This window comes from Euprymna scolopes, chromosome 6 (assembly GCF_053919585.1).
Source record: "Euprymna scolopes isolate OS-2025 chromosome 6, ASM5391958v1, whole genome shotgun sequence".
Taxonomy (NCBI): domain Eukaryota; kingdom Metazoa; phylum Mollusca; class Cephalopoda; order Sepiida; family Sepiolidae; genus Euprymna; species Euprymna scolopes.
Genome location: NC_136487.1, coordinates 83,185,282 through 83,308,657, shown reverse-complemented (window position 1 = coordinate 83,308,657; position 123,376 = coordinate 83,185,282). Strand labels below are relative to the sequence as shown.

Below are 123,376 nucleotides of genomic sequence, written 5' to 3'. Positions count from 1 at the left end.
GGGGTGCCTATACTACGCTGGGGCAGGTCGTAAAAAAAAAAAATACCGTTATTTTCCTTCTTTGTCACAAGACTTGTTGCTTGAAGAAGCGCAATGATACTGACTCTGCCCTTTCTTTTCTTTTACCTTTTAAACTCTTTCTTTTCCTTTTTTTTTTTTTTTTTTTTCTTCCAATTTTTATCATTTTCTCGCTCGCGTCTCTTTTTGCTCACTCGGTATAATCCGGCGGTTTCCGTCATTCGCTGGGCGTTGCCGAGCGAGAATCACGGGAAAACGGGCATTAAACTGCAAAAGTATCGTGAATTGTTATAAAATTCGTCTGCTATTATTGAAGAAAATACTAAACTATCAGCCATGAAAAAGTAAACAGCTCTGCACGCAGTTACGGTGTTATGCTTAAAATAGCGACCCATATATTTTCCGATAGAGACAGTTGTCTTTTTTTCTACTCTTCACTTGGAATGGCCACTGCTGTCGTGTTAGGTGGTGGGGTCAGCGGTCTGGCAACAGCTTATTACCTCCAGCGACAAGTTTCCAGATTTTCCAAGGTTTCTTTTTAATCATCTGTTTTCTTTTTTTATGCAAAATAAGGACAAGACTGAAATAATAACGCTATCATTTAGAAACCTATTCTTAACATAGGGAGGAGAGGGTGTTTTATAACTATTTTGTACTTAAGAATTTAATCATTAAAAAGTTAAAAGACCGTAAAAAATGAATTTAACTTGAAAATCCTACATCAAAAAAACAGTACGGTTCGTATTCTGCATAAGTACCTTTTTTCTTTTTTTTTTTTTTTTTTTTTTTCACATTCTCAATAATTGGCATAATTGATGTTTAGGCTTTCTTCAAGATCAGCACAGACAGCACCCCCTGTCTGTGTTGAAAAAGGGTTTCTGTAATCCTGTCGTCTGGACGGGGGAAAAAAGTATTGAATTTTTATAATTAAAATTTACTTATGAAACTAGGTGTTACATAATAGATGTTACAACACAAAAACTAAGGGATTTTTTAAAGATTTATTTTATATATTATCGCGTATTCATTGCTCGACATCGTAATAGCGCTTTGTTGAAAAAGTACGATATCTAGCAATGAATACGCGATAAAATGAGCATTTCAGTAAATAAATAGAAATGCTGATTTCGAACTTCTAGACGTGATTGCAAACTTAAATTTCTTTTTCATCGAAGCCGATCATCGGCTAAAAACTCCGACGAACCGATTTGTTTATCAACGTATTTTAATAACAAAAACATATTATATATTTTCTGTTTTACAACCGCCTACTTCTAATTTACGATTTATTTAATGTAGGACAATTATTTTTTACTTTGGGAACGTAAATTTATACCCGCCAACACTTGGACCTTGATTAATCAAGGTTCAAATCCAACCGCGATTGCAGTGCGCACACTGTTCTCTTCAAAAGTCCGTTCGACGGACTTTTTTTTTAGCATGCGTATGATTTCTTTTTCTTACATATTTTTTCTTTAATTTATTTATTTATTTTTTTCTGTTTGGTTTTAAAGTTTAAAAAAAAAGTAAATTTTTACAACGTGACCGACACCCAGCCGTCCATTTAACCCCTAAAAAACATAATCAGTAAAATTTTACTTTAAGGCCCGTCGTCTCACGTTCGTATAATTTTTTTTTTTTTTTTTTTTTTTTTTTTTTGTAGATTTCGGTGTGCTAAAAACGAATCTGCTAACCGTTTCCATCGTAAAGAAATAGTTTTCATGTTATGAAGAAATTATTTTTTGAAAAAGTGCGTGATCCATGTAAATCTAACTTTAAATGAGCACCCACTTTCTGGCCACTTAGTGAGAGGGGCATTTTTGTTCGTTTGTTTATTGGCTAAAACGTTTTTGTGTTTTGTTTTGTTTTTTGGAGGGGGGGGCGGACGTACACGAGTGCTACCCCTCTAGCGAAATACGCATCGGCTCCGATACTGCACGCAGTTCAATTTGGGGAGCCTGGAGGGCGGAGCAGCAGCAGCAGCAGCACCTAGTTTTTCTTATTTTTTATGTTTTTTTTTTATATTTTGGCTTGTTCAGATTGTTTTTTGTTTTGTTTTTGATCGATATTTTTTTTTTATTTTGGCTTGAACTTTGCGAATTATTTTGTTATTATGATTTTTTAAATACATATCGGGATCAGTTGTAGAAATGAAATGAAATGGTAAGGAAATAATTTTTGCGTGTGTGGCCTAGTTTATTTATTTATTTGGTACTCATCCGTGTTGAAATAATATCGTTATTATTTAAAAAGCCATTCTTAACATGGGGGAGGGCGTTTTGTACCTATTCTGTACTTTAACCTAACAATTGAATAAAAAAACATATAAAACTTTAATTAAACTTGGAAATACGATTTTAAAAAATAGCGCGGATCATCACTCTTAGCACCATTTATTTATTTTGGCTTGAACTTTGCGCATTATTTTATGATTTTATGTTGTTTTTTTTGTTATTGTTTTTTTTTGTTATTGTTTTTTTTTTTTGTTTTTTTTTTTTTTGCCGGAGTTTATCGTTATAGGTAATTATTAACAGGAAAATTGAAAGTCAAAATTTAAAAATAGCGCGGGTACTTTAGCCTAACAATTTAATAAAAACAGGTATCGTAAAACTTTAATTAAACTTGAAAAATACTATTTTAAAATAGCGCGTTATCATTCAATAAGTGCAGTAAGTGCACTAGCACCAAATAACATTTCACTGTTTCGATCGACGACATTTCATGAGAGGTAGATACACGCTAAAGTTTTTTGTTTATTTTTGTTTATCGCCACAAGTGCTAATTTTGACTTTCACCAATTTTCCTGGTAATAAAAAAAAATACCCCCCCCCCAAAAAAAAGATAAAATCATAAAAAATTGTGCAAAGTTCAAGCCAAAATAAATAATTAATAATAACCTATAACTATAATCTCCGGCAAAAAAAAAAAAAAAAAAAAAAAAAAAAAAATCATAATTACAAAATAATCCGCAAAGTTCAAGCCAAAATAAATAATAATAATAAAAAAAACTAGGCCACACACGCAAAAATTCTTTCATTGTAAAAATAATAATTGCTCCCTAAGTTTAATTGCGTACAACATTGGAGCCAATGCGTATTTCGCTAGAAGGGTCACTCGTGTACGTCAGTTTTTTTTTTCTGCTTTCATCTTTCAGTAAAAACACGAGGAAATTAAAAATAAAGAAAAATCTATATACACACGTATAATTCCTTATGTTATCAGTGGTGAACATTTCTGTACGCGTAAGCGCTCATATTTTTGCTGCAAACAAGTGGTTTTGTTTCCCGGATATTAAGCAGTGTAATTCCTTATGTTATCAGTGGTAACCATTTCTATACATGCAACAGCGTGAATATTTTTGCCGCAAACAAGTAATTAATTCCTTATGTGATCAGTGGTGGCCAATGTAATTTTTTTTTTTTTTTTTTTTATAAAGGCCGTGTAAATTTATTAGAAAAAAAAAATTTAGATGCTTTTTTTTTTTTTTTAGTTAAACAACGCTGGGTCACGTCGTAAAAATTTACCAAAAAGAGTACTTATGCACTTATTGTACCGTGTTGAAATAATAAGGTTATTATTTAGAAACCCATTCTTAACATGGGAGGGGAGGGTGTTTTGTAACTATTCTGTACGTTCACGTAACAATTTAATAAAAATCGTAAAACTTGAATTCAACTTGAAATTAAAAAATAGTGCGGTACAGTAAGTGCAAAAGCATGCACGCATGCACACACACACACACACACACACACACACACACACACAAAACAAAAAAAAATCTGTATTTGTAAAATGACCGAAACGACGTAAATATATATTAATTTATTTTTCCAATTAAGGAATAATATATATACGACGTAAATATAGTTATATTATTATATAATCTGTTGCTGGGGGCTGAAAGGTGCCAATCGACCGTACAAATAAGGAAGTAGACACAAGGATCGGTTAGGTTTTTACTACAGGAAAATGATAAATTGTATGGCAATGGAGAACGTGAATCAGGATTGTTTAGAACGAGAACGGGCGTCTTGCGAAGTTGAAATTTGTGTGTCCCTGAGATAGGATAACGTGCCTCAGACTGGTCCGGATCGGAACTGGGCGTCAGTGGGAACTGGAGCTGGTGGCTGGACTTCTCGAGTCCCTGGATGCTGCAGGAATCGTGTGCTGCAGGAGGGCAGGTAGTAGCAGAGTGGTTTGTAATTCGTCCTCTTGAATCACGTTAATAGTTTGGTAGTTATCCCTGAAAAGGATTGTTTGAGCTACTGCTGCTAAGGTTATTTAGTAGTGTTGGGACGATTCCTAATTTTTATACGATTCCGATTCCGATTCCAGAAAATATTGATTAACGATTCCGATACCAAGTACGATTCCGATTCCTAGGGAATTTATTGTTTTGAAATATACCAGGTAGTTTTATACTTATGGTCGGTAGTTCCCAAATATGTTCCCTAACTTTGGAAGAGATATTTTATGTCTACACCGTCGTGTTTTGGTTTAAATAAAATTATTATATAGTTAACTAAACGGAAAAATTAGCAAAATTTATTTTAGAGAAAATTTATTTTACTTAATTGGAATACAGAAAAAAAAACCTCAAAGAAAATAGAATTTATCCTTCAGAGAAAAAACAAATAAAATAGAATTTATATAACAGAACAAAAACAAGAAAATTAGAGAATAAATACACACGATTCATTATTTTGGTCCTCATAATTAACAGATTTAATGAATTAAATAAAAAAAAAATATAGCGGAAGAGAAAGAAAATATATACTAATTAAATATAAAAAAGATAAATATTTGATTTAATAATTTATAAATGAACGTGCGTAATGAAAAAAAAAACAACAATATACCACGTGACATGGCGCCGTAGATACAAAATAACCTTTCCAAAGTTAACGACCATATATGAGAAATACCATTAATCGAATGTTTTTGTGTTTTATACCAAAAGGTAGGTATAGCGAAAAGTTACAATTAAAGGAATTTCAAAAACGATTTTTTGTTTAGCTATTGATAGTTGTATTTGTGACGGCAGTTCTTCAGACCTCCATAATTCACAAGGAGTAGTTAACACCTATTATTTTTTCTTACTTTTTCATTGCTTTTTACACGTTGTTTCTAACGTGAAGAATAAGTTTAGCCAAACTAATTTTGAAATAGGGTATATCAAAGGAACACATATAAAAAACAAATGAAATACTAGATAAAATTGAGCAAACATAATTACCAAAATTACAGAAAAAGATAAAAAAAAAAAAAAAAAAAAAATGGTGAAGTTTGTTGAGTGAAATGAATTATTGAAAGAAAATTAATTGAACTAATAGAAATGTTAAATAAAAAAATGTCACATTTCAATATTTTTTTAATAATTAAATTCTCAGGGTTGTCGAAATTAAAAATTAAGTGATTTTTTTATTAGACTTCTTTCGAAGCTTGTTATCTTGAAAAATACATTTAAAACCCTGTTTTTTTTAAATAAATTGAAAAATAAATGCAATTAAAAAAATTTAATTGATAATTGAAACTTTAAAAACATATTAAACATTGAAAAATTACTTATCTCACAAATTAACGTCCAATGAAGTAGATCCAGTCTTCATACAGGAATTTGGTTATAATAAATATATCTTTCCCAAACTTAAAAATTAAATCTTTTTTTTTGAGAGAGAGTGCTTTAAAATCGCAGGGGAGTGCTGCCTAAAATTTTACAGACGTAAATTTTAGGAGTTTAGTGCCTTTCACAGACGGTTATCATAATTTATTATCATCATTTAATTTCCTTTTTTTTTCCTTCCCCCCCCCACACCTTTCCCATGGTTCAGTAGTTAACCAGTGCTCCTGTTGCTGTCAGTCAGCTATCTTTTTTTTTAATTTCTAGTAAAAAGAATTTTTCATGAATGGAATCAGCATTTTTAAAAATTATTTTTTTAGTTGTATATATTGTATTTACTCTTTGAAGTTAAGGAGGGTTAAAAAAAATGGTGACACCTAGATGGTGACGTAGGCAAAAAAAAAAAAAAAAAAAAAAAAAGACTGCGATTTCGACCCTCGCTAATAAAACTGCTCTGAGTGACTAGTTGGTAATTTTTTGTTCCTTTTCTTTTTTATTTTGCTCCTCCAATTTATTTGGATGCTTCATAGTTAAATGTTTTAACATGTTGGTTGTGGTCATGTTAGATGGTTTTATTCCTCGCGATATTTTAATTTGACAGACTTTGCAAATGGCTTTCAACTCATCATCTTCAAAAAGACTTTTTTTTGGACTTTGAGCCATATTAGAAAATTCAGTTTATCTGTAAACAAATAATTTACTATTAAATTTTGTTTTAAAGCTAGTCACTTCTTTGGATAATTAATTGAAAATAATCCGCTAAAAAAGACAAAAAGAAAAAAATATAAAGGGACGGGGCAGTAAATTGTACCAACCGGTAGTTAACAAAAAGAACTTATAGAATTTAATTTTTGAAACCAATGTATAAAAGTTTACATAATGAAATGCAAATATGCATTTTCGGGTTTGTATTACTGTACACATAGATTCGAAAAAGTTGTCAAAAAACAAATATATAACAAACAAATATTATCAAAGGCAAGATAAGTTACGTTTCTACCAAACTGGGTAATTTATTTTGTTTTTATTCAATGTAACATGTTTATTCAGCTCGAAAAACATGCAGTGTTTACCGATGTATTGGAAAATTCAAAATGGCGCCCGACACTCTCTTTAACATGGTAAGTTCGGGAAAAGGTGTTATAAATAATAAACTAGACAAAATACTATTAAAAAAACACCGAATATATGTCAAAATATGTCACGGTAACATATATTGAGCGAGTTTCTAGCAGTATTTTGTATAGTTTATTATTTATAACATCTTTTCCTGAACTTACCGTGTTAAAGAGAGTGTCGGGCGCCATTTTGAATTTTCCAATACATCGGTAAACACTGTATGCTTTTCGAGCTGAATAAACATGTTACATTGAATAAAAACCCGAAAAATATATCCAGTTAGGTAGAAAAATAACCTATCTTGTCTTTGATAACATTTATTTGTTATATATTTGTTTTTTGACAACTTTTTCGAATCTATGTGTACAGTAATACAAACCCGCATTTTCTTTTGAATTTTTTTTTTTAGTTGACTGTGTTCAATTCACACATGGTTGATGCGGTTCAATATTGCTAAACTATAAGTCTTAAGTAAAATTCTATTCATAAATACTTTTTAAAATGAAATTATTTAATTAATTGTAAATATTATTTAGACATAAAAATTAATTGATTACAAAACCTTTTTAAAATATATATATTAATTTCTTTTTCGTTCGGCAAAAAACTGCGCAAAACACTTTTAATTTTCTATTTAAAATTCTAGAAAAAAGATTATATTATTCTGCTTTTAATATAATCAAATTCAGGGTTTTATCTTTCTGGAGAAAAAAAATAATGGATTTTATTTCAATGAAATTAAAAAAAAAAAAAAAACTTGACTGAATTGAATTAATTACCCTTAAATTAACGAAGGGGTTATTTAATAACTTTAGGTTTGGAAGAGATAGGTATGGGGTCGATTTTTTTGAAACTTCAAAAGAAACCGACTACTGTCAAAACTTTGCGAAATAATACAACGTGATCAATTTCATTTTAGAGATATTTCTTTCAAAAGCCTTCTTTTAAAAAAAGAAAAAAAAAGTATATTGTTCTATTAAACCTTTTACTGTTTAAATAATTTGACTTTCCTCGTTTTATTTTAAGAAAATATAAGTTGAAAAAGCATTTTTATTCACTATTAGAAGATTTGTCAGTAAAAAAAAAACAATCGCTAAAAAGATAAGCGTTTTTTTTAATTTTTACTCGCAATGTAGAGCCCTGCATACTTCTTTTCAAGTTAACTCTTTTGTAGTTTTGATTACAATAGATCTGAATGAATGAACCTTGTAAGGGAGGGGCACTAAGCATTGCCCTGTTAATAATGAATTTCTTTGGTTTCTTTTTATTTCTCTCTTGCGGTTAGAAATATCAGGAAATTTTTTTCTTTTTTTCAACATCAGACTAAAAGAATCGTAATGAAGGAATCGGAAAATTAAGGTATTTTTTAACGATGCGATTCCGATTCCGATACCTCCCAAAATACACGATTCTTACGATTAACGATTCCGATTCCGATTAATCGTCCCACCACTAGTATTTAGTTCTCTCCCACTGCAAGAACTTGGACACCAGGGTCGGAAAATGGGATTGAAAAGTCAACACCCCAGAGGAGGGGCACTTTGCTCTGCAAAAAGTGCCTGGGCAAATCTGTCGGCATTCTCCGTTCAAACTTTTGAACTTAACGTTCTCAGGGAACATGAGTTGGAACAGATACATCGAGAGTATTGCCAAGGCTGCTGCAAAGAAGGTGGGCTCTCTCTACTGTGCTAGAAAATTATTTATGCCTGAAAGTATCCTGTACCTCCACAAGGCCAGCATTCGCCAACGTATGGAGTATCGTTGTCACATTTGGGCTGGTGCATCTGCGTCTCTCAAGTCACCAACTGTCCTGAACTGTCATCTAGGCTTCAGCCTCCGTTCCATTGACGAAATGTTGCATCATTCTGCCTGTTTTACAAGTATTTTAATGGTGGATGCTCTGAACTACAAGCTCTTGTATCCCCTTGACGTAAATACACTCCAATAAACCCGACAAGTAGCAAAGTCTCACTCCTATGCAGTAGAGATCGCTAGATATAAGAAAGCATTCTACTCCAATAGTCTCTTCCCTATAGCTGCTAGACTTTGGAATTCTCTTCTGAGTTCCTGTTTCCCCAACTGTACTGACATGCAAAAGTTCAAGTGTAATGTGAACAAATATCTTGCTGCTCAACTCCCTACATAGTATCCCTTCAACTTATGTCCCTGGTCCCCTACTGTGCCTTGTTTGGGGTAAAAAATGTCATGAAAAAAAAAAAAACCTGGGAGGGTGGACTTCCTAGAACTGCACAGAACTAAACTCCCACCGCAAAATCAATACAGACCAGATCATTACAAAAATGGTCTAATCTCTGTTGATTTGGGGGGCCCAGGATAAAAAAATCCTTCGCTGAGAAAGTCACTGGCTTCATGGATAAGCGTTCTGGTTACAGAAATTGGCTCGATTAACAAACTAATAACTATAATTAATTTCAAGCCTGATTTCTTACAGTCAAAAATATTTTGGATGTTTCTTGACTGCGTATATGTTAATCTCAGTTCCAAATTAAAATAGGTTTCTTTTTATTTAGTTACGAAAAATTAAGTTTTTATGTGTTTTTCTTTGTTGTTAAAAATAGTCGTTGCTATTTTTAGCATGCATGGCCATGACATGTTCAGAAGTGTCAGTCTTGTGTCTGTTTTCTGACCGGCATATACATAATTGTTTCGTTCTGATGTAAAGAAAGGAGCTGTAACTTGACACACCGTGACAAATTTATATTTATGTCAGTCATGAGCTGTAAAATGGGTACCCAGAAAATTCCATTACTTTGACAGAGAATACTAAGTCAGCCCCGGAAATGGTCAAAGCTGTTTACTATTTAAAATGACATGTGAAAGTTTAGATTAGGATTTTAAAAAAAAATTAACTCCTCAAAAAAAAAAAAAAAAATACAAAAACCACAAATAAACTTGAAAAAAACTTCTAAATAAAAATAAAGGTGGCTTTCAGATTGTAAACTTTTTGGGCCGTTTCAGGGACTGACTCGGGGGTTCTCTGTTAAAGTACTGAAATCATTTGGTTACACATTCATTATTGCAAGTACCAAAAACTGGAAAAATGTAACCCCCAGAACTAATATAACCTTACAATTTTTTTTTATCATCAGCCCCCTCCCCCCAGTCGTTCTTCTGCAGAGCAGGAATGTCTTCAATTGTGATTTATGGAACAGACCGAAAATCCCTGAAACATTAAAAAAAAAAAGATCTGAAAGCTGCAAAAAAAATGAAAATAGGCAGATAACACTAAAGGATTTTAAATTTTCAGTCCACCCTGTCACAAATAGTTTAAAAACTTCCTAAAAATAAATTTATTATATAAAAGGAAAAATGTGTGGGTGTTTGTATGTCTCGCAAAAACTTTCGACAGACGCATCATAACCTGACCATACTGATATAATTTTCAAGCTCGGTCCTTCGGACGACAAATCTAAAAAAGTTAGTCAAAAATATTAATTTCTTCACCCTCAACTGGGTAGTTTTCTACAAGGTCGAGTTTTGCGTTGCGAGTTTAGCAAGTCCTCATCTTCTTTTTGATTGAGTATGCTTAATTTCAACGTTCCGAACTTCCGATCGGGCGATGGAGACATTGGCTAAGATGCCACGTTTGTTTTTAACCTTTTTCACCTTCACGTTACGGGTTCGAGCCTGCCTGCCTACTACCACTTTTGTTTTTTTTTTGTTTTTTAACACCTCTGCCTACTATTGTTTTGATCCCCCCCTCCCCACTAGTACCACTTTTTTTTCTTTTTTTTTCCAGGGTTTCTTACTACACCACTTACACACATCCGGGCACCGGCACAACTGTTGTTTTGACTCCCCATCCCCACGGTCTTTACTATACCACCTAAACACCCAGGCAACACCAGGCACCCCCGCGGATATAAAATAAAAGAAAGTTTACTCATTTGCTGATTTGGAGAAAATTATTAAACCCATTTTTACTAGGAGGAGGGGAGTTATTTAATTTAGTGTCCATACTAATTGACTGTTCAGCGTTCTGGTTTGTTCTGTAAATTACAATCAGAAACAATGTCAGTATCGGTTAAGTAAGAAAAAAAAAGAAAAAAAAGTGCCCTTCATTGACCCCAGCACTAATCCTAAGTTTGATGTTGTAATACAATAAAATTTTTCTTTTTATTTATTTTTCAACAAGAACATGCTCTTCAATAACCCCAACACTGACTCAAAGTCGGTGTTGACAAAATAAAAATAACAATAAATAAATACAGAAAACATATTTTTCTCCAGAAAAAATTGAATTAAAAAAAAATATCCATTTTTATCACTTTAGGGTTAGTATTGTAGTTTATAAAGGGCGTTTTATTTATTTATTAGCGGGGGGGGGGGCTTTCCATGTAAAATATGCTTAAATATCATATTTTGATTTCTCTAGATTTCGTATATATTACTATAGTCGTGATTTCAAAAGTAAAAAAAAAGTATTTGGTTGCCATCAGCTAAAATCGAAATCAAAACTGTAGCATTAAAAGCTGGTGATGTTACCACTGTGACAACGTGACATGCATATGAACTGATTAAAAATACAGATGAATGTACAAAATGTATACCGATTTTTTTTTTTTTTTTTTCAATTTTGACCCCTTAAAAACTATTTTAACTGACTAAAGACCCATAAAAGAACAGCCCATAAAAAATCCAATCATTTGAGCCTCTGTGACTTCTAGTTTCAGAGGGGATAGTTTGAAAATATGGAGACAGACAAGCAGACATGGTGAGTTTTATAAATTAGATTTATTATTCATTTTTTTTTTTTTTTTTTTTTTTTTTTTTGCTGAAAGAAAAACGTTAAAAACACCACATTAATTTTTAGAAATGAATGTAAAATGTTAATTTTATTGATTAATGTAGAAAACTAACTTAGGTTTTTTTAATCTGATTAAATATTAAAAAAATTTTTTTACTTCTATTAGGCATATTCGTGTATCCACCATGAAAATAATAATAGAGCAAAGAATTAATTTCAAGCCTGAAATAAGAACGTAGGCAGTGATTAAAGATTTTTACCACTGTTTTTAAAGTTCACTATTTGTTGTATTTTTACTTTAATTATAGTAAACCATCTTAACTTATACATAAAGTAAAGCCGTAAGTCTGTGTTGTTGTTAAGTCAGACGCTGTACAAGATTCATGTACAGTCTTTAATATTCATATGGTTGGTGTCACTAGCTGGGGTGGAGGGAGATAACATAGGCTTTTTTTTTTTTTTAGATTTTTACTGATAGTTGTTTAAATTACAACACTGACACTAGCTTAAACAATCAATTAGCTCTTTTTCTGCTTTCATTCTATAATAATAATATATTCATGTTAACACATCGGTTCCCTCAGTTAGATCATCGAAGTTAAGAACCTGATCAGTACTTAATCAATGACTCTTTCAGAATACCAGATGCCATGTGTGTTCTTCATTTATCTTGACATTGTTTGCTGGACTTGTCTTTGCCATTGAAATCAAGCAGTGCTGCTTCACAATTGCATGTGTAACTAGTCCTACAGGGGAGAGGGAGGTATGCATTGTCCCTCAAGACTGACCGGGGTGGGGTGGGGAGGTCATGAACATGCCTTTATAATTTTCAAGTACAAAAAAGGGTACTAGTGCACTTATTGATCCGAGCTGAAATAATGTTATTATTTAAAAAGCCATTCTTAATATGGGGAGGGTGTTTTGTACCTATTCTATACTTTAACCTTACAATTGAATAAAAAAACATCATAAAACTTTAATTAAACTTGGAAATACGATTTAAAAAATAGCGCGGATCAGTAAGTGCACAAGCACCCAAAAAAGGTACAAATGTTTGCAGGAGCAGCAACTCAGCTATAAGTTTATCTCGAAAAGGTCAGAGGTTACATCGATGAAAATAAGAGCCACAATAAGAATAGAAGTCCGAATTATCCAAATGATACAGTTTATCTGATTTGTCCATCATGATTTTCAGCTAGTGGAATATTACCACTGTCGGCCAAGAGAAGTATCAGGCATGAGTCTGCAATGTGAAAATGTATAAAAGTGAAACCTGGCCACTGAGGGTTAAGGACATGCGTTGCATGGACAGAAATGATATCATGAATGTGTGATTCAAAGTGTTAAAGACGGATTTAGTTCTGATGGTTTCAGAGGAAGATTAAATTTGAGCAGTATGGGGAAATAAATGTGTGTAGAACGGGAGACTTTGATTGTATGGTCACATCGAAAAAACAAATACAGGAGAATGTTTGGGTTAGTAGATGTAGAACAGTAGTAGGTTTAGTTCAACGAGAAAGGCCAAAGAAAAAAATGGGATTAAGTGATAAGATTTGACTTAAGAGGGACATGTAAAGACCTGCCAGAAATAGCTTAGTTTGTAAGGTAACTTCTGAAAACAATTCAATGCACACCAGCATGTAAAATGGATATTAAACCGAATATGTTGTTCATGATGATGATGAGATTACTTGTCTGAACTACTTTTTAATGTCTTCTTGACTAAAATAGCCTTAATCATCATAATCATGAAAACTATTTAAGTAGATCAAACTATAATTTATTCAATTGATTGTCACACTCTTGTATTGTCTGACAACATTAAAGGATTTTTTTTTCTGAAAAAAAAATTAGGTTTGGGAAAAATGCATGGTCCTTAGTTACTTTTAAGTGTTATTTTTATTTTACTTATATAGATATCTATATAAGGCTATATGTCTGTCTGTCTCCATATTTTCAAACTCTATCTCCTCCGAAACTAAATGATTGGATTTTTTACGGACCGTTCTTTTATGGATCTTTAGCCGGTTAAAATAGTTTTTAAGGAGACAAAAATGTGTCAAAATTGAAAAAATTGTTTTATATTTTGTACATTCATTTTAGTTTATTTTTTAATTTTTAATCTGTTCATATGCATGTCACATTGATACAGTGGTAACGTCACTAATTTCGAATGCTACAATTTCGGTTTCGATTCAAGCTGATAGCACCCACATACTTTTTTTTTTTTTTTACTTTGAAATCACGACTCTATAATAATATATACAAAATCTGGACAAATTAAAATATTATATTTAAGCGTATTTTACACCCAGGCAAAGCCCTCCACCCCCACCCTGCTAGTATATATATATATATATATATATATATGTAATTATTTTTACTAGCAGGATCTGTGGACATTCTACAGGTGTATCCTTCTGTAGTATAGTTTCAGAATATATCTGGTTATGGGAGAGGGAGATCGCCAAAACTCTTGAAAGAGTTTGCGACATATTTCTATCGATGGATGTCAGTTGCATATGCAGAGCCCATCATATTACTGTAGCGTCTTTGGACAGAATGGATACAACATTTTGACCCTAGTCCCAAAAACCTATAAAAATATATTTTAGTTTGATGTTTAGAAGAGCAACATCAAATGAAATTTAAAAAATATTTTTTTTGTTGTTGTTGTTGTTGTTAATCTTTTGTGATGGGGCAGTCCTATCTTTTAAAATAAGAGTGGAGGGGGGTGATAATATACGAACATGAAATTAACGTTTTATTATATAGAGGATCCATTCATGTTGGACTGCAATATACATTAAAAAAAAAAAAACGTTCATAAAATTAAGATAAACTATTATTTGATCTTAATATCAGGTTGGTGCAAAAGTTTTTGCTGATTTAAAATTTCATATTGAAAATGAAAGTCTGTGTTTTTGAAAATCTTTATTCATGTCAAGAACGACGTTCGCCCTCTATAAGTTGATTCCATCTGTCAACACTTGTAAAATTCTTTAGGTTTTAATTTGAAATATGAATCTAACTCATGTTCAGCTTCCTCTCGTGACGACAGCTTAAGGACATCTAAATGGTTTTGTAATCCTTGAAACAAGTGATAATTTGAAAGGCACTAGATCAGAAGAATATGCAGGATGGGGCAAGATTTCCCAATCAAATTCTCCCAGGAAGTCTTTTGATCAGATGTCGTGTGAGGACGAGCATTATCATGATAGAAGATGAATCCCTTTCTTTTCACTAAAGAAGGTTGTTTTCGGGTCAAGATGGTTGAGAATATTGCAGAAAAATATGAATGATGCTTTAATGATCTGAAAGAAAAAAAATTATAAATTAATGATGATGATGATTAAGTAATAACAATATGCATAAAATAAATTATAATGGTTGAAAATGTCTCTTCTACAAACCTGAAAAAACTTTTGCAGCAACCTAATGTAAGGAGAATGATCTGCATTACCTGAGCTCAATGCATTTTTTAACTTGGGAGTCACTAATTATCAAAGCCTAAAGACCACTCGAGTATAAGAGTTAATGAATGTGAAGGGGTAGTGTAGTAATCGTTGGTATTTATTGGGTAGAATTTGGATCATTTAAAGGGACAGCTCAACAAGAACTTTGTTTACATTGGACTTGAAGGCTACCATATTGTAATCGTCCAGGAAGCAGGTCAGTGGAACAGTGTTCCACAGGCGGTCAGTTTTAGGAAAGAAACTTTGTTCATGGATATAAATTAAATAAATCGACTTTAAATACTATTTCTAAACAGAACAGCTTTATTCCAACAAATAATAACATGACTACATTTATTTCATTAAATTTAAATTGATTAAAGCAAAAAGTAGACCTTTCTTTATTTTGTCCTTTAGTCCTCACATTCTATGAGCAACGTTTCTGATAAAGGGGGAAGAATTGCTGTTTTCTGTGTTAAAATCAATCTATCTAAAACTTAGCATTGGTTAATTTTTTTTTTACCTGAAAGTAGTATTTGTTTTTTATTAAAATAGTTTTTTTTTTATTTATTAAAATAGTTTTTTTTTTTCATTAAAATGGTTTTTTTTTTTTTAATTTAGTTCCTTACATTGTTTATTTATGTTTCCTTAAAAAATTTTTTTTTTTTTTTTGTTTCTAAAATTCTAATGTTTCCTTTTAATTTTTAGATAATCTTATTGGAGGCCAGTGACAGATATGGCGGTTGGGTGAACACAACCCGTTATCCTGATGGTGCTATCTATGAACATGGACCGCATTCGTTGCGTTCAACTGGCAAACCAGGACACCATACACTCACACTTGTAAGTTTCAATCATCATTATCATCGGTATAACATCAGTTTTACATGCTGGCATGTGTTGAGCAGTTTTTACAAACTGACTAATACTAACCTATCTCTGACCAGGTCTTTATCCCTCTTTCTCTCAATTGCATTCTTATTACCTCCTCCCATGTTTTCCTTAGCCTTCCCCTGCCAACTGACCTTGCAATCTCAACTGTTCTACATCTACTAACGCAAGCTGGCCCTGTCGGTGGGGCATTAGAATACGCCGACTGCCCCCCTGCAGAGGGTAAAAGTCCCTCAATGGGGGTCCTGGATATGACCTTAAACTATATCCAGTGGTGAGGCCCCAGCTTGTGGGCTTTGGGGAGTTAGGAGCTACCCTTTAATTACCATTGCTCCCAGGTCCACTCTGATCCGGAGTGGTAGTACCTGTTAGGGTCCTAACTATGGGTTGAATAGAAACAGACGTGAAAACAACAAATATATTCTATTAAAAAAATTTTTCTTCAAAATCTTTGGATTCGGCATTAAATAACCCGAAAAGGATTGATATGTCGTAAAACAAAAACAACCAACTAACGTGAGCACTCTCATTCATTCTTTCAATGTGACCAAACCAACAAAGTCACTTGTACTGTCTAGATTTAATCCTCCTCTGCGGTCATCACTCGCATTACACATCCATTATTTCATTTCTCTAGGAATTTCTTTCCTGTATACTTTAATCACACAAAATACTATAAAATATTCTTTTATTTTGAGATTGAAGTGTTTGAAAAAAAAAAACTACTTTAATTTGTCTATTTAGCCATAATTTGCAATTAACTCTCCAATCTCTATCACTCTTCATCTTTCATTGTCGACCAAAAACTTCTAGTAGAAGGCTTCTTTCCAGCATCTAGGGACCTGAACAGTGAAAGGGTGGGATTTTGATGCTTGTCAGGTTAGTGTGGAGTATGTATGCCGAGGGAGCACTATGAGTATTTGTAAAACAGGCACTGGGATGTAACTGTGATGATGGGACAGAGGTTGAAGCTTGGCCGATAGTACGGGAGCTATTAGATTTTAGATTCTTTTTTGGTCTCGGTCTAAGAGCGAGAGACTAGTGGTCGACACCATAGCCCAGATGTGCCAACAATACTCCAGGCATGGACAAATTGTGGCTTTGAAAAGATATAGGATACTTTCTCAGTATTTATGAATTAACTGGTGAACAAATATATGCCTCTTCTAATTATATATTTCTGCAAGCCTGGGAAGATGATATCATGTTTAATGAATGTATACTGTATTGATCTCCCCACATATAGAGGAGGAGGTAATCACTGAGAGGATGATATCATGACAAATAAACACTACTTTCCTCTCCAATCGAAAAGGAGGAGTTAATGCCTGATGATATGACAACAGAACAGATACTGCACTGCTATCTTTCCCTAAAAAAAACCCAAAAAACAGGAGGCTGTAACTGTAATCCTATGAAAATATCATGAGGAACAAACATATACTATACTTCCTCCATCCATAAAAAAATAAGAAATAATGCCTGGGAGAAACGTATCATAAGGAGTGAAAATATGCTACACAACTTCCCCTCTCAGAGGACGAGGTAAAGCCTGGATAGATTTATCCACACCCATAGAAAAATAAGTTGATAATGCCTGGGAGGATGGGATCATGACAACATTACAGATACTATGCTACCCGTCCAAATTAGAAGAGGTAATACCTGGGATGATAATCCCATAGAAAAAGAAGGTAATGCCTGTGAGTATGGTATCATGGCAACAAAAAAGATACTATGCATACTTCTAACCATCAACAAGAGATTGTCTCCTGATAAACAAAACAAATAGTACATTAGCCCCTCCCCAAAGGAGGATGTAATACTTGGGAGGATTACTCCTAACTTCTTCAAAAAAGGAGGCGGTAATTACTAGGAGGATGGTCTTATAACAATTGAACCAAAAAACCCAAAAAACAGGAGGCTGTAACTGTAATCCTATGAAAATATCATGAGGAACAAACATATACTATACTTCCTCCATCCATAAAAAAATAAGAAATAATGCCTGGGAGAAACGTATCATAAGGAGTGAAAATATGCTACGCCTCTCATTGAAAAATGATCAAATCATTTTTTGGTACTCATGCACTTATTGATCCGTGCTGAAATAATAACGTTATTATTTAAAAAGCCATTCTTAATATGGGGAGGGGAGGGTGTTTTGTAACTATTCTGTACTTTAACCTTACAATTGAATAAAAAAACATATCATAAACTTTTAATTAAACTTGGAAATACGATTTAAAACTTAGTGCGGATCAATAAGTGCATTAGCACCCATTTTTTTTTTATCCATCTTCTTCTATTATATAAATCTCACCTGTTTGCTTGAATGTATGTATGTATATATGTGTGTATAACTTGCTAAAACTTTCGATAGACATAACGGATCCTAACAAGATTAATATCATTTTGAAGCTCGACATCTTGGACGACAAATATCGAAAAATTGGCCAAAAACATTAATTCCTTCACCCTTAACTTGACTGTTTTGTACAATGGAGGGGGTCGATTTTTTTCGCCGACATTTTAGCAAGTCATTGTCACCGTTGGATTGACTTCACTTAATTTAATCGCTCTTGACTTCCAGTCAGACCATGGAGACATCGACTAAAATATCACGGTTTTTAACCTTTTTTTCTCCTTCGTGTTACGGGTTCGAGCCTGCCTGCCTACTATGACTTCTTTTTTTTTTTTTTTTACCGGGTTCCTGACTACACCATCTACACACACCCAAGTCTCTTTGCTACTGTTGTTTTGACCCCCCCCCGGGTCCTTACTACACCAGCTAAACACCTAGGCAACGCCAAGCACCACCGCTAGTCCATTTAAAAATGCCTAGTCATCTTTTACAGTTCCTTGGTCTTTTGTCTAAGATCAAAATATACAAGGGAAGTGTCTCAGTTTCTGTGCATCCCTCTTTTTATAGGGCCTTGAAAGTAACGTTTCTCCAGGACATTGGCAGCATTGCACATAGGAACCAGGATACCAAAGAATTGTCTACATTCAGCATCATGCATAGTGTCAGCGTCCTTTCAGTGGCAGACTTCAGAACTGGTTGTGACACTCCATAAGACAACTCCATAACTCTGTGCTTGGCTTGTTTGAATGTGAGGATCTTGAGCTCTTCAAATCGAGCAGTTTACATTCAGAGAGATTGCTCATCCATGGGAGGGGATGTAGCTACAATCAAAGAGACGCTCTTAGGGATTGTCAGGTGTTAACCAGAGACTTTGACATCTTTTCAGCATATGGGAATCCCAGGGGGGAAAAGATCTCCTTGCTTGTGAAACGCACTCTGACTGCGATGATCAGTGTTGTCCATAGAGATGTGAAGTACAGGCTGGTCATGGCTGATATTGCCATAAAAGATTTTGTGTTGTCACAGTTTATGCATCCAACACTGTTCAAGAGGGTTTCCTTTTTTGGGGGGGATTCGTTGTGTGTCCAAAACACATTGTTTTAATGAGATTTGAATGCCATCCTTGATATAAAAATAGACAATGTCTGGAAAGGAGCTAAAAGGCCAGGAAGGTGTGAAACCAGTCTAGCTGACCTGATTACTAGCTGCAATATTTTCAGTTGATCACCTGAATATTTATGTTGGGAGAGGCAACACAAACTTTATATCATATCATATACTTTCCACTAGCTAGATCACTCGGACCATAGACTAGTTATGACCTGGTTGAACTTAGGAAATAAGCCTAAATAAACTGTGTACTGAAAGTTAAATACTTCTTTGCTGGAAATAAGAAACTTCTGAGAAAATTACAATTGTTTATTCAGTGGGCTTCTATGGGGATGGTTAAATACGGCATAATCACGTTGACACACCGGTTTCCGCTGGATCACCGAAGTTAATCAATGTTTAATCTGGTGAGTACTAAATGGGTGACTATTTGGGACTTTCAGGTGCTGTATGTGCTCTCCGTTTATCTTGGCATTTTTTCCAGTCGTCCTGGTCTTCTCCTTGCCACTGAACTCAAACAGTGCCGATTCAGGAGAGATGATTGCAGAACCCTTGCTTCACAATTACATGCACTAATGCCCCTAAGGGGTATCCTTTGTCTTTCAAGACTGAACGGAAGCATGGGGGGGATGGGGTTAAAGAGAGTAAATGGTAGGTCAACTTAAAAGCTAAGGTCAGAAGCTTCTTTATAAAATATTATCTGCACCTCATACTAGAAAAAGCCAAGGTAAAGAAGCACTTAGAATAGAATATTAACCTGGGTGGGGCTGGGTGGGTACTGTAAACTAGCTAAGCAGAAGCTACAATGTGAGAATAGTGAACATTATGTGAGCTATGTAGTTAGGACTAGGCTAAGGAAAATATCAATTGAAATCGTGAAGTTTGACGCAGATGAGCATAAGGAAATTTTTTGGCATGGCTTGACTAGGTACTTTTTTTTTTTTTTTTTTTTTTTACATAGGCATCACCACTTATGAAGGCCAAGAGGCCACTCGAGGGTAAGGGTTAAAGAGTGTACAGTAGAAATTGGACAATATAGTAATTGTTAGTAATGGAAATTCGGTAAATTTGTTAACTTATATGGAACGGCTCATCAAAAACTTGTTTACATTAGACTTGAAGACAACTATATTGTAGTCGGCTGGAAAGCAGGAAAACTGAAGACCATTCCATAGGCGTGCAGTTCTAAGAAAGAAGCTTTGTTCATGGAATCTACGTTTAGGTTTAGGCACAGATAAAGAGTGGGGGAAATCGTTGATAGTGTTTTCAGCTAGACGAGTGTTTCTCGTGTAAGTTTGGCAAAGGGCGACCATAGATTGGAGCTCATACGAACACTTGCCATGAAAATATTGATAAAGCAGAGACAGGCCCACATCACGTCTCTTCTGTGAGAAAGAAGTTGCAGGGAAGAGAAAAGGACATCCCCTATGAGGCTACAAAGTCTATTTTGAACTCTCTCAAGGCAGGATAAATCCTTTCTAGCAGCTCCTGCCTAGATGTGGCAACAGTACTCCATCCTTGGACGTACCTGGCTCTTATATAGATAGAGAATTGCATCAGCAGTGAGATATCTACTGGATCGACAGAAGGATCCCACCATTTTTCCAGCGGCCTTGGCAACGAATTTAATGTATGTGTTCCATTTAAGATCAGGAGTAAAGGTCAAGCCCAGAAGCTTGTCAAAACATTAGGCTTCCCCAAGATGAGAGCCATTCATTTCAATTGATACCAGATGGGGATCAGTGTTGATGATGTAAAGATAAAAGATTGGTTTTTAGATGCATTAAAAGTAACCAGCCACCTCTATCCCCATTGTACTAGTTGCTCAAGATCAGAGGAGAGAGAATCAGAGAGAACTTGGTCGTTTATGATCTTAGATGTGCTACTAGTGTCATCAGCATAAATGTCTATGAATGATGTAAGGATGTGATTTGGAAGGTACATTTGAAAAGTCAAGCACCTGGATGAATGTACATTGAGATCGACTTGGAGGATTTGCAAGGAGTCCTTCAGCCAACTGCTCAGCCTCTTGGCCAGGAGTTTGGCAACTATTTCGCTGACTCTCTCCCACCTCATGTATGGTGGCTATATGCAAATACCGAGCCGTGTGCAAAATAACATCACGGTAAGGAAAAAGAAAGACTAAAAAGGAGTACGTTAAAGAAGACGATCACATAGAGACGTGGGTGACATCACAGCTGTAATAAGAAGTCACGCCTTGTGGGAGAATGAGGAAATAAATGTTGTTACAAAACAGAAAGGAGTCAAGTTATTACTTGTCCTACGTTCCTTGCAACATACTCTGCTACAACATGTTGGGTTTACGTGTGTAAATGTGAGCAACGTTACAAATGTGCTTAGAACAACTTGTTGCGAAGACAGGGTTACAGAGTTCAAGGTCTTGGCTGTGTTGAAAAAGGTCAGCTGCAACAAATTGCTACAACTTGATGGTTTGCCCTACAAATTGTATTTGAGTCTATTTGTATTGATTCTGATGGATGTTTTCAACCATTGGTTTGACAACGGTTCTATCCCTGGTCAAATCACCAAGGAAATGATCACATTGCTTAAGAAGTGGGACAGGCATGATGAGGAGGAACTAGAGGGATTACAGACTCATAACTGCTAAACATAAAGTTAAAGATTTGGCCAAAATCTTATAGAACCGAGAGATTGATTCAGAACAACTTCTTGCATCTGATTCATACAACTCTAGAGTGGATAAAAGATGACACAGAGATTGCACTGATCAATTTGGATCAGTCCAAAGCTTTTGACAGGGTTGACCACCACTTTTGGGTATCTATTTTAAACCTTGATGATTTTAAATTGGACTTTCGCAAATGAATATCCATTCCGTATCACTCAGCAACAGTAGTGCAGGTAAACAAAAAGAATTCAGAATTTTTTACTGTGTTTTGATCAGTGGGTCACTGTTGCCTCTGCTCTACATCCTTGCATTGAAGCATTCGTAATCTAAGGAACAAGACAAGTTCAGTTCCATGTGGAATTTTTTCCAATGAGAAATCTTGACTTTAAGCAATTGGCCAATAATAGTTTTATTTCATCAAAATAACGTTTGTAAGGATTTTATAACAAAAAATTCCTACAAATTGGATTTTCATTAATAGCATCAGTATTGAGATGAAAACAATTCTTAATGTTTCAGATGTTTTTAAAAGATTTAGAGAATATGATGAAATGCCTTTCAAAAATATGCTGTAGCTTTCGTTACAGACAGATCCCAAATCTCTGTCAGAGGATGCAACCATTTTCTTATTTCTCTTTCTTTTAGCTACATGAGCTTGGTTTAGAATCTGAAATTCTTCCAGTGAACCGAACTCACCCTGGTGCCAAAGACCGATATATCTTTTACAAAAATCAACTTCATCGTCTGCCAACGAGTAAGTGTTATTTCTCACTGTTTATTGCTTGTTTTGTAATGTTATTTAGGGAATATTTATAAACTAGCATGGGTGCCCATGGGGGTGTTTGGAGGTGTGTGTTGAGCAAAAAAAAAGAAAAAAAGTGGTAGTAGGAAGACAGGCTCGAACCCATACCGCGAAGGAGGAAGAGAACATGAAAAAAAACGTGACGTCTTCACTGTTACGACCACCGCCAAACCGGAAGTGACGTAGGTTTAAATTAAGGCTAGACAATCAAAAAGAGGGGATGACTTTTGAAAATATCGGCAAAAAAGCGACCCCCTCCCTGTAGAAAAGTGCCCAGTTGAGGGTGGAGAAATTAATGTTTTTAGCCAATTTTTCGGTATTTTTCATTTGAAAGGTCAAGCTTCAAAACGATACTGATCTTGTGAAAATCCGTCGCCTCTGTCAAAAGTTTTAGGCAAACATGTACATACATACATTTATATATTTGTAGCTCAAATTTTTGACCCAAACCGATTAAAAAGCTTGCCCTATCTTTGAATACCCTTTATGTAAAATTTTAAATGTTTGGACCAGAAATTGTCTGAGTAATTTGGTAGAAACCGCAGAGGTCAATTTTTTTTAACTTTGACGTCTATTATGACCCCTTAACATTTATTGTTTTGGGCTCAAATCAAGTTATTAAGTTAGAGCCATGTCCAAGGAACCTATATCTAAAATTTCAAGTGTTTAGACCCAAAATTGTCGGAGTTTGGTAGAGTTCTCAAAGGTCAAATCATTGAACTTTGACCCCTTAACAGCCAAATTTCTGGACGAAAACTGATTACAAAGATTTCCCCAAATCTCAGTACCCTTTTTATCAAATTTCGAGTCTGTAGACTGAAAATTGACAGGGTTATTGTGTAGGGAAATGTAGACAGACAGACACTTTCACTTTTATAGATATATAGATTGATGTCTAATACCTATTGTTAAAAATTCAGACGCATCTGATTTTCATGAAGGGTTTCTGCCTTCTTTTAATCCTTTTGCATAAAACTGAATTGAACTAAACATAACCCATATTTGGATCTTTTATGCCTAGCATCTGTGTTTCATAATTAATAATGATTAGTCTAGGATTGAATCCTATATATATAAATTGATATGTCACACGAAAGGAATGTATTTGCTTGAAGTCCGTTCCACTAAGTAATCCAATTTACAAAATTCCCACTACTTATGTTTACTACACTATAATCACATTGACTAATGTATACCCATTAACCCTTATCCTTGAGTGGCCTCCAGGCCTTGATAAGTGGTGATTCCTGTGTAAAATAAATAAATAAATAAAAATAGCTGAGTGGCCTTAGCTACAGTATTCAAGTAATAATCTAACAAGTTGCCTTACTGAATTGGTATTCGGAGCTAGTATATTCTTAAATGTGAGGCTTATGGCATATTTTTCAGCGTCTCTCTGAAGTTGTTCTACCAGTCTGTATTTATAGCTTAATCATATCAATCATATTCTTGTGAGGAGGGACCCGAATATACTTGTATTCATTACATCACAAATATATAAGCATTTAAACATACTAAAATCTATACAAATAGAGATATGACATATCTGAGAAATGTGACATATTAGGTCAGTGCAAAAGATTTTGCCGATTTTAAAATTTCATCTTGAAAATGTAAAAACTGTTTTTGAAAATCTTTATTCATAACAATTATGACTTTTGCTGTCTTTAACTTGATTCCATCTGTCAACGAGTTTATAAATGCTTCTCGTAAAATTCTTTAGATTTTGATGTGAAATATGAATCTAACTCTTGTCTAATCTCATCATCATGATAACCTGAGGCCATCTGGATGGTTTTATAATCCTCAAAATAAGTGATAATCTGAGGAAGCTAGATCAGGAGAATATGCAGGATGAGGCAAGATTCCCCAACCAAATTCTCCCAGGAGATCTTTGGTCAGTAGTGCTGTGTGAAAACGAGCATTATCATGATGGAACAGGACTCCTTTTCTGTTGATTAGAAATGGTAATTTTCGGGTCAACATGGCTGATAATATTGCAGAAAAATATGAATGATGCTTTAATCATTTGAAACAAAAAGTTATAAATTAATCATGGTGATATGTTTAAATAATAAAAATATACATAAAATAAATTAAAATGGTTTAAAATGTTCCTTCTATAAACCGTCAAAAACTTTTCATTTGACCTGATAGTTTCAGCTACAAACAAAATCTCTATTCTAACCAGACGATATATTATGAAATGACTACTATTACTTGAATAGACTGTTATTTGAAAACATGGTCTTCGGTTATTTTCAGGTTTGAGTGGTATTTTTAAAAAGTCATCTCTTCTCTCTCAAGCACTCGTCTGGAGTTTTATACGAGACATTGTAAGCAAACGTTCACCGACCGATGAAGACGAATCTATCCATAGCTTTATAAGCAGGCATTTTGGAACTGAAGTGAGTATTATAATGTTGACATTTGATAATTTTTATTTATTTCTTTTAATAACTTTGAGTTTATGTAAAATCGATGTAATGAACCATTGGCAGCTTAGAAAAGATAAGATAGTAACTTGGAAAGACTGGTTGACTAGAAGAAAGTCTGTTGTCACATGAAAAATAACCAATACTATCATCTGGGTTAACACCCAAGCTTTTAAAGTATCAACATAAAATTTGTCAGAAACCGTCATCTTTGTGAATTATTAATTATCTCCCTTGAATCATTTCTGAGTTTGATTTAACCAGAGTAGAGCCAGCCGGTAGTGGGGGGTTATTGGGTCCCTCAATCACAAAGCCACTCGACTTTAGGTCATTGTTAGGGTGGTTTGTTTTCTGTCTCCTGTGCAGTTCTAGTTCTCCTTGCCATGGAAGGGAAATATACATTGAGCAGAGCTCTTCACTTGCAAGCCGAAAGTAGTTGTGTTGTCAACAGACGAGACATGACGGACGTCAAACATGTTGAACAATTAGATCGTCAGATTGTAAGACACATTGTAAAAAAGGAAAATCTCAGTAAATTAATTAATACAAAAGATGAAAAATTAAGTGAGAATGCACTAAACCTAATAGGTGGCACCTCGTCTCACTGAGAGGAGTCCAGTGCATGTATAGAGAATCTGTTGAGAGATAGTTTCCGAAATGTTTTTTTTTGTCATCAGTTTGATCTACTTGTTCATAAAACTAGATTTTAAGAGACTAAAGCTGTTTGCTAATGGGCAAGAAGATCTGGGTTCAATCCTTGATAGTCATACCAAAGACTTTAAAAAATTGATACTTGTTTAACACTCAGCATTATAAAAGGAGGATCAAGGGCATATATATCTTGGTTTAACAGATAATGAAAAGATAGTCTTCAGGTCGCCCTCAACTATGGTCGACCGCTTTATTCAACTTTAATTTTTTCGGTAAAAACACTATGCAAACAAATTTTTTTAAAATGTGCTATCGGATTTGAAGATGAAAAACAAAATTGCTTAATTATTTTTTTAAATTTCTTTTATTTTCTTTAGTCTTTTAACACAATATTAACATATAGTACCATGCTACCATTGTTCAGTGTTGTGTAGAATGATCCAGGAAGCTGCTGCACAACTTGCATCTAGACACATTTCCTTCAAGATTAAGAGAAAGTCTTTACAAATTGTGTTCGCTCTGGCATTTTTCACAACAGTGAAACATGGTCTCCAAATACTAGTCTACTTTGGCTTGATCATGTGATGATTAGGTGGATGTGTAGTTGAAAACTGGAAGAAAGGATCCTATCATTCGTACTTTATCAGAAACTTGGCATTGGTGATGCCTTACATGCTCAGCATCTTAGGTAGTTCAACTATGTAAAGCATTCCACCTCTTGCATCAACTCCATAACGTATTTTGATATATTGAGAACTGAGAAGTATGGTGGACCAAGGAAGAGCTGGCTTGAGTGCATAAGAAGTGATGACTGCATGCAACCCGATTGATGTCAACTATTTGGATTGGACTGCATGGAGAGTAGGTACGAGGTGTTGCTTTCAGCTCAACTTTTGGACACTTATAATGATGATTATAAAAATAATAATAGCAATAATAAAGTATTACTATTACTACTAATCTTACTAATACTATTATTAATGTTACTAATATTGATACAAGTCATAAATAGAAGAACAAGGAGAAGCGATATCTGGTGGCTCTGCTACTATGAGCTGGTGAGTATAGTGGTAGGAAGTTGCAGTAAAGGGAAATGGTATAAGTGGGAAATTATTCTTATTTGACTGCTAAAATACTGAAACCAGATGAAGAAGGTAAGAGATTCAATAATTTTGGTTTCTTTTCAATATCTCCCAATATTGCCAATCTTATCTATTCTGTACACCATAATAAAATTGGCTATGACCCAGCTCAAAGGTCCAAAATAGTTTCTTGACATATATTTTAAAAAAGTCTCTTTTTTTTTTTTAAAGGTTACCAATATCTTAATGAGCTCCATGTGTAGAGGCATTTTTGCTGGTGATATACGCAAGTTAAGTGCACATGCTTGCTTTCCTGATTTCTATCGGTTGGAACGAGACCACAGATCCTTGGTACTTGGAAGTTTATTTGCAGGTCAGTTTAACCATAACCTTTTTATCTCTTTCAATTTATTTTCCAGAGTTTCTTTCCAATTTCCATAAAAGTAACATTTTAAAAAGGTAACACTATTATAAAAAAAATGTCAACACCATTATATAAAAAAAAAAAAAAGAAAGAAAGAGTAATGCCATATATATATTTTTGAAAGTTGTCTTTGGGAAACAAATGTTGATTAACTTACATTTAGTTTAATAATAAATATACATCTAAAAGTGTTTAAATAAGTTTGCAAAATAATTAGAAAAGAATATAAAGCTTTTTAAATGTTTTCATTTCTATAACACAGGAAAATCTGCAATCGATCCTTGTCCATTAGTTAAAAAAGCAAATGAAGAGAAATGGGCTCTTTATTCTCTGAAGGAAGGTCTACAACAATTGACCGAAACGTTGGCACATGTGGTGCATCAAAATCCGAAATGTGAGTTGCGACTTCAGTCACCATGCATAGGGCTGAAGTTAGATTCAGGAACGGCCATCGTAAGTAACAGAAAAGATTTGTTGATTTTTAAAGCGGAGATATTTTAAAAAAACAAACTCAGATGCATATTAAGAAATATCCAATAAATTTGCAATGTTATTGGAGATTTGCACCCAGTATAATTATCTTTAAATAAAAAATTAAATTCTAATTTCTTTTATGCAATTACAAGTAAACAGGCGGAATGATCACTCATTTCCGAACCAAATAGCATTTTTTAACATTCTCCTTAAAAATGCTATCTAGTTCGAAAATAGGTGATCATTACCACCTCGTAGCCTGGAAGTGAGTGATCATTTTATGTTCACTTTATATACAAAAGTGATCTCTCGCTCTAAAGTTTAAAAATATAGTTGTTTTGTTTTTTTTTGTTTTCTTTATCGTTAACTTCTTCACACTGTTTATGTGTAATCGCCTAAAAAAACTAGAATCTCATTTTAATTTTTTTTTTTTTTTTTTTTTTTTTTTGTGAATTAGCAAAGAGAGAAAAGTTAGTTTTACCCAATCTACGTATTGATACAGCATAATCATGTTGATACACCGTTTCCAGTCATCCTGAACTTCTCCTTGCCACTGAAATCAAACAGTGCCGATTCAGATGAGGTGTGGTTGGGGATTGTGAAACTCTTGTCTCACAATTACATGCGCAGCTGCCCCTACAGGGGTTATCCTTTGTCTTTTGAAACTAAATGGAGGCATCGATGTGAAACATATTGATCAATGAACATGTTATTTCAAACTTTAGTGTGACGAACCAATTAGCCAAACATTTTATACAGATAAACTTAAACTTTTTAGTTTCATCCCTTCAAATGAGGAAAGGGCAGGCACCAATCAATGGCTTATTCATAGATTTACATCTATCAACAATGAACGCAGGTCAATTTTTTTTTTTTTTTTTTTCATTTAATCATAAGAATGAAGAGTAAAGCTAAGTGTTTTACTATAGTAAAGGGTGACTGAAAGATTCCATTTTTATGAGTTGCTATACTGAGGTGTACAGTATTGAATATTAAGCCGGAGTAACAGATAAAATTGAAGATGTGCACACATGCAAATTCCAGATGGACTTTGATCTACATTCTTGTCCTATAAAAATGACCTGAATTGTAATTATCACCAAAAACAAAGAAAGTTTTACATTCCAGGTCAGAAAGTTAGAATTGCATAACACAAAATAAAGAACAATCAAACATTTTAAATATTTACATTTCAGGAATGTCGGCTGATATCTTTATAAGACTCACATAAGATAAACAAAAGGAAAAGTAAAGAAAGGAGAGCCGACAATCGTCCAATGTGAGTGACAAATTCTGCCGTTGCCTAACACACACACACACACACACACACACAATCACACACATTTATTGTTAAATGCAGTTATTCTGTTCCGTCTCTCTCTCTCTCAACAGCGAATTGTAAATAAACTTGTATGCTGATGAAATTTGTCTGTGTTGATTTTGAGAACAGCAGCAAAAAATTGTCCGGTGTATATAATTTCATAAGCATTGAAAAGTGCAAACTAGAAAATTATTTATATACATTTAATAACGCAACAACGGGAGGGCACCACTCCATTATTAGGATTGCTCCAAATTGATACTTTATAATGCTGAGTGTTTAGCAAGGGGGCATCAAATACCATTTTTTTCTTAAGTCTTTGATATGACTTTACCAAGAATTGAACCCTGGTTTTCCAACCCATTAGTGAACATTCTTACGATTATGACATTAAAAATTTTTTTTTTTTTTACTGATTTAGATAGTTGACAGAAATTTTTAATTTTACCCCATTTTTTTTCTAGGCAAACAACAAAAAAGATGCTGATGAAAACATTTTTGGTGTTTGTTTAAGCTATAGTTAACAAATCGATATTTTAAATATATCGTTTTGAGCAAAAACAATATTACATACTTAATTATCATGTCGAAAATAGTAATATATTAAAAAAGTTATGTTTCCTGTGTATAGCCTCATACTGCCTACGATTTTACCTGATTTTTTTCATAAAAATTACTTTTAACTAGAAATAAATTTCTACTCAATGATTTTTCGTAATTTTTGGATATATTACTATTTTTGGTGTGACAATTAAGTAGATAATATTGATTTTACTTAAAACAACATATTTTAAAAAATCGATCTCTTGACTGTTTCTAAGCACCATTTTCTTTTCCTAAAAGTATAAATCCCAGTTTTATAAAATATAAATAATAAACTATTAACATACTAATTTGCTTCTGTTTGCTTAAGGCCATCTTTTATTTATTTATTTATTTTTTTTTTTTCAAATTTTTTTTTATAGGTTAAAACAGAAACTGACTCCATCAAGGCTGACCATGTATTTTCCACACTATTTGCTCAGTGTATGTATGTTTCAAAGTATTCAATTTCTACATAAATTCCCTTAAAGCACATATAGTTAAACATTAGTTGTCTCCCTTTTTGTCTGACTTCCACACATTTTCTTTCTGCATGTTGGAATATTTGGATCTGGATGTGTTAAGATAATGTTAAAAACAAAATTTATCAAATTAAGCTTAGATTAAGTAAAAAAGCAAAAAACTTCCACTAGAAATCTAAATGTGGTAATTTAAACTGATGTGTTCAGGATGTTGCTTGTCTGAAAAACTTCAACAAATATATAATCCATATGACATCAGAACAGTATTCAGGAGTGATTCAACTCTCTGGAAACAGCTTGTGAGAGTTAAGCTCCCTATAGAAAAAAATCATGACTAAGAACTGTATATATGAAATCCCATGTAAATATGGAAAACTATACAAAGGTGAAACGTGTCGTCCACTAAAAGTATGGTTGGAAGAACATTGAATAGCCATAGTATATTAAGAGATTGAAAAACAGGTATAGCTGACCATATCTGGAAGGAAAAAAGGAAAACATCTACTATTATGGGACAAGGTAAAAATTTTTGACAGAAGGTTATAGTGTAAGACGACTCAAAGAAGCAGCACGTATGCTGGGGAATAACCAATTACTAAGTAGATGTAGTATAGAATTTAATGCGATATAGGAACAATCAATTATAAATAATAGATGATATATACAAGTAATAAGTATAAAACATTAATATATATAGTTAGATATACGTTAATATATAGTAATAATTAGCAATAAATAGTGATATTTACAAATAGAAATAAAAAAAATAGGTTTAAGGCTCCTAAAATTCGTATTGTCTTCAAGGACCCATGGTACAGTGGCTAAAGTACTTGGAAAAATCAATTGTAAAAAAGTGATATTCTCCTGAAGGTTCAATCCTCAGTGTGGGCGACTGAAAAATACAATTGGGAATTACTTAGGACCATGGCTGACAGAACAAGAGCATGCTACCCCCGTAAAGGGTTCCGCTTGAAATTTCATCCAAATTCTCAAGTTCAACAGAAACATTCCAGAGTTCAACAAGATACGCCTGAAAAAAGTCGGAGGTTACTTCGACTGAAATGCTGTGAAAATCATACTCAAGATGCGATCATGTATGGAATACTGTTATATTTGGGCTGAGAACAGTAGTTCGATGAATACAAATAACCAATCCTCATCTCAAAAATTCAGAAACGTTCAGTATTTTCATATTTGGATACCCTTTTTGTTAGTTTTAATTTCTTTTCTATGTTTGCAGATTTGAGTCCTTTGATATCGGACAACCACAAAGAATTAAAAGAAACTCTTGGAGAGATTTCGGGAGCTAACGTTATTGTTGTGAATTTGGAATTTGATGGTCAAGTCCTTTTCAAGCAGGTGAGTTAATTGTATGAAAAAAAAAAACATTAGATTACAAACGAAAACTTCTTCAGTACGATTACCATTTACTCCCGTTCGTCTCCTGCACATCAATTTATTATTTTGGAACTACGGGTTTTCATATTGTTTCTTAGCATAATGACTGAGAGGAGGCATCAATAACATAATTTTTGTTTGTTACTTTATCTAAACACTCATAAATGGCTCTGCCCTTGAGAAGAAATCGACTCTAAATTTTTATGGCCTTTCTTTCTCAACAAATCTTTCTTGGGGTTTATGTATTAGATCTATTGCTCTTTCTGTTTCTTGTAAAATCACTTCTCTATTGCTCTAAACACTTTCTTAGACTTAAAGCTGTCATCTATCTCTAGATATCTACTATCAAACCATGTATAGAATATTGTTGTCATATTTGGGCTGATGAATCTCTGTCCCATTTGAATATTCTTGATAATTATATCTTCATGTGTGTTGTCTTTCTCTGAGGACTAATTTTCCTAGTTGGAATGAAAAGCTGGCTGTGTAGTGCTTAAAGTTCTGTTACATGAAGCGTACAAGATCATTTACTAGTTGTGAGATTACTGGACTTTTCTTTTTCAGTGGTATCTAATATAGTTTTTTTTTTTTCTTTAACTCGTATAAAAGTTCTGGCATTGTGACATTCCTACTTTGTAACATGATAACATTATCATGATAGCAATACTAATAAGCCGATCATTGTTGTTTTAAATTTCAGGGTTTTGGACATCTCCTTCCTGATATTGAACACCCACATTTTCTGGGAGTCATCTATGATTCAAGTCTTTTTCCTTCTCAAGACTGCCAGAATACTCCTACAACACGGCTAACTGTAAGTTTTTTTTTTTTGTGTGTGTTATAGTTCTTTTAAATTTGTGCAGATCATTCCCATGTGTGTATTTGTGTTATTTTATTTTGGTATTAAATATCTGTTTTAAATTATTTGTTGTAAATATGAATACTGCTCCTATATCTGGGGAGGTGTTACTCAGAACAAACTGCATTGCCTAGGCAGACCTTAAAATTTATTACCAAAATTTAGTGAAGAACGATCTTTTGTTTATTACCTCCCTTCCCATAAGAGATTTTGCTAGTCCCTACTACCCCATCATTATTTTTATGGAAGGTGCTCGATTGCGCTTTAATCTCTGGTGCTTCACTTGTTCTTGGAGGTTACTTGCATCAGAAACCTGGAACCGGTTTTCTACAAGCAAAAAGAAGTTATGTTGAAATTATTCAAATATATACTAGCATCTTTTGGAGAGTAAAATTTTTACTTCACTTGTCATGAACATTTGTTTTGTTTATTTTGATTCTTATATCTTTAAAAAAGATGTCGGATGTAAATAACCATTAATAACTTTTATTATGTTTTTTTTTTATTTTAATTCCAATACTGACTTTCTCTCCCCCTTTGTCATATTGACCGATTACACCTTAATAATACATCGCATCAACAAATTCATAACCCACCAATTATACATTTATCATATCTTTAAACTAACAGAAAATGCTAGAAACCTAAACAAGTACATTCACAACAATAACTCGTTGTTTTTCTACCATTACAAAAAAAAACTTTCCGTTTTTTTTTTTCTTTCCGTTTTTTTTCTTTCCGTTTTTTTTCTTTCCGTTTTTTTTCTTTCCGTTTTTTTTCTTTCCGTTTTTTTTTCTTTCCGTTTTTTTTTTCTTTCCTTTTTTTTCTTTTTTTTCTTTCCTTTTTTTTCTTTTTTTTTTTCTCTGTATGCTTAACATCAGGAGAATTTCTACAAGCAGATCTTTTAGGAAAGATTTTCTGTTTAATGAACACATTGCCACAGAACTGCTTCCCTGCAGATGTCTTTTTTTCCAATCCAATGTTATGTACTGTCTGCACAAGTATCCGAACTTGGTCTATTCCATCAATGATTCTCAGTCCTTTCGTAAAGTTCATCTCTCATCTGAAAATCATTCCATCTTAAAGTTTTTTCATTTCTTTATCTGCTTGGAATCGTCTTATAAATATTGGTACTAATATTTATTTGGATTTTGTTTACAGTTTTATACAATCTGTAATTCAACATTTCAATATTTCATTTTATATATATATATATATATATATATATATAAAAAAGAAAAAAATTTAACACCTATCGCAGACTTAGCACCTACATAATCCGATTTCTAAAAAGTTTATAGTTACAAAAAAAGAATTCAACTATATAAGGATGAAAAAAAAAAGCCTTAACTAAAATTGTTAAATTGACTTAGGACTTGCATAAGCCGACTTCTCAAAAGTCTACAATTAATTCAACTATATAAGGATAAAAAAAAAAGAAAAGAAAACCTTAACTAAAAAATTTTAAATAGAAAACTGGGATCCTCAGCTGCCTTCCATGTAGCTGTTTCGGAGATTTAAAAACAGGACAGCTGTAAAATACATGGCTCCCCAGTGGGAAATACCACTTCCGCAATAACAAAATGTAGAACAATACAGTTACTATTTATACTAATATATAAAAAAATAAATAAATAAATAAAATATTAATAATATATATAAGTAAATTTAATAAGATTACAAGATATATTCTGTGACATGTAAACTAGCATATAAATGCTATGAGAATAAAAATTTAAATATATAAAATCCGATCCCGCATTTTGCTAAATCCTAACCTCTGATGAGAAGGAAATATTTCTTCAAAACACTGCGGATTAAGGACTATCCATTTATTTTGTGCTTCCTTTTTAAAATTAAATGTTTTTAACTCTTTTTCAAAGTGTTTTTTAACATGCTTTATTAACTACTTGTTGTTTATATATATATATATATATATATATATATATATATATATATACACACACACAAATAGCTACATATTGTTCTTTAATAAAAAGTGAAGGATTATGAGGCTAGAAAGAGGCTTAGATAAAAGTTCAAAATCTTGGCATTTTATTTTCTTATTTGTGCAATTTTTGTGTTAGGTGAAAGCTGAGAAAAATCTCAAGATGTTTTTGTATTTCAGGTAATGATGGGAGGCAGCTGGTTTGACAAGCTCTGTGAAATCTGCCCTGACATGTCGGAAGAGAGCTTTAGAAATTTGGCTGTAAAATCGGTTGCTGAACAGCTTGGAATTTCTGCGAGTCTACGAAGATCTAAAGTTCTCCTACAGAAAGTAAGTTTTATTTCATTTGTAAAAAAGAACAAAAATGAGAAAAAAAATGTTTTTCTTATATTTCTGTTATCCCCCCCCCTCCACTCACACTGCTTGATTTTCTTTTCATACGTTTCAACAAACATCTACAAAGTTGGTATTTTTATAATTGATATTTCTCTTGATGTATATTTAAAATTTAAAGAAAAAAAGATTTATTTGGAGGTCAAATGGTCATTTATATAATTTACTGTTATCAAGACATTGGCCTTCGGGACAAGATCACAGTGTAGTATCTGATCTTCAGATGCTGCACTTCAATTTCTTGTTCTCTGTCAGTGGAGGAGGAATCCTTCACGACTGAGACAATTTTTATTTTTGTTCCTTTTCTCCACGTTAAAAAACGACCCTGGTGTCTAACTCTGTCCTGTGGGGAGGCATTGTAAATAGGGACATACATGCATCTTTTAATGTTGTCATGTCGTCTGTTTTCTAACCATTTACTCAAGGGAAGTAACTGATTTATTTTCATAAAGTTATTTTCCTTACTCTGACTCTGGTTGTGTGTGCATATGTGTGTGTGTGTGTACAGTGAGAGGAATGGACAGGGCAATGAAGAAAGAACTATGGAGGAAATGTGAAGAGGGAAAGATTGAGCTATGTTATACTTTTATCTGGGCGAAATGCTTGGTAATCCTACTAGTCTATTATATAAAAGGCAGCTGTGTGTGTGTGTGTGTGTGTGTGTGTGTGTGTGTGTGTGTGTGTGTGTGTGTGTGTGTGTATATTCAGCTAAAAGTCCCAAAGTACAAAACAAAAACACACAAATTGACATATTCTTGATCAACATTACCCCTAAATGAGTAATGTTTAAATTTTAGAGTCAAAAATTAATTTTTTTTTTTTTTTTTTTTTTTTTTTTTAAACTGGTGCAAAACATATTAGGAAGAGTTGGTTTTCCAGACAGTTCATTTACTAAGTAAAGGGAAATAACTCTGATTTTTAATCGAAGAGTAACTTACCCTGCTAGTTATGCTATAAGACGTTTCCATTTTCTCTTCTCTTTCTTTTGTTTAGGCATTAATGCCAAAATGTACAAAATATTTTCTTTTTCCTGCCATCTCCATTTTTAGTCTATTTTTTCTTAATCATATCAAACATGTTAAAAGAAATTTGAAATCCTCCTCCCCATCTTTTATCCCCCCATCCCACCTCTATCTTTCTCGTTTTTTTTTTTTCTGCTTTTTTTCCTTTATCTCTGATATTTTGAAAAAGTCTTTTGTAAAAAATCACACCTTCACACATTTCTAAGGACAATGAAATATTAAAAATCTCACCATTGGGTTAATTTCTTCTCCATTTATCCTTCCACACATACATAGATATTACATATGATGGTTTTACTATCTCAAAATACAACTGAAAGCAAAGTCCTATACCAAGAGAAAACGGCTTTTCTCAAGAAAAATTTTATGAGAAATCGAATTGTATTAATTTTTTAGTGGGTGGGTAATAATATAATTGGATATGTGTTTGTGTCGGATATAACATCCATAAAACAAAGACTTTTCATTTGATTTATAACTTGAAAATTAGTAAAATTTAAAAAATGAAGAAAAAAGATGGCAATATAGGGCTCAGGACTGGGAGTAGAAATACACAGGTGTTCTTATTTAGTCCTGGACAACACTGTGGTGCAGAAATGAAAATATGAAGTAAACTCCCAAACCATTGCATAAATATTGGAAAATGTTTGGAAATGAATTCTGTGTATAACAACAGTTAACATACACTATGAACAAGATCAGCTGCCAAATTTGGCAGCTGGCCTGTTTTTGTATTCCTTGTTCCATTTTTATGTTATGGTATTCTTCTGGATTTTTTTTTTTTTTTTTTTTTTAAAGAGAGGTACCTCAAAATTATCAAAGACCTTTACCATCCTAGTTACTTCAAACACTAAGTCCATATTTACTGATTTCTATTTGAATGATTTTGAAAAATGAATAGATATACAAAGATTTATCGTCTAAAAACGACCACCTTTCATTTGTTTGCTTTTGTTTGTATATTGCGTCAATTCAACATTATAGTATTCTAGCTTGCTAACAGCTTCTTGTATATATATATATTATTCCTTATTGGAATTTTTTTATTTTTTAGATGAGCATTGTATGTTAATTTTATTTTAAAATAAAATAAAATAAAATAAAATTAGCTTCTGGTATATTTACATATTTATATATATAAATAGGGAAAATTCTGTGTAGCTTAATTGCCATATATATTTTCATAATTTACTACCTAGCTCTATTCACGTATTGAGCAATGTTGAAAAAAAATGATGCATAAATTTTTTTAATGGGATATAATATTTTATGTAGATATATATAATTTATATATATATATAAAGGAACAGACCAAATTATGTGTTCATCAATGTTTTGTCTTTATTGCAATCTCAACAATAAATGGAATAAATTTATTTTTATATTCAAAATTGAAATCAAATTACTGTGTTATTATTTAAATTTATTTTCTCTATTTTAATTTATTTTCTTTTTTTGTTTCTATAGTCAGTATTACATATTTATTAATTTATTATGTTTTTTGTTTTATGATTTTTATTTTTATGCTCATTAGTAGGATATGAAATCTGCAAAATACATCCACAGATGTGTCTATATATGCACACACACATACATACATATATCATACATATATTAATGGCCTGACAAGGCTACAGGGAAGACAACAGAAGCAGCAAAACTAAGTTGGCCTGCTAGGACACTATATATACAAATGTAGGCAAATTTGAGCATATTTTATTGGTTTGAAAATATAGGTTCTTTTTTACCAATTGTCATAAAATTATAACCATAGAATAGTATTATAATCTTCAAATAGTCTGCAAAATTTAACGTAATTTCGTCCCATTGAACCAAAGATATGAGCATTTCAATATTCAATTTGGCTATTGGTGTGTGTATATATATATATATATATATACACCACTTTTTTTGGTAATTTTATAAGTTCGAAATATCTCGGCGAATATTAAACGAATGAAGGTTTGTTGGCTATAAAGTGGGTGTTTGTTGGTTTTTTTGTTGTTTTTTTTTTTTTTTTTTTTTAACTATAATTAATATAAAAAAAAGTTATCCCCCACTTTTTAAAACTATAGTTTATTCATATCATTGAAATTACTCATTTCCTGGGATTTTAACTGTTGTTTTCGTTTTCAGCACCCTCGAAAACCTGTAGGGTGGTTAAAAGTGGTAATTTTAAAGGATTTTTTGTGGGTGGAAAGATACTGCACCTTTACCAATATTTCAATCATAGTCATTTGCTTTCCTATTTTTGTATATGAATTACAAAATATCTGATATTTCCCCTAAACCTCTGGCCTTGATGGAAGAGAAACTAAAACTTGCTGATATTATTTCAAATGATCTGAAATAACAACAAAGGGAGACTTGATTCCAAATATTTCTCATATGTTATATCTCCCCTCTTTGGTTTTCATACATGAAATAAATTTCACGGTGTATAAAGGTTATTTGATGCTGGAGATATTCATAACCATACCCTATTTCCAAAAGAGGAGAGATATAACATGTGAGAAATATTTGGACTCGAATCTTCCCTTGCTGTTATTTCAGATCATTTGAAACCATAGAAGCAAATTTTAGTCTCCCCTTTATCAAGCAAGGCCAGAGGTTTTGGGGAGATATATATATTTAAAAATACTATTAGTAGTATATATATATCATTTTCACTAATTAATTAATGCTAAATTACAGTGACTGAGTCTTTATTCATTTTCTTCTTCCCAAAATTAAAAACCTTCAATGCACTATATAAGTTCATGCAATAACTGTCGTTTATACAGCAGCATTGTTTCCAACAGTCTTCATCAGATGATAATTCTGGCTACAGGGATGGTTTCAGAATCCAATTCATCATAACCATTAGTCCAGGGCACCCTAGAAAAGACATTGGATTGTCGTCACTCTGCGGGATTGCCTTATCCATATTGACTGATAATATATCTATACTAAACCCAGGGTTGTTGGTTCGAGTCTGAGGGTAAGCAAGCTGGTCATTTAAGTTTATACTGGAAATGCACTATTAAAGCTCTGCAGATCTTATTTTTTACAGTGTACACTTGATGGCATTATCCACTTAAGGGAGTTAGAAGATATCTTGCAAATCCTTTATGGCATTACAAAGAAAGTGTTTATCTCCCTCCCACAGCAGAGTATGACACAAGGGTCAGAAAGTAAAATTTGAAAAGTAAATTAATCTGTTCTCAAAGGAGTGAGAATGTAAAGCCTGTGAGTATGAACCTCCTAAAACTGCACAGGACAAGCAACATACTGCAATCAACAGGGCACAACAAACCATTTTTTTTTTTTTTTTTTTTTTTTAACATGGAGGTCACCACTTATCAAGGCCCGGAAGCCACTCGGGGATAAGGGTTATTGCATGTACAGTAATCAATGGGATAGTATCGTAGTAATCGTTAGTATTGGAGATTTGATAAAGTGTCTTACTTAAGGGGGCGGTTTGTCAGGAATTTGTTTATGTTGGACTTGAAGACATCCAAGTTGTAGTCAGGTGGGAAACAAGCAATCAGAAGAGAAGTACACAGTTGTGTACTTCTAAGAAAGAAGCTCTGCTCATGGAATCTACGCTTGGATTTAGGCACAGATAAAGAGTGGGAAAAATTAATGACAGTGGTTTCAGCCAGACGGGTGTTTTTCATGAAAGATTGACGGGGGGGGGGGGGAATAGAGATTGGTATATACTCTGTTGGCTTTTGAGGAGAAAAAACTGATATCATTCGTTAAAACATGTTGCAAATATTAAGAAAAGGTCCTTTGATGCCATAAATGCTAAAGCAATAAAAAAAAAAATGATGTCATCCATTAAAACATGGATTATAGATAATCTGTGACCTTTCGAGTCGGTATAGACATTGGGTGAACAATCTGGGTACAGGGGTGTCTACACAGGGGTGAACCATCTGGGTACGGGGTGTCTATTAGAATCTAAACCTTTTATTCAAATAACATATATGTATATATATATATATTTTTTTCTTTTCTTTTTTTTTTTTTTTCAGAACTGCATTCCTCAGTATCAGCTTGGCCATAGAGATAGACTTAGTCGGATGCGAGACTACATTGCCTCACATCAACTTCCTTTAAGTTTGCTTGGGTCTTCATACAATGGACCCAGTGTCAATGATTGTATACTTAATTCTCGATTAGCTGTAGAGTCTATACTGCATTCCTAATGTTCGAGAATATTTTTTATAGAATAAAATATTTTGAATACAAAAATTCTCATCAATTTATTTCTGAAATAAATTGTCATTTTCCTTCTGATCAACTATAAAAAAAAAAAAATGATGTATTTTGTAAGAATTTAATTTTGTAAGCTAAATAACATGGCTTGCTCAAACATGCATGATAAGAAATATATATCCGTGTTGGGACGATTATTTGAAATTAGGAATTGAAAAAAATTGTTACTTTTTGGGATTTCAGAATTGATATTGGAATCAGAAAAAAATTTTGCCCATTTTCTGATGGCAAAACTGATACCTTTTATTATCTATTTTTATTTGATTTTCATTTAAGAAAAATCTTCCTCTGCTGACAGTAATAATAAAATAAATATTGATTTTAAACTACCAGTAAAGCTAAAATTTATAGATCACAAGTGTGCATTTATGTTTGAGATAATATGCGCATATTTAAGATGTTTTTTATGGTAATCGGGACAAAATAACTATTTTATAGTTGAATGTCTAAGAATTTATAAAGAATCAGAATTAATAATTGTATCAGAATTAGGAAAAATATTGGAATCGTCCCATCACTTATATATGAGGATAAATTACACATAAAATGAAATGCCATGAAGAAAGGATGTATGAAAAAAAGACAAAAGGAAAGCAAATCAAATACAGGTGTAACGATGTTGCATGCCCAGGTAACACGAATTCACCCTGTTTACAGGCTAAGAGTTAGGTGGGGTGTTTGATATGAGATTTAAGAAATTCGTTCCTTTCACCAAAACCCTAGAATATGATTTTTTTCACCAATAAAGTTGACAGAAAAGAAATTGTTCAGCAAAGTGAGGTTGGCATTGGCAACGAGAAGTATGGAGAAGGAAGATTTTGTCATTCAGCCAAGTGTCAAACCACAATGTAAGTGGTGGAAATTTAACCTGAAAGATAGAAGGGCATAGCTGATAATAAAGTTTCTTTGAAGCAAATGAGTTCGAGAAGGAGAAAGTGAGGGAAAAAGAGAGAGAGAAAAATGAGTTGGAGAGAAAGAAAGAAAAAAGAGAAATATGGTTTAAGATAGAGAAAGAAAAGAGTAATCTCCAAACAACAGAGGAGGAAATGCTAATCTTAAAGATGATGGCCAGAATTAAGGTTCAATAAAAAAGACATTTTTTCTGAATGTTTGGAAATGAGAGAAGATTTTCTTATTGCCATCGAAGAGTACAGATCGCTTCAAGCTCTTGTCCAGGAGCCAGAAACCTCCTCAGAAGAGCTAAGTTGAAAAGCTCTTGCTTCAGGCTAAGTAGATGTCTGAAAGAACCTAAGTTGAAAACATCCTGCATCATGAAACCATTAAGAACCCGAAGAATTAACTTTCCTTTGCACAAAGTGTACCCTGAAATATCTTATATTTTGTTTATAAAAAAAAATGATCTCCGAGTTATTATTAAATTGCTTTGATTTAAAAACCCAGTTAATTATAGTGCTGACACCATAACCAACCTAGACTGCACCGAGAAGAGCAATGTACCAGCGACACTAGAGAATCTATGAAGAGGAATACAACACGATGTCAAACCAACAAACAGCCAACTGGAGTGCAAAAGGTATTGCCACACGGACTTAGGGTCATGCGCATTTTGTGTGCCCTGGGCACCAGAGCAATAGTTTCCAGTGAGAGTCTGGTCACCCTTGAAGGGTCCACCACTAGACAAAGATAAAAATGTAGTCACCGGGACTTTTTGTAAGAGCATATTTTCTTGCCCATGTGTACGACGAGAACCCGCCCAGGGTGGAATTACATAGGAATGAATCATCAAAAATGAGCACTTTACCAGTTTTCCGAAGACTTTAAACGAAACCAGTTATGCTCTCATCTTTGATTTATTCTTGTGTTTATTTATTTATTTTTTGTACTTTTGTCTTTTTCACATGCACATATATTGTACACTTTAGCATAAAATATTAAAACCTGGGTATACCTTTTCCCACTTATACCAGTCTAGTTTTGCACCAACTAGGTTATCAGATTACAAATTTGATTTCTTTATATGCTTTCATTTCAGAACTAATTGAAATATCTAATTGTGGTAATGTGCAATAAATAGTTGTTTCTGTATACTATTGGTGGGTTTGAGAGCTGGAAACTATGGACAACTGAAAATATTGGAAAAGAGTGACTTGCATCATGATGATTGGCACTGAATTAAAAAGTTTGGAAATTTTAGTTGCTCTTTGAAGCCTGTGAAATGGGAATTGGAGAATTGCGATGATGTGGTTAGTAGGATGGATCGTAAAGAGCTCCATCCAAAATCCTGTATAGATTCTTGGGGTCAACATAAAAATTATCTCAAGAAAGTTGGAGGTTATACTCGCTGAAATGTTGTGAAAAACAATAATAGTAGCTTGAATAAAACAAATAATACAGAGTATCAATCCTCATCTCAAAAATACAGAAGCATGCATGAAACTTTTTACATTTGTCAAACATAAAATAAAATAAACAAAGATAACAAAAATAAAATAGCATAAATAAAATAACATAAAAATAAAAAACATATAAAATAACTAAAGTAATATAAACAAAAATAAATAACAAAAATAAAATAAAGATAGCATAAACAAAAAATAAAATAGCATAAATAAAGGAAGATAAACAAACAAAAATAAAATAACAAAAAAATTATATATTATTATATTATTTTATTTGTTATTTTATAAAATAATATAAATAAAATATAAACAAAAATAAAATAATAGGCTTATGTTTAGTAGTACGTTATAATTGAAAATTGATCCCCGACGATAAGTCATAAAAAATATTTTGAATTTTTTTTTTTTTTTAATCTGAAAGTTAAATTTGTAATCGATGAGATTTAACGTAAAAAGAAAAAGGAAAAAAAGTGTAAATTGTTGATTTTGAAGTGGGGGTCAATTTCCTAAATGTCCGCCAAATAATATAAAGAAAAATAAAATAACCCAAAGAATGTTGTTTATCAAAACATTTACCTCGTTTAAAAAATTAATGTATTTACTTTTTAATAATAGCAGCATTTTTTTATTTGTTTATATTTGTGAATTTGTAATAAAATTTTGTTAATGTTTTTAATAATCATTTTTAACCCCTTCTTCACACTTGTTTGTGTAAAAAATTAATTTTCAGACAAATTTAATGATAAAAAATAAATAAATATCAGTGTTTGCCAAAAAGTGATGCTTCTTGCAATGTCTGAGATAAGAGATACAGCTAAAAGTTACCGAGTTTCATTTAAAGACCTATTAAAAAAAAAAAACTATGCATGTGCCAAAAAGCAATGTGTGAGCGTTTCTTGCAATTGGACATACAAGTTACTTATTATGCGCCTTTCTGGCTGAAAAAGATCCAGAAATATTGCGAATTGATATATAAATAATGTGCTTGTGGCAGTTTATACAATTGTGTTTTGGACGAGTTTACTTGCGGTATATGGTGGATCAATTCTTTGATCCCAGTAGATTATTTTGAATGGTGTCTTATTACATAGACAGCTCGAGTTTTGCTGTGTTGATGACATGTAGCAGGCATACTTTTTTTTCTTTTTTTTTTGCTAACAGTTATTGTTCGTCTGTGATGTGTGTTGATTTTAGTTATCGTTTAAATAGCAGTAGTTGTTAAACTTATTAACAATGACAACACAATTATTTGGTGTTTAACAATTATTTAAAGTACATAATGTTATGATGTTACATAAGGCCCTATTGGTCTTCCGCATCCTGTCCCCCGTAGAGAGAGTTGACAGCTGTCCCAAATATAACCACTATCTTTTGTAGTTCATAAAACGAGGACGATTTTATCAGCTTATATTCTACATGTTTCTGAACCTGTAACTCTAATGAAATGTTTCATTTTTCCACTTCATCTAACCATGTTTTTAACACTCTTCTAACACACTCTGCATCCAACATACTCTTTTCACATTTGTCAGATAACAGTGAAAGAAAGTATTTCCTTCATTTTCTATTCTAAGCTATTATTAACTTTTCTTTTCTTTGTTCATTAAAATTAAATTTGCAGAAGTGATTATTTTTCTTTTATTATTATTATTATTATTAGCTATTATTAGGTATTATTAAGATTACACTCCCGTTTGTTTACTCATAGAAATAAATTTGCATATGTAATGAAGCAAACCAGGCACATGTATATTCAGTTTTATTATGAAATAAATTACTATTTTCACAAAATTAAAAACAAATCAAAGAATCTTAGATTTGTTCTTCATTTCGTGGGTTGCTGATGATTTGTTTGGATTTTTAAAAGCATTTTAAAAGACAGATCCACTGCATGAAACTATGGTACGTCTCTGAAATATGTACCATAGTTTCTATATAAATAATCTGTATTTTAGCTCTCACATTTGCGATCAAGCACTTTGATTTCTTTTCAACACATTCTTATGCCCTATATAGTAGAGCAGATTACTGAAACAATCTTTCACTTGGTGATACAAGCACCAAAATTGAAATTTGTCAGGTTTACTTTTGCATCCATCTTGAAAACTGGCAGCTATCTTGAATTTTATGACGGCTAACGTTCTTTTCTTAAAATGTATGTTCTGAACGTTATTTGTGCCAAGTTTGGTGCTTGTATCACTAAGTAAAAGATTCTTATGGAATATTGAGATAATCTGCCCCACTAATATATGATGTGTTTGGTGGAAGGACAACATAAGCGCCACTTGATACTTTTCACAAAAAAAAAAAGATTAAATGTTTGGAGCATAATGATACTTTTTTGAGCTTTTAAATGGGGTTTAATAATCGTGTAATGAAATAAATTTATTAACTATTTAAATACAAAGGCAATCTTAGAATGTCATTCTAACATAAAGTACAAATTTAACCAAATATAATTATAAACCATATAGAGGCTGTTGTAATTTCCTATTTTGCATAATGATTTGAATATTAACGCAACCTTTTCCGGGCTACCTATTTTTACAAAACATTTTTTTCTAGCAAGAACATGCGTCTCCAAGCCTGTGCTTTCTTTGGAACAACTACTGACATATTCTCCACTATTTCGCTTCTGTTTTGCTGTTTCTCTTTCCCACTGGTCAACCTTTTTTTTTTTTTTTCTTTCTTCCAGTCATATATAAAGGGGTTTATAAAATTAAATTTTTTAGATGTTCGACTAACAACAATGATGTTAATGCTCATTAATTTACAAGTCTGGATAAACTAAAACAAATAGAACATAATTAGATTGAGAATTTTAAAGAAAATCTATGGTTTTATGCATCCACATCTCAACAGACGTATACAAATACTAAAACACTTATTTTCACATAAATACTTAGAATTCAGCAATGATTTTTTTGTGATTAGATTCTCTTTGATATTTTATGCATTTTGAGACAAAAGTCTCAGAATTTCAACTTTTGGCACTTCTTTTACCGAATGCGGCATATATATATATGTGTGTGTGTGTGTTAGTGATGGAATGATTCCAATATTTTTCTTGGATGTGCAGCCATACACAATAAAATAATCCTATCAAAAGATTACCAGACAAAGCATCGATCTACAGTGCTGAAGTATCAACCATTGGTATGGCTCTCGATCTTATAGAATCTTCTAAAGATAAACAATTCATTATCTGCTCAGATGCCAAATCAGCTCCTAATATCAAATATTATGGGGTGCATAACGAGATCTGGTTCAGGGGAGGCCATATAGCATAGGAATATAGAGGTGGTAGATATTCAATATATGATTCACTCAAAACATTACAATACCTGATATATTTCACATTAAATGCAAAGGAAAAAAAAAACTACAAATTTCCAAAAGCAATAAACAAAATTTATACACATTAAATACTTCTCTTATAAACAAACATTTGCTTCTACCTACCCATACTAATAATACAATAATTTACAACACTTTTTAGTAGTTGCATGACAGATCTATTTTGTTTGTATGAACAGACATTTTGTGTTATACTAAGTCGTGGTTAGGCTTGGCACATACGCAATGATGTCTAGACTTATATAACTGTATAGGCTAGGAGGCAGCTCCACATAGACTCAACTTTGTGTATGTGGCTAGAGAAGCAAAGATGATTCAATTCGATTTTGTGATAAGACGTCCTACCCTATTCTCATCTTTCACCAGAAGTGGTCAGATGAGATGAAACTCCAAAGTACCACATTCTGTTTTTAGCAAAAACGAACCTTCTGAACAACTTTTTTTATATTCCAGTGTTTTCTTCAAATAAAGCTGATTCCTTTCCTTATTCAATTTCAGTTACATACGTCCAGACACGTCTAACTCTACCAAATGCAGGGATGTGCAGGGGTGGTGGTGCTAGGGGTGCTCAAATACCTGTCCCTTTTATTCCTGTTTTAAAAATGCCCTTTTCAGAGGAATGTATTTATAGGCCTGTGTCCTACCATTACCTATATTTTTGCCATTTTTTTTTTTTTTTTTTTTTTTTTTTTTCACTTGAGCACCTGCTCTGAAAAAGTTCTCTGCAGGTAACTGACCATATGGCATTCTTTATCTTGATATTCTTCCATCAGCTAATGACCTAAATCTCTAAATAAGCTAGGAATTCCAAAATCACTGACTACATCACAATCATAAAGCAAGGATTAAAAACAACAGAACATTTTCCTAGAACACCCTAGTCTAAAGCACAAATATATACTGCATGAAGCAATAACTGCATTAACAAATATATATTGGTGAAACTAAACATGAACTTAAGAATAGGCTTGATGAACATAAGAGATATAAAACAAATAACAATTCCTTAAATTACTCTTGTATATTACAACATGATCATTCCTTTAACTTTAAACAAGCTGAACTCATTAAATTCATTTGAAATAAATTTTGCCAAAGACTTCTTGAAGCAGCACTCATTATAAATGCTGATACAATTAAGCAACTTAGTGGCTTCTCCAATTTATTTTCTATAATTAGAAAACTAATACTAAACAAATAAAACTTCAAATTTAGATCCAGGATAGTTAGTTTTACACCACAAACCCAACAAACATTGATAGCATCAATATTAAAAAATAAATAAACAACAACAAAAAGAACTTGAATTCCATGTCATATACATGCAGCATATTTAAAATTTTAACGTCTATGCTTTTTCAAAAAAGAGGATAAAACATTCTTTCCATATCTTAGATGCACCACGTAAATTTTAAATTTTAACTTGTATGATTTTCTCCAAATCAGTGATTTTGAGAAAGTCTATAACAGTAAAGACAAAACATCAATGAACATATCAAGAATTTTCTGTTTTCTTTTTTCATTACAATGGATTATTAATTCCATAGTTATTATATATAATTTTTGGTTTTATTTGGTAGCAAAAAATCCAACAATGCTCAATTATTTAATGATAAGAGCATAATATACATTTATAATATTACTAAAGTTCAGCTCAATATGGTACCTTTTAAATTAAAACCCCAAGGAATTTTTGGCTTAAGTTTGTTCTCTCATCTTGAAACCTAAGGTACCATGTTCATCTGATCTTCTGTAAAATTATAAATAAATATTTTAATATTACATAACCCACATCAAATGCAAGGAACAAATTTCTTGCAAATTTGCTAAAAGATCAATTTTTTTTATTTGTATAAAATTGTTTCAGGCTACCATCAAGATATCTGTAATAGGTGGTGGTAGGCTGAAGAATATGCAAATGAAAAACTGTTTTGAATTTGTGTGAATTTTATTCTCTTAAATTAAAATAGTTTTTTTATATTTATTGGAAAAACTTTGTGTTATCCAAATTTATATTTGAAATATATATATATATATATATATATATATATACAAGATTAGCTCATGTTCACTGGCAACTTCAGCCATATTTGATCTATAATTTAATTTATGATTAAAACTCAAGAAAACTCAGTAATTTTTCACTTGGGTTCGTTCTCCCAGTTGAAAATCTAAAGTACAATGTTATCTGAACTTCCGTATTATATATATATATATATATATATTGAGTAAGATGATTGATAATTTATGATTAAAATTAAAAATCAGTTTCACAAGGAAGAACAAACAAAATCAATAAATTGTACGATCGTTTCAGAAACAGTTTTTATTGAGATAGACAATAAGTCTTGGACAATAATTTTACCATTTGGTTTTATGAAACAAAGACTCATCATCAGCAAAAATAGTGGGTGAGGGTTTAAAATAGCTCTAGGATATCTATGCCTATCGAGCTTATTATATATCTACATTACAACGAGCACTGTTTTCTTTTATTTTAATTCTATTAATGAATTTACTAATACATTAAAATAAACTCTGCTCATTAAACAGTTGTTCTAATCCCTTAATATATATATGTATATTTATAGGACAGTTCCAACATTTTTTATGATTTCAATACAATTACCAATTCTGATTCTTTATAAATTTCTAAATATTTAACAATAGAATTGTTATTTATTCCCGATAACCATAAAAGCACATGCAAATGTACAGATATTTTCTCAAACATAAAAATACACTTATGTGTGCCGGGGTGGGTGGGGAGTATAGATTTGTTTTAGTGTTACTCTAAAATCAGTAAATATTAATTATTTTATCATTACTATCAGCAGAGGTGTGATTTTTGCTTAAAGCAAAATCAAATATAAAAGACAATTAAAAGAATCGTTTTTGGCATCAGAAAATAGGCATAAATTTTTCCGATTCCGATACTGCCAAAAAGTTTTGATTTTTTTTTTTTTTTTTTTTTTTTTTTTTTTTTTTTTTAGACTCAGATTAATCGACCCAACACTCCCGACTGACTGTAATCACTCCCCGTACTGATGATTCCCAAAAGGATGAAACACTAGTGTGTGTAGGTATTAAAATATTTATAGTAATAATTATGTTAGCCCCTTTAAGAAATCGGTTATTATTGTTGAGCACTCTAAGTTAAAATTAAAGTCGGTCACTTAAGCTTACATGTGCAGATCATGATGTCATAATCATAAGATCACTCTCACTCGGTTTTGACATTTACACTTTAAATAAATGTTAATTTCAACTGTATTTCTTGCATTTAATGTTGGCCGTGTGGTTTGTTCCTTGCTAATGGAGTCAGAGATGGCTTCGTGGGTAGGTTCAAATCTCCTGACTGATTGTAATTATAACTTTTTGCACTGATAATTCCCGAAAGGATGAAACACTAGTACCTGTAGGTATTAAAATATTTATAGTAATAATATATATATATATATATATATATAATTAACTCAGAAAGATGTATGAATAAAAAGTCAATACAAAACATATATAAATGTTTATATCTTTTCTGTATTTATTTCCTATGTGTTGACGTGTAGGAATACAAAAGTCTTTTGAAAAGAATGTTCCCTTCAAAAACACATAATTTTCGACCAATCCTTCGATCTTCCTCAGTGTAAATATATATATATATATATATATATATATATAACTCAGAAAGATGTATGATAAAAATATATTGGTTCTTGAGTTGTTTTTTAAGGAAGCGACTAGTAATTTAGAGTATCAGAAGTTGACTTGGTCCAAAATTTTGCATACTGTTTGATGGCAAACAATTGTTTGGCTCCGTGAGCATGTTGGCAATATTCTCTGTTGTGGCCATGTTGGATATCACAGGTACAAGTTCGGTATTTTCTACCTGGTTGCAGGACTGAAAGTGGTCACTGTCTAGTGTGAATCCAGTTGAAACGTTATTAATGGTGGCAGTCAGCTCATTTGCATGCATGCGCATATGCTTGGTTATCTCAGCATTCCGGACAAACCCTTTGTTGCAAATGGGACATTTGCATGGTTTTTTGTGGATCCTTTTGTGTTTCACAAGGTTGGCTGAAGAGGTGAATCTTTTTGCAGAAAAGTCACACCTGAACGGGTGTGGTTTAGAATGGATCTGCATGTGTAAGGCCAGCACCTCATACTGCGAGAAGAACTGACAGCAGACGTCGCATTTGTATGATTGATCGGCTGCGTGAATCTTGCTGTGCTGCGTCAAATGAGACGCCACGAAGAAGCCACGCTGACAGAAGCCGTACTTGTATAGACGGTCGCCCATGTAACTGCGCAAATGACCTACCAGGTAGCTCTGCTGCATAAATCGGCGATCACAATGGTCACACTTGTATGTTTTCTCTAGTGTGTGAGTGCGGACATGATACAAAAGTGTTGTTGGCTTTCTAAATTCTTTCACGCAATAGTCACACTTAAAAAGCTTCTCAAGGTTGGGTTGGATCCCAGGATTGGGGTCAACTGGCATGAGGGTGGAAGAAGAAGGTGCTGTTGCCAGCTGAAGATGAGGAGAAAGAGGAGATGACAGTATGTCTAGTGGCATCAATCCTGCCATAGGATCATCATTTATGGGCTGATCCAACCAAGTTAGCTCCTGTTTCTTTCAGAGAAGCTGAAACAAAGAGAGCCATCATTGAAAAATTAGTAGATAGACAAGAAAAGTCATTTTTTTTTTTGTTTTCATATTTTTATTTATTAATTTTCACTTCAACAGCAAAACAAAAACAGGCAAAGATCTAAACATTCTTTAAACAATTATCTTAAACAAATGGGTCTACTGTCTAATATATATATATATATATATATATATATAAGGGAAAGAAAATTAAAACTGTAAGTTGAACTTTACAATCCAAATTTATTGTTTGACTGAATACTCCCCCCAAAAATTTTAAAAGTCCTTATTATGCGGAGTTTCAAAGAATGCTATTCTTGTTATTCTTATCAGAGGACATGAAGAAATCAGCAAATTATATTTGTAGCAATGCTAGAATTTGGTAGTTATGGCATTAAGTGAAATCGCAATTTATTGTAGTTATAAATTGCCAAAAAAAGAAGTGAAAAAATGTTAGATATGTAAAAAAAAATATAAAGAAACCGCGCATAATATTTCAGCTTACATGAAAATTCTCTCAAGTTGATCCAAAATGTGAAAATAGTTCTTAAGAGAGAATGGAGTCCAAAATTAAGTCCAGCGTGATGATGCATATAATCCGATTGGAAAACTTTCAAAACAGCTGAAATAATGAAAAATTTTTTTCTGGGCAGTGCAGTAGCCCAAAGATATATATATATATTAGTATGTGGGATAAATAACCGTTTTTATTCTATTTTTGGACATTTTTTAATCTACAGTAACAGTTTTCTTCATTAAAATTAAAAAAGAAAGTGGTATTAATCATCATACATCATGTACAATTATGCATTAAAAAAGATAAGGAGGATGTTATTTATGCTGCATCCTAATATCTTTACAATTATATAAAAGTCACTTTGTGTGTGAGTTCCTTCCTCATAGGTTCCTAAACGACTGATCCTATCTTTTGCAAATTTCACACAAAGGTAATTTATATGTCTGGCAGTGTTCTTAGATATGCTTTGTGCAGAAATTCATCTGATAAGTATCGGAAATCAAAAAAATCTGATTTTAAAAATAGTCTTTCTTTTATAGATAAAGAATTTTTACAGGTGTAACTTTGGCCAAAGTGGCGTAAAATTATTCCCCTGTAAAAGTTATTCTTTTGTATCTATAAAAGTAGAAAGATTATTATCAAGATCGTCAAGCCCAAATATCAACTGACATGAATAAACACAGACAGAATTTGATGAACGACATTATCATTATTATTTTTAATGTTTTTTGCGAATTAGTCCACCAGGCAAATTATTCCTCGTAATATATAATATTCAATGGAAGATTGATTCTATAACAATACATACGCAATCTACATAAATTAAAATATCATGTTTAAGCATATTGTAAGACCAGGTAATGCCGAGCATCCAGCTAGTACATATATATACGCACACACACACTGCATATCAAATTATTAACGAGTTTACATTTTTGAAAATATTTCAGGAACGAGTGAATAAAGATCCATGAAACTGAGAAAGTGCTTATGATATTATTCAGCTACTCCAGTCCAAAAATAAAAGTATTTAAAGTAGTATTAGGGAAACTATGGCAAAAGATAGGAATATCTGTTGATTTCAGTGTGTCAAATTATTAACGAGGTTGAGAAAAAAACACAATATACCCATAACTTGTTTATTGAAATAATATTCAAACATTACATAAACTAGGAAAAATCCTTAGAACACAATAACTACATAACAATTTTTACGTTGACATAATTAGTAGGGCATATGCGATCCTTTTTTATGAATGACTTGTAAAAGACGTTGGTCGACAGAATTAGTCAAATTTGTGATTCCGTCAACAGTTAATCCTCGCAATACCTCTTGGAAAGTATCCTTGCTCTTAAATTAGTGTTTGCTTGCATAGAGGCGTCGCTTCATGATACTCCAAAGGTTCTCAATTGGGTTCCAATCTGATGAATTTGCAGGCCACTCCATCTTCCATCACCCAGAAAACCCCAGTTGTTGCAAATACTCTTTGCTTTTGTTTGCTGCATGCGAGGGAGCATTATCCTGCATAAAAATAATGGTTCTTCTGAACGTCAATCTCTGCTTCTTCAGCTATGGTTCAAAGTGCTCCTTCAGAAAAGCTATGTAAGCATTTGACGTCATTTTTATGCCTTCTGGGACTCTCCATGGGCCAACTAATGTACCTCCGATAATCTCAGCCCATACCATTATCCCACTACCACCTTGTTGGTGCCTTAAACGCTGATGACGATGTCGTTCATCTAGGACCCATCACTTGCTCCAGCCATCCGGGCCATCAAGATTGACATGCACTTCATCCGTGAACAAAACTTTAGAAAAATCCGTTTTCATGTTGTCTTCTGCCCATTTCTATCTGTTTTGTATGTGATGTTGATTTAATGGAGGCTTTGTCACGGCTTAACAGACTTTGCCACTTATTTCAAAAGCGATATCGAGTACTTTTTGAGACATTCTTTAATCCGGCTTGGTCAAAGACTTCTCGTCTTGTCTGCTCAGGGTACTTAACAACTTCACGTTTAATTTGGAGTAGAGAACGGTGTGAAACAACTCTAGATTTACCTTTATCAGCTCTCTTACGTACCTTTGTAGGGTGCTTGACAAAGTTCTTTATAGTTTGATGGTGCCATCCAATCATTTTCGATATTTCGAGGATAGTTTTAACTTTTGTTAGCTATTCTGTAATAGGACTCTTTTTAGAACTACTCAACCCACCTTTACGACCCATTTTATTGATGAAACAAACTGCCTTGTTAATAACTTGACACATCTCAAATACCGTGGAGTCAGCAATTACGATAGCAAGTTCTTTACATTGCAATGAACAGTACGAAAGTTTCACAGTACGTGCAGCTCAGCATTGCCAACGTTTCCGAAGCTTTTGATACAAAACTACAGGTAAGTTTCTGAAACTAGTAAAAAAAAATGTTATCTCATTAATAATTTGACACGCAGTGTGTGTGTGTATATATATATTGACGGAATTTTATTCCTCAACAACTATGAACTTTGAATATTTGTTTTCAAATATTTCAGAAAACAAGCAATTTCGTTGTTTACCCACATAAACATTTGGATAAAAAAAAACAAAATTACAGGAACAAATTGTCAGAACAATTCAAGAATATTGGATTTTAAAATATTGACCGGTTTTGATGGTATACAAGGATATTGAGAATGTTTAGATAAGATTTTTAACAATCAAAACTTACTGGTCGTTGTGCCGATGTGGCAAAGAAATAAAAGGTTGAAACAAGAAATGAAACCGTTTTTAAAAATTTTATTTTCTTCAACATTTATGTAAAAAAAAACTGTTTAAATAAGATTGTATATTCAGTTTCTTTTAAACTGCTTTTATCAAGATACTCATGGACCGCCACAGTGCAAAATTTAAAGATTTGTAGCTGCTTGTTGAATCTGACTTTTGTGGTGTGAGATGGATTACATATTTCATCTAGAAAATACTACTTTTAAATATTTTATTGAGATAATTTTTCTAAATTAAAAGAAAGTAACTTTGTACTCAAAAATGAAAAAAAAAAAAAATGCACCGAAGTAGTTTCAAGCAGAGTTTTCTGCCTCTGCATTGAAACCAGCCAATAATAGGACAAAAAAGTAACTATTCAATGGAGGTTTGCGGCTAGAGATTTAATCCTTAGCCTCCAATATCAACATTAGAGGGTTCCTGTAATGATTTTGTCCCTGTTGATTTTGCGGTGGCATGCTATTTCTGTGCAGTTGTAGGAGCTCTACACTTCCAGGTCTCTCTTTGAGGAGGTTAGTTTTTTTTACTAATCGCCTGAGGTGCCCTTATTGGGGAATGCCAATGGGATTACCCCAGGCATTTTTTGCAGGTCAGAGTGCCTCTCCTCGGGGGTGCTGACTTCTCAATCACACTTTCTGACTTCAGTTTCTTGGAGTGGGAGAGAAGTAAATCTCTTCAATGGAGGTTCGCTCAGACAATTAAATTCTTTCTCATTTCGAAATTATTCCTTTTCAGTTGTGATTTACATAATGAATTGGCCATTTCTCGTCGATTGTGTTATGTTTGAAAAAAAAAAAAAATTATTTTAATTTTTCTTATTAGTTACTCATCTATTACTAACGTTCTAGTATTCTATTATTTTTCACCCTCACATACTGTAGTTTGACCCACATGCCCTTATTCGTTTCTGCCCTCTTTCCCTCTTTTTTTTTACTAATTGTCGAAATTTATAAATAAAGGAAAAAAATAAGATGGGAATAGTCCATTATAAACAAAAAGGAATATCACTGCAAGTAATAATATTATTTATAGAGGGAGAGATGCGAGCAGAAAGATACCAAATTTGAGTTTTGGGTAATCATGGTTTCCCGTGATAATTCTATCGAAAAGGTGTAAAAGATTGTGACATGCTGAACGTATTGATATCAAAATCAAGTTAGTATTTATTATGTATGAAATAGCAAAAAAAAAAACTTTAAAATTATTAAATAAGCTGACATACTGGCATATTTCTCAATATGCCTGTCTGTTTTGCCAATATAAATTGTTGGTATAAAAAATTGGAATGGAACATAGAATATGTCAGGATACTGAAATGTTGTGAAACAAATATTTTTATATATTTATTTTTAGACTTGCAAAAACAATTATGTTAAGAAGCAAATATTTTAATAAATATTTTAAGCCAATAACTTTTATATAACTCACTAAAATACTTTACTTTCTATTTGTCCGATATATTCTACATTCTGTCATCATTTTTATATCCACTAGTATTGATTAGCAAAACAAGCAGCCATATTGGAAACATGCCAGTATGTCCATTTCTTTACTAATTTAAAAAGTGCATTTACTTTTTCTATTTTTTTAATGCCAATACATTCAGCATGTCATAAACGTAAAAGAAAATTTTTTGAGAGTTATTGCATATAGTTTTTCTGATAAAATTATTATGCTGGGAAAAGATTATGGAATTGTGTCTTTTATTATTATTGTTTAAATTTGCAAACTCATCTATTCCTTATCCAACAATCTAAACTGAGCTCATCATTGTTTTCTAGTGTGTGTGTGTGTGTATGTATATATATATATATATATATATATATATATCTACATATGTGATGGGACGATTCCAATATTTTTCACGATTCTGATACAATTACCAATTCCGTACTAAATTCCTGATTCTAATACAATTACCGATTTCATTTCCGATTCTTTATATTTCTCTAAATATTTAATTATAGAGTTGTTATTTTCCTTGATTTCTCTAAAAAACACATGTTAAATGTGCAGATATTTTTCTAAACGTAAATTTACACTTGTGAAGGATGATCTATCGATGTTAGCTTTACTGGTATTTTAAAATCAATAAATATTTCTTATTTTTTAATTATTATCAGCAATGAGAGATTTTGCTTTAAACAAAATAAAATAAAAAAAAAGACAATTAAAAGAATTGTTTTGGCATCGGAAAATAGGCACCAATTTTTCCGATTCTGATACCCCCAAAATTTGCAATTTTTCCGATTTCTGATTCTAATTAATCGTCTCAACTCTAATATATATATATATATATATTAGCATGCCGCCCAGTTATAAAATTTGCTTAAATATGATATTTTAACTTTTGAAAATTTCATATTCATTATTACAGAGCCAATTCTCTAGTGATATATTGTACTCAGTATATAGTTGTGATTTCAAAAGTTTAAAAAAAAAATATGACTTGGGTGCCATCAGCTAGAATCGAAACCAAAACAGTGCTCCAATGTTATTTGTTACCATCTGAGCTAACGACAGATAGATATCAAAACTTAAAAAATTAGCCAACTTTAACGTATAAACGTATAAATATAATGTATAAATATTTGCATATGCATAGATACAAACTTTCAGTAAATTTACTCCTGCTCAGTTCTAATTTTGACTCCTTAGCAACTATTTTTTATGGGCTAAAAACCAAACCAAAATTATTCCACAGGTATGAATCTCCTATGTATCAATTTCAAGTCTGTAAATCAAAAATTGACAGAGCAGTTTGGTAGAAACCATTCCACCCACATAGAGACAAGGTCACTTTATATATATATATATATACTAGCAAATCTACCCGACGTTGCCTGGTATTAAATGTAACGTTAAATTCCTTAAAAAAAATAGAGGAAGTAAAAAAAAACAAAAAAAAACAGAAAGAAACCGAGACATGTGAATGCAAGCATGATGTTATGTAAACAGGTCACTTCTTGTAAGTAAAAAAAAAAAATGCTCGCGCTGAGATTGAAACCAAAACCTAAGACAATGAGTCAAGTATGATAAGAATTACGTCAGCTTGCCACGATCTTTAAAAAGTGTTTTCAAACCTACTTATTCTTAACATAAAGCAGTTATCAAGTGAACAATTCATGCATGCACAGTCATGAAACAGTTGACAAACAGATAAAAATTTGATGACTCCCAAGTACCAATTCTTCAATTTTTACCCCTTAGCAGCCCTTTTTCCGGATGAAAACCGATTAAGTTTTCCACATGTCTGAGTATCCTGTATACCAAATTTCAAGTCTGTAGATCAAAAGTTTGTTGAGTATATAGGTTGAGAGTTGTCCTCTCACACACGTATATTTTCACTTTTATATATATACTAAAAGATGTACCAGGCGTTGCCCGGTATGATTCATAACATTAAATCCCTTTAAAAAAAATGAAAAAAAAAAATTTGAGATATGGCTCTGCCAGTATTATATTTTTTCTAAACAGTTCACTTCTTGTAAGTAAAAAAATACTTGAGCTGAGATCGAAACCAAAACCCAAGATAATGAGTCAAGTACGATAATGATTAAACTAGCGTGTCACAATATTTAAAAGGTGTTTTCAAACCTACTTATTCTTAACATAAGTAATCTGTAACGTGAACTATTCACACATGTGCATTTGTGTAACAGTTTGCAAATAGATAAACATCTGATGACTTCCACTTACCAATATTTCAATTTTAACCCCTTAGTAGCCCTTTTCTCCAGACGAAAACGGATTAAAAAGTTTTCCACATGTCTGAATATCCTATATACCCAATTTCAAGTCTATAGATCAAAAATTTGTTGATATAGGTTGAGAAGTGTCCACACACATATTTTCACTTATCTATAATATAAATCTCGCCTGTCTGTTTAACTGTATGTATGTATGTATGTAAATATGTATGTATATCTCAAAACTTTTGACAGAGGTGACGGATCCTTACAAGATTGGTATCAATTTGAAGCTCAACGGACAACAAATATCAAAAAATTGGCTAAAAACATTAATTCCTTCACTCTAAACTCGGCCGTTTTGTACATAGATGGGTTGATTTTTTTTTTTTTTTTTTTCCGGACATTTTAGCAAGTCATAGTCACCGTTGGATTGACTTCGGTTAATTTCACTGCTTTTGACTTCCGGTCGCGTCATGGAGACATTGGCTAAGACATCAGATTTTCTTTCACTTTCTTTTCCGCCTTTGCAGCATGTGTTTGACCTGCCTGCCTACTCCACTTTTTTTGCTTAACACACACCTTCAAACACCCGGGCAACGCTGGGCACCCAAGTTAGTATATATATATATATATATATATATATATATATAAAGATAAATAGTTAATTTTAGCACATGTATTTTCTGAAATGCATAAAAGCTTGAGCATTTTGTTAGAATACAAAAGTTTAAATTTTTTTTTCATTGATAAAGAATGTATTTTCAATAATATTAATATGTTAAAATTTTGGTGATCATGTACCCCTACTCCCTGTCAAAGAAAACAGGGGGAAGGAGAGGCTTTCAGCAAGTTCTATAATGACCTAAAAGTCCTGTTGAAGACACGTAACTTCTGTACTTAATGCAGTGACTCACTTTTGCAGGATAAGATTGTATGTGTCCATGACGAGTTCACCAAGCAGGATCTGCTAAAAGTACAGAACCTCACTCTACAAGAAGAGTGTAGCCATATTCTACAAGAAGAGTGTAGTCATATGCAGAAAGGCTTAAATAACCTCAATCCACAGTCAAGGAATGGGATCAGATACAGCCCAGGTGATGAGGGTATGTGAAATCATTCAAGTGAAAGAACCAATCTCCGAAAAAGAATACCTATTTTGTGGCTACACACATGTGCCAAAATGCAGCAGATGCCCAGCCAATGGCAAATTGTGTGAGGCATGCAATGAGAAGAGACACTTTGAGTCAAAGTGTTCCAATAAAGACAGAATCACACAAAAACAGAGACATAACACTCAAACAAATGAAAACAAGAAGCATGTTGCACCTCCATCCTGAGTTCAACAACTAGACACATCATCATCAGAGGAGGAGGATGAAAAATACACTCACCAGGTGAATGCAATAAAATCCCCCAAAACAAAAAAGGTAAGAGAGGCCAAATGGCTTATGTTTCTGGACAAAAATGAAGTTGTTTTCAGCCTGAAACAGGAGCATCTATTAATACTCTCCCTGAAAAGTTTGCCAAGAGGATGAAATCATGTAAAGTGGTCTTATCAATGTTGATTAAATCTCTGATGAAACCACTCGATGTATGCTGAAGAAAAAAAAAAAAACACGACAGACTTACTCAGCAAAATTTGTAATATTACAAGGTGAAGTTGACCATCAATCGCTATTAGGCCTGTGGGCGAGCATACGAATGAGCCTTGTGAAGATAAAACAAAATATCTTTCAAAGAAAGCTGAATAAACAATTTCAAGATATTCAAGGAGTTGTCATTATTGCAGATGATTTAGTCATTTATCGGAAAGACCAAGGAGAATATGACAGACAGCTCCACAAACTATTCGAAAAATTCCAAAAAATAGGAGTATAACTTAACCCAGAAAAACTAGAAACTGGACTAAATGCAATCACATTCATGGGACATTGCATCACCAAAGATGGCATGAGAGTGCAGCCAAAAAAAAGTGAGGGCCATCACTCATATGACAGCACCAAGAAACATTGAAGCTCTCTGCAGATTTCTAGGCATGACAAACTATATAGGGGAATTTATTCCAAACCTTGCAACAATGACAAAACCCTAACCCTAACCTGATCAACCTTTCTTTCTCCTTCAACAGGCCTGACCTATATCTAATTGTCAGATATTTAATCTTCGTTTCCACACAACAAACTCTTCACGACTTCTATAATACAAGCGTGTATGAAAACTGAACTCTCTTACTAATACCTTTCTCTCTTGTACTCTTCTAATAAAGCTACTAACGAAGATAACAAATAAAGTTTGTTCATTAAATGATAAAATCGGAAACTTACCCATCCTTATGTACTACGATCCCTACAAGGAACTGATTCTCAAGAATGATGCATGCAAATATGAATTAAGTGTAGCGCTAACACAAGTTGACAAACCAGTGACATTTGCAAGTAAATCCCTATCAGATGCTGAACAAAGATATGCACAAATTGAGGAGGAGATGCTTGTAGTTGTACATGGCCTAGAAAAATTTTATCATGATACCCAGAGAAGAGAAGTGGTAATCTTGACAAGCCCCTTATCTCAATAAGCAAAATCTCTTACCAAACGGCTACAAAACCTCCTGCTACCTGCCTAGAAATACAACTATACACTCCAATACAAGCCCGGAAAAGATATCCCATTGGTAGATATGCTGCCACAAGCACCAACAAATAAGCCAAAGTTAGAAGAAGTAATATCGGTGAATAATCTGACAAGACAACCAATACAAAACCACAGACTCGCAGAGATTCACGATAAGACAGTTGAAGACTCCAACATGAGATTACTGGCAGAAGTAATCGCTAATGGGTGGCCAGATGATAAGCTTGCCGAATTTGATCAAACTGCTCTTTGATTCCAGAGATGACATCACTGTACAAGATGGACTTATACTGTGAGGACAAAGAATAATTATACTGCATGCTATGTGGGCCTGTTGCATAAAGCAATCCCGGACAATGCCTGATAACCATGCAAGTTAGGATAGATTAGTTTGTTGAGATTAAAAATTGTTGTTGAGATAAGTGTTTATATTGGAATAAACTAGAAGAGTCAATATTTGCATAAATAATATAAACAAATAGGTTTTGGAATAACAACAATTTAAAAATAGCCTAACCTCAAAAAATTTGACATGGAGGTAACTTTAAGTTGATGTGTATCTTAGGAGGATACATGGTCAGTGAGAGTTTTAGTTTAGTCTAGTTTTTGAAGCCAACGGCAGAATTTGGGTTTTCCAAAACGACTGAGGAAGCGGGTCGAGGTAACAGACTTAGAAATGTGATTTAGAACGGTGGTTGTAACTTCTAGGAGGTGGGAGAATTCTGGAATAAAGACCTGTATATATATATTATTAACATTTTGGGTTAGTCTCTCTCTCTCTCTCTCGAGGAACTTGAAAGTTTTTATTTCAGTCCAATGATCCAAACAGCTGAACAGGCCAACATGGAAACCATTGGAAAAAGGTATGCTCCCATTTGATGTTTTTACATCCCAACATTTATAATGTACCTTGATTTCAAAGACTCATGAATAAACGATCACACATATATACATTTCATAAAGAGATGTATTTCCCACGATGATATAACATATACTGTCTTGATGCTGTTTATATACACATAACTATATAACAGGCTGAGATGAAACAATAAACACATGCCAGCCATCTAGGTACAAATACATGTCTGTGAAGAGTGAAGGACCTCATATTTTGGCCAGGAATGTCTAAAGAGAGTAAACAATACATTGAAGCCTTTGGCACATGTGCAACCTTTGCAGACCGCCATCCAGTAGAACTTAACTTCGTTGCAATGGGAAACTTCGCCAGCTATGTACAGAAAATGTATTAGAAAATAATGATTTTTTTTTTTCTCCTATGAACAGAGCAGGTGAACATTTGTCATGCTTTTACTCCTCGGCTGTCTCCCAAATTATTTTTAGGAGAAATAAAAGGTAAATATTCAGATACGTTACAACAGAACACCAACCACTCTAATTTATTTTTTTAGGGGGTAATCGAGGTCACTGACAACGAATCTGATACTCAAACCGGGGGCAAATTTACTGTTTGCATGGTATTAACCCCCTGAACCCACAAACTACTTTCCGCCATTTTACAGCTTCCGTTTACGCTACGCGCGAGCACGGCAGCATAAACGCCGGCTTGCTTCACCTAGCAAACTGCCTTCTCACACAGCGTACCAATCTTCCGCGGAAAATTTAAAATTAGATGAAAAAGAAATAAAGCAAGAAAAGAAAAGCACACAAAGTTGTGGGGGTGTAATTTAATTTTTTTTTTGTTTTTCCAGAACATAAAATTTTTTGATTTTCAAAAGGTACATTATAGCACTTTTTGGGTGGAAAATTTAAAATTAGCTGAAAAAGAAATAAAACAAGAAAAGGAAAGCACTCCCAGTTGGGGAGAGGGGGGGGTAATTTAATTGGGGTTTTTTTTTTCCTGGAACATAGAATTTTCAAAAAGTACAGCACCGACATTTACCGAATAAAACACCATTTAACATTTTTCGAAGATTTTACTGTTTACATTTGTGTGCTTTTCTTTTCTTGCTTTATTTCTTTTTCACTAATTTTAAATTTTCCGCGGAAAATTGGTACGCCGTGTGAGAAGGCAGTTTGCTAGGTGAAAGCAAGCCGTCGTTTATGCTACCGCGCTCGCGCGTAGCGTAAACGGAAGCTGTAAAATGGCGGAAAGTAGTTCGTGGGTTCAGGGGGTTAATACCATGCAAACAGTAAATTTGCCCCCGGTTTGAGTATCAGATTCGTTGTCAGCGACCTCGATTACCTCTAAAAAAAAAAACAAATTAGAGTGGTCGGTGTTCTGTCGAAACGTATCTGAATATTTACCAAATAAAATTCCGAGGAAAGAATACTTTCACCACCAGAAAATAAAAATTTGGAGACAACACACAGTGAAAATCTTTCAGTGGAAAACGAGTGAATCAATAGGTGTAGCAGAATTGTAGCCGACCCGCTGAATCAACCAATTCAACCACAGACAGCGCATACTCGTTTCGTTATCAAAATCAAAACAATCCGGTGTTAACCGAGAAATGTCCCCTTCTAGACAAATAAAACAGCATTGCGCCTATCGGACGTTTTTAAGATCACGGAAACTTAAAAAAAAAAAAAAAAAAATTGTTCCTTCTAACTTATTTTTAAAGCATAAGTAATTAAGTAAAAATATACATGTTCAATATATCATCATGGCTATTCAGAATAACGTCATTGTTCTAAGGGAGGTAACTCTATTTTACTAAAGTTGAAAAAGAATTTTCTTATTACTGGTATGTTTTGTTTAAGAAAAAATACAATATTGTCACATTTTACATTTTTTGTTAATGTGTTACATTTTGGCCTTTTGGCCAAGATCGAAGTGTAGTATCTGTTCTTCAGATGCGGCACTTCCATTTCTCGTTCTCTTTCAGTGGAGGAGAAATCCTTCACGACTGAGACAATTTTTATTTTTGTACCTTCTTTTCTCCACGTTAAAAAACGACCCTGGTGTCTAACTCTGTCCCGTGGGGAGGCATTGTAAATAGGTACATTAGGTGTGTCAGAAATTTCGTGAAAATAGTGAATAATTCCACCCCATCTTTCCAAGCTTATAACTCCTCGAAAAATGTAATTCAAACCCTAATTTTTATTTCAATTAAAGGAGCAAGGACCAAAGTTTCATTAAAAAAAAAAACAAAAAAACAACGTGTTTTTTTTTTTTTTTTTTTTTTTAAGGTTTTAAACTTCGGACTTTACAGGTAAATTTCTAAAAAACAGTTCTTTTTTTTTTGTTTTAAATTTGAATATATTATTTATTGACCTTTTCTCTTCAATTTGTGATATATAAGACTTTGGTACATAAATTAATTATTTACTTTTTAATAGACATTTCAAAATGGGAGGCGTGAATTATTCGACCCCCTGTCTTTCCAAGCTTATAACTCCTCGAAAAATGTAATTCAAGCCCTAATTTTTTTTTCAATTAAAGGAGCAAGTACCAAGGTTTCATTAAAAAGAAAAAACAAATAACGTGGTTAAAAAAAAGGTTTTAAACTTCAAACTTTACAGGTAAAATTCTAAAAAACACTACGTTTTTTTTTGTTTTTTTTTAAATTTGAATATATTATTTATTGACCTTTTCTCTTCAATTTGTGAGTAAATTAATTATTTACTTTTCGGTGAGTAAATTAATTATTTACTTTTTAATAGAAACTTGAAAATGGAGGGGGGGCGTGAATTAAAAAAAAAACGTTTGTCTAAAATATCATATTCAGTTTATTGGAAAGAACATAAACTTTCACATTGACCCTGAAAATATAGTAAAAATAGAATCAACAGAAAAATTTTGATAGATTTTTAAAGTTTAAAAATTGAAAAATATTGAGTTGGGAAAATTCATTACTGTTTTTAAAAAAATAATATTTCTATTACTTTTAAAACAACTTTAATAGTTTATTTTGGAAGTATAATCCATAAAGAAAATAAATAACCCACTTTTAACAGAGAAATTACGAGATTTTTATATTTTATTCGCAGTTTCGTGTTAGGGGTGTCAAAAATTCCTACAAAAATTCTGATACACCTAGTGTTACATTACTGTGTTACATTAAATGAAGTAGTTGAAAAAAAGTTATTTTTTCTTACAATTCTTAGCAAAATAGAGTTATCTCCCTTAGAACAATAAGTTGTCATTCCGAATTGCTAAGTTTATTTTTTAAATTATTTTTAATGTTTTATTTATTTATTTTTTAAACATTTTGGCGATTAAAAAAAATAGCCAACAAAATAAAAAAAAAAAATTAAAAAATGGTTAAAAAACAAATAAATGTTATCAAAGCAAAGAGAAGTTACTTTTTTACCTACCTGGATAAGTTTTGTGTGTTTAACTTATTTAAAAGCGTTTATTTACTATGAAATAAAAGTAGTTTGAGGTCTTTGAGTTAAAACGAAAAAAAATGGCCGTTTTGCTACAGCCATTTGGACCCTCAATAATAGCTCAAAAATCGAAAAATAAAATACTGGTACAGCATTACGTTTTTACACAATTGGTGCTATTTATTTGATGGGGTTTTACCAGTATTTTGTTTAATTTTCCATTTTTTTTTTTTTTAGCTATTATCGAGGGTAACTTACGTTGGCTTTGGTAGCATTTATTTGTTGTATATTTATTTTTTCACTTTTTTTCTTGTTTTGCTGGCTATTGTTAAAAAAAAAAAATGCCGAATATTTTTATTTTAAGATAAAAGAGTTTATGGCAGTGCACAATTATGATTTATTTTTATGTTGTACTTGCATATTCTCACTCACGGAGTGATTAGTACCATAAGAACATACTTGCATATTTTGACTCATGAAGCGATATGTATGTTAGGTAATAAGGACACTGTTTGAGTGGGAGATACCTTCCGCGCAAACCTTTTGCTTCCAACTAATTATAAGCAATCAATACGTTATATTTCTCATATAAGAATAAATAGTTAAAAACACTTTAAGAAGAGTTAAAAAGTCGGCCTCGGCAGAAGCATCTTAAAATCTCTCCATTTCTTCATTCTGCACACAATTTATCTTTCTTTTAATAATAATATTTTGAAGTCATTCTTTTTTCCTTGTACTTATTTGTGAATTATTTAACGGAATTCTGCCTTTTGGATTACATCAAAATATCTTCCAGTAACGCGATTCCTTTGGATTTTTACTTGTGGATACAGAACTTTAACCAACGTTTCTTGGATTTTACCGATATTGGATATTCTCCTCTTCATCCAACCATCCATTCACGTGAAATCATTTTTCCTTTTTTCCCCCCATTCCCTCTGCTTCACTATTTTTTTTTTTTTACTTTTACCAAGTAAGTTCTATGGCTTATTTGTAGTTTCATTAAATACTTTGCAAGGAAAATCCGATTCTGCATTTTGCTAATTCGTACCCTCTGATAAGAAGAAAAGTATTTCTTTCAAAACTCCGCGGATTAAGGACAATCCACTTAATTTGTGTTTTCTTTTTGAAAATTAAATATGTTTTTAACTCTTAAAGTGTTTTTAACATGTTTGTTTTTGTTAATTATTTGTTCTTATAATAATCTCTATTTCCTATTTGGTTTTATTGAGCTTTTACATCTGGTTAGGATTATTAAGTTTTTACTATTTATAATATACTTTAAGTCTGCTATTTTGGATTATCTTATTTTATATATACTAGCAAAAGTACCCGTCGTTGACTGGTTTCAAAAACAGCCTACAGAAAATGGACTCTGATTTATGAAAGTATGATAGGTGGTTTTTTTTTTTTTTTTTCATAAGCTTCACACTTATCAAGACCAAGCGGCCACTCGAGGATAAGGGTTAAAGAGTGTACAGTAGAAATTGGACAATATAGTAATCGTTAGTAATGGAAATTCGGTAAATTTGCTAACAAGTGAAACTGCTCATCAGGAACTTGTTTACGTTAGACTTGAAGACAATCATATTGTAGTCAGCTGGAAAGCAGGAAAACCGAAGACAATTCCACAGGCGTGCAGTTCTAAGAAAGAAGCTTTGTTCATGGAATCTACGTTTAGGTTTAGGCACAGATAATGAGTGGGGGGAATTATTGATAGTGTTTTCAGCTAGACCAGTGTTTTTGTGAAAGTTTGGCGAGGAGGGACCATAGACTGAAGCTCAGTCAAACACTTTCCATGAAAATAACGATACAGTAGAGACAAAATCGCAACATCTCTTCTGTGAGATAGAGGTTGCAGGGAAGAGAAAAGGATATCTACGAGGCTACGAAGTCTATTTTGAACTCTATCAAGGCAGAACAAGTCCTTTCTAGCAGCTCCTGCCCAGATGTGGCAACAGTATTCCATCCTTGGACGTACATGGCTCTTATATAGATAGAGAATTGCATCAGCAGTGAGATATCTACTGGATCGATGGAAGGATCCCACCATTGTTTCAATAGCCTTGGCAACAGATTCAATGTACCTGTTCCATTTAAGATCAAGAGTAAAGGTGAAGCCCAAAAGCTTGTCAAAACTTGAGGCCTTCTCAAGATGAGAGCCATTCATTTCAACTGATGCCAGATGGGGATCAGAACGTTGATGATGTAAAGAGAGAAGCTTAGTTTTAGATGCATTAAAAGTAACCAGCCACTCCTTTCCCCATTGTACCACATGCTCCAGATCAGTGGAAAGAGAATCGAAGAGAACATGGTCGTTTACTGACTTAGATGTGCTACCATAGATGGTAGTGTCATCAGTATATATATGTCTACAAATGATGTAAGGATGTGATTTGGAAGATTATTAATGTAGATCAGGAAAAGAGTTGGGCCCAGGATGGAACCCTGAGGGACTCCAGCATTAATAATGTGAAATTCTGATTTTTGCCCATCAACTACTACTCTTATGAACCTGTCAGAAAGAAATCTTCATGCCATACCCTATCAAAGACCTTAGATATGTCAAGAGCAATTGCCCTAGAAAAATTGCCTCCATCGAGATTCGCTAATCCTATGAGATATAACTGTAAGCACATCTGCTGTAGATCTAGCAGAACGGAAACCAAATTGTGTGTCACTAAGAAGGTTATTTTTGCTGAGATGGTTGATTACTTCTCTATTTAACACAAATTCCAGCAACTTACTCATGACGCACAAGAGACTTATTGGCCTGTACTGAGAGGGGGATGAGCGATCAGCTGAATTCTTAAATACAGGGCATACTGATGATATTTTCCAGGATGATGTGAAGCAATTCTCCTTAAGAAGGTTATGAAAAGGAAGGGTTGTAAAGAGATAGCTTCGAATTTGGGGGTATCAAAACCAAAGCAAAATATGATGAAAGTAAAAATAAAATAGATAAACCCCATAATTTATTATACCATAACTGTTCATACTGAAACACTTATCACAATAGTTTGTGGATCTATATTAAAAAAACCTTGTTAAATTTTGTGACATATTTTCATTCTATGGAGGTCAGGTGCGAACAAACACCCCATAGTTTTATTATACCATATTTCTTCAAACTGAAACATAATTATCAAAGTATACTTACGCAGATAGATATGAAAAATCTTTATTAAAGTTTGTGCCTATTTCCATTCTATGGAGGCCAGGCGCGAACGCAGACCCCACAATTTTATTATAACATCCCTATTTAAGTTAAAACATACTTATCAAAGTATTATGTACATCTATATTAAAAACACTTGTAAACTTTTTTTTTTTTTTCAAATTTTTTATTTCCATACTTTGTGGACCAGACGCGAACGCAGACCCCACAATTTTAATGAATCATCATTATGCCAGATCAAACATACCCATTCCTGTGTCTTGATACATTTTCTATCATTATATGTGATCAGTTTTCTATAATAGTCAACCATATAGGAGCCTATTCGTGACCAGACACACACTGATGTTCAGCTTTATATTATAGATATAAAACTGATCACATATAATGATATATAATAATATAAAGCTGAACGTCTTGGTAACATTTTGCTTTATAGCAAACAAAGCCAGTAGCATAGATATCTGTGTAGCGACTCCACTACAAAACTTTCCATCAATGATCGATGCCTCGGTTCAGTCTCAAAAGACAATAGATACTCCCTGTAAGAGTAGCCGCCTCAGTAATTGTGAGGTAAAGGTTGTGCAATCTTCAACCACACATCTAAATTGGCACTGCTTGAGTCCAGTGACAAGGAAAAATGCTAGATGACTGAAAACAATGCCAAGATAAATGGAGAGCACATAGAGCACGTGGAATTCTCAAATGGTCACCTATTTTAGTACTGATGATATAGGGGGGAGGGGGAATAAACTGCAATCTTGCAAACATAACAAATAACTTTGGAAAAAAAGACCTCTTGCAAACTAGACAATCTTGAGGCACAATTTTTATGGGCTCTGTGCAGAAGTTTGGTTTGCTCAACACAAGTAACAATAGCAGCCCCCTAAAATCCAACACTTCTTCACCATGTTAGGGGAAATCACAACATGGTAATATCAGAACTCCTGTTAATAAAAATCCATGAGACAGAATTGGTCTTTTTTTTTCTTTTTTTTTTTTTTGCAATTATCTCATTTTGTTTTTTTACTAAGGATTGGCATCCTGCTGGATGCCGTACATTCACTATTTCAGACACTCCAACCGAGAGATCTTTTTAAGATTCTAACCATTGCTTTAATGCAATTATTTTTATTTCTCTTGCACTTCGTTCACCAGGTAGTTTTTGAAATTCTTTTTCATAAGTCTGATTGCTCTTATAATTACTTGAATGATGGATATCTTTGTAAGATTCTAGTTTCTTTTCATGTTGTACATAAAACCTTGGTATTTCGTTATCCTGTTTAAACCAGCATCATTAAGGACACTGACTTGAACTAGAGTTGCTACTTTCTCCCTATTGTCCCACATCACTATGTCAAGTTTTACAACTCTGTTTTCTAGATATAACTATGAAATTCCTACAGCTATATAAGTGGATGGTGTATTTCCAACAGTTCTTTTCTTTATGGTATATGTTCCCATTACTTGCTGCTATACTGAATATTCAGCATTTTACAGGTGGTCCAGTGGAGATATTAACATACTCCATTGTGTCACATTGTATAGTAGCCCTTCCTTAGCAGAACCTTACAACTTAATGTCATGCGGATCACGCTCTCTACTTGTGTGTGGTATTAATAGAACCTGCTCTTGTTGGCATTGTGTAGGCCATTTATCTTAAAGGCATCGGTCATCAAACCTTGATCTTAGGCAGCCATTATCATTCTCTCCTGATCTTAGCCAGTTTACAGAGCTTTACTTATCCATATATTCCTGGAATAAGTCACCCAGAAAATATCTGGCTCACTGTTGGTTAGCCCATTCTTTCAGTTTTCTGCAATAGAAAGTCTTGTTGCATTTTTGGTGACTTTTACACTATGTTTATGTTTGTTTTAAGTTTGTCTCAGTTTCTAGGCTTGTTTTATGTTTGTCTCAGTTGTAAAACAGTATCGTCTGAAATGTTTGACCAGTTTTGTGACTGCCTTAATGTGTGGCAAGCAAAGACGTATCAGACATGGAATCACAAATCAATGGAGTGAAAGTGGAAAAGTTGCTTCTGTTCTGCCCTTTGTCTGTTCTGGGTCAAACCTTCCCTGACTTTGCATGCTCTCAGTCTCAAATTTTTCTGAAATTTTCACTGCAATCAATGAGGAAGACTTTGTGCAGACGAGACGATCTTGAGGCATGATTTTCGTGAGATACATAGATTGATTTGCTTAATAAACAAACAGGTGTCAGGCAGTTGTGGCAAATACTCTCTAGAGGCCCTATGTTGCATACTAGAGACCCTATGTCAGTAAGTAGTGATTAAGATAGCTAGTGTGAATTTTGACAAGGATTACATTTAGTACATGTCAGCATGACCAGATCTGCAAATAGAATTGTAGCCAGAGATAGGTGACGTGAAGTTGAAGTGAGAGAAAAGGTTAAATGCAGTAGAAAATCAGAAATTGAACAATATGAGGATATGATGAATGAGTTTTGTCTTCAAGTGAGAGAAAATTGATGTTTTCAGATAGTTCTCTTCAGGAAGCTCTACGAATGAGACACAGCAAAATAATGTAGAAAACTGATAATCTCAGCAAATGTGACACCACCACATGCCATCCGTAACAACTCACCAACCCTAACACTGTGCCATGGACTTCCAACTCTTGACTGTCATCGACTGTTGCAAAAAGGCCCTCAATTGTCATGTTGTTAACTGAGCACTGTCATAAAACTTGCAAAACACTCCGTTATGTCATAAAACCCATTGTCAATCCTAAAGTGTCCGCAAACTAAATGTAAACTGCTATACTTTAATTAGAACTCCAATGTAGCTCTATTTTATCTGCGTTAAGGGGCAAATTCCAATCTATTGTCTACTGATAAACCCTATTTCCTTTGCTATATTTCTTTCCTTTTTTTTTATTACTTCCAACACATAGGGTGGGAGGTACCTAAAGTATCACACAGATGTCTTTATCCATCTGTCTCTCATTTTTCAAATTAGATAATTAAGTTAAGAAAATAATTATTAGTTATTTAATGCCTCTCTCCTAAGTCCATTTTCTCAAATAAAACCTTGAAGAAATTCAGCAAACGTCTCCTTGTGTCTTTCTTGTATGAGAAGTTGACTTAGTTAAATAGATAGGACGATTTTGGCCACACATAAAATGTGGTGAAGATAAAGAGTATAAAAAGAGCACTATAAACTTTGTATGCATAAAGACTTATTTTATTTGGTTTATTGATTGCTCATTATTGAAAATATAACCATTTGGTCAACCTAGAAAGAAAATGTTAATTGAAGCTGCTAAGAGCTTCGATTTTTGCAACATAGCCTGTCGAGACAACTTAGTACAAGAATGAATAAGTTGGCATCATAAATATTAAGTGTACACATTCTTCTATCCTCTTATTCTCTGATCGACGCTTTTCCGTGCATGGGCCGTTGATCCCATCATGGTTGTACTGTTTAACTTAAGACAAATCTACTCATACGTGACTTGGTGGCAATGGAAACTTGCTGGCTTTCAAAGGTTTTATAAGTGAATGGTTGTTCATGGGAGGAAAAACCAATATCTAATTCTAATTATTTCTTAAGTAGTCTTACGATGGCAACATACTGGCAGAATCTTGAGGCAACATTAACTTACCTTCTCTATTATCAGATGCATGTTGCCTTTCTTGCTTCCTAACTCTGACTAGAAACTTTGAGTCTGTCCCCGTGATATTATTTGACACATGCATTTCTAGTGTTTTTTCCAGGAGCTAACTCTTGAACCCAGTTGCAGCTAGCTTGATTGAGGTGGACCTCAATCACGTTATTTGTTTGCTGCCAGGTTATCCTGATATGTACTATGTAACCCTCACTAATATTCATACTAGTTAACATCATCTCTGCTTATTGGCATAGGGTCCAAATATCTAACATGGGAATCCAAATATAAGTTATGGAGTATTCATAAAGAAGAAATATCCAACAGGGATGGGCTACATGTCGAATACTTTTGAGAAAAAAAAACAAAGAAAAAAGATAAAATAAACAAGACAAGGTTGTGAGATTTTATACCTACATTATAGTGGTATAGTTTTATATAAATATATACAATGTTCAAGACGGCACCATTAACTGTTGACAGTTATACATGGACAGTGTGGACTCTTCACGGGGCCTGTACATGCACACAGACACACATCTACACATGCGCATTAACAAAATTATATATAATATATATATATATATATTATGCACACATACATACGTACAAAAACAAAAAAAATCACAGGCCTAAATGCACAACACAGTATGTGCATATATAATTTATACAGATTCCTACTTCATTTGGCACACATATACAAAATAGACATTCATATCTACATGTGCACACAGGTGGCAGCCTATATATACACAGACCTACATATAGACATGCCCTACTTGACACCTCTTTGTAGATATGCATACCTATAGATGTATATGAGTGAACGCATCACATATATATGAATGAAGAGTTATAATGCAATATAAGGTGGATCTTTATTTTTTCAAATTGCAAAATTAAATTGTGAAAAAACAAAAATATTCTAATCTAAAATTCGACTATAAAAGCTTATTTTAATTAAAATAAAATAAAATAAAATAGGCCGTTATCACAAGATTTATAAAATTAATTAGGGATGAGTTAGCATGATGACGTTCAACACTTTTTGTAGGGGTAACTTAAAAATGTTTATTGTGTTTTGGGTTCAGACTCTTCATACATATATATATGAATATATATATATATATATATATATACATATATATATATGATGCACAGTATATTTATAACATAAATATTGTTCAGCTGGTAAGTACTTGTTGCAAAAACATTATTGGACAGTTTCTTGTATTTGAAAGGTTTGGGGAAAGATCTTTGCTGAATACTAATCAACTGAATGGTACTAAACACAGATCTGAATTTGGCAAAATATTGTTGAACCCCCACCATGCCTTTCAATGGAGAACCATTCTTAATCTGGGTCAACCAGAGTTCAGTTGATGATGGTGGAGGTGGGAGGAAGGAGGGTTAAATGACAAAAGAGGTCCCTGCAACATACTAAGTTTAAAAAAAAAAAAAAAAAAAAAAAAAAAAAAAAAAAAAAAAAAAGACCCTTTTTCAAGGATTTTCTGAAAATTTCCTGCACAACCAATGACGACACATAAGTTCCGATGGCAACTGATATTTTTGACATCAGTTGGTTCGGTTTATAGGAGGGATACAAATCTTAGCAGGAGAGCAGCGAATAGAAAATCCAAGAATGTAGAGCATGGAATACAGAATCCAATTTTACCAAAATTGAATTTATATTAATATTTCAACAATGGTACGGAATTTCATAACGAACTCTTCTAACTCAGTTTAAATCTGATTTTTTTTTCTTTTTCTATTGACTATAGAAAATATTTGACAATTAAAAAAGAAGTTCATGCAAGAAGCCAGTTTTTTTTTTGTTTTTTTTTTAATCATGTGTCATGGTTGAAGGAGTCAGTTCTTGAGGCATTATAATACCAGTTCTTTTTTTGTTGTTGCTTTTTGTTTGTTTGTTTTTCCTGGCAAGGACTAATATATTATTGTACAATGTGTATTAAATGGGTTCAAGTTATGGCAATATGTTGGTTTTATTTTGTTTTATATAAATTTTTAACAATGTTTTTTTTTCTCATCTTTTGGATTTGACTTTTGAAATGATAAAATAAAAAAAAATGTTTGCAGAAATGAAGAAAAGGTGAATGAAAATGGACTTTGATTTGGTTTATCTAAAAAAGATGGCGTTATCAGTTCACAGTAAACAGACGCAAGTTTTTTTGTTTTTTTTTAGAGACTGATGAAAATAAACACATGATGAATTGATTGAGCTTTTCTTTCTTTCTCAAACTCAATCCAGGCATACCAAATATGGTATGCATTAAGATTTTTGTGAGTTGAGCAGTTGGCTAACACAGTGACAGCTTTTGATAGTTAAAAAAAAAAAATTTTTTTTAATTTTCTTTCTTTTTCTTATTTTCAATAAATCAGATCAAAAAAGAAAGTTTTGTGATGTCTTTTTGTATGAACAATCATGGAATGGATTGATTTATGCATGCAGATGAAGTGGATAGCAAAAAGACTTGTTATGACTTCTATGATAATCTTCTTAGTAATTTGAATAATTGAAACAAACTTAGATTGAGGATACTAAGCTGATGAATAACCTGCAGATTGTTACATGCATGTTAAGAAAGAAAATAACAAAAACAAAATGATAGAAATAATCGATTATCTCCATTCTCAACTCTGATGACTGAAGCTTAAAGGGGTATTTCAAGAAAAAGTATAGTTTCATGAATTTAAAACCTAAGTATATAATCATTATCCACAAATTTGAAAGTTAAAAAGTATTTATATATGAAATAATAATCCATGACCCCCCCCCCCCCCTTCGAAACAAAACAAAAAAAAAGAATCTGCATTCTAGATTCTTCCTTTGACTGGCTAATTAGTTGATTGATTTTTTAAAAATCTGTTATTCTATTGAAAATACCTTTTATTTTTGCAAAATATTTTCATGTATATATTTTTATATACTTTTAAATTTATGCTAACCAATATTGCATATTTTTTTTGTTTATCCTCTGATGAAAAAAGCCTATTTTTTTTATCCATAAGTTAAGGATTTTTAATTATTATAATTCCTTGTTTTAATTTTTGATGGATCAACAAATATTTTAATTTTTTCAATCTTATTTTTCATCATCAATTTTTTATATTCCTGAGATATACATATATATATATATATATATAAGTTCAGATGTATTTTTTAAATAAACTTAAAACTAATATTTTTCAAAAGTGATCAATACTAGGTACAGCTCTATAAATATTCATAATATAAATGTACAAAAAGGTTTATGACACAACTGCAACCATGTTATAGCGAGATTGCCTCATTGGAATCATAAATATTTATTTATATATATATTTAAGTTTGAATAAATGTTTTTTTTATATATATATATTTTCAAATTTATGATAACCGGTGATGGATTTTTTTTACTAATGTTTATGCTCTGATGAAAAGACCCTATCTTTGAAAATCCAGGGATTAAATATGTTTATTTATTATAATTCCCTGTTTGAATTTTGGATGGATTAATGAATATTGTAATTTATTTAATTTTTATTTTCATTAGCAAATTTCTCGTGTGTGTGTATAGATGATTTTCCAAGCTTTATAACATCAATGTATTAGTGGAGGAACTACTGAGAACTAATAAAAACCGGAAAATTAAAAAAAAAAAAAAAAATTAATACAAAATAAACAAACAAACAAAAATACATTGTTTTCCTTTTTCTTGCATTTTAGAATCCATAATCAAACTGATGGGCAAATGAATTGTGGAATTTATGAACTGCTTTGTTTTGTTTTGTTTTTTCTATAAAAAAAAAAAAAAAAAAAAAAAAAAAAAGGGAAGACTGATATTTGAATATGAAATAGTTTGAGATTTTATGTTTACTTGATTTGGGAGGGAAGCAGACATGTTTGGATGACAATATGTAAAAAAAAACAAAATAAAAAAAAACAAAAACAAAGCCAAGCCATCCAATGGTATATATAAATACAGTTCCATGGGAGTATAGACTGTAACAGACTAATTCGTTGGTTTATGTGATGGTGAACACTAAGATTCACCATTTGTAAATGAAAATGAAGAAAAAAAAATACTAATCGATAAGATATTATAAGGTATAAATCGATCAATGTTTTTTTTGTTTACAATGACTAGAGACAGCAACAATATATTTTTTTGATGTCTTGGAGTAAACAAAAAGTTGTCAGTTTTTTGTGTTTTTTGTTTAATTTTCATTTAGAATATCTACACACCAATTCAGACAATAGGAAATTGAAAGCTGGCAATTTTTAAAAAACTATTTTCATCAGATTAAATAATAATTATGCTTAATAATAATAATAACTGAAGCAATAACAGCAGCAACTATGTTTTGCTATTGAGAATTATACAAACGAAAATGTTTAAATTAATTGGAACAATTGAATTGGAACAACGTTGCATGTGAAAATGTACTTTTAGAGATGTTCATGAATCTCTACAAGAGGCTGTCGGTCAGTTTTGGTTAAGTAGAAGTTTCATCCATATTATTTGGATTCTAAAGAATACTGTTCTCATCTTGAGGGTCATTTTCATGTTTCAGTCAATGTGACCTCCAACCTTTTTTAGGTACATTCTGTCAAACTTGGAAATCTTTTTGTTGAACTCGTGAATCTGCATGAAATTTCAATCAGAACCCCTTTATTTAATCCATGGAGGTACACTTGAAGAAGGCCGGAGGTTACAGCAACCAAAATATTGTGAGAACAACACTCAAGATGAGAATCCAAATAATATGAATCCTCAATCCCCATCTAAAAAATTCAGAAACATAAGTTTCATCATTAGACATGCTGATTGAAAGAAATCTCTTACTTTAGATGCTTCCAAACATTTCTATTATAAGTGGTTTCATTGGTCGGTCATGCATAAATTTGAAGCAACATTTTTGTCGTTTTGTAAAGTTTAAGTTTGAAGCAGCATTTCTAAACACATTCACACATCTTTATAAATAGGTATCACAAAGGAGCCAGTTTAGTGTGCGAAAACAGGCAACTATGGTGAAATTTCCTCCAATTTGAATTTGTAGTAACTCATTTATTTTTGCAGATTATTTTGATAAAGTTTGGATGTGAACAAAATTTAATCTTGCTTCTTGTCCAGAATGCCTTCTATATAAAAAGGAAAAACAAAGAATAGTCTATATGATGTGAAGAAAATAATATATTCCAAAAATCATGTAGTTTTATTTTTAAATAAGAAAATCAAATTTTATGAATAACTGAGGAGTGACTCTCTTGCCCATTATTTTGAAAAAGTCTCCAGAAACAATGGAAAATAACTCAACAATAATTCAAACTTGCAAGATTTATATTACAATGTCTACAAATTCTCATTAATCGCTCAAAAACGATTTTCTTTATAAGAATAAAACTATTTGATCAATTTACATGATTTTTGGAATATGATATTCTTGTTTTGTCATACAGACTTTTGTTTTAACATAGGGAGAATTCTGCACAAGAAATAATTTTTTCTCTTTATAAATATACAATTCTTTCTCTTGTTTCATTAATAGGTTATTTTTCAGGTTACTTTAAATTAGATTACGATTTTTAGTGATGGACGATTTATGTTTTAATGTTGATAGTTCTCAACTTAATGTGCACAATATTGTGAACTAAATATAAAGTTTCAAGTTGTTTAAAAATCAAAAAAAATCAAAGATAAATCTTTAGTGAATGGGATTAAAAAGTTTGCCCTATTATTAAATGGCATTTCATCTGTTTTTACATGGTCCAAATCTGAGGGTATTTTTATTCATTTACTGTTAAAGAAAATTTTAGCTTTATCTTTACTGTGCTATGAATATTATGACTGAAAGTGCTAGCTGTTGAAATTAATCTTATATAAACAGTCAAAGTTGCACTTCTGTGTTATTTTTATACATTTTTTTCAAGAGGAAATGGGATTTTTCCAAGGCTAGCATGATCTAATAATTATTGCTTCCATTATGATTAGTTTTCATTTAACAAAAGATCTGATTTGTAGGGATTTTTCACTTATTTAAATCCAGTATTTTTAGTTATACACTGTGAAATTTGCCTTCTCAACCAATAGCACACAAGACAGCAAATTTTCTGATTTCCAATAAACTTTGTACAGCTATAATTCAATCATTAATAAATAAATTTGGTATCATTGTATCATGTTTGGAAATATTATGAAAATAAAAGTTTTGTTGAGAATACTTACTAAAGTAGATAAAACTTTGGTTTAGGATACCTATAAGATGCTCAATCTGTCAGTCTGTGTCATGCTTAATTCTAAAATAGCATTTTCATCACTAAATATGGAGATCAAATGGAGGTGTAACTAAGTCTATAACATCAGTTTGAAATAGTATTTTCTAAAGAAAATGCACACATTGAAAGAACGCATATTAATGTTTTTATTTAATTCTGAAATAATTCTTAAATTCACAAAACAAACAATTTTGTTGAGTTGGTCACCCCATACTTTATGGCATGAAGATTAAACAAAATTAATATATTAATATTTGGATTATTCAGACAACTATTCTCATCTTGGATGTTATTCTTCTAACGTTTCAGACAATATATCCAAGAACCTTCTTTCACGTTCATCTTGTTGAACTCAGGAATCTTCATGTCACACCCTGAAATCCATACAGAATTTCAAACTGAACCCTTTAATTCATGGCTGGGAAAAAATGTTAAGTGGTTTTAATTGTTATTCTTAGTTATTATTGCCTGTAGTGAGAATTGAACCTTCAACTTACAAAAGATTGTTAGTTTTAAAGAGTTAAGTTTGAAATTCTGTATGGATTGCAGAGTTCAACAAAATGCACCTGATACTTAATTCAGTTCAATAAATTAAACACAAGAATAAAAGAAGCATGCTTCAGTTGCTATGTAGGGAAAGGGGAGCAGAAATTTACACAGAATAGGATACAGTGGTTGAGCAACTGTTCAAATTTCGCCTTCAATTACTCCATCATTGCCACATTTATTGCGCTTTTTGGAAGTCCATTCCATGGCCCAGGGATCCTGATTGAAAAAGCAGCCCTCCTCCAGTTCAATCAAAATCCGCAGTAAAAGATTTTCTGGTATTGCTTGCATGGACATTTTTCTCAAGCAAGAGAATAGTACATCTTGAGAGTGATCATCATGTCATTAAGGAAATTGTAGGCCAAGATAAAGTTAATGAGTAGTCAGTCATTAATCTTTTCCAGATGCCGGATATCACATATTAGATACGGAGTAGAAGCCTAAATGATATACTCTAACAACAGTCTGATAAGGGAAACATAAAATAGGAGAAACATGTCAGGAGTGAGTTTGCAGGAGTATTGAATGAAAAAATATGGAGCTCCTTGTTTTTCAGCCTGAATACAATGTTTAGATGGCTTGAAAGACAAAGAAACCAAAAGGCCAAGACTTTTGTGTCATGTTCACCTCCTTGAGTAGAGCTGTGTCACTGCTGAAAGTAAAAACCAAGTCAGGAGGATGATGCATTGCAATATGCAGCATTTATCAACATTGAGGCATAAATTACATTCGATGAACCATCTCCAGGCATGTTGATGGCTAGACTTGAGATCACCAATCTTCTTCCTACAGAATAATAATTTGACATTATCTACAAATAGGAGCATCTTTCCACCATTGTTGACATAGTAGAAACAAAATGGCACATAACACGGAACCATGGAGAACACTATTGCATGCATCCATTTCAGACGAGAGACTGACATTTATTTGAACTCTGTATGTACGATCACTAAGAAGGAATCATATCCACTTTATAATCGATTCATAGAGGCCATAGGTGTTGAGTCTATATAAAATAAGCAGTGATTATCAGAATCAACCCCCTTGGCAAAGCTCTAAAAGATAATGTTAGCAGTATCTCAAATGTTGGTGGCCCATTCTTCCAGCACAAGTAAATTTGTGAGACACGGTCATTTTGAAATTCATGTATTTTCTTTTTTTTTCTTCTTTTTTGCATTGTGAAAATAACATTCAAGATGAGAATAGTTTAAAAAATCCAAATTATCAATCCTCATCTCAAAAGTTCTGAAGCATGAACAATAAGTATTATTTCGATTATTCGAACTACTGCACTCATCTTGAAGTTTATTCTCACAACTTTCCCATTGATACAAAGTCCGATTATCTTTAAGGTATATCTTGTCACACTCATGAATCTTTCAGTCAAACTCAGAAGTTGGGACGGGAATTTCAATCGGAACTTTTATTTAATCCATGGGAGTAGCCTGCCCTCTTTTTTCAGCCATGACCAGGTAGAAAGACAGAAAGATTATCTTGAATTCGACAATACACACCTAAAAAAGATTAGCGGTTACATTGGCCATAATGTTGTGAGAATAACAAGATGAGAACAATAGTTCTAATACTTCAAATTATCAATCCTTATCTCAAAAGTTCCAAAACATGAACAACAATATATTAAGAAATTTAAAATAAATAAATAAATAAATAAAAATTTGAAACCTTATAATTGGATAGAAACAATTATTTTAACAGCTACATTTTTTTTTTTAGTTTATGCTTTTTTATATATAACAAGATATATGAAACAGACATTGTAGGAGGCAAGGAGATGCAATGATTACTAAAAACGCAGTTACACAAATTTTCATATGCCTGACTGGTAAATAAATAATTCAACAAGTCAAAGATCTATTCTATTTATGTAGATCAATCATACTTGGACACAGACACTGATATTTGAATAGCTACTTTTGTGCTTTAACTTACATTTGCATTTGGGGGGGGGGCAAAGGAAGTAAAGCAGATTTTAAGTGCTGCAGCAGTAAATAAAATGATCAATAAAACTAAGTTAATATCTCATTGTTCTGTCCTGATAAATAAAGCAAATGGCTTCATTTAAAAACCCACAATATATGAATTACTGATTGAGAATTGTATTCTACTTCATATGCATGAATACACTGATTTCTGAAGAGCAAGAGACACAATATTCTAATATATTGAACTCAGTAGTAACTGAGGAGTGACTCTCTTGCCCATTATTATTAAGATTATTTAAAAAAAAAACTTATTTTTAAGGAGACAGGAAACATCTTTTTTCATAAATCTAAAATCGATATTGCAAATAGAGCTGCATACCAATTAAGAACCATTTTTGTGGCGCAATTTTTTTAAAACCAATCATTAACATTTTCATTTTACATTGAATATTTCTCTCTCTTTTCAACATGAGCTTGTAGAATAGGATGAGTAAGCATGTCAGTCAATTTGTGAGGGAGGGCTGCCACACCTCGACTATCCAAAATATATTAAAATAAAGTCAGCTCACTATCAAGATCCATAAAGGTTTATTTTCAACAAGTTTTGTCAGTATTGATCTCATTTAACATCAGAATTAGTCCACTCGAATCTATAATAGTTTGTACTTATGATAAAGCGTTTAAGAAAAGATTATAATCTCAGGTTGCGACTACAATCAGAATGAGGCGTTATATTCTAAAATGTTTAAACCAGAACTAAATAGACATGAGAAGACATGTTACATATGGCAGAAATATACTTTTGAAATGAAGAGATAATTCATCAAGTACGGTTGTTTCTCTTTGAGACCAAAAGAGAATAACCTTATGGTAAACCAGAACTCCATATGAGAATGCTGCTAATCTTAGTCTTTTCTATAAATATTATGAGACATGTTCTTCAGAATTGTCCAATCTACTCCCAGCTTCTTTTTGTTCCAGCTAGTGGTCTCTATCAATTTGCTGTTTTGATCCCCTATTGTAATAGAGATTCCTATTCAAGTAGCTTCTTTCCAAGAGCTGCAGGCTTGTGGAATTCTTTTTCTGTTTACTGTTTCTCCCCTACCCATAATGTTGGCCTTTTCAAGACTAAGGTCAATAGGCATCTCTTATCTTTGTGATAATCATCTTTTGTTCTTTTTAGCTCCTTACATCAATAGGCTTCATACCTTGTCTGGAGCGATTTCTATTTAAAAAAAAAAAAATTAAACAGGTGATTGATCTGACATTGAATATCACACCCATTCTGTAATGTGTTAGAAAGTGTTTCAGAGTTACGTTTTAACACATGGTCATACATTGAGAGTTTTGAGAATTAAAATTGAAAATTTTCACCAGGACTCAAATTAGATTACATGCCATATAAGATTTGGAGAAACAAGAAGGAATGGCTAATGATCCTCATCCACTTTTTAAAGATAATTCACAAGCAACTCTTTGTTAAGGAATTATAGATCCATTTAGTTAAGTAATTAAAATCTGTGCACCATTTGGATCAATCTAGCTATTATACTTTTCTTGGTTATTATTTTCATTTCGATTGATATAACATCCAATCTTCTTCATGTGCATCATTTCAAACTTGTGAATTTTTATGCCAAACTGAAGAACCCATAGAGAATCGTGATGTGAACCCGTATATACTGTGCAGGTTTATCGAGTGCAACATAAAGATTTTCAAGTTTGAAAAGATGCAGCTGAAAAAGGTCAGAGGAAATGCAGTTGAAATGTTGTGGAAATAACAAGATGAGAATAGTAGTTTGGATAATCCAAATTATGAAACACAAATAAAATCTAGTTTTATGTTAAAATCATTGTCATCTCTTGAAATAGACCAAGAAAACAGCTGGCCCTAAAGATAGACAAATAATACAGACTACCACCTCAAGATACCATGAATGTAACAATGTTTTAACCCCATTACACACACATATTCAATCAATTATTTTATTGTATTTGTTAATAAGTTTAATTTTCTTTTTTCATATACTAAGAAGAGCTTAATGCTGTCAGTCAGATATCTTACCCACTGAGCTATTCAGATATATTTTAACACTCTTAAACTAATGTTTGTGGATTAATTTCATTTTGTAATGTGTTAGAAAAGTATCATTAGCTTCTGTAAAAGGCAGCTGGAGATGCAGAATTTCTTCTGTTATGTTCACAGTCAAATTGTACATGTGAGTATAATTATATTAAAAGGTATACTCCCTAGTATGTCTTTGTTTCAGAGACAAGCAGAGAGGTGTTTTCTTTTATTATTATAATATATATATATATATATATATATATATATATACACACACACACACACTAGCAGGCCGCCTGGCATTGCCTAGTCATAAAATCCATATAAATATTATATTTTAATTCATGCAGATTTCTTAATTATTATCATAGAGACAATTCTCTATTGATTATTAAAGTTGAGTTTTTTCTTGCTCTAATGCATGAAATTTAAGAGGAAGACATTCTAGTATACGGAAATATATATATTTACCTATAAAGTTTAGGTTTTTTTCTTGCTCTGACATTGGAAGCCTACTTCTTCTATTTAAAAATTATTAAAACAAACTTCTCAATATACTCAGTCATGGATATGTAAGCGACTTCATGAAGGTTAACTAATTTGCATAGTTTGAAAAACAAGTGTTCATTAATTATTCATTTTTTATGGTTTTTTATTAGGTGACTGGTTTCATTTAACTATTACACTAAATTCTATTTTCGCATAGTTTCTACATTCTTCATAATTACATAGGATAAAAACGTTTTAGCACATGGAAATATGTGTGTGTGTGTGTGTGTGTGTGTTAATGACCTTTTCAGTGGGTGCATGAAAATACTCAGCCAAACTTCTCTTACTTGACTAAGGGGAGAAAAATAAATAGCAAATTCTTTTTATAAAAATAATTTGTAAAAAGATTTGTAAATAAAATTATGTATTTTTATATGGTATTTTCTGTTTGTTTGCTTACAGAAAAAACAAACTTTTTTTTATTATTCTGTAAAGTTTACAAAATTTTAAAGAACTCAAAAAAAAAAAAGGTTGTGTTGTATTTGTTTTGTCTGCTAATTGTAAGTTTAATTGCGAAGTTAAAAAGGTGTGTATTTAAAAAAAAAATCTTATGAAGCAGCACTCTCACTAATCTTAGCCACTAGCCACCACTGGTAATGTGAACACATATCTCGCTGCTCAATACCCCATAATCTCAAATAGTAGCCCTTATGTTCCAAGTGACAATATACCATATTTGGAGTGAAAATTAATTTAAAAATACAAAACAAAAAAACAAAACAAGCTATTATTGACTTTTTATCTAATCAGAAAGATCGGTACTATTTTACATATAACCATTATTAGCCAATGAGAATTATAGATTCCACTGGACCCAAATATTGTACTGTTTATAATAGGTTTTGGATACAAATTACAACCAATCAAGATCAGATTATGTCTTCTCTTTCTATTAACTATTAGTGATTCTAAATTAATAGGAAAGATGAATGCTTTTTAGAATAACTATTATTTATTAATTTTAATCATTTTTGAACCAATGAAAATCTTAGATTTCATGTATCCAAAAGTTTCTGCTTAACATCACACCATATTACTTGCATAGAACTGATTACAGATCTAAATGGACTAATTCACATACAAAATAAGATTTATCTCAATAAGACTCAGCATAATAAATGTTTATAGATCTGATATTTACCTGACTTTATTTTGATACTCATTTAATATCAATATATACCAAATAACTAATGTCATCATTATTAGTCTTTTTGGTTCGGATTCAGAATTCGACTTAATTAAAAAAAAAAAAAAAATACAGAAAATACAAACAAATCTTTATGATGTATGGTATCTGATTTTTTTAACAAAAAAAAAAAAAAATCAAATAAATAACAAGCAAGATGGGAGTCAACATGCTGTTTTCGGTGTTAAAATTCAAAAGTGACAACTTAATTTGTCTATGGAGACTTTGTATTCAAAATAATTAAAATTTTTAATCCCTAAAAATTGCAAATTTTTATTTTCTTAGTTAAGAAAAAAAACTGCTTCCTCAATTTATATGATTTTTGGGATATGACATCTTCATTCTGTGACAGGTATGTACTTGATAAAGATGTGTCTGTATTTTTTTTTTTAATTAAGTCGAATTCTAAATAAGAACCTTCGTTTTTGTTTGTTTCATATAAATTTTAATGTTTGAATGTTGTTAAATAATTTTTAGAATGTGACTTTACCAAGACTACTTGTTAAAACCAAGTTCCATCTGTCTTTGTTTACACTTTTTGGCAACTGATCTGATCTAATATATATGAATGCCCTGGAAAAGTCATTTTTGATTAAGGTTTACCAGGTTTAAAATATACAAAAAAACTTGACTGTTTTCCAGAATAACACAATATTTTAATACTGGTAAGCATTAATCAGAAGCGATTTTTTCAGAGTACTGACGGAACTTGAGTTTAACCATGCTCGTCTATCAATTAGAGTTATTGCATGTCATCTCGTGTGTACGCACATGTATCTTGAGAGACGACGACTGGGAAAAACGTTTGTCACAGTGTTTGCAATGAAACGGTTTCTCCCCAGAGTGGGTGCGTAGGTGGGCGGTCAGGTTGGATGACTGCGAGAACCTGCGCGGACACCACTTGCACGGGAATGGCTTCTCCCCTGAGTGGACACGCAGATGCCGGCGCAGATCAGACATCTTGACAAAGGCCTTGCTGCACGTAGGACATGAGTAGCGACGCATACCAGTGTGGTAGCGCATATGAGAACTCAGTTGGCTCTGTTGCGGAAACGTCCGGCTGCAAATGCCGCACGCATATTCCTGTGCAACTTTGCACTTCTTCCCCCCTCCAGACACGGAAGAGCTTGATGACAGAACAGTACCTTCTCTTGGAGATGACAGAGCAGTAGATTTGGATTGGTCACCTGCAATCGAAGTGTCTATTTTCTCGTTGGTTGCCTCCGACTCTTTGGTCGCTAATACAGAATCAGAATCGAATACGGATTTGTTCCGAACATTCCAGCTTGAGTGTAATGATTCTGGATGACTGGCCTTACCTGATGATATGACGTCTCCTCCCCCAGACAATTTTTTTATCGTTTCATTGGTTGTCTCTGACTCCTTGGTCGCTAATACAGAATCAGAATCGAATACGGATTTGTTCCGAACATTCCAGCTTGAGTTTAGCGATGTGGGACGACTGGCCCTACCTGATGATATGATGCCTCCTCTTGCAGACAAATTTTTAGAACCTCTTTTATTTTGTGCAGATGCTGCAACTGCTGATCGGTGGTGCCTTTGTGTCTTAGATAGTGCAAGAATGCAAGAACTGGCCAGGGTGAGTCTACACCGATTATGAGTCTTGAGATGGCCCATAAGATTTGATTTCTGTGAGAAAGTTCGCTGACATAAACCACATCCATAGGGCTTTTCACCAGTGTGTACCCGGGTATGTCTGTTACGGTCCGATGATGTGAAGAATGCCTTGTCGCAGTAGTCACAGTGGTAGGGACGCTCACCAGTATGTGTTCGCAAGTGGTAACGCAGATGAGACGACTGCGTGAACGTACGAAAGCAAATGCTACACTGGTTTGCAGCAAACTTTTCGGGTCTTTTATGACGTGCAAAAGACGAAGAGAGCATCTTAGGTGGTGTGCTTTTTACTGGTGGAAAATCTTCAACAAGGACGATATCTGGGTTCTGCTTGATGCCGGTTGCTTGGTATTCTTCATTTTTACTATTGTCTACATGCTGTTCATCTTTTTTGAAACTGTCATCTAGTTCTGGTTTAAGATGAGGCTGCTGATCTCCAGAGGAGACTGCTTGCTGCTCAAGAGATACTTCATGCTCCAGTGGCAACACAGAGTTGTGGGGGTTGTTATCTGCAGCATCTATGGAAGTATCCACATTGTCACTGCTTTTCTGAACAACATATACATTGTCATCACATTTTACTATCTGTAAACTGCCTGTTTTGGATATATCTGCTGTATCTTCTGGTATATCACTACTGGTAGGGTAAGAGTGAGTAGGCTGTTCTTTTAATTGGGCCCACTTAACATCCTTTGCTGCTTCTGTATGAAGTCTGCATACATGCTGCATAAGTAAACTACTGCTGGGAAATGACTGCATGCATACAGTACAGATATGACTTGTAGGAAGATATGATGTTGCAGTTGATGGTGATACGTTCATGGCAGTACCTACAGACGACTGAATAGCCAACCAAGCAGGAACATGTTCGTCACCACTCTCTGATTTTAGATCAATTTTCTGTTCATCACTTTCGTTGACCCCTAGAACTGTGTGTTCAGGTTGTTGCTTGGAGAGGAGGGAATGAGACATCCGCATGTGACAAGTCAGCTCAAAGTAAGTGTTAAATTGGCAGCTGCATTTTGAGCAAGAGAAAGGTTTTTGGATTTCTGCACCAGAGGATTTAGCATGTGTCTGCTGGTGGCGTGCTAGCATGGAGGACGTGGAGAAGCGCTTCCCGCAGGTGAAACATCGGTAGGGCCGGTCGCCAGTGTGTGACCTCATGTGGATAAGCAAGTTGGAACGTTGGGTGAATCGCTTGCGACATTGGTTGCATTTAAAAGGTTTTTCACCAGTGTGTACTCGAGTGTGTCGTTTGAGGTCAGACGAGGTGAAAAATGCCTTCCCACAATGCCTGCAGCCGTATGGACGTTCGCCTGTATGCGTCCTTATATGGTAGGTCAGGTGACAAGCCTGTAGAAAAGTCCGTCCACAAATTTCACATCTGTGTTGTTTTTTGGATTCCATACCACCTGACAGGTGTACAGTTATCCCTGACGCGTGGACTTTTTTTTCCGTCTTGACTTTTCCTTCAGAGACAATAACAGAGGATGCAATAGAATTTGTAGCTCTCTCAACTGAATTTTGGTTGTCATCATCAATGTTGTTGTCATCATCATCATCATCGAGAACAATCTCAACATGTTGAGCATTGTATTGGTTGTTAATTTCCTGTTTGACCCAATGAACTGTCAAATCTGATGGACATGATTCCCTGCTTCCATCTTGGTTTGAATTCCTGCCATTTTGTTGTTTTTCGTTACTGATTTGCAATTGATTCTCTTTGATTGAATTCCCAAATGGAATTGGCTTAATCTCTTCTACTGGGTCATAGTAGGTATCACTCATAGAAGACCAAAGATGAGACGATTTAATGACGCTTCCATTGTCGAGGGCAGATTTATAAACAGGTGGCTGAATGGCTACTAATACACTCGTCTCTTTGGCTTTTCGTTGATGGACTAAACTTGTCTTGGTTTCCATAATGACTTGTGATGCAGCTGTATTGCAACTATTCTGGATATTTACATTATGATCATTATTATTATTATTATTGCTTTCTTCTTTAAAATCTGGTCCCTGCCTAGAATCAACAACAACTTCATTTGAATTCACTGCCTGCTTAAAATCTTTGGTCATGTCTCTAGACTTGCCGTCCAGATGGACACTTACATGTTGGCCCAAACTTGACAACTTTACAAACTTCTGATTACACATACTGCACTGGAAGAGTTTCCGGCAAGACCCGGACCATTCTGCTGGGGAACGATGCTTAGAGAGTGGATGATAAATGCTACCCCACGTTTTATAGAAGCGACGACCCTTCTTGTGTCTAATTCTACAATGGATACCTTTTCGGTGAGCTGGTCTTTTGTGCAACTCATAGTGAAAGCTGAATGTATGCCCCAGATTCGAACGCTTGTGACATACGGCATGAGCAAAGCTCGTTCCCTGCCAACGGCATTTGTTGCACCTATAGTTTACATCTTTCACTCGACGAAGGTGCCATTTTATGTGAAGCAACAATTGGGCATTCTGTGAAAACTGGCGGGTGCAATAGCCGCAACGGAATGGTTTCTGTATCCGGTGGGTTCCATAATGCAGCAGGAGGCTGGATTGAGAAAAGAATGCTCGTTGACAAATCTTGCAGCTGTGATGCTTTTGCTCATTATGATTCATTATGTGTCTGACAACTTGGCTTGAATGTTGGAATGACTGCGAACAGAATGGACACTGAAACGCGTTTGAAGATTCTGGGACCGGTTTCTTTAGTGGCTGCAATATCTCAGAATAAGGGGCGGTTAGTTCTGTTGTAGTTTGGGGTGCTAACAAGTTTTCAGCTAACGTTCTTCCAGATATGCATTTCAAGTACATATTACCGTCATCACCAACATAAGTTCCAAGATCCATGGGTATTGCTTCAGAATCTCTGTTCTCTGGAATTTCTCTATAGCCTTCTTGTGGCTCTTCTCTCTCAGCAGATTTATTGTTAAATAGATTTTCATCTGGATATTGAGCTGTACTGTTTTCTATTACAGTGCATATAGTTTGATCATCATCATCATCATCATGAACTTCAACTTCTACAGTACGCTCTTTTTCTTGGGTCAGCTGCACTGTTTCTTGGGCGGTTTTAACAATATTTTCCTGTTCACTGGTTGACAGCTGGACGTTCTGAAGATCGGCCTGAGTCTCAGAGTGGGTAGCCATGTGGTATTTAAGGAAGTTGGCACGGGAGAAGCACATGTGGCACACACTACACCGATATGGTTTTTCCCCAGTGTGCACCCGACGATGGCGGTTTAGCATGGCCGTGGAGAAAAATTCTCGTGTGCAGAAGTCGCATTTGTAAGGTTTGACACCAGAATGAGTCTTAACATGGGAAATAAGATTCGAACTCTGGTTGAATCGTTTCTCGCAATAATCGCAAGCAAAGGGCTTCTCCCCTGTGTGAATCCTAATATGGCGCTTAAGGTCGGATGACGTCAGAAACTGTTTCCCACAAGAAGTGCATGAATGCGGTCGGCGAGATTTGGGCCCTGTCCAACCGACACCCATTCTAACCCCCAGGGCTGAAACCTGGTTGTAAGGATGCGCATGGGCGGCATGTTTGGACAGCAGATGCATGCTAGAAAATGCACGCGGACACTGCTTGCATTTAAAGTTCTTTACCGTGTGGCAGGCAAGATGCTTGCCAAGTTGAGCAAAGTCTGCAAACGACTTGTTACAATGACTGCACCGGAATGGCTTCTGCGACGTGGCATGTGTGCGAAGGTGTGACACAAGGTTGGAGCTCTGTGTGAAGCACTTGGCGCAGAAGTCGCACTGAAACGGCTTTTCACCTGTGTGTATGCGGGTGTGACGATTCAGGTCGGACGGCTTGGCAAAGGCCTTCCCACAGTGCTCACATTTGTATGGCCGGTCGCCCGTATGTGTTCTAATGTGGTATGTTAAGTGGTTTGCCTGGAGGAACGCCTTACCACAATGTACACAGATGTATTGCGGCCTGTCCTGGCCAGCCAGGAGAGCAGCAACCTCATCATTTTCTTCCTTGACAGCAGCTTCTTCAGCAGCCTGGCTTGCTCCAACTGAGTCGACCATGTTTTCTATTTTACAATGATTGCTCAGCTGCTGAATCTCTGTCGCCAGGGAAACAGAGTGGGATATGGGAAGTGCATCTACTTGGTTGGGATCTACGTCCCCGGATAGTGCTTTGGAATGAGAAGGATCAGCAGGGTTAGATGAGATGGTTGAACCACTTTGGAGTTTAGATGATTCAGTTTCAATTCCTACATCAATGATTTGATTCTGAGACGGCAGCGTTGATAGAGACAAGGATGATGAAGAAGAAGACGAGGAGGAAGAGAGTTCTATGCAGGTGATTTCAGTTTCTCTACTAGCCTTACCGTTCGAGTAGGCACTGCTCAAAGTGCTTATGTCAACAAACTCATCACACATAAAAGAAGACTGATTGTTGCTAACACCGAAGCCACTGCCAAAACTGGTCAGACCATGGATATCGGTAATCTGTGTACAAGGGATCCTATTTGTAGACAATGGAGTGTTATGAAGTGAAATATTTTGTCCAGTTTGCGGCGATCGCTCAAATGAAGGTGATAAAAGTGGGGAGCAATTAGTGATAGAGTCTTTTTCATCGCTATGGTTACTGATGTAGAGAGAAAGAGGCCCCCGGTGGGAAGATTTTGATTTCTGTTTCAAGTCCTCCATGATGCTCTCACTGGTAATTAAACATGTTGGAATCTCATGGAGGAGAGAACCTTCTGTATTTTTGTCCATATGGAAATCTCTTTTTATCCTAAACGGTGCAAGAGATGAACTATCATTTCTGGTGGCTTCAGCATCCTTGTTCTGTCCCTTTGCTTCTATTTCCGCCCCTTCTTCCTTCTTTGGACATAAACCCTGTGACAACATATTCTTCAAAGTAGAAACATCAGGCTTAATATCTAGTAGTTCGGCTGATCCTATCGCGGAGGTTGGCTTTGCACAGACATCAAAAAGTCGATGTGTACTGTCTTCCAGAGACACTAGTCTGTTGCTTACGCAAGAAGATACGTTGGCTGGGCCTTCCTTACACCCAAAATAAGAGTTCTTTGGTAATGTAGCAGCAGTAATGGTTGTGGCCACCCTTTGGGGGTTAGGGTCTGATATTGCTTTCTCGTTGAAGTCAAGCAGGACCGTCTTAACAGTGAAATCATCATTTTCTTCTTCACTGATCAACTCAGTTTTACCTGGAGGAGATTTCAGGGTGGAGTCAGATGTATGCTTGTTAACCACTAGTGGAATTGGTGCAGCCGAGACGCTGTTGTCATTCAAACCGTGCTCAACTTTCAAATGCCGTACAAGATTAGAAACTTCTAAGAAATGCTTTGAACAGAGGCTGCACATAAGTGGGTTTTGGCCCTCAACAGTGAAACTGTCCCCTGCGCCTGTGGAAGCTGAAACTGCGGCCAGAGCAGCTGTCAAATCATCCTTGGGTAAAGCAGCAGAAAGTTCAGTGGGGTGAATCATACCTGACATCAGGGAAGATATCAATCTTTTAGTTTCCCAATCTGTCCGAGAATATGATACATCGTCAGATTGATAAAAGTCTTCAGTGATGGAAGAAGTTTTTACCGTTTTCCTATTAGAAGATTCCTTTGGTGGGGGAGCGTGTAAGAGCTCGTCAGTATGAGCCAGTCTGGAACCCTGAGTAGCATTAGTGATTAACTGGTCCCTGCCATTGTTACTTTGGTCGTGGGTTCTGCTGTGTTGCGTCAGAGATGCTCGAGTTGTGAAACTAGCACTGCACAGGTGGCACTGGTGCTGAGAATCACGACTATGGGTGCGCAGGTGGACCTTCAGATTAGAGTTCTGGGTAAACCGTTTACCGCAGAAGCGGCACTGGAAGGGTTTCTCTCCAGTATGGATGCGGGTGTGGCGGTTGAGGTCAGACGAAGTGGCAAATCGTTTTTCGCAGAAGCTGCACCCGTAGGGCCTTTCGCCTGTGTGCATGCGTATGTGAATGGTTAACATGACGCCGCTCACGAATGTCTTGTTGCAAATGTTGCATTCGTGCCGAGATCGTTTGGCACTGCCGCCAGCTTTCCCACCAGCACTACTGCTGTGCACAGAACTCATATGGCAACTGAGGGCCTGCGCCTTTGAGAATGTCTTGCTACACAGATGACAGCGATGGGACCCGCCCGATGCACTGTCGCCACTCTCGGTGCCATGCGTCCGCAGATGACTCATGAGGTTGCTCTTCTGGCTGAAGCGGCGATCGCACCACTTGCAGGAAAACGGCCTCTCGACAGTCGGCGAGCGCATGTGGCGGCTAAGATCAGACATTTTGTAAAAAAAAAGTCTTGTTGCACGTTCAACACTGGTACGACTGATAACCTGTATGAGTCCTAAGTTGAAATGTCAAATTGCCTAACTGGCTAAACGTACATGGACAGAATTGACAAGTGAACTCCTGTGTGCTGTCTGACAAAAGCTGAAGGATTGACAGATGTTTCTGTCAGTTGTTTAGCAATGGTGGAAGGGGAGCGGAGGGTGATAGATGTGTGACGGAGATAGGTTCTGATCAATCTGGACACTGTTGTCAACAATTAACGTTGACAATTCCATAACGTTCTATTGTCAAAATTGGACATTATGAGAGCAGTGTGACACGGACTTTAGGGAACATAAAGGACGGCCAGACTGTGGGCAGTGTTTCTTCGCAAGTTGCCCAGGTGATAAAAGAAGAGATGAGAAGAGGCCACAATACCGCTTTGCTATGAATGTGGCAGTGGGAATGTGTGTGTCGATTATTTCAGGGTGGATAACCCCTTGGGTTCGTTTATCAATTTTTCTGCAAATAATAAATCTGGGGAGCATTTTGATATTGGACGTCAAGCACCAACACAAACTTAGACACATGGCTGCTGCCATCAATACAGCAACAAAAAGGATATGCAGAGTGTGTCAATGGTCAACCATGAAGTTGTAGTGGAGTTAACACAAAACATTCTTGGAAGCTAGAGACGAAACCAACGCTGAGGTAAAATAGATGGGTGATGTTCTTGGAACTAGTTTAAAGTCTAACCACCATCATTTTTAGCAGTGATCTGCAGTTGTACTGGATGTGCTTTCCATTCATTAAGCCAAAAAAAAAAAAAAAAATCTCAGGGAAAATGTGAATCTGCCAAAGTTTTGCAGAAAGCCCAGATCGCTATGAAGAAAACAGTGATGAGCCTCTTGACTGAAATAAAAAAGAAAAAAAGATAGTTAAAAGATAATAGAAAGTAAATTATATAATAATGAAGATAAAACTGATACATAACAATTATAAATTAAATGCTATGTAAAAAAAAAAAAAAAATGCTGGTATGGAGATTTGATGCTATCCTGAATATACAATACAGGATTGGTTGGTTGTTTTGTTTTATGGCATATCAACCTTATCAACATTATTTAATGCCAAATTTGGACATTCTGGTAAAAATTTTAATCCTTCAAGTTCTTTATATTTTCAAATATTTATTCATAGTTTTTAGTTTAGTTGTTTTATAGAGAAAAATTGCTGTTTTTAGGTTTACAAAAGATGATCAAATTTTGAAAAGGGGGGAAAAAAACCCCAACAACATTAATATTTGTTGCATTTCAATCAGGAAGCCGATACCTTCAGATCTGCTGATCTGGTAGTATAATACAGGGGCCTCACTAGGAGAGCAATATTTTCTGTGAACAAATCAGTATGTTCATTTTTTTACTCATTAAAAATTCAAAAATTTATCTAATATTAAGATTTTGGAAATTTTTAGGATGTCAATTAACAATTTGTATTACAATTCTCATATGTGTTGTTATTTTCACGTTTCCAACAAGTTCATCTTTTCGAACACTGAAATCCATATATTCAGCTTGTGAACCTATACAGAATTTTGAATTGAACCCTTTATTTGCCCGTAGACCCATGACATAATGGTTAAGGAGTTGATTAACAAGCAGTTCTAAGTGATGATCTTCTGGAAGATGAAACTTCAACCATTACTACAGGCAAGAATAATGAAGAATGATACAAAAATTAATGTTTTTACCCGGTCATGACTAATGGAATGAGAACAATCTACTGAGAATTATTCCAAAATTTGACAAATTCACAAGTTCAAAAAGATGCACCTGCAAAAGGTTGAAATTTTGTGAATATAACAATCAAGGCAAGAATCATAGTCTGAATAATCAAAAATATCAATTCCCATCTCAAAAATTCTGGAACATTTACATCATTTATTCAATAAATTATATATTTCAAGTTCTTTAATTCAAAATCATAGAGATTTTTAAAAAAGTAAATATTTGATAGAATTTAAGTTTGAGCCAAATTAACATACATTTTTTGTTGTTGTTTCTTTTAAATATGTTATTAGTGTTAAAAGCGACTCTATATAATTTTTCTCAACATTCTACACTTTCCTGCCTTAAAAGGATTCAAGATCTAGTGGGCAAAGCCTTCTTCTCTTCCCTGTTTCATCTTTTTCACAAAAGAGACATAGCAAGTTTATCTCTGCCCTATCATTTTCATGGCAGGTGCTCAACTGAACTTCTATCTTTGGTCCTTCCACCATGCAGAACATTCGCAGCAGACACTTGTCTAGCTGCAACTGCTAACAGTTTCCCTTATTATCTGTCTGTGCCTAAAACTAAACAAATTCCATAAGCAAAGTTTCTTTTCTAGAACTGCCTGTCTGTGGAATACAATACTGCAGGGTTACTTCCCAGTTGACTATAACATGAACATTTTCAAGTCTAATGTGAACAAGTTTTTGTTTACTCATTCTCTTAAAGTCTATGCTTCCAGAAATCATGCAAAGGATTTATTGATACAACAAAACATTTAAAAAATTATTTTTTTTATTTTTGTATTAAATACTTGATACTGACCTTCACTTCTGGCCTGAAATGGAAGACGTATATCAAATCTGCTGCCAAAGTCGCCAGAAAAATCCTTGTATCATTCTACCGCTCTAGAAAGTAGAAATCCTCTACCTAGATACGTCCTAAAATGGAGTACTGTTGCCACATCTGGACAGGTGCTTCTTGGAGCACCTTGACAGAGTTCAAAACCGGATTCACAACTTAGGAGATGCCCTTTTTTATTTCCTACAAAAGAGACATTGCAAGCTTGTCTCTGGTCTATTGTTATTTTCATGGTAAGTACGCATCTGAATTTCATTCTATGGTCCCCTCTTGCCAAATCTTCACAAAAACCTTCATCTAGCTACAACCACTACCAACAATTTCCCTTACTCTCTTTGCCTAAATCTAAATACAAATTCCATGAACAAAGCTTCTTTTTTAGAACTGCCCGCCTATGGAACTCTGTCCTGCTGGCCTGCTTTCCAGCTGACTACAATATTGCCGTCTTCAAGTCCAATGTCTTTCAATCAACCCCACCCCCTCTTAAAAGTCGAACTGAAATAAACTAAAACAAACAAAAAAGAAAGTTTTTTTTAAAAAACCCAGTTCTCCCCCAATCCTATTTTTTTTTATTTAGAAACAAAACAATAGTTCTTTTTCTGTTTCTTTTAACCGAAAAACTGGTAAGGAAAAAAACTATAACAAATAAATGTTACCAAAGACAAGATAAATTAAAAGTAATCTAGCTCATGCTGGTTATATACATGTTGATTCCATCTATACTATGTTAATTCAATCGTGTTATTTGATGTGACACCAGTCAGCTAGTACTAGATGACCTAACTTTTCCAAGATCAAAACGAGACTAGAAATTTGAGGCCCTCTTCTGTAGATTTGCACCCAATTTTGATCAAAATCAGTACAATTTTGATTTTCAAAATACAATCGTGCATACAATACATGATTTTGATTCTACAATATGTCTAAAATATAAGTCTTAATAAGAAATTGAAATTCAGGAAATCTTGCTTAATTGGTGTCTAATGACCATAGAACAAATTCAATGCAAATCTGAGATATTTAAATTTTCAAATATAAGTTGTGCCAATATTATGCCTCTAAAACTCCTTTAAAATATTTCCAAGTAACTGAACTTTGGAAGAATATTTATTAATTGATGTCTAATACCTATTGTTAAACATTTTTTAAAAAAATCAGAGGAATCTAAATTTTCATGAAGGGATTCACCCCTTTTGCATAAAGCTAAATAAAACTTACCTCACATTATCCATTTTTTATGTCTAACAGCTGTGTTCCAAAACTTATAATACTGGGTTTAATTAGTTCAGGAATAAATCCTATATGTAGAAACATATAAAGATATATACACACCTAATTTTATATAGAGATAGATTCAAACATATCACAAAATGGCAGCCTTAATTAAAATCTCTCTCTTAACAAATCAAACAAAATAAGCAAATTCGTATGGATATTTTAGGCGAAAAGGAATTTTTTAATTTTAAAAAGTAGCATTATTTATTTTTTTAAAGTGGTCTTCTATATATACTAGCGGAGGGTACCCGGTGTTGCCCGAGTGTTTGGAGGTGTGTGTCGTTTTCGCTAAATCAAAACACCCGGGTGTTTGTATCGGGGGGGGGGGGGTTTAAAATAAAAAAAATATTTTGGTAGGTAAGTATGAAGGATCGAACCCGAACCCTTGAGGCAAAGTTGGTAATTAAAGTGTGAAAAAAAAAACGTGTGACGTTAACCACTGGGCCACCACGAAACACTAACAGCAACATGTTTGAATTTATTTAACTATTTAGAATTAGCAGGTGCCCGGTTTTAATTACTTAATGAGGTCAACTTAATGAGGTAGCATTTTATTTACTGCAGGAATGCTTTAAAAAATTTTTTTTTTTTGTTTGTTTCCCCAAGATGTTGGGGGAAAACCAGCTCCCCATGTCTGATATAAGGAAAAACTCCACATTGATCAAATCTGATTGCTTTTGGACATTTCTGGCGATCGCGACCGGAAAAATACCGCCAGAATTAGTGTTGCTTTTATTATACGAAAAGCCTAATCCACATGCGGCGAATTAAAAATGTTGAATATTTATCTTTTCGAAGTCGAGCAAATTAAATAGACAGGTGACCTCCGTTGTTAACTCATAAATATTATGATTTAGAGGTGATATAAAAAGTTTTAAAAAGTTGTGAGCCGACCAATCGCTTTTTGGAAAAAAGCCTTTTACAGACATACACAAAAAACGAACATACATACACACATTTTTGCTTTTATATTTATAGAAAATATAAAAGCAAAAATGTATGTATGTTTGTATGTGTGTTCGCTTTTTCTGTATGTCTACAAAAGGCTTTTTTCAGAGAAGCGGTCGGTTGCTTCAAAACTTTTTATATCACATATTCGTTAACTATCTCACAGTTAACAATGAAGCTCACCTGTCTATTTAATTTGCTCGATTTCGGGAAGATAAATATTCAACATTTGTCGCTCGCCGCATGTGGGTTAGTCTTTTTCCTATAACATCTTGGGGAAAAAAAAAGCGTTCAGCAGTAAATGAAATACTATCCCGCAGTCAAACTTGACCTCATTAACTCATTAAAATGGGCACCTGCCAAATCCAAGTAATTAAATAAATTCAAACGTGTTTCCATTAGCATCTCGTCGTGGGGCAATCGTTAACGTCGCACTTTTTTTTTCACACTTTAATTTACAACTTTGCTTTAAGGGTTCGGGTTCGATCCTCATACTTACCTACCAAAACATTTTTTTTAATGCCCCCCCCCCCCCGGAGTTTCCACACACACCTCCAAACACCCGGGCAACGCCGGGTACCCCTCGCTAGTTTATAGATAAAAGGCAAAACGTGCGTGAGAGTTTTTGTATGTCCAAGAAAGGCTTTTTTTCGGTGGGGGGTTACTATTGCTTAGAATAGAATACCCTGTAGATCATAATATATACGAATTGCAAACTAGATTTATTTACATTGAGTTTTACATAATTCTTGCTATTTCGGCCCCTCTTGTGTTGATTCAGCTTTTTCGTATAAAAGCGAAACTGGTGAAACTAAGGTGCAGTTCTCGGCCTACAGAGCGTCATCTATTTTATTGATTTTCAAACGTTAATTATTCGATATTTCCCGCATCGGCACGCGTTACATTCGGTTTTCGGTATAAAAAAAAGCGAAACTCGACTCTAATCACAGGCCGAAAGCCAGTTGTCTCAAGAGAGCGAAGTAACATTTGTTCAATGTCGACTTCGTCATATCAGACTGTAGCTTTCATTTCGCTCCACCTAATAAACAGGGAGTGAATTTTTAAAAACAAACAAACCGATTTATTCAAAACTGTCCCGCACAAAATCGTAACTGCTGAATACCTATCGCCGTCACGTCAATCAAAAACGCGCACCTGTTTTTTTTTAAACACTTTACTATTTTCCAACGCACGTTGTGAAGGCTTCGGTTTTTTTTTTCACATTTTCGGGTTTTTTTCACATACCCCGAAAAACACCCGGACAACGCCGGGTACCCCTCGCTAGTCTATATATATAAAAGCGAAAATGTATGTATGTACGCTTTTCCTCGATGTCCACGAAAGGCTTCTTTCAAAGAAGCGCTTGCTCGGTTCACAACTTCTTAAAACTTTTTATATCATCTATAAATTGTAATATCTCAGAGTTATCCACGGAGCTCGCCTGTCTATTTAATTTTATTGACTTTCAAACGTTAATTATTCGATATTTCCCGCATCAGCACGCGTTACATTCGGTTTTCGGTATAAAAAAAAGCGAAACTCGACTCTAATCACAGGCCGAAAGCCAGTTGTCTCCAGAGAGCTGAGTAACGTTTGTTCAATGTCGACTTCGTCATATCAGACTGTACCTCCTAATAAACAGGGAGCGGGTTTTTAAAAACAAACAAACCGATTTATTCACCTCATTCAAAACTGTCCCGCACAAAATAACTGCTGAATACCTATCGCCGTCACGCCAATCAAAAACGCGCACCTGTTTTTTTTTTAAACACTTTACTATTTTCCAACTGCGCGTCGTGAAGGCTTCGTTTTTTTTTTCACATTTTCAGGTTTTTTCACATACCCCGAAAAATACCCGGGCAACGCCGGGTACCCCTCGCTAGTCTATATATATAAAAGCGAAAATGTATGTATGTGTGTATGTTTGGCTGTCTGCTAAAAACTTTCGACAGACGCGACGAAAATTCACAAACTCGGTATCACATCGAGGCTCCATCCTTTGCTCGAAAAATATCAAAAAATTGGCCAAAAATGTTAACTTTTTCACCCCGAAATCGACAATTTTCGACTGGGGGGGGGGGGGTCAACAAAAACGGTCCTCTCGTGACAATGACCGATTCTATGCATGCGTCAGATGACGTCGTGACCTGATTTACTTTAAATAGTTGAAAAACCGAACAAATTTCATGTACGTTGCATTAGCTCAGTTGGTTAAGGCCTTGGTTCATTATCTAAGCATTTTGGGTTCGAATCGTGGTGTGAGATGTTTTTTTATTTTTTTTTTTATTTTTAAAATTTAAATATTGAACCAGTGTTATTGAAGCCATTTTTCACGTAACGTTCGTTTTTCTGCTTTTTTTTTTTTTTTTTTTTTACTTCGCTTATTCTTAGCGACACCCAAAAAACACCCGGGTACCCACCGACTTTTTAAATTTGTATATCGAAACAGGCTTATTTAAGCCATTTTTCACGTGTTCGTTTTTCTGTTTTCATCGTTCGTTTGCCTTACGTTAGTTTTTTTTTTTTTTTCCCGCTTAAGTGTTAACGTTGTTTTCTTTTTTACTTCGCTTATAACAAACAAACCTATGTTGTCGTCGTTGTAATGCTCGACAACTTCTGGCCGCGCACCTGTCAATTTCGTTCTTAAATGAATTCAAACATCTTTCACTAACTCATTCTGGTTGGCCGATTATATTTTCAAACTTCGCCTCAGGGCTTCGGGTGTGACCCCCCCCCCCCCGGTTTCTTTTTTTATTTTACACCACACACACCTCCAAATACCCGGGCATCGCCGGGTACCCCCCGCTAGTCTATAATATAAAGGGCAAAAATCTGTTTTTTATGTATCTATGTCTGCCTAAAACTTTTGTACAAAGATGACAAATTTTCACGAGATCGGTATCGTTTTGAAGCTTGACTCTTCGGACAACAAATATCGAAAAATTGGCCAAAAACATTAATTTCTTCACCCTCAACTGGACACCTTTCTACAGGGAGAGGTTGATATTTTCGAAAGTCATCCCCTCTTTTCGATTGTCTAGCCTTAATTTAAACCTACATCATTTCCGGTTTGATGATGGGCGCAACAACAAACACGTCACGTTTTTTTTTTCACATTCCTTTCCTCTTTCACGGTAAGGGTTTGAACCTGCCTGCCTACTACCACTTTTTTCTTTTTTTTTTTGCTCAACCAACACCCTTACACACATCTCCAATTTTTTTTCCACCTTCACGTCACGGGTTTGAGCCTGCCTACCTACTACCACTTTTTTTTTTTTTTTGCTCAACACACACCTACAAACACCCCGGCAATGTCGGGCACTGAGGCTAGTGTTAAATAAAACTTTCTTTTTGATTTCTGCTTAACAGAAGTTTTGCCAGCATATACCAAGGAAAAATCCCTTCTGGTTAATACTTATGCAATTCCAGATCAGTTTTAAAACTCTACATAAAAATAACTAGTTTTTACATTGAAATGTTTCTTTTTCGAAATGGTTTTATTTTTAAGAAAATATGTTATAATCAGAATACATTTTTATAGTGTTTACTTTTTTTTTTGGAATGGGTTTATATAATCTATATAAACAAAGCAATAGATGTATGCACGTGTATGTGTGTGTGTAAATATTTAACAGATAAACTCTTCAACTACTGGTCACATAACACTGAAATCAATAGGAAATAGTAATCATACACCAAGGACGGTTTACAGTGAGTAAAATCTTTATTTGGATGGATAAATAATGCGTACAGACATATGTTGGCAAATTCAAATGCCAACTGTCCATTGCAACTTGCCGATATAGTTTTACTTCTTTCTGTGCATTCCTAAATTCAATTCATTTCTTTAAGTCATTTGATATTAAATCTTTCTTACCTATCTCTTGATAACTACACAACTACAAGAGACATGACTGAAGCGCTAAATGTTTTGGTCTTGATTCTGACTGATGGCACCCAAGTCATTTTTTTTTTTTAACTTTTGGAATCACTATTATATATTAGGTACAATATAATATTCAACAGAGAATTGGTTGTGAAATAATAAATACGAAATTTGCATCAATTAAAATTTATGCATATTTTATGACCCAGCAAGGCCAGGCGCCCATCACTAGTAAAAAGTATATTTTAAAAGCTTAAATGAAAAATAGTTTTCACTTTTAAATGTTTTTACTTTTTAATATTTTGTAATAAAAATATATTTTTTAATCTTGGCAGAGAAATGTTGTTTTTTTTTTTTAAATATCTTGCAATAAAATATATTTTTTTAATCTTTACATTGAAATTTTTTCAAGTTTACATGAAAAGTATTTTTTTAATTTATAAATATACATTTCTTACAAAATATTTAAAAAAAAAAAAGCATTTAAAAGTAAAGACCATTTTTTATGTAAACTTTTAAAATATAAATTGAAAATTTTTAAAGTAAAGACTAGTGTTTTTACATAGAATTTGAAATTTAAATTGGAATTACATAAGTAGTAATCAGAAGGGACATTTTGTTGGTATACACCGGCAAGACTTTACAAGACCTCTACTAAACAAAAAGTAGAAGTCAAAAAGAAACAGTTGGATTTAACACTAGCAGGACCCGTTAACCAGCATTACCCGGTTGAAGTGTGGAAAAATACCCCTCCACCTCCACATAAAAAAGTAAAGTAGGGTTGTTGTTGGTGGCCTCCCACAATCTCTACCATGTTAAGAACGGCTGTCGAAATAAACAACCCCAACCTCCACAAATGAATTACAGTGTAGAATGAAGGTATTTCTATCTTGAAAAATTCCTGTCTGTGCCAAATGTAAATGACCTTGTCTTAATGAGTATACTGGATAACTTATAAAACTCGTCATTCTCAAGGAAATTTAGGAGTTGGATCTAATAAAAAAAAAAATGTTGTAGAAGCAGAAAAATGGAAAAAAAACAAAAGAAACACATACTCCCACCTCCTAAAAAATAGGTTCCTGTAAACTTAACTATGCATTATTTACCCCCTCATCCCTCTCCAAAAAGGAATCCTGGACAGACGGTATGGCCCCCCCCACTCCCTCTAAAGTGAATAATGTGAAAATGTTCTTTCACGTTCTTCATTGGTAGTGGCCAGTGTTTGTTACTTGCAAAGCATATAAGAAAACACACTTAATCATTGTTTTTAGTGTTGGTTTTGTTTAAATGTATGCAAGCGGCCAATCTACACGTAATGTTGGTGTAATGTGTGTATATGGTGTAATAATTTCACATAACGCTTGCCTTGCAGAAGCCATGTTGTGTATAATCCATGAGAAAAAATCATTATTTTATGAATCTGCGAATCAGAAGTGAACGTTATTTCTATGAGTTTATGATTCAGTTAATAAGGGTGACGGGGGAATACAAGTCTATTATGTGTAATTTTAGGTGATGTTGAGTGGAGGCGGTAAGAGCAATCATGAATTAGAGGAAAAAATAGGAACTACTTCCTCTAATGATCTTGGCAGTAGTGATGATTTCTCTCTTAGGATGAATTGTAGGATTTTATTGTAATGCCTGACTCTGTCTATAATGAAGTTGTAAAGTTACATAATGTACCGGATAGTATTCTAGACACAATAAATTTGTATTTGGTATCTGTTATTGCAAACCTACAGTAATTTAGTCCAGAAGGGAATTTCTGCAATCAAAATATTATATACAGGATAACCTTTAAGGCAAACATTGTACACAACCAACTTATGGAAATAATTCAGAGATAGGGAGTAACCATATTCTTTTAGATTTTTATGTCCATAATACACACCTAGTAGCATCTACAGAATGTTTTACAAGCCGAGCATGCATAGTCCCCAAGTGAAAAATTTACTTTACCATGACTAATGTTTGTGCAATTTTTTTTAAATCCAAGGCGTAGTAATTGAGAAAAGTGCAAACAAATGAACAGATGAATGGGAGTGAATTACTAGGTCCAATCCCTTGACACTGAACTTGTATTTGTTTTGCTTGTTTGTTCTACGGCATTCACCCTAGGCGGGTTCAACTGGTTTCCTCTGAAGGAGGAAGTGTTAAGGGAATATTAAAAATAAAAAGTCAGTCGTTTCCAAAAAATACATAGACATTTACAATTAAAATACATAGTCGTTTCCAAAAACAAAAACAAAAAAACGACTCACTTATAAACTTCCAGACAATCCTTCACAAAACAAAAGTTCAAATCGATGGAAACTAAAATTGTCCACGTCACCCAACTCTAGGGTTTTTTTTTTTAAAGAAAAAAGAAAAAAAATCACATTTTACTTATCCGAGTGATTATTATTATTATGGCTTCTTCTGCCATTTCCTAGAAAACATACATTTTAACATTTCATAAAACAGTTTACACTGATTTACATACAATTTCCACACCGGAAAAAAAAAAATCCCTAAGAAAAAAAAAGTACAATTCGAGAGAAAAAAATTTTCACATTTGGCAGCCTGTCCATTGTTTCTTTACAAAAGACACTGAGTTTTACAGTCTAAAAATTGCAACATTTTAAATGTATATAATTGTGTAACTTCTAACTCATAACAAATATTTTTGATTGATGTATTTTCTCTCTGGTAATGTGAAAGGGTCATTTCACCACACTCTGTAACTAAATTCATATGTTCTATTTCTTCTTTTTCTTTCTGTTTTACACATTGGCTGTATATTCAAAATCAACAATTTATTATCAGTATGTTGATCGATATATCTTTTTTTTTCAATTTCTTCTGTTTATTTTTCTACACCATAACGCTAATATTTTTTCTTTCTGTGTTTTCAATTTTCATATTCAAAATCAACAATTTGTTATCTGTATGTCGATCGAGCTATCTGTTTTATTTTCTTATTTCTTCTTAATTTAGCATATAAATCTATCGATACATAATTTTAATGTATCTATTTTTCTTCTTTTTTTCGTTGTGTCTATACTTGTTTCTTTTACCATGGTTCAACGAATGGACCCTACATTGTGTTTTTTTGTTTTACAAAACCACATGATGATACGTTTATTTCTTCTCCGACCGGTCGGACATGATTTTGTATTTCAGGGATTCAAAGTTGTTACATGGTTATCTCTAAAACCTCTCACTCCCAGAGGGTGCCTTGACTCTAACGGAGAATCGGTCTGATCTGACTCCCTTCTCTAGCTTCTCCTAACTGACTGATTCTGACTTATCTAACTAAATTCATAACTCATGACGTCACTGCATGACCAAGCACATGCATATGAAAACATGGCACGACATGCCTCCGTGTTTAAGCATGCATTGTTATTCACATGTTTCTTACAAAGCCCACCCTCTAACCTAATTTTCGTAACCCAGTTTACAAATAACATTTTCCATTGTCCGTTTTTAAATTCCTTATTTTAATTTTCATTTTTATAACAGGAACAAAATTCATCATTACATTCCTTTTTCAATAAACAGATATCTAACTATTTTATGGCAATTCGACATTCCTTATTTTCAATAACATTCTGTATTTATTTTAACTCATGATTGCAATTCTCAATTTCAAGTCTAGCTTCGCAAATTTGAATCCTTGATTATCCTATTTCATATTTACATTTAACTAATTTCCTATTTTTTTACTTACATGAAAAAGGGACAGCCCTTATCATGTAAAAAATTCACAGTTGCCTGTTAAACTGTATTTGCGGAAACCAAAATAAACAATACAGAAAATTGCAAATTTGTTTTCACAATTTTAGTTACATCCAAAAAGTAATCAAATTCTACTTTACAAAATAGAAATCTACAATAAAATTATGGGGTCATGTTTTACACAGAGATTAGAAATCCGATTTTGCAGGTGTTATATATACAGGGTGACGTTCTCTTCCCCAATACCAACTGATACCTTCCTCTCTTGGACTGTACATATATAGGCTGCGATGACCCTTTTCAATTAAGTATTATATAATTGATCCGCTGACAAAAAGAGGGTGGACCTATAAATTCACCCTTGTTCATTCGTCTGTCTGCAGTTTTCTCAATAACTACGCCTTGGAAGTTTTTGGAATTTTACACAAACATTAAACATGATATGAGTAAAAAAGTAACAGAACGGATTTTCCAAGAAAACTCCAGTTGCTCCCCCACCCCCCAGGGGTGCCTTTTGGGTTAAAATTGACACTTTTGTGCTTATTAAAAAAAAATTGATGCCTTGGATTTTTATAAAGCTTTCTAAAAAGTTGTAACTAACTGATCTATATAATTTTGTTTGTCTATACTTCGCGATAACTCTTGGGTGTGCTCCAGGGGCTCTTTTAGGGCTAATAAAAACACTCCATTTTTGGGACTATTTTATATTTGTCTAAAATTTTCTGTGTATGTCTATTTAGCAGTTTTGCATGGTGCTGAACTCAAATTTAAATATGTTAAAACCTTGGGGACTTTTAGGGCTAAATGGTGAGGGGAGGGGGGGGGCAAATAATGGACTTAGTCATTTCTTTTTTTGCGTGGTGCAGAACTCAACTTTACATATGTTAAGGCCTAAAACTGCACCGTTTGTTCATTTTCACCAGGATTTGACGTCCCCTCAGGACTTTTGGGTCTAAATGGGGAGGGGGGGGGGCAAATGCTGAACATTTTATGCCTCGTTCACCGCGCACTCATGGGGGACCATGTATGCTTCACTTGTTGTATTTGTATTCACCTTTAGAACAGCTCGGCTGTGGAACTCTCTTCCGATTTCCTGCTTTCCAGCTGACTACAATCTGATTGTCTTCAAGTCCAACATGAACAAGTTCTTGATGAACCGTCCCCCTAAGTAATCCAATTGACAAAATTCCCACTAGGTATGTTTAATACGCTATAATCACATTGACTAATGTATACCCATTGGAACTTATCCTCGAGTGGCCTCTGGGTCTTGATAAATGGTGATTATAAAAAAAAAAACCTTAGGTGAGTTGAGGCGGCTTCCTCCTCCACCCACATAGCTTTTGTTTAGGAATAGTCTAGAAATTGCTTGGATAGGCATTATCTTTGAGATAACTCCACAATTAAAACTTAAGGGTTATGGTCCGAATGAGTGTGAAACCCATTCAGGAACAAACCTCCTACTGGTTGAGATGGCTGTATCCCCACAATCATTTCAACAAGTCATTTGAAGTGAAGATTTTTTTGTACTAAGTCACGATTTATCAAGGCCAATAATCACTCAGAGTTAAAGAGATTGTCAACTGGCTGATGAAAACACCATGAAAAAATTGAAAAAGATGGGCAGAATGGACAAAATTTGACTACTAAAGAGGACTGATCGAGAAATATTTGTTGACATTGGACTTGAAGATGATTATATTGTAATCTGCAGGAAAGCAGTCCCATGGTAATATGTTCTATAGATGGGAAGTTCTTAGAAAGAAACTTTGTTCATGTAAGTCCTGATTGGCTTTAGGTACACAAAGGAAAAAAAGTAAAGTTCTTTGTAATGATGCTAGTTAGACAAGTTATTGCTGTGAACGTTTTACAGGAGAAAACCAGAGATTAGAGCTCAGTCGAGCACCTACCATGCAAATAATGATAGAGTAGAGAAATACTAACAGCATTTTTTTCTGTGAGAGAAGCACTGTAGACAGGAATATTTGTCATTCCTCACTAGATTGCAAAGTTGATTTTCTAACCTGTCAAAGCAAGAAAGAGTGCACTGAACAAAACCTCCCCAGATGTGGCAGCAGTACTTTATATTAGGATGTGTTTGATTCTGATAGAGGTAGAAGATTGCGTCAGGAGTCAGGTACTTTCTGGAGTGATATAATGTTCTATTTTTTCAGGGACTTTAGCAACAGATTTGATGTAAGTCTTTCATTTTAGGTCTGGAGTGAAAGAGCTTATCAATGCAAGGAATTCCCTTCATGAACAAACTATTTGTCTTAACTGCAGCAAAACGACACATCCAAGCATTGGTGGTGAAAAGAGAGAAATCTGTTTTAATGGTTTTAAAAGGTAACAAGCACCTTTCTCCTCATTGCATCATGTTCCAGATTAGAAGTGAGGAATCAGCAAAATTTTGATCAGCAATGTTCTTCAAAGTAGTGTCATAGACTGTTGTGTTGTCTACACAGATATAAACACGTGATCGCAGAATAGATTTTTGAAGGATGCTAGCATGATTATATATATATATATATATATATATATATATTATATACACATTAGACTTCTGGGCATCAAAATCTTTTATAGGCCTATCAAAGAGAATGGATTTAGTTGATAGGATAGGCAAGCAACCCTTTGTGCAAAACTCTATCAAAGACCTTTGATATATCAAAAGCTATCACCCTAGAGATGAAATCCCCATGGATAGATTTACTTATTATTTGTGATATTACAGTCAGCACGTCTGTTGTTAATTCTTCAGTATGTAATCCATATTGCTTGTCACCGGGTTGACTGCTTTTGCTGAGTTGATTGGATGTTTCTTGATTTATCACAAATTTACTCATGATGTGCAGGAAACTGATGGATTTGTACTGAGATACAGAGGACAGATCTCCAGTATTTTTAAAGAATGTGCAAACTGGCAAAGTTTTTCTAGGAGACAGAAAGCATCTTCATTGCCCTATCCTGTTGAAATAGCATTAAAAGCCAATAATATCTTTTTGATGGACATCAGCAAAATTTCATACCTAATGTGCTTAAATAAACCATCTCTTGTGTTGTAATAATGTTAATTTTAAGTTGCACATAAGGTTGATTTTTAATGCTGGGAAATCCAACTCTTTAAAAAGAGGAACTCTAGATTGAAATAAAAATTTTAATTGCCTTGGTTTAAAGGGATTTTGTCACTGACAGGACACAAAAGATGAAGTGTAGTATCAGAACAAATATTACATTTTCATTCTCGCCAAAACACCAAACATTAAACAAATACAGCATTGCACTTTTTTATTATCATGAAAAAAAAAGTGTAAATTGGGAAAAAAATGCTGATTTTGAAGTTTTTTTAGCTTGGTAAAAACAAAAGTGAATAATTAAAAAAAAAAACATCACAAAGCAAGAACAGAAAAGAAACAAGCATAATAAATATCTATCCTGTGTGGAAAATGATCAGCCCCTTTCTGACCGTATAGTATTTGAATGACATGTAGCCATTTTCGGTAACTATTAGCTGTAGCCATGTTCTTATTTATCGGGGGGGGGGGGGGTCACCGGGACTAAAAGTCTGAATATCAGTGCTAGGATACAAATTTTATCTGGTATATTATGGAAGACATATATACAGAACTGTGAAGCATTAAAAGTAACCTGCTTCAACCTTGTTGAAAGAAACATTTTAATGCAGTGTAATGCTTTTAAAAAGTATTTTTTCTTGAGTTACACAATTTCTTTAAAACAAATATTAATAATGCAATTACTGTGATACGGACACTATGTAGTGACTTAAAAGAAATTAAAACTGTATTAAATTACCTCACAATCTGTATGATACAATGTGCCAGTTTAACAAATTTTGGAATTTACATATTTAATTTATAATTTATAGTTTAAAGTAGAGAAATGAATAAAATTTGACTGCATAAGTAGAAAGCACATAATGTTAAGTAAGTGTACCAAGTTTCATGAGAATAGCTTAAAAAAATTATATAAATGAAGAAGAAATTACTCAATTCCTTCAAATGATGAGGTCCATATTTTGGCCCACTTTTTAAAAAGGATTATTAAAGAAAAATGTCCGATGAAAAAAACACAAATTTTTACACAAAATTTTAATAACTTTTGAACAACTTATGGTACTTGCATAATCCAACCGATTTTGAGCTTTTTTCACACAACTCTTTTTATAAAATAACATTAGTTAAAAAGGAAAAAAAATCAATTAATACTAGTCAAAACCACTGTTCATTGCTCACCACACTTCTGTGTCTGATGAAAACTTAATTACCATGAAGTAATGTTTTTTTTGGATGGATTCAGTATCTCACACCATCAGTTGGTTACATTTCAATTTTAAATAGAATTTTCATCCCTTTGACTAGGAACGCATGCAATGTGTCATTCCAGCGTTGGCATGACGAGACTCAACTTGCACATCTTTGCGATCCATAAAAAAACATCTAAGTAACACTAACTTTCTTACTTTGCCTTACTTTCCTAATGTTCTCATCGTAAACAGTGTAGCCTGGAGCAGGTCCCTTGTGTCAGGTACTTATGCAGCATGTCAGCTGGCACCATGGAAGACAGCAGATTGTATTTGAACATGACCTTATACCAGTAGCTGGTCTTCAACATAGAACATTTTTTTTTCTGACTGCAATGATTATCCAGATAATGCAGAGGCATACCAAAACCCCTTAACTATATTAGAAAACTCATTTCAGTGCTTGTCAATATTTCAGTTGATAGGTCTCATTTATAAAAAAATTCCAACTGAAAAAGAACACTTGTGGAATCTGGCCAATAAAATGCTCACTGTACTGCAAATCCAGAGGAATTGCAACTAATAAGCATTAAAAAAAAATAACCAACACAGTAATAAGTTATATCCATCATGTACCTGTTCTATTTGTTCTTCATAGTTTCATTTCTTCTAATAAACTGATGCTTGAACAATTGACTAACAGGCTTTGCGGATTCTGACAACCGATTTGATGATTTCCTTAGACACCAATGGTTAGACAGATGTAGCAAAGTATAGGGTCCTCTTTATTCCCTTTGTTAAATATTAAGGGCCCTATATCAGTAACAATTAAGTTAACCAGTGTGAATTTTGACAAGGGTCACATTGGGTGCATGATAACACAGATCTGTAAAACAAAATCATTTCCCAAATTGTATGAAAGATGGGTGATGTAAAATTGAGGTAGGGGCCAAAGGTCAAATGCTGTAGACAAAGCAAAGAGAGATGATGAAAAATGATGTTTCTAAATGAAGGGAAAACTTAGGTTCTCGGATCAGCCTCTCTGGGAAGCCATACGATCAAACACAGCCAACAATGTAGAAAACCTGCAATCTAAGGCAAATGTTACTTCAATATCTGTTTATGCATATCACTCATTTTGTCAAGAGAGAAAATTAAATTTAAGAAGTAAATAACTAGCTATGATAACTAGTTTCTCTCTCCTAGGTAAATTCTCTCCGAATAAAACCATCTATGAAAACTCTCAGAGGACATCTGTTGATGTTACTTTCTTCATGAAAATAAGCATAAAGCACATAAAAGACCAACACATAAACACCCGCATGTATATATAAAGAATACTTCTTTTATTTGCCAATGAAAATGTTGACGGCTTTGTCTGTTGAGTGTAGTTGGCCATCAGACTCTCATTCAGTCTGCTTCTCACAGTGGTGCAACTCTCAAGCACTTGATCCCTGCCTGTCCTATGCAGATCTGAACTGCAGCACTCTGGTAATATGTGCCTGATCCTATCACATCAAAAGAATTTTTATGGTGAAACCATCACACTAGATTGTCCATTCTTTGTGTACAATTTCTGATATACAGTTAAGAGCAGTACACTTGTAGCAAATTGTTGCTTCGCTCATTTTCTGAGTGAATGCAGCAACCTTATAACTTTCATCATCAATCATGATGGCATGTGCATGGATTAGAAATTGCTCTACAGTCATCCTGGATGGAACTTACAGAAGCTACCTAATACGTGACAACCCAAACACAAATGTGCATGTCATATTTCTTGAGCAATTATCTAACTGATGTATCTTGACCCAAATCTTGTCCATCATTTCTTCCTGGCAAAGTGTCATGCTATAAATTGGTCAAATGCATTTATTGCATATGTGATCACAAGGGTTCACTTAATTTGTCTGAAGACTGTTTTTTGTTCCTAAGCTGCCTGAATACAGCAAGAGCACCACCATCTTGCAATTGTAGCGACAAGAGACACACTCTATTTTATCCATGATGCAGAGTTTGCAAACGAAATTAACATTCTCAATTTACTCAACTATTGACACACAAGTCATGTTATTAATGAATTCCGGGATTAACACAACATCAAAAGCCTTTCTGTTCATCTTGAAAAGAAATGTATATGCTCAAATAGCTTGAAGTCTCGTAGATGTCGCAAACAAAGAACTTTTCAACATACACCTCAAAAGCCAACTGCCTGCCGGCAGAAAGCTGGTTCTTTTTATACCTCTTTCTTAGACTGCATTCTCATGTGAGAAATTGTCATTCACACCTGCGTTAGTCTCACTTTGGTCAGCAATTCATATGCCATGTTTGACAGGACTTGCATCGCATATCTTTGCAATCCACAACAAAACACACAGGCAATACTCATTATCTTATTTCGACGGGGTAGTTCTTCAGTATAGAATTTTAATTATTTATTATTCACTTATCATCTGCTTGTAAAAATGTAAACAAATAATATATATATATATATATGGTATGACACCAACTAGGAATGGGTATTCTTCAAGTATAACCAACCTACACAACACTTACATTTGGTTCAATTAAAAAAATAATGTATTCTTGGTGCAAATGTTTTATAGAGATTGTTTTTGCGCACATTTTGGATAAAATTGATTGAGCATCTTAATTTAATATTTTTTGTACTGAAGTGAAAATGTACTTTTTTTTTAGTTAATAAATTTGAACTTTATCCAAATTTTATTGTTATTTTTATTTATATTATTTATGAATATTTTTTATTGATAATACTGTTTTATTAAATAATTGACTAGCTATCTTTTGAACCTATTTGTTTTTGCTTTCAAATTCGTTAAATTCCATTAAAAAAAAACATAGTTTTATGTGAGAATATTCAAAACTTGTAACATTCTTTTTACACAAAATTGTTTACTTTATGTTGTAAAATATTTTGTTGTGTATATCAGTGTTTTTAGTGAATAACAAAATGTTTAAAATGACAAAATATTTTTTGTGTAAGAAAACAATTACATTTCAAGACCAAAACACAATACCACTAATATATTTAATCAAAAGTTTGCCTTAACACAGTACAAAATCAATTTCGAAATCTATTAGTATTTCCATGGTAGTTATTTGACTGAGCTCTAATCTCTGCATCGCCACATTCCTGCAAAGAACTCCCTTTTTTCCTATGAAAACATAAAAACCAAACAGAACTTCCACAAACAGAATTTCTTTCCAAGAACTTCCCATCTGTGGGACACGTTACTGTGGGAATTTTTCCCTACACACTACAACATGGTTGTTTTCAAATTAACAAATATTTGTCAAATCATCCTGTGAATTAATCACACATTGTTCTTGATCATTTCATAGTACCGTTCCATCAATCAACTGAAAATATTAACTCTTATTCTTGAGTGGCTTTCGACTTTGGGAAAAATTATAAAACATTAATATTAGAAAAAAAAAAGAGGAAGGGGTATTTTCAAGTCCTTAAATTGAATCTAACACTTAAATATTAGTTTTTTTTTTCTGTTTTTTTTTTTAAAGATATTTATTCAATTAATTAAGTTTTTCTTTTTTTAATTTGATACAATTTTCTCACCTAAAAATAGCATTTGGGTTTATATGAAAACGAAAATTTCTGAAAAATGAAAGACATTTTTTATTTTTTAGATCAAGTTTGCCCAACCTTTTTAAATTTCGACCATACTTTTGGTCAAAAGAAAGGAATCGCGATTCCCTCTTTTTTTTTTGTTTTGTTTTTTGGGTTTTTTTGTAAAAGAAATTCGAATCCTCTAATTTGAAGAACTTTCTCAAACATTAATGTTGTGTTACATAGAATTATAAACTTTAAAGTTTGTGTTTCCATGGTCTTTAGCGTCCGTTCTGTCCTTGGTCGGAAGAGGAAACATCCTACATTTTTTTACGGGCTGGGGCAATTTTTATCCCATCCAAAGTGTCCCTTTTTTTTTAGGAGAAGGGGGGACTGGATATTTTCTCAAATTTCGACATTGTGTCTAGCTTTTCCCTCGTGGGGAGGCAAGTAAATAGGTACGCATGCAGTTTGTTAAAACGTAACATCGGCGTTCGAGCTATGATCAAAGTGTAGGTGATGTTTTGTCCTCGATCAGAAAGAGAAATCCTTCTAGATAAAGGCAATTTTATTTTTATTTATTTATTTTTTTACTTCCAATTCAGAGTGTCCCTTTTGGAGAAGGGATTGTATTCTCACCACATTAAAAACCGATCTTGTGTATGAATTTGCCCTCGTGAGGAGACAAGTAAAAAGGGACTATGGTGAATTTTATTTTTTACAGGTTGTTTAAAATCTCACTTGGATGAATACATTATTTGAAAATTATAATCGCATTAAAATATAAATATTGATATGGCTTGGAATACGACTACTAGTAAAGACAATTTTTTGTTATAATTTTTTGAATCAATAAAATTTTTGACGAATTTTAATTTAAAATACAAAACAAAAAAAAATGTACCACCTTCAAATCAAATAATAGATAAAGATATTAATTTAATAATTTAAAATATGTAACAAAAAAAAAAATTATCCATAAAGCACGATATTTGATTGATTACAGCGGGCATTCAAAATTAGAATTGTCAAAATGTAGCACTGACAATGCTATCTTTTCTTCTTCTTTTCAATTGCAATTTTATTTATGCAAGCAATATTCAATAAGGAAGCGTATAAAAATCCGTGGATGATATATGATAAACCCGAGGCCAGCAGCATAGATATTTCATCGAAGAATAACTGATATGGATACAAACTGAATAAAAGAATTTAAACAGAGAATTTAGAAAATAAACTAATTATTTTTTTTTATCTTTTAGAACTCACACATTTTTTAAAACTTTTTTTTTTTAAATATGACAATTAAGACATTGTGTCTTTTTTTTCTTAAGAATGAATTATTTTTCTTTCTCTCTACTTATATTTTATATTTCATAATTACTTAAAAAAAATGTTTTTCAGTTAAAAACACACACACACATACACTTTTTAAAAGTCGCAATTTATCGAATTTCATTCAAATTTCTTGATATAAAAATAAAAAAGATATGGAAACAAACTAAATAATAAAATTTAGACAGAAACTCATTTAAAAAAATTATTTTATTAAGAGACGCTGTTATTGTTTTTCTTAAACATTTTTATGTCTTGTCTTTTATATAATTACTAAAACAATTTTTTAATTAAAAAATATAAACAAATAATTGTTAAAAGGTAGCAATTTTTAAATTTAATTCATTATTATTATTATTGTAGAATAACTCTAAATATAGTTTCAGCTTTGTGTGCAAAATGAATGTTTTAATGTTATCCATTAAATAAGAATTAAATATAAAAATGTCTGGTGACAAATGTCTAAGGAGAATCTCAGACTACTAGCAAAACACTGCTACATTCAGTACAAAAAAAAATCTTCAAATCTTAAAAGATTCATTTTTAATTATTTTATTAATTTTCTGTGGAAGAAGAAAAAGAAAACCTTTCAAATTAAAAGAAACGCAAAAAAAGAAATCTAAATTAATTAAAGAAAACGATAAATTAAAAATTATTGATTGAATTTAAAAATACACTTCCTTCCTGATTAAATTTTTTTATTATTATTATTTTAAAAATCGATAGACTACTGCTTTACATTCAAAATGGGAGATTAAAAAAAAAGATTAAATTAAACTCAAAACAATAAATATAGAAACGATGTCCTAGTCGTCGGTTAATAAGATTGTTCTTGTAAACAAAAAACAATCGTGGAAAATAATAAACAAAAACAAAACAAAAATGTTGGATTCCAACTGTCTGTCGATTTCTTTGTCTTGGAGACAGTAGTAAAGTTATTTTTTTTTAACAGACAAGAAGAAAAAAGGTCGCAGATATTATCATTATACCATTTGGTGCGGAACATGGAATCCGAAGAGAGCGAATGTAAGTCTGAGAAAAGGGGAAATCGATATTATCATTATTATTATTATTGAACGCATCTGAGAGAAGAAAGACGGGCCCCTAAAGAATGTAAACATTAAAACAAAATAAAAAGAGTGGAAAGTTCGTCCGGTTTTAAGGTTGCTGTCAAACTAAAAGTAGCCACGACAGAGAGAAAGGGGCGGGTCTAGTCTATTTTCAGTCTCCGTGGAAGTTCAATAATAAATAATAATAAGCCGCCAATTGCAACTTTTCGAAGGTGCCCTCCAAAAGTGCAATTGGAATAACAACAACAATAATAATAATCATCATCTTAGATTCATCGTCTAGAAAGTCATGGGTGAAATTATTATTGGAATTATAAAATCGACTACGCAACATTATGCAAGATTATGCAAGATCGCCGTTCAAAGTTTTGTTTTAAATCGCACGTTTTAATTAACAACACGAATAATAATAATAATAATAATAATAATAATAATAATAATAATAATAATAATAATAATAATAATGTGTTTAATAATTTTAAAAGACAAAAAATATACAAATATTAGCGGGAGCGATGACTTACCTATAAGGTATTTTTCAACGCGACTCCCTAGTAAACGAATAGTAAACAAAAACAAAATATCAACAGACTATATTATGAAAACAAAACAAAACAAAAAACTAGATAAATTAAATAGAAGTTCAAACGCTCTGTAGAATAAACAATAAACATTAAGCTAGCTTAAGCACTTGTTTAAAAGTTTGTTTTAAATTATGTATACATCTTTAATGATTACATAAATCATCACTGAAAAAAAAAACACCTTAAAATTCACGACTCACTCAAATCAATATTATTATTGCAAAACTGAATTGCTGAGGCTTTTTTCTTCTTCTTTTTTTTAACATTTATGCTTATTTCTTTTTAGGTCAGTGGGTTTTCTGCATTGTCAGCGATCGTCTTTTCAGGGTGAGCAGACGCCAGACGGGTAGATGCACCTCCCTAGACTGCAATCTCCGGGTATCTAGTCCCTTGGGGCCGCCCAAGAAAGGATTTTCAAGGCCCTCCCCCTTTTATACAATAAAGTATCGCACAGGTTACGACTTGTACAAGTTCTAAAGAAAGCGCGATATTTTTTATACATACATTTTTATTTCTAGTCTTATTTCAGTTTTCCGATTGGAAACTGTCGATACAGTCAGGAAAAATCAGAATTATACTTGTCACAGGAGAGGGAGTAATTATTTTAGAATATATATACGATCATTTCAAATAATAAAATAAAAAAAAGGAGGAGGAGACAAGAAGAGAAATTTACACATGGAACGTCGGAACGAAGGGAGGGAGAGAAACGAAGGAGGAGGGGTAAGAACTGGGGTTTTTGCGAATTCTGTCTTTAAAGCAAAGGTCGATATGTACACTTTCGGATCCCACGTCGCAATTTATACGTGCAATGGTGCTTAGAGTAGTTAAGGGACCAAACGAAGATTTAAAAGGTTTGGAAATGAAAAACCACTCACCATTTTTATTCCGTGTTGTAAAGTGGAAGAAAACCGAGGTGCGCATGCGTATCCTCAGCTGGTCCCCCCTCCCTTTTTTACGGCGCCGACCTAATTTGTTCCTCTTGAATTAAAGTCCATCTCAGCCACACCCACGTCTGTCTACGGAATGTGGATGAAATTACCTACGATTATTTTTATTTTTACTTTTCTTTAAATGGTAATCTCTTTAACAAATTACCATTAGAAATTTTCCAATGCCAATATTCTAACCGCGTCACCTACGAAGCAAAGTTCAATATTTAGATTTGTCAGTTGTAACCAAGAAATAAATGACAAGTTTTGAGCAAAGTTCTCTCGGTTATGTCACTATTTACTTAGCTCCCCAGGAGGGCAAAGTCAGACACAAGAAAATCCAGTTCCCCAAAAAGAGTACTCTGAATTGGAACAAAATGTTTAATTACCGCAATCTAAAAGATTTCTCCTTCATTGACCAAGGACGGGGGAAAGACGAAGTGTAGTATCAGAACACAACAAATACTACACTTTGCTCCTTAGTCAAAAGACCAGTCATTAGATCCCTGTCATTTAATTAGACAATTATTCACTTGAGTTATCCTCCTTGGACTTGTTTATAAAAATGGGGAATATATTTTCTTTATTGCGTCATTTCTACGACTATTTTCTGTTGAAAAAAATTAATAATTAAGAAAAAAAAAGAAGCAAAATAATCCACATCATCATCATCATCATCATCATCATCATCATCATCGGTTTAACACTCGTTTTACATGCTGGAATGCGTTGGATAGTTTTAAGAAATAAACTTCCCTCTGATTCATTTGTATCCCCCCACCACCACCACCACCGAAAAAATGTTGTTTGCAAACTGAGATATCCTTGGGCTTATGACTAGGAAATGTGGCATGGTCACTGACTTTGGCAGGGTCATTTTGGACGATGATAGCAACTTTGATTAGTATCAAGAGCCACACCGATATTTAATATGAATTAAGGTATAAAAGTTATGTTTTAGCGAAGAAAGAAAATGAACAAATATATACAGATACTCAAGCATAATAAAATGGGAATCAATGAAGCATTGAGAGAATAGAAGAGTCAATAGTTAGCAAGTGTTAACAACAAAGTTTTTTTTGTAAATGAAAACTAAGAAAAACGAAATTTTATAACAAAACATTTTTATACAAGATATAAGAATATATAAAAGTTACTTTCAATCATGAAGATTTTCATCGGGCAATCACGTGTTTGATAAAGAAAATTCAATAAGTAGTCACAAGTAAAAATATTCATAGTGTGAATATTTGGGGATGTGTCCCACATCAGTTTTAGGGTTTTACTTTAGGGTGTTTTGTAATGGGAAAAGTATTTTGGGGATAAACATATTTCAGAGAAAAATTTTTAGTGAAAAAGGTTTGCAGGTTTTATAATCAAATATGAGAAAAACAAGAGGCATGTTACACGGTAAACAAAATAAAATAATGAGTTCAGAAGGCATGTATTCACAAAATATATATTTTATATATTTTTAAAATGGAAGTTTATAACAATAGGAGAAACATAGAATGTTCGTGAATATTTTTAGAGTTCTTGTAAAAAGCGGATACATTTGTTGAGACACTGTAGAAGTCTGAATCGATTTAAGAGCCTTGCTTTAAAAGAGTCAGGAAAATCATAATCAAAACTTTCTGCTCATTTATATAAATTATAATTTATAGAAAGTTGTTTATAAGAATCAATGTTCATTTGGTTTTGTATTAGAAAAGAAGTTCAGTGATAAAGTTTAGAAACATTTCAATGAATAAAGTTTATACAGATTGGCAGACAATATTAAGTCAATGAGTTATGTGTTCGTTAATGTGTGTGTGTGTGTGTGTGTGTGTGTGTGTGTGTGTGGAGATGTTGCAGAGATTAGTACCCAACAGAGGGGTGCCCAGCGACACCAATCTATAGGCACGGGTTAACTGAGTTCCACTGGTTTATTGAAGGCAAATCTGATTTTTTAAAGAATTTAGGTGGCTCTCAGAAAAATCATTTCAAATAAATTCAGAAGGTTCTCTGATTGGTTCAAAATATAATTATTTGTTTTTATTCAGGATAGTGTATGTGCAGATGATGCATCTACAAACGAGTTTACGCATTTTGATTTTTGACATCGGTGTGTAAACATCGGCCACTATAAATATGCATTAGTAAATCATATACATGTGCAAGTATTTGGCAGTGTGGTATTGTGTACATGTTGGTTTACTTTATCCTTGATAGTGCATGTATGGATGTGCGCAAGTCGATGAAGGCTGATATGTGAGTTACCGAGTCCTTTCTGTCTTCTCTGGACTAAAGCACAGATGGGAAGGGAGGGAGGTCGTAAGCAGACGTTCTGGAGTCCTGTTCAAGGTGCATGAGAATTCTCTGTCTCTAGCATTTGACTGTGTTATAGAAATTTCTAACTTTACACTTTTCATATGGACTTGTTACTTTTAGGGGGGTTTGAAACGATTTACATTGGTTGAAAACACTTTCAGTTAACACGTTCCTGTAAAAACTTACTTGCTTTTGGAAGTGACAAAGAAACTGAATTTCAAAGAGATAGTGTAACAATTAGGGCCATTTGCTTGTTAGTGGCCATAGGAATCACTTCACACTTCGGTCGCCACAGAATAACATGTAATATCTGTTCTGATACTAAGCTTTATCTTTTCTGTTCTTGGTCAGTGAAAGACCAGAAGAAATCCTTTCTCAAATTCACTCTGGCAAATTGTAAAAAAGCAAAACTCAGGCAAATTTTTACTTTTGTCCCAATGCTGGAATTTTTTTTTTTAATGCTGGAATTTTTCCATCTTAAAAACTGACTGTGTGTGGAGGCAAGTAAATCGAGCAAATATAAAGCTGTTTAAGGATTGTCTTAAGGAGAATTGCTTCCCAACCGCCTGGAAAGCCTCATTAGTATGCCTCGTATTTAAAAATTCAGGTGATTGGTCATCTCCCTCTCAGTACAGACCAATAAGTCTCCTGTGCATCATGAGTAAGTTGCTGGAATCTGTGAGAAGTAGTCAACCAACTCAACAAAAATAACCTCCTCGGTGACATGCAATATAGATTCCGTTCTGCTAGATCTACAGCAGATGTGCTAACAGTTATATCTCATAGGATTAGCGAATTTCTCAATGAAGGCTTCCTTTCTATGGCAATTGTTCTTGACATATCAAAGGCCTTTGATAGGGTATGGCATAAAGGTCTACTTCACAAGATCTTCAACTACTGTGTGGCTAGAAATGTCTTCTCAATTATATAAATCATTTCTCTCTGATAGGTTTGTAAGAGTAGTAGTTGAGGGGCAGAAATCAGAAGCTCACAGAATGCTGGAGTCTCTCAGGAGTCCATCCTGGCCCAGCCCTTTTCCTGATCTGCATCAATGATCTTCCAAATCACATCATTCATTTAAAACTTTTATGCTGACAACACTACCATCTATGGCAACACTTCAAAGACTGTAAATTACCAAGTTCTCTCTGATTCTCTCTCCTCTGATCTTGAGCACGTGGTGCAATGGGAAAGAGGTGGCTGGTTAATTTTAATGCATCTAAAACCAAGCTTCTATCTTTACATTATCAATGCTCTGATCCCCATCTGGTATCAATTGAAATGAATGGCTTTCACCTTAGGGAGGCTCCCCCTTCACTCCTGACCTGAAATGGAACACATCAAATCTGTTGCCAAGATCGCTGGAAAAATGATTGAATCACACTACTGCTCCAGAAGGTATCTCACTGCTGATGCAATCCTCTATATGTATTAGGGCCATGTACGCCCTAAAATTGAGTAATGTTGCCACATCTGCGCAGGAGTTGCTCAGCACGCCCTATCCAGCCTTGATAGAGTTCAAAACCAACATTGAAACCAAGTAGGTGATGCCCTTTTTTCTTCTCTGCAACATCTTTCCCACAGAAGAGATGTTGCGAGCCTGTTTCTGCTCTGTCATTATTTTCATGGCAAGTGCTTGACTGAATTTCAATCTATGGTCCCCCTTGCCAAACTTTTACAAAAACACTCACCTAGCTACAACCAATATATTCGCTTTCTCCCACTCTCTATCTGTACCTAAATCTAAATGCAGATTCCATGAACTAAGTTTCCGCTGGCCTTCTTCCCAGTTGAATATAACATAGTAGCCTTCAAATCCAATGTAAGCAAGTGCTTGTTGAGCCGTCCTCATAATAATCAAATTCTACCCAATTTACACCATTAACGATTACTATACTACCGACTTACATTCATTAACCCTTATCCTCGAGTGGCCTTCGCGCCTTGATAACTGTTGACTCCCAAGCAAAAAAAAAATAAAATAAAAATTAAAGATTAAAAAAAAAAAAAATAAGATCAACAAGTTATAAATTCAAATACAGATTTACATAAATACAAAAGAGAATATATAAAATAAAATATCCAAATTTAACATGGAAAAAAGTGGTCTTAAGGCTACATCTAACCAACGAACAAATAACACAGTTAAATACACAAGATCAGCTTATGAGAAAAAGAGGAGTTTCAACTTACAGTGTAACGGTGGGCAATCCAGAAGATAATCCACATGAGAGTTAAATATTTTAACATTGTTGTCACATTTGGGCAGGTGCATATCTGCTACTAGTCTCTCACTCTTGGACAGGGTTCAAAAGAGAGTTGCCAACCTGATAGGTCCTGAACTGTCATCTAAGTTTCAACCTCTGTCCCACTGCCTGTTTTACAAGTATTTTAATGAATGCTCTGACGAACTATAAGTCCTTGTACTCCCTCGACGTAAATACCCCCATTAAACCCGACAAGGAGCAAAATTCCACCCCTAAACAGCAGAGATCCCTAGATGTAAGAAAGCATTCTACTCTAATAGTTTCTTTCCCAGAACTGCTAGACTCTAGAATTCCCTTCTGGGTTCCTGCTTCCTCAACTGTACTGATATGCAGAAGTTCAAGTGTACTCTGAACAAACATCTTGCTGTTTAACTCCCTACATAATATCCCTGCAACTTATGTCCCAGATAGAAGCCACCTACATCCAAGTAGCACTGTGCCTTGTTTGGGGGGAAAATATTAAAAAAAAAAAATTTTTAAATGTGGTAAAGTTCTCCCCATATGAGAATGCTAATAAAATTACTAAAAGTAAACAAGTAAAGTAAAAGTGAATCTGATCAGTATACGACATAGAAGAATTCAGTTCTGCATAACAAGATCGTTGCTAAGCAATCTTCATTCATGGTCATAGTTTAAGACATTATGTTAATAATCGCAGGCAGTATGAAAAAAGTTGGAGTAGAATGCTAATGGCAAGACAAATGAGCAGAGTGTGATAACTCAAATTCAGCCTTTTTTTTTTTTTTTCATTCAAAGTGGCATTTTGGGGAAACTTGAAAATTTATTTTCTTCAGGTTTTTTGCTCAATCTTTAATGTAAAATGATAAAACTATTTTTCTTTTTTCTCTTTGTCTTATTCTTAGATCTTCTGACTGACAGCATGTGAGAAAATGTCTAAGTTCCCACTTTTTGGGGACTTATATAGTTGTTGGCCATGTAACTGAGACCATGGGTGGATTTGTGTAGGTGTATAACCTGACAGCCAATTTGGGGGAAAAGGTGGATGTATGTTGCCATATCTGGGCAGGAGCGGCCAAAAACAGCCTATCATGCCTTGACAGAGTACAAAATAGACTTTGTGGCTTAGTGGGGGATGCCCTTTTCTCTACCCTGCAACCTCTCTCCCACAGAAGAGACGTTGCGAGCCTATCCTTGTTTTATCATTATTTTCATGGCAGGTGCTCGTCTGAACTCCAATCTCTGGTCCCCCCTCGCCAATCTTTCACGAAAAACACCCGTCTAGCTGAATCCACTGTGAAAAATTTCCCCCACTCTATATCTGTGCCTAAATCAAAACGCGGATTCCATGAACAAAGCTTCTTTCTTAGAACTGCACGCCTGTGGAACTCTGTTCCGTCTGCCTGCTTCCCTCCGGACTACAACTTGGATGTCTTCAAGTCCAATGTTAACAAATTCCTAATGAACCGCCCCCTTAATTAATCACTTCATCAAATCTCCACACTAACGTAATGTACTTGCAATAACCCTTATCCCTGAGTGGCTTCCGGGCCTTGATAAGTGGTGATCTCTGTGTAAAAAAAAAAAAAAAAAAAAAAAAAAACTTAGGTCAAGATTGCTGAGTATGTCGACCTTTACTCAATGGAATAACAAAATCAACAACGCATGGTCGGTGACATGAAGGGGGAAATGCTACATAAAATAACGTGTATCTTTGCTTGCTTGAAAATCTCTTCAGATTTTATTGCTCACAAATTGAAACAACGGAATAAAATGTTAAAAATGCATCTATGCGCTTGGTCACTATTTTGTCCTATAAAATGTACTTGTAAAATTTCAAATTCACGTGGTGGTACGGCATGACAAAGTGATTTTACTTTCCTCTCATATTTTTATTATTATGAATCGCTTCTTACATAAAGTGGCTTCATGCCTTGTCTTGTGCAATTTTCATGAACATTTAGTTAATAATGAAGACAACGAAAGGAAGTCTCATTTTAACATTTTATAAACAAACTTTATTTGCTATCTTCGTTAGTAGCTTTATTAGAAGAGTACAAGAGAGGAACGTATTAGTAAGAGAGTTCAGTGTTCATACACGCTTGTATTATAATAGTTGTGAAGAGTTCGTTGATAGAGAGAAAAGTGTTCCATGTATTAAAAGATAGAATTAATATCATGCCGGCGTGTTTATAGGTAGTAGTCGTTGGTATGAAGGAAACCTTTAAAAGAGAAAGAAAGGGCAAAGTCTTCAGTGCGTTGACGTGTTGTCATGCGTGAGTGTGAGTTGTAGTGATGTATGTTCTTTAGCGTGATAAAGAATGTTCGTTTGGGTACCCACGTTCAGCCTGGGGGCCAAAGCCCCCCTCCCCGGCGATATTTGCTGTTGGGCAGACCAGCAAAAAAGAGATAGAAGGGTTCATGGTTTTGCCTTTTATATACTCGGTCACGTGATAGAGAGCTGGCTTGTGATTGGACAAACCAGGAGAAAATGAATTTCAAATCTCAAAGTTGTGAGATGTAGTCTCTGCCTGTTTGTAGCAGCCAACAGCTGCTACAAACAAAAACAAGAAAATCAACAGAAAACTAATTTTCATACATGGGTGTGCATTGTAGCAAAGAAGATCAAGAAACAAGAAATCATTATCTTCCAAATATTTTTAGATGAGACTTGATAATTTAGATTATTTGGACTACTGTTCTCGTCTTGAGTGTTATTCTTCACAATGTTATGTCGATGCAACCTCCGACCTTCTTCAGGTGTATTTTATTAAATTTAAGAATCTTTCTGTCAAACTCAAGAATCTGCACAGAACCCTTTATTTAATCCATGGGGGTAGCATGCTTTTGTTTTGTCAGCCATGACGAGGGTTGAAGTTTAAATAATTCACAAATGTATTCTTAGGAGTCTTGCGCCGAGAATTGGAATTTCCACCCCCAGAA

General features: G+C 33.6%; 3 protein-coding genes across 5 annotated transcripts; 1 reads left to right on the top strand and 2 right to left on the bottom strand.

The window, feature by feature from the left end:
- Positions 1–270: 270 nt before the first annotated feature.
- Positions 271–48,997, top strand: LOC145277728 (protoporphyrinogen oxidase-like). 2 transcript variants are annotated; one of them, XM_080129430.1, is made up of 11 exons: positions 271–548; positions 15,689–15,823; positions 22,642–22,750; positions 25,064–25,206; positions 27,198–27,339; positions 27,653–27,843; positions 30,151–30,211; positions 31,490–31,608; positions 32,348–32,461; positions 34,635–34,784; positions 39,889–40,108. In XM_080129430.1, the coding sequence occupies exons 1-11, from the start codon at positions 393–395 to the stop codon at positions 40,060–40,062; spliced, it is 1,494 nt and encodes a 497-aa protein (XP_079985556.1). In that variant the 5' UTR covers positions 271–392; the 3' UTR covers positions 40,063–40,108. The 2 variants fall into 2 exon arrangements, with proteins under 2 accessions (XP_079985556.1, XP_079985557.1); XM_080129431.1 differs by lacking the exon at positions 39,889–40,108 and adding an exon at positions 48,843–48,997 and having other exon boundaries at positions 373–548.
- Positions 48,998–49,097: 100 nt separating this feature from the next.
- Positions 49,098–59,230, bottom strand: LOC145277729 (uncharacterized). The gene is made up of 2 exons (XM_080129432.1): positions 57,473–59,230; positions 49,098–50,491 (listed from the first exon to the last, which is right to left on the bottom strand). The coding sequence occupies exon 2, from the start codon at positions 50,432–50,434 to the stop codon at positions 49,595–49,597; it is 840 nt and encodes a 279-aa protein (XP_079985558.1). The 5' UTR covers positions 50,435–50,491; positions 57,473–59,230; the 3' UTR covers positions 49,098–49,594.
- A 12,357-nt stretch (positions 59,231–71,587) lies between these two features.
- On the bottom strand, positions 71,588–116,157 carry LOC145277726 (uncharacterized). Of its 2 annotated transcripts, XM_080129429.1 has the most exons (3): positions 115,845–116,157; positions 114,907–114,933; positions 71,588–92,583 (listed from the first exon to the last, which is right to left on the bottom strand). In XM_080129429.1, exon 3 carries the CDS (start codon positions 91,683–91,685, stop codon positions 84,495–84,497), a length of 7,191 nt encoding a protein of 2,396 aa, XP_079985555.1. In that variant the 5' UTR covers positions 91,686–92,583; positions 114,907–114,933; positions 115,845–116,157; the 3' UTR covers positions 71,588–84,494. The 2 variants fall into 2 exon arrangements, with proteins under 2 accessions (XP_079985555.1, XP_079985554.1); XM_080129428.1 differs by lacking the exon at positions 114,907–114,933.
- Positions 116,158–123,376: the final 7,219 nt, after the last annotated feature.

What these genes read in the sequence shown, in the direction of transcription:
- LOC145277728 (XM_080129430.1), top strand. Translation starts at nt 393, where the DNA reads ATGCTTAAAATAGCGACCCATATATTTTCCGATAGAGACAGTTGTCTT. An exon ending in AAGTTTCCAGATTTTCCAAG is followed by an intron (nt 549 to 15,688) that starts GTTTCTTTTTAA and finishes TTTAATTTTTAG; the next exon opens with ATAATCTTATTGGAGGCCAG. An exon ending in CTCCTACAACACGGCTAACT is followed by an intron (nt 32,462 to 34,634) that starts GTAAGTTTTTTT and finishes TTTGTATTTCAG; the next exon opens with GTAATGATGGGAGGCAGCTG.
- LOC145277729 (XM_080129432.1), bottom strand. Translation starts at nt 50,434, where the DNA reads ATGGCAGGATTGATGCCACTAGACATACTGTCATCTCCTCTTTCTCCT.
- LOC145277726 (XM_080129429.1), bottom strand. Translation starts at nt 91,685, where the DNA reads ATGTCTGATCTTAGCCGCCACATGCGCTCGCCGACTGTCGAGAGGCCG.